The sequence below is a fragment of the Parasteatoda tepidariorum genome, chromosome 12 (genome assembly GCF_982258835.1).
Source record: "Parasteatoda tepidariorum strain Cologne lab strain chromosome 12, Ptep-v5.0, whole genome shotgun sequence".
NCBI lineage: Eukaryota > Metazoa > Arthropoda > Arachnida > Araneae > Theridiidae > Parasteatoda > Parasteatoda tepidariorum.
Genome location: NC_141766.1, coordinates 60,799 through 202,583, shown reverse-complemented (window position 1 = coordinate 202,583; position 141,785 = coordinate 60,799). Strand labels below are relative to the sequence as shown.

Sequence of the window (141,785 nt, the reverse complement as noted above, 5' to 3'; positions counted from 1 at the left end):
GGGTGCAAATGAATACCTCAAAATCAACCTCAAATATACCTTAAATATACCTCCAGAGGTATATATGTTTCAACTTGAGGTGTTAAATTTTACATCTGTGGAGAGTTAGATATTTACTACTTTAAAGTGTTTCATTTTCAACCTTAGGTTATTACTTATCAGCCAGAAGTATATTTTTTTACACTTGTGGAAGTATTTATTCAACAAACTAAGGTGTGTCATTTTACACTTCAGGTTATTATAAATCAACCTCAGGTGTATTTTGTACCACTTCAGGTAATTATTTTTCAACCTCAGGTATCTAATTTTATGCTTGTAGAGGTATATATTTTTGAACCTATGGTGTGTCATTTTACACTTCAGCTTATTATAAATTTACCTCAGGTGTATTTTGTTCGACTTCAGGTAATTGTTTTTCAACCTCAGGTATATAATTTTGTGCTTGTAGAGGTATATATTTTTCAACCTAAGGTGGGCCATTTTACACTTCTGGTTGTTATAAATCAACCTGAAGCGTATTTTCAACACTTGGAAGGTTATTTTTTTATTAGCGCCATGTGTTCCATGTTCTACCTTAAGTTATTATTTCGTAACCTCAAGTATATATTTTTGTATTTTTAGAAGTATTAATTTATCAACCAAAGATGCGACATTTTACACTTCAGGCTTATGTAGCTCAACTTATATCTGTTTTTTTTCAGCACTTACGAATGTGAGGTGTTATACGGACCACCTAGTTTATTAATTTTTAAACTCACTATATGAAAAATATAATATATATAAAGATATTATATATATTATATGAAAAATAATGTATATCATTAAATTTTTTTCACCAGTAGAGATCATTTATCAACCTGAAATTTTTAATATTAAACCTTCGGCAGTAATTGCTTCTTTTGCTAAGCTATAAAAGAAAGTTTCAAATGCATAATTCTTCTATAATTTTAATAGATTGATTTAAATCATCTTAAAATAACACTTATCCAAATTCTACAATTAGTAAAAATTATTTATTGGAACTCATACTCGTATTTTTAGAAGATAGTTGTATAAGGTGCTTGAATTTTTGAAGCTATAAAACTACAAATTTAAATAATTAGTCAGTTGAAATTCAATGTACTTTTATTTAAAACTAAAATTTCATTTTTTTTACAAACCAACAAAATTATTTTAAATACTGTTTTCGTCTACATGTTGAAACTTGTAATTATTGGAGCCTAAATGGAAGAAAAATATGAATTAGTAGGAAAGTCATATTTACAATAATAGTGGCAGGTTTTAAAATATTAAAAAATTAGAATTTTTTTTTTAATGATTTAAATTAACTGGATGAAATTAATTTTCTCTTTCAGATAAATAGTATTACTCTTCTGCCATTTCTATTCAATCCTCGTAGCTAAAAAGCATGAAATGTATCACAGCCACAAAATAAAATACACTGAAGACAGTATTACCATTAACAACATTTACAGAAACTCAAATATACAGGGTGTTTATAAAGTCCCGGACCCATTTTGATGTTTAATAACTCATAAAATAATAAAGATAGATTAAAATTAATAACTTAAATGGTTAGATAGACTCAAAAAGTTTCATGACTTTTGTCAATGAACTTCCACCCTGTGCCCCCTTCGTCGCACGGAGAATATCAAATCGATAGCCAATTTCACGCCAGGTAGCGGCAAGCATGTCCTCATCCACAGAGGCTATTGCCGTTGTAATTCTGGCTTTTAGGTCATCAATGTTCGACAAGACCCTCCTGTAAACATTGCCCTTTATAAATCCCCAAAGAAAAAGGTCCAGCGGCGTTACATCAGGTGATCTGGGTGGCCAAGGAATTGGACCTTCTCGCACAATCTATCTTCCTGGAAAATGGTCATTCAAAGAACTACGAATGATGATACCTCAATGAGGTGGTGCACCATCTTGTTGCAAAAAGACATGTGACTGAAGCTCTTCTAGTTGTGGAAATATGAAGTTTTGACTGACATGTTGGAACATGTCTAAGTATACGACTGATGAGACCGTCTTTTCTGTAAAAAAGAAAGCTACCTGGAGTGAAATTGACTATCGACTTGATATTCTCCGTGTGACGAAGGGGGCACGCGTGGAAGTTCATTGACAAGGGTCATGAAGCTTTTTAAGTCTATCTAACCATTTATGTTATTAATTTTAGTCTATCCTTATTATTTTATGAGTTATTAAACATCAAAATGGGTTCGGGACTTTATAAACCCTGTATAATTCAAATCTTATTATGCAATTTTAACACTTTTTATTTTTCTATACATCTGTAACATTATGGTGCTTGTAAGTTTAATAATTAGATTATCTTTCTTTTCTTTTTTAAAAATCTTTAAACTCAATAAACCTAGTCTATATTTTTAAGCTTTTTGTCAAACTTCATGAAACTAATAGCTTTTTTTTAAATTTTTGACGCTTATTCTGAAAAGGGCTTACGTTATTGTCAATCACATCAGAATTTCTTAAAAAATAGTTATTTTAATATTTTTTAATATGTAATCTAAAATCAATAATCGTTTAATAAATTAAAATTTTGAAGTTATGTACCAATTTTTATTCTTTTTTTACACTCAATCGAATAGAACAAATTGCAAGCTGATAAGAAGCATTTATTTTAAAGTTGTGAGTAATTTTATGTGAGGAAAATGTCTAAGAGAGAATGATTTGAAACAATACTTTTAAAATAAGTTGAGTATAATATCTCCTATAAAACTTATAATACCGAGCAGAATAAAACTAATAGTTAGTTGCTACAAACACTTGTTTAAATATAAATACACATCCCATAGGATCAAATTTAAAATAATGCACATTGCTTTCAACAATTAATGCTTTTATTTGCAATTGATTTTATTCAATTCAGGATTAAAATTGCATACTATACTGACTTATTTCAAAAAAATTTAGGATTTCCGAAATTCGCACATTTTTGAAGTAGTGAACCATAAACAGCTGCATAAAAAATGCTCAAAACCTTGAAACAAATTGTCATACAGACTTGAAATCGGATTTAATTTAATTCTGCTCAATATTCTAATAAGTAATAACAATCTGCTTAGTAAATAATTAACGTGGGTAAAATGCGAGAAAATAACATGTAGTGAAAATAGCAGTTTTGTGATCAAACATGAAGAAGTGAGTTAGTACAGTTACTAGTTTTCAATTATCAAATATCTAGCAAACTATTGTTATCAACAATAACATAAATTCTGTAGTTTATTAGGAGAGATAACTTTTTTTTAGGTATAAATTCAGAACAATTTCCTAGGGGAAGGCTGAGCAGTAGCTTGCTAGTCTCTTCTTCTGCGCCGCTGCGCATATGCTATTTACAGCCTAGGTCATCTCAGCAATATCAGGGAATTGTGGATAAGCTCTGTAAATATATATATAAACTTCGTATATACATAAGCAATATAAACTTTGCAACAAATATCCAAACGATAAGCATACAGCTATAGTAGAATTTCAAAGCAAAATTGCTATTTTAAAAATCTTTCAATTTTCAATGATTTATTTAGAACAGAAATTATGAACATTTTTCTTAACTAATCAGCGTGCATACTGCTGCGTTAAAACATATACATTTATGCAAAATGAGAAGAACAGTTCTATTTGAATAAATTACAAACAATAAAATATACTGTGCATAACCTGCTGTAATGATTCACCAGTAGCATTACCCCAAACAGCGACGAGAAATATTTCGATTATTCTCTCTTATTGCTAAGCCTACAACGATAGCCTCTAAGAATATCCTCCAACTTAAATTATTTAAGATCAGGACGCGTCGTTAAAACAAAAATAATAAAAATTTAAGTTTGAAAATTGAAGCATATTTGATTAAAAGTGATAAAACTAAATTAATAAATGTCAAGTACACTTACCGAATTTCGAATAGATTTTCGATTGTCAACACACACGCCATTTGCCGGCTCGCATGGAACTCTGGGAAATGAGCTAGTTAATATGAAGTGTACTTTAAACAACCTTAAAACAAGCTTAGGTATAAATAAAATGACTTCATACACCTCATTAAATACCTCACTTTCTTTAGTTGAAATACCTCTTTTGTTACAAGTGTAAGAAAATAAACCTGGTATAGCTTAAAAATCACCTTATCAGTCTGGATGATTTGAAGTGAACTTTAAACCACCTCAAAACAAGCTGAAGTATATATAAATCAACCTCGTGCACCTTAATTACAAACTTTACAAGGTATAATTTTGATTGCTGTTTTCTCTGCAACCTTAAATATACCTCAAATATACCTCAAAACAACCTTGATACCTCAAAAATACCTCAAATCAACCTTAAATTTTCGTAAGGGCTGGCTACAAGGGCCTTAACATCAAGTCGTCAGAAAATCAAGTCTGCGGAGTTAAGCTCTGATGGAATGTGTTTCCATTGAAAATCTTTGGATAGTTGATGAATTTGACACACTCGGTTGCTTACAAATATTTTGAGCAAATTAGAAGGAGAGTTTATCCATGCTAGGGCTATTGTTGAATCTGAATATAATATAACTGAATCTATTTCGAGTCTTATTGCAGCTATGACCTTCTGTGTAAGTTTTGAGAGAAGTAGACAGGAGCAAAGCTCGAGCCTAGGGATTGTCATGGATTTGGTTGGTGCAACCCGCGATTTACTATAAAGAAATTGGGTAGTTACTTCATTGGAGTTAGATACATTTTGTATGTAAATCACGGCTCCATAAGCCTTTAAAGAAACCCGTGCAACACTATGAACCTTGCATGAACTTGCAAGAAACATCTGGGAACATGAATGGATTCTACATCTAGTAGAGTTTTAATGAGGTTTTCCCATTGTCAGGACACATCTAGAGGTAGTGTTTTATTCCAGTCCAATTGAAGTAACCACAATTGCTGCATGAATACTTTAGCTTTGGCAATGGCAGGTCCTAGGAGTCCTACTGGGTCATAGATGCGAGATATTTGTGAAAGCACATCTCGTTTGGTGCAGTTGCAATCCGTACTGGAGGTAGCCTTATATGTAGATGAATCAGTTAAACAGTTTCAAAACATTCCTAAAGTTTCGACCATTATCTCATCAGAATTTCGGTCAAGCGAGAATTCCTTAAGTTCCGTTGATGAAGCCTTTTGGAGCACCATTTGTGCAAAGCCATGCCTCCTCGTTGGAGCAGTTGTGTTAATTCTGATTTGAGTTTTTCGAACTCGCTAAGTTCTGGAGCACCAGAGAGGCAATCTTCAATATAGAAATCTTGAAGTACTGCCTTTGAAGCTAAAGGAAAGTCCTACGGCTCATCTAGGGCAAGTTGTTGTAGAACCCTTGTTGCTAAGTATGGAGCGGATGCGGTTCCGCATGTTACAGTTCTCAACTCATAAACTTTAGTTGCTGCGGTTTTACTGTTCTTCCTTAGCATTCTTTGAAGCTTGGTTTGCGAAGGATTAACCATAACATCAATCATCCTGAACATTTGTTTTATATCTGCTGTAAATGCATAAGCGTGTTTTCTAAATCTAATTTGGATTGAGAAGAAATCTTCCTGAAGCACTCCTCCCTTGCACAGTAAATCATTTAAAGAATGTCCACTGGAAGTTTTTGCACTCCCGTTGAAAACTACACGAAGTTTAGTAGTTTTGCTTGATGGGCATAACACACCGTGATGTAGTAGATAGTATCCGTTTTCGACATCTGAATTTTCTTTCACCTTTTCCTTACGTTGTAATAATTCATATTCGCAGAGGAAATCTGATTAAAGCGTTTGCATGTCGGGATCCTGTTCTAAACGCGTCCATAACTGGTCTAATCTTTTTGATGCGACTGTCTTAGAATTTCCTAAAATTTCTTCGGAAAAATCAGGTTTGAATGGCATTTCCACAACGTATCTACCATCCGGTTTCCCATAATGCGATTTCGCGAAATGTTCGTTCCCTTATGAAAAAATAGAGGTATAAATAAGGTATAAACGAGGTATATTTTAACGGTATAAAGGAGGCTGTTATTTAAATACGTCGTTAAGGTTGAAAAGGGTGCAAATGAATACCTCAAAATCAACCTCAAACATACCTTAAATATACCTCCAGAGGTATATATGTTTCAACCTGAGGTGTTTAACTTTACATCTGTGGAGAGATAGATATTTACTACTTTAAAGTGTTTCATTTTCAACCTTAGGCTATTACTTATCAGCCTGAAGTATATTTTTTTACACTTGTGGAAGTAATTATTCAACAACCTAAGGTGTGTCATTTCACACTTCAGGTTATTATCATATATGGCAGTACTTTTACTTTCGTTACTTGTACCGCCGGTACAAGTAAAAAGTACGTACTTTTACTTGTACTTCGTTACTTTTTAAATTTAGTACTTTTACTTGTACTTTCGTTACTTTTTTAGGGAAAAGTACAAGTATTTGTAACGGAAATGTCGAATGAAATCGTTACTTTTTTCTAAAACTCGGTAAGCTTTCTAAAAAAAAAGAGAAAAAAAAAGAAAAAAAATGCTTATGTTTTTTTTAATTTATAAAATTAATGTGACATATATATGCATTCGCAGCTAACTTCGTGTTTAAATACCTTTATCTTTTAAAATTGTCATTCCTGAAAGGAAAAAGACGGCTTTTTTGAAGAAGAGCTTCATAGTAACATTATTAAAACAACAGTTTGTAAACCTTAAACAAAGCTCTTTCAGATGGCGTGCGCGAAAGGTTTCGCGATGTGAAATCGCAGGAAGATTTATTATATACTGCAGGTCTGGTACCTTGAATCAAATTTAATTGGTTTCGAAGAAAAATCTAGGGAGGAGGCTACAAAAAAACTGGAAAGAATTGTCCAAGCTGAACACCCTGCTATAACTATAACGTGACAGAAAAAAAAACCAGGGATTTTAAATTTTCTAAAGTTGAAAACATCATGCCAATCACCAGCGACAGAAGAATTTATGGCATACATGAGCTCAAATGTCGAAACCGAAAGCATATCAATTTCGAATCGATATCCAATCGTAAAAAAATTATATGTGAAATATAATACTGCAGTACCTTCTAGTGCTTCCGTGGAGCGCTTATTCAGCGTGGCTAAGCACGTTCTGAGAAATTCTCGCTGCAGACTCAGTGACACCACTTTCGAAATGCAATTATTTTGAAAAATGAATAAAAATATTAATTAGCAAGTTATTTTCATTCATTTTCGAGTTTTATGCATTTATTTAATACATTGTAAGTAAAAAATTTCGGATTTTGTTATTACGTTTTTCAATTTTCTGTTTGAACTGTCTAATAATACATTTTTTACTAAATACACTTTTACCTAGTACATTTTTTACTAAAATTATGTTCATGCCCGACCTTGTTAAATAACGCCCAGTCAAATCTCTAAGAACTTCAGAACTATTTGTGCTATTGAAAACTATTATAATTACTATTTTAACTCTTGAAAACTCGAAGGTACTAATTTAGCCGCTGATACTAAAATTCGTTTACAAATTTTAATTAATCCGTTAGGCAGAAATGTTCGGAAAATGATTTTCTCGCATGACTTTAACATTAGCCATTGTTACAAATAAAACTGTAGACTGTTCTGTTTCAACTTATACTGCACATTCAATTATTTTTTACTAGCTCAAAGATCACAAAGCTATTTGCGGAAACTGCGGAAACTAATAATTGGTGCACCGGAGTACCTGGCCAAAAAGGTCACCTCCGTAAATTATATGATTACAAACTGAATCAAAGGCCATTGATATTAAAATTATTTGGGTTAGTAAACTTAATGTTAGTAGTTAAATAAAATTGTGGATAAGAAGATAGAACAGGGATAGCACAGACAGGTAATAACATAAACAATGGGAAAAAAATTAATTATTTATCATAAATCATTATTTTTTTTTATTTATAATTATTGACAAATAAGCAGTGAGTGATTAGCATTGTTAGTAGTTGAATTAGTAAATTGAATCAGAATGAGCGGCAGTAATTCCGCGAAGGATTGGGCCAACCCTAGAAGGTGGAAAAGGGTAATGATGATAGAGGAGATGAGGACCCAGTCAGGGGGATAGAAAACTCAGCAATACAACTCAAACGATGTCTTGGATGTTATTATAGTAGTGGAGAATTGCCTTAGGCCGTCTCCTACACTTAGGGTCATCTGGGTCGTAGTTAGAGGAAGACTAAATAAGGGGGTTGAAGTGTCCAGTGCTCTTAAGAAAATACTTAAGAGAACTATTTTTGTATAAGTCAAGAAGGCTAGGCGTACAGGTGTCATTACGGATATTTTTATTCCTGAAATACCAGGGTGAATTTGTGATATTGCGGAGGGTTTTGTTATAAGCACTCTGTAAGAGTTTAAGATTTGTCTTTGCAGCCCCCCCCCCCGAAGGCGGGTGCTGCATATGTTAATAGGGGGGTGAGAAGCATTTTAAAAATTAAAATCCTGTTATTAGTGCTGAGGGGAGAGTTCTTTTTTAGAATAGGATAAAGTGCACATTTTGCAGCTATGAACTTACTCTTAATGTTTTTAAAATGATATTTGAATGTCAGGGTTTTATACATAATGACACCTAAGTACGTGGCCTTGGTTTCCCATTTGAAAGAGAATTGATTGATTGATTGAATGTAGAGGTTTTATGGCACAAGATCCAAAGGAGGATATGCTGCGCCAAACAATTTGTTGAGTCAGATCTAATGGTAAATTACACACAATTATTTCATTGTCATAAATTAAATGAGACTAATAAAATTGTTTATCTCAAGACACGTATTTTTAAAAAAGTTCATCAAAATCGATAAATAGCGTAATTCTATAAAATACACATTTAAAGTAAAACGGTTCATGAATAAGAAATAAGAGTGAATAAAATCAGATAAAACAGTTATATACAATTTAAAATGCCAATAACTCGCAGAAATGCGAAAATGTTAGGATGATGAATTTCACCTAACAAATCCTTCATACATAAAATAGTGCTGTTAAAAAGGGTAAGACGATGTCGGTTAAAACAAGGACAAATGGTTAAAATGTGATGAACCGTAAGTAAAACATTACAAGAGTCGCATTTGGGAGGAGATTCTCCAAACAACAGATGAATATGCGTAAGTCGAGTGTGGCCGATTCTGAGACAATTTAGCTTTACATCTGCATTACGTAGACGCAATACAGGTAATGGATCTATATATGGTTTGATGTTATAGAGTTTATTTTGAGTTTGAAGGTCCCAATGCTGTTGCCAAAGGGACGAGATGAGCTGCCGAACATGAAGTTTAATGTCTGAGAATGGTACAGATATTGTTAATTCAGTAGATTTGAAAGAGAAGTTGTTATCAATGATAACATCCTTCTTGTAGGTCTTCTTTCTGGTGAATAGCACCGCCTGAGTTTTGTCGATATTGAGGGCCACTTTCCAATTTTGGAGGTAGTCAATGATGGTGAGGAGATGGTAGATAATATTCCTGTTGATATCGCTGATATACTTGCTTTGTGTGGCAATGGCTGTATCGTCAGCATACAGTGCAGTCAGGATACCAGGATCTCTAGGGATATCGTTAATAAAAATTAAAAATAGGAGGGGTCCTAGTTTGCTCCCCTGGGGAACACCACTATTAATGGGTCTTAAGGTTGAGAAAAAGGTGTTGCAGTTGACCATGAACTTTCTGAGTGTTAGGTAGGATCGTATAATTAGAATAAGTGGTCTAGGGAAGTTATATTTAATTAATTTATAGATAAGTGCATCGATCCATACCTTGTCGAAGGCTTTAGCCAAATCGAGAAAGACGGCACCTGTGTGTTTGTTGCGTAGCCATCCTTCGTGTATGTATTCAATGAGCCTGATGAGTTGGTGTTGTGTGGAATGTTTAGGGCGAAAGCCAAATTGCTCATCGATAATAATGTGGTTATCATCGCAGAAGTCTCTCATTCTGCACAAGATGATGTCCTCAGCAATTTTGCTCAGTGAGGAGAGTAAACTGATTGGTCAATAGCTGTCTGGTTTTGTTGGGTCTTTTCCTGGCTTTAGGATAGGTTTAATGACTGCTATCTTCCAATCAGTGCGGAAGTATGATAAGCGTAGAGCTGAGTCAATAATGCATGTTAAATAGTGAATGTAGATAAGGGGGAGTGCTTTGATAAGTCTATTATTAATGTTATCGTTACCGGGTCCCTTATTATTCTTAAGTTTCTTAATAGAGTTAATTACATCACAAAGAGGGACCGGGGTGTGGGTGTCAGGGTCAGAGCTGCAAGAAAGAAAATTATTAATACCTCCTCTAACCTCTAGGTTAGTAGTATCATTTCCGGCAAGGTCGTTGGTAAACTGCAATTCAAGACTGTCAGCAATGATGTTGGCTTTCAAATTGTCATCGAAGATGACAGAATTATTATGTTTCAGGGGTGGGATGCTTGAAGATTTTGCCTTAAATTTGTTGACTGCTTTCCAAATTGAGTTATCTTGGACAGATAGGTCTTTGATATACTTGGTGTAGGATGATTGCTTGTGTGCTCGAAAATCCCTCCTAATTTTAGCGCTGATCTGATTCATTCGAGCTTTGTCATTTGGGTCACGGGACTGTTGCCACAGCCTCTTGACATTGTTTCTATCTCTGATAAGATTTCTGATATGAGGGGGTGCATCGCAGTAATTGTTAACCTCTACATAAAAGGAAGCCTCTTCCTTAGCCTTGTTAATAGAGTTAGTGAAACTGTTAACAAATTGATCTAGTTGGGTTGGGGTGTCGACTGGATAGCTAACTAGGGGGGGAATTAAATAAAATGCAATTAAATTTCTTCCAGTTGATTTTATTTAATTTATTATTAAGATTATTGGGGACATTAATATTGATGCTAAACTTAACAGGTAAATGATCAGAACAGAGTTCATTTAAGGTACTAGTATTGATGAGGTAATTCAAATTCCTAGAAAGGGCGAAATCGATCGTATTAGCTGATAAGTTCGAGATCCTGGTATTGGTGGGGGGGGAGTGTACATTTAATTTAGCTAAGTTGATGAAATTGAATAGAGAGGTGCCCAGGCGGTTGCTATCATTGTTGTTCCATGTGCTGTGTTTAGCGTTGAAGTCACCAGCCAGAAAGATAATCAAACCATAGGAAATTAGATTTTCGAGGTCGCTGATAAAAGCAGCCGGGGCGTTGGGGGGGACATAGACACTAGAAATGACAATAGATTGAGATGGGGGAAAAAATAGCTCAAGGGTCGTAGCTTCTAAATAATTGAAGTTAAGGTAATCAAGAAGCTTATGATTAATATTCCTTTTGATTATAATGGCAGTTCCACCACAGGCTTGTGTATGCCATCGATGCGACTTGGTGTGATAAATTAGATAATTTGGTATTTTAAAAAAGTGAGCAGTGGCAAGTTTGGTTTCCTGTATTAGTAATATGTCAGGGGAGTATTGGCTGATAAAATGCTTAAGTTCGTTAATTTTGCCGCGGAGGCCTTTGGCATTCCATGATATAACAAGGTTTTTAAATTTACTGAAAAAGGAGTTGTTCATTTATTGTTCATTGAGGGGACTGATTTTGAAAAAAGAACTTTGATTAGATCTACTGTGCTATCAGCATTTTCTAATTTATCAACCAGTTCAATGATATTGCCGAATTTATTCTCTAAAATTTCGATAAATCGAGCAACTTTTTGAAAAGTGTTTTCTACACGTCTATCGGCGTTTAGGGAATCTATGTCATCGGGGGGTAGATCAACATCTCTGCTGGCTACTTGGGCATAAGTCGGTTGACCCAGAGGACTGGTGTATCTCTGCTGGGTGTAGTTAAATTGAAGGGTGAATTGATTGTAATTATTTCTGTAATTTGGTCTGTCATTTCTATTGTTTATAAATCTGTTCAATCTGGACTGAAGGGCTTTAGTACATTTTCTATAACTGGTCACAAAGCTATCTGAAACCTTGTGTTTGCTTTGTTTATGTTTGTGCTTTTAAGACGCGTTTCTATAGAGTAATACAATTTTAAATCAATGGTAATTTAAACAAATAAAAAAAATAAAATAAAAATTAAAATCAATAGATAAAATTTCTTTTTCGTGAAAGTCCATAAAAAATTTGATATTAAAATTATATTTGATTTTAAAATTATATTATACGATTATATTATAAAATTATATCATAATATTCTTCCGAATTTAGAAATAAATTAATGTCCATAACTTTCAAAATTAAAAATAATTAAATAAATAACAACAATTTTACAAAAACATTAAAGAACATAAGAATATTATTCAATAAAATTTTAGGTTACTTTGAGTTTTCGATTTCCTAGAAATGTACTTTTAAATCGTTACTTTTTTTGTTTAGAACTTGTACTTTTTAAAATAAGAACTTTTTACTCGTTACTTTTTTTAAAAATACTTGTACTTTTACTCGTTACTTTTTAAAAGTAACGTTGCCATATATGGTTATTATAAATCAACCTCAGGTGTATTTTGTTCGACTTCAGGTAATTATTTTTCAACCTCAGGTATCTAATTTTATGCTTGTAGAGGAATATATTTTTCATCCTATGGTGTGTCATTTTACACTTAAGGTTATTATAAATCAACTTCAGGTGTATTTTGTTCTACCTCAGGTAATTATTTTTCAACCTCAGGCATCTAATTTTATGCTTGTAGAGGTACATATTTTTCAACCTATGGTGTGTCATTTTACACTTCTGGTTGTTATAAATCAACCTCAGGTGTATTTTATTCTACCTCAGGTAATTATTTTTCAACCTCAGGTATATAATTTTATGCTTGTAGAGGTATATATTTTTCAACCTAAGGTATGCCATTTTACACTTCTGGTTGTTATAAATCAACCTGAAGTGTATTTTCAACACTTGGAAAGGTTATTTTTTATTAACGCCATGTGTTCCATGTTCTGCCTTAAGTTATTATTTCGTAACCTCAATTTTATATTTTTGTATTTTTAGAAGCAGTAATATATCAACCAAAGATTCGACATTTGTTGTTGTTGTAGTTCATTTACGTCGCACTAGAGCTGCACAATGGGCTATTGGCGACGGTCTGGGAAACATCCCTGAGGATGATCCGAAGACATGCCATCACAATTTTGATCCTCTGTGGAGGGGATGGCACCCCCGCTTCGGTAGCCCAACGACCTGCACGCGAAGTCGAGCACTTTACGGTAGCACAGTTTAACGAGGACCAATACCGCACACCCTCGGTTCGACATTTTGCACTTCAGGCCTATGTAGCTTAACCTAAATTTTTTTCACGAAGGTAAGGTGTTATACGGACCACCTAGTTAATTAATTTTTACACTCACTATAATAAAAATATAATATATATATAAAGATATTATATGAAGAATAATTTACATCATTAAATTTTTTTCACTAGTAGAGATCATTTATCAACCTGAAGTTTTTAATATTAAACCTTCGGCAGTAATTGCTTCTTTTGCTAAGCTATAAAAGAAAGTTTCAAATGCATAATTCTTCTATAATTTTAATAGATTGAATTAAATCATCTTAAAATAACACTTACCCAAATTCTACAGTTAGTAAAAAATTTTTATGGGAACTCATACTCGTATTTTTAGAAGATAGTTGTCTAAAGTGCTTGAATTTTTAAAGCTATAAGACTAAAAATTTAAATAATTAGTCAGCTGAAATTCAAATTACTTTTATTTAAAACTAAAATTTCATTTTTTTTACAAGCCAACAAAATTATTTTAAATATTGTTTCCGTCTACATGTTGAAACTTGTAATTATTGGAACCTAAAAGAAAAAAAAATACGAATTAGTAAGAAAGTTATATTAACAATAATAGTGGCAGGTTTTGAAATATTAAAATATTAGATATTGTTTTTTTTATGATTTAAATTAACTGGATGAAATTAATTTTCTTTTTCAGATAAATAGTATTACTCTTCTGCCATTTCAATTCAATCCTCGTAGCTAAAAAGCATGATAGGTATCACAGCCCCAAAATAAAATACACAGGAGACAGTACTACCATCAATAACATTTACAGAAATTCAAATACATAATTCCAATCTTATTTTGCAATTTTAGCACTTTTTATATTTCTATACATCTGGTAACATTAACTTGTAAGTTTGATAATTAGACTTTCTTTCTTTGTTTTTTTACAAATCTTTAAACTCAATATACCAAGTCTATATTTTTAAACTTTTTATCAGACTTCATGAAACAAATAGCTTTTTTTTAATTTTTGACGCTGATTCTGAAAAGGACTTACGTTATTGTCAATCACATCAGAGTTTCTTAAAAAATCGTTATTTAATATTTTTTAATCAATGTAATCACGAATCAACAATCGTTTAATAAATTAAAAATTTAATGTTATGTACCAATTTTTATTCTTTTTTTACACTCAATCGAATAGAACAAATTACAAGCTGATAAGGAGCATTTATTTTAAAATTGTGAGTAATTTTTATGTAAAGAAAATGTCTAAGAGAGAATGATTTGAAATAATACTTTTAAAATAAGTTGAGTATAATATCTCCTATATAACTTATAATACCGAGCAGAATAAAACTAATAGTTCCCTTACGAAAATTTAAGGTATATTTAAGGTTGATTTGAGGTATTTTTGAGGTATTAAGGTTGTTTTGAGGTATATTTGAGGTATATTTAAGGTTGCAGAGAAAACAGCAATAAAAATTATACCTTGTAAAGGTTGTAATTAAGGTGTACGAGGTTGATTTACAAATACTTCAGCTTGCTTTGAGGTTGTTTAAAATTCACTTCAAATCATCCAGACTGATAAGGTGATTTTTAAAGTATACCAGGTTTATTTTCTTACACTTGTAACAAAAGAGGTATTTTTGAGTCATAAAATTTTTTACCTTATTTCAACTAACGAGAGTGAGGTATTTATTGAGGTATATGAAGTCATTTTATTTATACCTAAGCTTATTTTGAGGTTGTTTTAAATTCACTTCAAATCATCCAGACTGATAAAGTGATTTTTAAGGTATACGAGGCTGTTTTTTTTACACTTGTAACAAAAGAGGTATTTATGAGGTATAAAAAAATCAACCTTATTTCAACTAACGAGAGTGAGGTATTTACGAGGCATAAAAAAATATACCCTTTTTCTACTAACGATAGTGAAGTATTTATGAGGTATAAAAAAATATACTTTATTTCAACTAAAGAGAGTAAGGTATTTATTGAGGTGTATGAAGTCATTTTATTTATACCTAAGCTTGTTTTAAGGTTGTTTAAAGTGCACTTCATATTAACTGGCTCACCTCCCAGAGTTCCATGCGAACCGGTAAATGGCGTGTGTGTTGACAATCGAAAGTCTATTTGAAATTCGGTAAGTGTGCTTGACATTTATTAATTTAGCTTTATCACTTTTAATCAAATGTGTTTCAATTTTTAAACTTAAATGTTATTATTTTTGTTTTAACCACGCTTCCTGATCTTAAATAATTTAAGTTGGAGGATATTCTTAGAGGCTATCGTTGTAGGCTTAGCAATAACAGAGAATAACCGAAATATTTTTCGTCGCTGTTTAGGATAACGTTACTGGTGAATCGTTACAGCAGGTTATGCACAGTATATTTTATTGTTTGTAATTTATTCAAATAGAACTATTCTTTTTATTTTGCTTAAATGTATATGTTTTAACGTAGCAGTATGCACGCTGAATAATTGAGAAAAATGTTCAGAATTTCTCTTATAAATAAGTCATTGAAAATTGAAAGATTTTTAGAATAGCAATTTTGCTTTGAAATTCTACTATAGCTGTATGCTTATCTTTGGATATTTGTTGCAAAGTTTATATTGTTTATATATATACAAAGTTTATATATATATATATATATATATATATATACACAAAGTTTATATATATATATATATATATATATATATATATATATATATATATATATATATATATATATATATATATATATATATATATAAACTGCTGTTTGTAGAAAATGCAACACCATGAAGGAATCATCAGAATCAAATGAAATTCGCAGCAAATGTCAATTATAGGATATTATGCAAATTAATAAAGTTCCAGAGCCATCGCGCGTGCGTGGCGCGCGCAGCGCCCTCTGAATTGATGCTGAAAGCGTATAAATAAAGTGCTGTAGCGGGACGTAGAAAATAGTCTATGATTATTTGTTAGTGGCAAACGTTTAGTGAGACCTGAGTATGCCTCCACGACGGAAGAATAAGAAATTCAAGCAACTTACGGAGTTTGAACGAGGGAGGATAATCGGCCTTCGAGAAGGAGGATTTTCCTATCGCGCAATAGCAGCTCGTATGCAGCGGAACAGTTCGACAGTGATGCGAGTTTGGAAGCAGTGGACCGACGAGCACCGAACAACTCGAAAAACAGGCACTGGACGACAGAAGGTGACGTCAGAGCGCGATGATCGACACCTGCTCCGCATGGCGGTGAATGATCGCACAGCTTCCTCCAGGCAGCTGGCAGCACATTGGTCTACTGCTACAGGTGTACAATTGTCGGCTTCGTCAATTCGTCGTCGTCTGCTGCGCCGTGGATTGCGTGCAAGGGTGCCATTATACAGGATTCCCCTCACGGCGGATCATCGACGGCTGCGTCGGCAGTGGGCTCTTGAGCACAGAGACTGGCGAGCTGATTGGCACCAAGTTGTCTTTTCAGATGAATCACGCTTCAATTTGTGGACCCATGATGGCCGTGTTCGTGTTAGACGTTATGCCGGTCAACGCTGCCTTCCTGAGTGTATTATTGAACGACATAGTGGTCGAACACCCGGAGTTATGGTCTGGGGTGCGATTTCGTATCATGGACGATCCAATTTGATACGAATTGAGGGTAATCTCAATAGCAACAGATACGTCCGTGAAGTGCTACAGCCCGAAGTCGTTCCTTTCCTTCAAGGAATCCCTGGAGCTATCTTTCAGCAGGATAATGCACGCCCACATGTTGCGCGGACTGTTAGAGACTTCTGTTCAGCACAACGCATGCAACTTCTTCCTTGGCCTGCTTATTCGCCGGATATGTCGCCTATTGAGCACGTGTGGGATATGGTTGGTCGGCGTCTCACTCGTGATCCGCGTCCTGCAGTTTCCAAAGACGAACTTTGGTTGCGCATACAAGCGATATGGAATTCTCTTCCTCAAGCAGATATTCAACATCTGTTTGACTCCATGCCACGTCGTATAGCACCACCTCATTGGGGTATCATCGTTCGTAGTTCTTTGAATGACCATTTTCCAGGAAGATGGATTGGGCGAGGAGGTCCAATCCCTTGGCCACCCAGATCACCTGATATAACGCCACTGGACTTTTTTCTTTGGGGATTTATAAAGGACACTGTTTACAGAAGGATCGTGTCGAACATTGATGACCTAAAAGCCAGAATTACAACCGCAATACCCTCTGTGGATGCCGACATGCTTGCCGCTACCTGGCGTGAAATTGACTATCGACTTGATATTCTCCGTGCGACGAAGGGGGCACACGTGGAAGTTCATTGACAAGGGTCATGAAACTTTTTGAGTCTATCTAACCATTTATGTTATTAATTTTAATCTATCTTTATTATTTTATGAGTTATTAAACATCAAAATTAGTCCGGGACTTTATAAACACCCTGTATATTTGAATTTCTGTATATGTTGTTAATGGTTATACTGTCTTCAGTGTATTTTATCTTGTGGCTGTGATACATATCATGCTTTTTAGCTACGAGGATTGAATTGAAATCGCAGAAGAGTAATACTATTTATCTGAAAAAGAAAACTAATTTCATCCAGTTAATTTAAATCATTAAAAAAAACAATTTCTAATATTTTAAAACCTGCCACTATTATTGTAAATATGACTTTCTTACTAATTCATATTTTTTTTTCTTTTAGGTTCCAATAATTACAAGTTTCAACATGTAGACGGAAACAGTTTTTAAAATAATTTTGTTGGTTTGTAAAAAAAATGACATTTTAGTTTTAAATAAAAGTAGTACTCTGAATTTCAGCTGACTAATTACTTAAATTTGTAGTTTTATAGCTTTAAAAATTCAAGCACCTTAGACAACTATCTTCTAAAAATACGAGTATGAGTTCCCATAAATAATTTTTACTAACTGTAGAATTTGGATAAGTGTTATTTTAGGATGATTTAATTCAATCTATCAAAATTATAGAAGAATTATGCATTTGGAACTTTCTTTTATAGCTTAACAAAAGCAATTACTGCCAAAGGTCTAATATTAAAAATTTCAGGTTGATAAATGATCTCTACTAGTGAAAAAAATATAATGATATACATTATTCTTCATATAATATAAATAATATCTTTATATATATTATATTTTTTATATAGTGAGTCTAAAAATTAATAAACTAGGTGGTCCGTATAACACCTCACCTTCGTAAGTGCTAAAAAGAACAGATTTAAGTTGAGCTACATAAGCTTGAAGTGTAAAATAAATTAATACTTCCAAAAATAGAAAAATATATACTTGAAGTTACGAAATAATAACTCAAGGTAGAACATGGAACACAATAAAAAATAACTAATAAAAAAATAACTAATAAAAAATAACCTTTCCAAGTGCTGAAAATACACTTCAGGTTGATTTATAACAACCAGAAGTGTAAAATGGCCCACCTTAGGCTGAAAAATATATATCTCTACAAGCATAAAATTATATACCTGAGGTTGAAAAATAATTACCTGAAGTCAAACAAAACACACCTGAGGTTGATTTGTAATAACCTGAAGTGTAAAATGACACACCTTAGGTTGTTGAATAAATACTTCCACAAGTGTAAAAAAATATACTTCAGGCTGATAAGTAATAACCTAAGGTTGAAAATGAAACACTTTAAAGTAGTAAATATCTACTTCTCCACAGATGTAAAATTAAACACCTTAGGTTGAAACATATATACCTCTGGAGGTATATTTAAGGTATATATGAGGTTGGTTTTGAGGTATTCATTTGCACCCTTTTCAACTTCAACGACGTATTTAAATAACAACCTCCTTTATACCTTTAAAATATACCTTGTTTATACCTCATTTATACCTCGATTTTTTCATAAGGGTTAGTTGTTACAAACACTTGTTTAAATATAAATACACATCCTATAGGATGAAATTCCAAAAAACGCATATTACATTCAACAATAAATGTTTTTATTTGCAATTGATTTTATTCAATTCAGGATTAAAATTGCATACTATACTGACTTGTTTCTAAAAAATTTAAGATTTCCGAAATTCGCAAATTTTTGAAGTAGTAAAACATAAACAGCTGCATAAAAATGCTCGTAACCTTGAAACAAATTGTCATATAAACTTGAAATCGGATTTAATTTAATTCCGCTCAATATTCTAATGAGTAATAACAATCTACTTAGTAAATAATTAAAGTGGGTAAATTGCGAAAAAATAACATCAAGTGAAAATAGCAGTTTTATGATCAAACATGAAGAAGTGAGCTAGTACAGTTACTAGTTTTCAATTATCAAATATCTAGCAAACTATTGTTATCAACAATTACATAAGTTCTGTAGTTTATTAGTAGAGATTACTTTTTCTTTTAGGTATAAATTCAGATCTATTTCCTAGGGGAAGGCTGAGCAGTAGCTTGCTAGTCTCTTCTTCTGTGCCGCAGCGCATGTGCTATTTACAGCATAGATCAGCTCAGCAATATCAGGGAACTGTGGATAAGCCTTGTAAATATATATATATATATATATATATATATATATATATATATATATATATATATATATATATATATATATATATATATATAAAGTTCATTTTGCATATACCAGTATATAAACAATATAAACTTTGCAACAGATATCTAAGCGGTAATCATACAGCTATAGTAGAATTTCAAAGCAAAATTGCTATTTAAAAAATCTTTCAATTTTCAATAATTTATTTATAAGAGAAATTATGAACATTTTACTCAATTAATCAGCTTGCATACTGCTACGTTAAAACATGTACATTTAAGCAAAATAAAAAAAATAGTTCTATTTGAGTATTTGAATAAATTACAAACAATGAAATATACTGTGCATAACCTGCTGTAACGATTCAACAAAAACGTTACCCTAAACAGCGACAAGAAATGTTTCGATTGTTCTCTCTTATTGCTAAGCCTACAACGATAGCCTCTAAGAATATCCTCCAACTTAAATTATTTATGATCAGGACGTGTCTTTAAAACAAAAATAATAAAATTTAAGTTTGAAAATTGAAACATATTTGATTAAAAGTGATAAAACTAAATTAATAAATGTCAAGCACACTTACAGAATTTCGAATAGACTTTCGATTGTCAACACACACGCCATTTGCCGACTCGCATGGAACTCTGGGAAGTGAGCTAGTTAATATGAAGTGTACTTTAAACAACCTTAAAACAAGCTTAGGTATAAATAAAGTGACTTCATACACCTCAATAAATACTTTACTCTCTTTAGTAGAAAAAAGGTATATTTTTTACACCTCGTAAATACCTCACTCTCTATAGTTGAAATAAGGTATATTTTTTTATACCTCGTAAATACCTCACTCTCGTTAGTTGAAATAAAGCTGATTTTTTTATACCTCATAAAATACCTCTTTTGTTACACGTGTAAGAAAAACAACCTCGTATACCTTAAAAATCACCTTATCAGTCTGGTTGATTTGAAGTGAATTTAAAACTACCTCAAAATAAGCTTAGGAATAAATAAAATGACTTCATATATCTCAATAAATACCTCACTCTCATTAGTTGAAATAAGGTTGATTTTTTCATACCTCATAAAATACCTCTTTTGTTACAAGTGTCAGAAAATCAACCTGGTATACCTGGAAAATTACCTCATCAGCCTGGTTGATTTGAAGTTGATTTTAAACCGCCTCAAAATAAGCTGAAGTATATATAAAACAACCTCGTACACCTTAATTACAACCTTTACGAGGTATAATTTTTATTGCTGTTTTCTCAGCAACCTTAAATATACCTCAAATCAACCTTGATACCTCAAAAATACCTCAAATTAACCTTAAATTTTCGCAAGGGTTACAATACTTTAATTCATTGCTGCAAGTTTCGATTTCTTCAATTTCCCTAAAGCGTTTGAGAGTTTTATTAAGAATGTCTAAGTTTTTAGTTAAAAAACAATGTTTAGGAGTGTTATAAAAATTACTGTCTGAAATAACACCTCAAACAAGATAGCCGAAACAACTTGATTGCAAGAATAAGTTGTCTGCCAGTTTTATTTTATTTTATCGTCATTCAATAATGAAGAGAATAATTCAGCGCCTAATAGAATGTCTATTTTTTGTGGAATAAAAAATGATGGATCAACTAATTTAATTTGCCTGGGAATGTTTAAGCTCGAAAAATTTAATTTTTTAGGTGTAAAATTTGTTACATTGGGAACAATTAATAAATCTATTTCCCCATGCGAATCCTTATTTTCATTTGATAAAAAAGCCGATACTTTTTTCTTTATATTTAATGATGTATCATTCAAACCTAAAGTGACCGCACGTCCCGATTTTGGCGGGACAGTCCCGCTTTTTTGTGGACTGTCCCGCGTCACGCCGATTTTTAAAAATGTCCCGCTTTTTAGAAAATATCTGCATTTCTTATTTTAAATGTACTGTAAAAATATATTACCTATTATTAAGTATTATGGTGAACATAAAGAAATAAAAAATACATTAAAAAAACATATAAAATGCATGCAGAGTAAACTTAATTAGGCAATGTACCGAGTTAGATTTACTCGGTGGTGTTCGATCATTGTCGTTACGTCTCTGCTTAATTCAGATAAGTGCAGACAGTGCGGTTTGTTGTTTTCAATTTGACGTTCGGTTTAACTCATTATTTGATTGACGAAACACCAGAGTAACTGTCGCCACAATGTAACTGTCAATAAGGTAAAATTTAATACTCTTTTTTTAGCCTTTGTAGTAATTTTTTTATTTATTTCTAGTGTTTACCCACAGAATAAAAGATGAGTAAAAAAAGAGAATGCAAATTTAATGAAGAGCTAAGCGGAGAATTTCCATTTATTAAAAAAACCAAAATAGATAAATGCAATGCTGAATTTTTGATCTCACATGGTGGAAAAAACGATATTACTAAACATCTAGCGACAAAGAGGCACAAAAGATTTTTAAATAATGCCGCTTCCTCGTTTAAAATGGAACAGTTTTTTTGCACTGCTAGCTTTGGCAACACGGAAAAACAGCTAGCATTAGCATGTGTTTGTATTTTACAAGCGATACACAATTTAGGAGATTTTTCTGCTTTGACAAAAAAAGATTTCGATCTATCGGGATTAAATTCAGATGGAATGTTAGTTTGAATATTGTTTAAAATTTGACATCTCCTTTCTAAGAATTCGAGGAAATTATCAAATTCAGGCACATCGTTGTCTTTCAATGTTAATTCAAATTGTTTTCGGGTGTCTCTGTCTAATTTATCGAGTACAATATTTAATAATAAAGCGTTGGATAATTTATCTCGTTCCAAATCTAAGATTTTTAATGATCTGAGGTTTTTCAAAATGTTATCCTAAATATTACGGAGATCTTTGCCTGATCCATGCTTTAAGGGATGGATATTTAAAAAGTTTTTGATCTGACAGTTAACAATTATTCTCTTATTTTCATAGCGTTATTCTAACGCTTTAAATAGAGAAGAAAAGTTATCGTCAACAGTTTTTATCTTCTCCTTTAAGAGATCCGATTAAATAATTCAGTTTTTCATGGTCAGAAACTTCAAGATTTTCACTAACTAGGCTATTGAATTGCGTTTTGAACAAGTTCCATTCCTCGAATTTTCCGCTGAAAAACGGAAGTGGGATTTTCGAAAGTTTAATTAACGCCTTTTTAGGCTGATCACTGATAATAGAATTATCAACACTTTGATTTTGCACAATGTCAATGTTTATAGTTTTTAATTTATTAATAGAGGTTTTGAGGCTTACCTCTAATTTTTGAATGTCGTCATCCACTTCAACTTTCTGGAAATCTTCCTCAGCGATTTTGTAGTAGTCATCTTTTAGCGTTTCGAATTTCTGTTGGTTACCAAGCACAATATTCAATTGAGCCTGCAGCTCAGAAATGTCCATCTTGTCTTGTCCTTCTGTGAGGACATTTAATTTCGTTAGCTAGCTTTTTATGCTGCCACGCTTGCGGTTTAGCGCTATGATATTTGCCATATTTTAGCAGAATGAATTTATTAAATTCAATCATAAAGCGTTAATTATTCTGTATTCCATAGGATAATATAGGACACTTTGTATATGGAATTAACATTTCACCTGTACTTAATTTCACATTTAAACTTGTTTTGATATGTGGACTGGGTCAGCTCTCCATCTGTTAAAATTTACGACTTCGTACACCGAGTTAACTTTTCATCTGTTCAAACATCTGCTTTTTACATTTTTCGATACTCTGTTGATGGAGTCATCTTTTCATCTGTTTTGCTATATATATCTTGAATTCAAGTCACCTTTTCTATTCCTCACTGTAAATACTCATCTTCCCTTTGTTTTTCAAACTGGGAATTGTTTTTGTATTTTTAGTTGATCAATAAAATTGCTCCCCGGATGCCCCCGTCAGGGGTCGGAACGGGGTTAAGCGCTGCTGTATTCCATAGGATCTGGATCACCTCCGGGTAGCTATGGACCAAAATGCGCGGAGGTAGCGTAAATGAAGAGTAAGCGTTTTCCCTTTCGGTTGTAGATGAAAGGACTGTAATGGCGTACAAAAACATAGACTGCTTGCCAAGTTGGCGTAATTGCAGTGCACCTAGGAAGATGCTACAACACCAAGAGTGTAATTTACAAATACGGAACACTCATTCAAAAAAAAAAAAACTATTTTGCGAATGGAAAGAGAGGGTTCTTCCACAGTATCTCGCCCATCTTCACAGTGAAATAACTTTCGACACAAATCACTTTTTAACAATATTGATTTTTCAAAACTTATTAATCCTCAAAATGCAGCAGACGGCAATACAGTTGATCATTTTTGTGAAAAATGGACATAAACCGTTCTTCCTCCTTGGTCTATATACGTCAAATTTAATACCTTAACTAATTATGTTTAAATAAACTTTTAGCAGGCGAATTACAGTTGATAAGAAAAATTTTCGTTTTTGCTCTCTAGCATAAGATCAATTTTGGAGATATTGCAAGTATCCTGAATCAGAAAAACAGAAACACCAATTAGGTTTAACAACTTATGTCACATTAAACTCTGTGAAAAAAAAAATTCAAAATAATATAACTATGATGAAATCATTTAATTGCATCAAAAATAGAATATTAAATAAGAAGTGTGATTTGTCACTAATTTAATCAAGAAAAGTAGTGGCTGAAAAAATATATTTATTGAAAATAATGAATAAATAGTTTGACAAATAAATACAATAGAGAAAAATAAAAATATTTAATACAAAATATATATTATTTTGTATGTTAATGTACAAAATATAAAATTTTATGTACAGTTTTCAAAAATTAATTTTATACAAAACAGGAAGCCATTATGTATACAGAGTTATAAAAATATCAATCTTTGTTGTCGCCAATAGTAAATATATACAAAATTATGACCGTATTAAATTTCATAATATACAAAATAAAAACTCCACAAAGGCATCTTCATCATGAAACATTATTAAAAACCATTATACTAAATAAAATAAAAAGTCATGTTCATGAATTTAATATTTTGTACTTTCATAAATGCATAGAGTAACAAAAATTCAAGTCGAAACTTCAAATTTTTTATTTATTTATTATGGAAACTTGTTTGTTTTAAATGCAATTTAAATCAAGTTTTTTACTAAATTCATCATAATCATATATTATTAAAATTGTTGAATATATTTTCATAAAACATAAATTGAATGGTTTGGCATGTTTAAATTACAAGTATGTCTGCTTTTTAATACACAGTAGTATTTGATCCATCATTCCCAGATCTTTCATTTTCCAGTACATATCATTTTATTTTACTGGTCCTGCCATGAATAGTATTCTTGTGTTGTTAATAAAATCCATTAAGATAGTTTTTTAAACACTAGCAGATACCCACACCTATCATTCAAACATTTTACCAACATTAAAAAAAAATTTCTTTTTTGTCTAAATTTTTAGAAATAATTTTTCTATATTGATTTTAATATTTCTTAAGCTCTCAAATCATAAGATAGCTTTTAGTCCAGTTCATAAAAAAATAGTCTGAGAAATTAAAACAAAAACTTAAATCTTAGAATGATATAACTTAATTATATTCTTTAATTGAATCATTTTTATATTTAATTCATTGACCAATAAAAAGAGAAAATATTTTATAATATATTATGAATATGAATTAAAGCAAGAAGAGGTTTGGTTGATAAAAGATAAGGCGAATTAAACAAAAATATTTGTCTTGCCTTTAAATGCAGCAACAGCAAAATTTTACTGTATGATCCCAGGAATTCAAATACCACAATCAAACATACAATCTTTAGAGAATTGCTTTTTGAGAATGAAAAAATACTAAGGTACAGAGAACTTAATATGACACCAAAGAAATTGTGTGTGATGCATATTATATTTCATAAAGCATCATACAAAACTAATATTAAATTCACTGTCTAAATCAAGGTAACTATTTTTCTTCTGTAAAGAGTTATCACCTTTAATAAAATTATCATCATTGCCAGATGCCTCATCATCTGATGTAAGACCAAAACTACCATGAACTAATTGGCGACTAGGAGGACGTGGTGGAGGCCCTCTAGCAGATGCTTTTGGAGGAACTGGAGGTGGTTCATAAGATAGTCTTCTTAATGGTGGTTGGCAGAATGAGGTTTCCTTCAATTTAACAAGAGGTTCATCTATTTGTAGACTGTCAGATGGAAACTCATCTGCTAACAGTGTTACATCAGCTTCTAAATTTAAATCAAAGCTATCAGATGCAATTAAGGTAGAATCTAAATTACCATTAGGTGAAGAACTTGTATTCAATAATTCAGTTCGAATGCGGGGAGGAAGTTTAGGTGGAGTACATTGCCAATTTCTCAGTTTACCTAAATTTTGCAAAAACTTTTCTTCATCAAAACTATTAAGAGAGTAATAAGGCCAACAGTTTTCAAGTAATTGAGTTTCTTGATTGTTATCTGATCTTGGAAAAACAGTAGCAGAACCATTAAAAGGTCTCTTTTTGTTTAATAATGGGCAATTCTCTTTTCCATGAGAAAGGTCCATTGAAACTACATCTAAATTAGAATTTGCAGCCAAATCTTCCTCTTTAATATCTGTAAAAAATATTAAGTAACATTTGCATTAAAAATGCATTAAATAATCCCATTCATATTTTTTAAGGAATATAAATGTAGAATAAGAAATTTAAAATAACAGTGAATTCCAACAAATTGATATAAAATGCAATTAATCTTGTAAATTAGCTTTGTATGTTATTTTAACACTGTAATAAACATTTTTGCCCTTATAACCTAAATAGTAAGTTGGGCAGAAAAATTAAAATATCAAATAATATAAATATAGAAATTAAAATATCAAATAATATAAATATAAAAATTTCAATATCAAATAATATAAATTCCTCAGGATTTGGGAAAAAAATTGTCAACTACTATTATAAGAAATAACACAAAACTTTTGTTTTTGAATTAGACTAGAAGTGTAAAATTCAAAAGATGATGATTGAGAAGTATGAGAAATTGCATAATCCAAACACTTCTAAATTTATAAAATAATTATGTAAGTATATTTTGAGAAAGATTAAAAAATGGGTTAACATAGAAGTGTTTCCATTATTTTGTCCAACTCCTGTATATAAAAAATATATTAGTTGCAGGAAGATGATAAAAACGGAGATTTGATCAAATGCACCGGTTAGTGTTATTATTACCTAAAACTCATGCATTGCGTTGTGTACTTTTTCTTTCCATAAAAATTTGTTATTTATGACCCCAGTTTACAGCATGGGATATCTTACCTGTATATCTGCAAAGTAAAATTTTCCCAACCACATTACTACATAAATGAATACTTTTTAAGGTATAGAAAAAACATTTAGTAAATAAAAAAAGGAAAGTCCTTACGGGACTGGTAAGATAAATACATAACCAAAAAACACAATTGTTAAGGCAACCTCACTAGTCCCCCCATTCCACACAGCACTATGGATAGCAGATAATCACTATAGTGAGATTTACACTATAGCGTTTGCGCTATAGACAGTTACCATCACACCAACTTTAGTTTACATCACCTGAAAGGCTTGTTCACATTCACCTCCCCATCGGCCAGCACGTCTCAACATAACTCAGCCACGTGGGGATTCAAACTACCCCTTATCAAAACTCTCATTTCAGACCATTAGACTTCTAAACTAAATCACCTCATCAGTCAATACTTTAGGGGTGTAATTCATTTTTAGGCGGTGATGAAATCTATATATATTCACCTAACTCACAAGTTTACTTAGTGATCTTGCATTATTAAGTTGTCAACCACTCTCATATACCACTAGTGCCGACTGATGCCAACTTCCAACCTCGGAAGTTTCCTTACTAGTGGGGTGCCACCCCAACCAGTAAAAGCATACAAAAGGATTTTATCCAAATTTACACATATAAAAATTTACACTATGAGAAAATGATTGTTAATATTACATAATTACAAAAATCTATTGGAAATTGATTTTAAATTTAAATTAAAATAATACCATAATTTGAGAAAAAAAATGTTTTACTATTATATCGATTAATCAGGATAAATTTAAATATGTTCATGCTGCCATCTATTGGCAAAAAAAGAAAAATAAAAGTACTACTGTGAAGATACTTCAACAGTACTAATACCCCCGTCCCAAAAAGAAATTTGTTTTTAACAAAAAGAAATTTACATTAAAGAGCAAAAAAAATTTTTTTTTAATTTATAAAAGCTTAAAAATTAATTCAGAACTAAATTTACCTTAAAGAGTAAAAAAATAAAAACTTATTTCTAAGCCAAAACTTCTCATTTCAAAAGAAGCACCACAAAGAAATTTTAATTTCAACATCTCCTGAATATAACCAAAATTTAGCTCAGCAGTAAATAAGGTAATCGCCTTAACTTGGCGCCGAGGTAATTAGAGAACCCTAAGCACAAGAATCAATTTAAATTTCACGTCCTCAAATTTTACTTTTACCATTCTGTAATTCAATATCTTAAGGTGATGTAAACTAAAGTTGGTGTGATGGTAACTGTATTAATTTAATCTCACTATAGTGATTATCTGCTATCCATAGTGCAGTGTGGAATGGGGGGACTAGCGAGGTTGTCTTTAACAATATTGTTTTTTGGTTGTAATGTATTTATCTTACCAGTTCCGTAAGGACTTTCCTTTTTTTTTTACTTTGCAGATATACATGTAAGATATCCCATGCTGTAAACTGGGGTCAAAAATAACAAATTTTTTTTGAAGAAAAAAAAATGTTTTACTATTATATAGATTAATCAGAATAAATTTAAATATGTTCATGCTGCTACCTATTGGCAAAAAAGGAAAATAAAAGTATTACTGTGAAGATACTTCAACAGTATACTGTTTGTCTACGATAGATACTCTGACCGCCACAAAGTTTGCAGCAGTCTGGTGCTATGGAAACAAGAAGAGGGCATTTTAGGGAGGATAGCTTTGATGATTGCTTGTATGAGAAGTATACCAAATTGGCTGACTCAGCCACCAGTAGGAGACTTATTTAATCTGATTCAAGAACTCTTTTAAGATTCGCATGAATACTTCTTTCTTACTTAAAATTATTCTCTCTACTCAATCGGTTGCTATTTTTGAAATACAAAGGGAAAAAAGTTAACAAATTCAGACATTAAGGGTAGTACAGGTTTTTTTAATGTTACTTTATAATTTTACGATATTTATTATGAATGTTCATTGATTGTTAGATGGTTTGATTTCAAAACTTGCACATTTTTTTAAGCAGTTAATTTCTTTTATTATTTGAATTTTCTGGAAAGAGTGAAGAGCTTAAACTTAATAACTCCGGTTTTAAAAGGTGATAAAACCTTTGCTGAAAATAGAAATAGTTCACGTTATCTGTGCCGGAGAAATATTAAATATCTTTGTTTTTATTATTTATTTTTTATTATTTTTTTTGAAACTGAAAGCAAGTTACCGCAACTAGGATGAAATCTAAAGCTATCAACGATGATTTTTATCAGCACCCATCAAACCATCTGAAATTATCTAAGTATTTTTTGCTTAAATTACGTTTTCTTATTCCTATTTTATAGTAACCTGTATTGTTTTTCTCACTATTTATTAAAAACAGTTTTTTTTGCACATTTATTTTTTCCTTAATAACCAATTTACTATGTATGATAAATTTATAGATGAGTTATTTATTGATAAAACATTGAGCTGCTTTAAACAATTTTATACAATTTCCATATATATTCTATTTATCAATCAATATTCATAGAAATAACAATTTCAATTTGTCATTGTATTTGGACAAATAGTATCGATGAAAATCAGAAGAGAGCTGAAACATAAAAAGGAACAATTTATTTAAGCTATTAAATTTAATAATTAATGAAAGACTTCCTGAAATTTTGAAAATGTTAGTTACAAATGCTTCTTTTGTGAAAACACTGTAGCTCTTTTAAAACCATTTGAAGGCCAGGGAAAACATGAAAGGGGTTTTTTCTTTAAAAGGTCTGAATGTGTGTAAAAATAAATATTCATACTCCAAACAGGAGATTGACATTTATGAATAGTACAATAAGAAGGATACTCTTTATTATGAACTGCAGGATGCCTGTAAGCTTTAGTCCCTCTGCTACTGCCCACTGATGAGAAATGTGTCATCTCTTTTGTAAGCTCCATGAGAAAATCTTAGTTTCACTAGAAATATATTCCTTTAGGTGCCCTGAGTCTATGCCCCTTTTTACACATTCTTTTCGCTGGCTTTTACACTAACATTAATGACAGGAATAAGCAGGGACAAGAACAAAAAAATTGCTTGCTTAAACATTTTGTTACAACAGCTCTTTCAATAATTTCTCCTGCTACAAAAATATGAAGGCTTCTTTTGTTGGGAAGGGGTTTCAAGGAGTCAAGAAAAGTTTGATGAATGTGAAAGAAAAGTTCTCACATTCTAACTTTTCCAAGAAAAAAATATTGCAAATCAGCGATTTCCAAGTTATTCTGAGAATTTTAAATATATTATCTGTCATTGGATAGTTAATATATTATCCGCCAAAGCTCGTTAACTTATTTTTATTTTCCTTACTTACTAATTTGAATTTAAAAACCTTTCAAATGTCTCTTTTATTTCAATACATAAAATAAAACACTAGCAAATTTTGCTTATTAAATATAAAGGAATTTGAAACTAATATTTTCATATTCAGAGAGAGAAAGAATTAAATTTTATGTTCAGTAGTTTAAAATTATTTTTTTTAAACAATCGCCGTTTTGCTCTGTTTTCTGTTTCTTATTACAGTATAGTATTGTTTTGTCCAAATCAGTATAGTAGTTTCTTAATTATGACTAATAATTTATTGTATTTTTGTGTCTGTTTTTGTTTGTTAGGATGTTGATTAACTGTGTAAAATTTAGGTTTCGCACGTAGTTACTAATACGATAGCAGCCATTTGTCATGCTCTTTGAGCTGGTTGATGGAGAGGTAATTTAAGGGCTTTTTCCTTAGCTTCATTAGCAAAACACTCAAACGCATTGTGCAGAATTTTACGCACTTGTGATTTTAAAACTTCACCTTTTTTTAATTTAAAAGGCATTTCTCAAAATTCAAAAAAATTAAAAGAGGAAAAATAAAATAAAAAATTTACAACACAAATAAATTTGTTGAATTTTTTTTCTAAAACAGAAGCTTTTGAAAAAGAGAAAAGATTAAAAAAAGGAATCTAACGCTCTAAACGATGTTTCAGCCGCAAATGCTCATTTCTCTTCACTCTAGGGCTAATACAATAGACCAAAGTCTCCTTTTCTCCCACCAAAACCAGTCCTAAAGAGAAACCCCGCACCCCTACTTGAAATAATCATACCTCGTTACCATAGTCACAGCCACACCTCCAGACGAATGTCTATCAGAGTACCTATCGTAGACAAACAGTACAGACCACTTGTTTATCGCTTTTTTAGCAGTTAATGCTTCAGAATTCCACTTGTTTCTTAAAATCCAGATTTTTTTTATTGCTGTATTTTTTTTATACATGCTTTGTGACGGTACAAAAAAACTGAGGAATTTTTTTTTTGTATAATGGATAAGATAAAAGAAATAATAAACTATCAACACACATAATCCAAAAGTATCTGCAGTCATGCAGAAAATAGTCTTTTCTTTGAAAACTGCTCTTTGAAAAAAACCTTTGTTCCAAAAATAGTAAAACATGAAAAATTTTAAATATATCAGACATACATAATAAACAATATATACATTGAGAAGACTGTCACATATACACTTAATGTAATGTGACAATTTTATTTCTAATTTTATTTAAGCCTTCAATTTTTTCTTTAAACGTTATTCCTCTTTTTTTATTTTAGCAATCTTTTTAACTTTCTTGGTGACCTTTCTCATGGTCGTTGCGGTCATCGCACTTCCTGTGGGGAAAGTTAACCAACCCCTCTATTCACGCCTTTCTTTTTCCTCTTTTAATTTTAGGGGGGCTAACTAGCCAATCCCTTTACTTTAAATTTCAAACTCTCCGCCTCTTTAAATTTAATTGGTCGTAGTTTTTCTGGTCTACCCGAGTTAAGGAATTTTAAGTCTTTTTTGAAGACATTCTCTTTCTCTCGAGCCTGGTTCCTGGCTGGTTCCTTTTTTTTCTCCGAGATGCGGACTTTGGTCCGTATCGAGGGATTTCTTTTTTACTTTTTTTTTAAACCTTTATCTTAAATTAAATCCATAGCTGTAATAAATTTCTGAAAAATTTAAAATCAACAGTTTATACCTTTAATTTTTCTTTAACATTAAAAGTCCTCTCAAATTTAAGTTTTCTTTTCATATTTATTATAACGATTAAATTACTCGTTCTTTTATATTTTGCTTTTATGTATGACGCCTTCATTGTTTTAATTCTCTTATCACCCATTTCTAATAATCGCCATTCATGTGTAGTAATTGTAACGATCGATATTTGTTACTAAATAAAAATAATTTGTTAATAATTGAATGTGGTGCTGAAGTGCTTATTTCCCCGTCTTCCTTTGATGTCTGTTTGTTTAATATGTCCTCATGTATGGTGAGTACCCTTTTATTATTGTTTTGGGCATTGTATTCTTGGTAATATTGGAAACATCAATTTACCCCATTTATCTTAAATACTTATATCTGGATATAGCATGACCTTGTTTCTTTATCTTTAATTATTTTTTTGGTTTTGCCCTTTTTCCAAATTTGGTGATACCAAATCATCCAATTTTGTTCAAACCTCACACTTTGTGACCCTTTGAACCTATTGGGTTATTGTTATCCCACATTAGCATTGTACTACCACTTTCCTTAACGATCACGCTCCCCTTAATTTAATTTAATTACCCCTTTTATATATTTCGGCCTTAATTTGTTTGATCACGACATTCCTATCATTTAACCTTTTTAATCATGACTATATCCAATTATTAGTACATATACCAAATATATTGCAATCTATTAATTACACAAATAACTTTACTTTACTTTATACGCACCAAAATATAAATTTTTATTTAACTTTTACAAAGACAATATAAATAATCCATAAAAGTAAGAAGTATACTTTTGCTCCTACAATTCTTCCCCACAAAATTGATATTAATCCCTTTGCATCTAATTTCAGCAATTGTGTTCCATCTCTCCTTAATGCAAAATTATATTTAGTTTTCCTAAAATCACCACTTCTGTTCATTCGCATTATACCTTGGAAAATGATAGTTTCGCAGAGTTGAGTTGGAAAAAAAAGACTTGCAGATTGATGGCTTATTCACGAAATGACAGAATATGAAACTTTTTGGCTAAAGTGGAAATTAACCTTTTCCCTTCGAGAGCAGCGTGTATACTACTATTCATAATTTTTATTTTTTGTCACTGCATTGCATAAATTTTGTCATCGTCTGCTTCTTATTTTTGTTTAATGAATAATGTAGGAAATATTTCTCTTAAAAAATATTTGCCCAATCACAAGCAATTTTTTGCTGCATAATCATATATATTTTTTAAAAAGTTAATTTTTAAAAAAAATCAGTAAAATTTAAAACTCTCCATGTATGTCAATATTATTTAACTATGCATATTTCAGATTATTTTGAAGAAAGAAAAACAAAGGGTTAAGAAAAATAGTATAATCTGTTTGAAAAAGATTGAAAAATTACTTTTTATTCTCGATGGGTTGTGAGGCAAGAGAGGTTTATTCTCATTGGGTAACTTCAGTGCTTCAATTTTACTGGAACATTGAGAAGAATCAATATCTTGATGGGGAATATGAGAAAACAAATTTGAAGACTTGTAAGTGCTTTTATCCTAAAAAAAAAAAAAAATTAAATTTTAAATTAAAAAAGAAAAAAACATTTTGACCTTAAATTGAAACTTTTAAATTGCAATATTTTTAAATCTTGAAGCCAGAAAGAACAATAAATTGTAAAAAACGAAAAAAAAATTTAAACTTTTAAATATCTAAAAAATAGTTATTCCTTAAAAAAAAAAAAAAAGAACTACAGAGGATAACAAATAGCAAATCAAAGAATTAGAATAGGGGTGAAAATTAGGCAAACTTTGTCCTGTCTGAAGGTTCTACCTTGCCCGACAATCACTGTAAGCAATCATTTCTCTATGCTACAAAATTAGAGTTTTATAAATTGTTATAAACAGCAATCTTACAAAATTTCATCCATCTGTCTAGAAAACTAATGTTAGATTTACATCACATTATATAGGTAATTAAATGATTTCTACAATGAACCTTCGTAAGAATTCTATTAGAAATAAAGAGACAGATAAGCATTACTTATCACAATTAATATATCAAAGTTAGAACAGCTGATTTCACAGAACACTTATTTCGCTAAAATGAAACATTTCATTAATTTCTCAAAAATTTAAACATTAGTTAAGACAGATTACTCAGTTCATTATGACAAAATCAAAAAGTATTTGATGCATACAAAAAAATTCGCAAGTCATATCTTAAAAACATATCAGGATATATCTTTATAAAATACTGTTGAAAAAAATTTCTTATCATTCTGCAAATTACTGATGTTCCCCCGGTAGCAGGAAACTTCTTGCTCAGCATCTGCAGGTTATTTTACACCTCAGATATTTTTTTTCCATTTAAATAAACAACAAATTGAGAAAAATTGCTAACAGAAAGAGCCTGAGAACAAGTAAAATTTACAGATAAAACGAAAAAGATGATTTTTCTATCAGAGAAATAAGGAACGGTTTCCTTTTTTTTTCAAAAAAAAAAAAAAAAAAAAAAAAAAGACGCCAACTTAATGTTTACATCTTTGGTTACTGTTTTATTTGTCTGCAGAGTATCTGTGATGGTAAGTTTGTGAATTTCATTTAAATAATTAAAATAAGTTATAAATAAGCACAAGACAGAACACCATAAATTACAATTCTTTTAATTTCATCCCTTAAAATTACAAGATTTCAATTTAATATTATCATTTCCAAGCTAAACCTTCCTATCTGGTTTCTTTATTGGGCTTAGTATAAGCATCTGTTTTTTCTCCTTTTGGGCAAATCCAAAGTATGATTGTACAAAGTTCAAATTAAATTTAAACAGAAAGCTTTTGTGTATAACTTTATTATACTTAATATTCTCAAATTGTGCTAAAGTTATGTTAGATTAAGGTTAATATTTACAATTACAATCTCTGCTTGACTGTGCTGTAATCACACACAAATTTATTTTTTATAGATAGTGCTGCAGATTGACTGTAAATTCTGCTACCGACCTGATACTAAAAGAAAACAAAAGATTCAATACATTAAAAATTGCTGATTTTTATTCAAAGTATTAATTTCGATTCCAAATTAACATTTAAAAAAATTAACAATAACTTAAAAAATTTAGTAAGTCTTTGCAGTTAATGCAAATAAATTATCAAAATAAGCTAAGTTAAGAACAGTTCTTATTTTATCTATTAACCACTTTAACTGTATTTTTAAAACATTAAAAAAATAATAATAATAAAGCCTATTTCATTTAATATAACAATCTTACATTTTCTTTTGATTTTTCCTGGTCAATAGACCCTAAGCCATCATATTGAAACTCTGGCCTTGTTTTTAGCAAGTCGTCAAAAATTTGGTTCGTTAATTCTTCTAAGTCAGGAAAGGGATGAGTTGACTTCTCTTTGCTAACAACAAATGGATCTGAGGAAGTTGAAAAATTTAATTACAAAAATACATATTTATTTTTTATGATAAGGCAATTATAATACTAACTCCTTAAAATAACAATATTAGACATTATAAAAAAGGTAAAACATTGTGGTCCAATGATCAGCAATGCGTCCAATCTGACATTAATTACTAGACAGCCTGTAACATATCAATTTGAAGAGAGGTTGACTTTTTCAATCAAGTCACCACTGAGGATTGAACTTTAGTCTTTCATAATGACAGTTCACCACGGAACTGGTTGAGAATATAATGCAAATGCAACAACAAATGTGAATTATATTTTACACAGCAGCAAGAATAAATGTGCTATATGGTTAAAAGTAAAGTTCTTGTAAACAACAATAAAAAAAATATCTTCCATAAATAATCCAAAGCAATGTTAATATATCTTGAAAATTATAGGGAGAACGAATCTAAAAAAAAAAAACTGACATTTTTTGATACCATAAACTTAAATTTTCGTGCCTAAGTTAGAGCATATACATAATTCCTTAGGTGTCATGTTTCATAAAATATATATAAATAAAATGTATAGAAACATCGAATTAGAAAAAGAAAGGCTTTATTAACCCCTTGCTTGCCCAGCAAATTTTCGAGATTCATCCCCCCACCCCCCAGTGACATCAGTCTCCACATAAGCGCACATATTTTGGTGCGTATTAGAGAAAAAGAGAGGCACGATTTTCAATCAAAAAACTGTTTACTTTTACACAGTAAAAGAAAGAAATAACGAATTACAAAAATTAAAGTGAAACAGTATAATGATAAAAACAATAATATTTAAAGTATAACTGCACAGCTATGATTTACTTTCCAGCAACTTCCCCTTCTCACCCATCCCACCTGCCTTTGGGTCAGGCAATGGGTTAAAACAAGTATTTTTGTTAAAAAAAAATTTCAAGAATAACTGACACTTATATTTTTCTTACATATTTTAAAAACATAAAATACATTATTTATTAAGATATTTGAACAATGTAACAAATTTAAGACATTAAAATCTAATTAAGATATTAAAATCTACTTTAACACCACCAAAACAATGTCATATATGTCGAAAATATGAAAAGAATTGACAGCCATGTATATATACATATTGCATTGAACAAAATCGAAGAAGAAAACACCATTAAGTAATCAAATTTAAAAAACTAATTAATAAAATATTTCTAAAATTTGTAATCTAAAAATCACATTTTCATGTAATAAGATAGAATCTAAATACCTTAATAGGTTGACCTTAAATATGCTTATTAATTTGAGCAAACAATATTTATAGTTTATAATCAGACACCAAAAGAAACACTTTATCTGAATAACATTATTTTTTCCGATTAATTGAGATTGATAACCTTCACTATAAAGAGTAACTGTAATCTGGAAAATATAGTTTGAATGGAGAGCAGTTCAAAGTTTTAACCTCATAATATTAATGGCATTTATACCATATTTTGCACAGAATTGTAAGACTCATTTATTCAAAATAAATAAATGCAAAAAAAATCACATGCAAAAAATTACATATTATGTCAAAATTAGTGAACCACAAAAGTCAAAAAAATTATTTGACTATTATTATATTAATAATAAATGATCTGAAAATATTACATTTTGAATGAAATTGTCTCTGGAAAAAAAAAAGAAGTTTTACAATTAAGTTCAAAATTTTTTGATAGTTCTGGAGATAAAGAGAAAAAATGCAAATACTGAAATTAGGAAGAGAAGGTTTAACCTTTTGGCTGCTTTTCTTTCTAAACAGTTGAGACCATATTAACCAATATTTGGCCACCCCTGAAAGCAGAATATATTGACTCAATCTGCAGCACAACCTTCATAGATTCAAATATGTCTGTAACGCTAACTCAGACAAAAACTATAATAGTATAAATAAGGTAAACAGAGATTAATTAATCTACAAATGCTATGATAATCTGCAGTGTCTACTGCCATGCAGCATGGTTTTTGCAACCAAGTATTTGCACTACATATTTTGAGATTAGGAATCAAAATATTATAAATCTATCAAAATGAAGATAGGCTTATTAAGAGAAAGTATGTTTCTGTGCTTGATTTTGTAACTTAAAATATCCTTTGCATAATTAATTAGAATAGACTCTCAAACCATAGTAGATGAAAATCTGAACACTAGCAGATGAAAATTTATTAAGTTGATCTGCTTTTAATTTTATACACTCGACATATACATTTAGAATAAATAAATTGTAACACAATAACTAGACTTACCACAGACATTGGAAAATGTTTCTTTCATCTCAATAGTTATTCTTTGATTATCAATTATAGTAATAGGTGCACTAATTACTACTGGTTTCTGTAAGGAAGCCTGTTGAAAAAAAATAGAAAATTAGAAAAAAAAATTGAACTCAGATAAAAGCTTAAACAAAATCATAATAAAAGGAAATATATGCTTCCTTTTTTAATCAAACATTATAGTCTACCACAATACTGATTAGTCTAAAAAATACTGAGCTTTTTTGATTTTGTATTAAACACAATTATTTATTTTTACTCTAGGAAAAGTATGACATTTATGTAAAATCCATAATTTGATTTGTGGCTTCTTTAAGTACAAATATAAATCTATCATCTCATTTTTTATAGCTGCATTTTACGCAAGCAAATATAAAAAATAGGGTTTTCATTCAAATCTGGAAGAAAAAATTTGCAGTGTTTTTTCTGTACATATTATGCACTATATATTTAAAGGGAAAACACAATCAATGTGTTCTAGTGTGAGTTATATTCAGGGGTCTGTCCAGATATTTTGTGAAAGGTCCTGTTTTTGTAAAATTACTCGTAATTTGTGAATATAAAATAAGCGTTAAGTCACATTCGTTCATCCAGGGTCCTGCTTTTGTGAAAATAGGGTCCTGTTATTGCAAAAAACCTTTTCAAGGATTTTTTAAATTGTAAATGAATACAAGATTATGCTCAACTCTGTAAAATTATAATAAAAAAATAAAATTTTCAAAAATAAACAGCTATTGCTCCTACTAAATTAGAGATGCAACATACAAATATTTGGTATTTAGCCTATACTGCACAATACAGAATATTCATTTCGGACACATAAAGGAAACAAAATCACTCACATTTTTAATAATTACAATTGACATATTTTAAATAACACAACTTAGCTATGTATCACTTCTAATGACTCACACATTAAGTAAATGTAAACAATTATTAAATTTATAATACTTTTTTCAAAAAATTGACAAAAGTTAATTTTTATTTACATCATATTTTAACAATTAATTTTATGAATAATATATTGCTCAATTATATATTTACAAAAAAAAAATCATTTAATACCAATAAGAATGAACACACGATATTTATAGAAGTCGAAATATTTTCTTAGAATACACCATTTGGAATTTAAAAATTTCGACTTCGAAGAGGTTAAGGTACATAATATAAATGAAATGAGAACAAACTTAGTCTTAGAAGCAGAAAAACATGATTTAAAAAATATTAGAGCAATATACGTCGATTGCCAGTAGATTTGAAAATATCTATAATAGCTGAACACTCAGCATCAGTCAACTTTTCCGGCCCATTTACAATAATATGCAAATGTCTATTGAGTGTCCCTTGTTTCATCCTCGTTCGCAACTCAGTGCAAACAAGATTCATTTTCAAAAATAACCTTTCAACAGAAGCTGTTGACGTTGGTATAATAACTGACAATGTTAATAGTTTTAATAAATTAGGAAAAGTTTCCCAGCAATAGGATTCTTTTTAAAAAGAATTTAATGCATCAAGGGAAGATATGTTCTTCTCAACACATTTCTCAGCTTCTTCTTTCTTATTACACTTCAGAAGTGATTTGAGTCACAGCATTGTTATTTAAGTCATAAGTCACTTTTGCAAGTGACATTTCTGTCTCAAAACTATCTATTTCTTTCCTCGCTTCTATGGAATTTATAAATGGTGGTGAAATTTTAATAGCACTCTGAAATTTATTAGTTTGTTTATTCCCATAAAAAGAAAACAAAGTAGAAAGGCAAATTTCGTCTGGGCTATTTGGTAACTTATAATTAATGTTCAAATTGCTTAACATACCAAACGCAGTTAAAACAGCATTATTGATGGCAAATGCCTCTGAAATCTCCAACATAAAATCATATAAAAATTTTTTAACAAATTGTTCTATAAAATTTTGGATCCTGTTTGAAACATATATATTGTTACCTTTGTAACGAGTTTTCCTACTAAGCTCAGTGTATTCATCAGAAAACTTTAAAGGTTCTTCAGCTTTTAAAAAATTTCCGGCATCTTTCAAATTAAAAGAAAGCTTTTCCACTTCTTTTATGATGACAGATACTTTGGCTTTAACAGAACCAAACAAAATTGAACTGTTTTGTAGCCAAAGATTCAATTTGTAAATTATTTTGAGAAAGTTGAATAAAAATAAAAGGCAAAGCAAAAAAAATCAACATTTATCAACTGCTCTCTTAGCCCTCTAAGCTCTGGTTCTCTTTTATTTTGGAACATAGTGTCCAGAGTTTCAACAAGTTGTTGATAACGGCTTACTTTTCTCTCACATGTAAGTCCGTGTGAGAGTCATCTTGTGACAGACACTTTCAGTGTCTTCAAAATACCGATGCAATATACATTCAATTGAATTTTTTTTTAAATGTGTTGTTTAGTAGAAATATAGTGGAAAAGTTTCCATAAACTAATCAGCAGGGAATCAACATCTTACATACTTCCTTAACAGATGTGCAAAAATTAGAGACAATTTATGGTTTCTGCAATTTATATATATATATATAGTGTGGGGATAGATCTCGAACTCTTCTTTGAACCCCAGATAATTCTCTACTCATAACATTTGCTCCATCTAATACCACAAAAAGACAATTTGCTATATTTATTCCTTTCACCATCATAAATTTCTCTATTGCACTGGTTATTAATTCAGCATTAGTAGAAGCCAGGTTTATCACCCCAAGATATTCTTCTTTGACTATAGGGACACCTTTTAATTTATAGCAGGCTATTAAACCAAGTTGCTTTCGTTGTGATTCATCTGCAGACTCAGCTGCTAATAATGTAAAGGAATCTACTACCTTTAAATTCATAATAGTTATTTGCTCAAGATAGACAGAAATCGCCCTAACAATATTATCAGCAGAAATATTCGATAAATATGTTGCATTCTTGCCACATACACTTAAATAGGATTGAATGTCTGAATCACCCAGATCTTGTCCAATAAACTTCACCAAAGAAGCAAAATTTTCTTTTACAGCTCATTGTTTCTTTATCATAAAATAAACTATGTTTATGTAATTAGTGAGAAGTTTTCTGTTAGCCTCTTTGTTTCTTTCAGAAATTATTTCTGCTCCTTATAAAAAACAGCTGGTTAAAGGAGTCAGACAGAAACGTCGGTCGAAGACAAAACTTTGTTCGTTTACATCCGTCTTTTTTTTTTCCCCCCAGGGACGGGTTTACTAGATTAACAAAACAATAATGAAGATAAACAAATTTGTGAAGGGTCAGATTAAAAGATAAATTATTTTGTGAAGGGTTCGTTTTTAAGTTAAAATATTTTCTGAAGGGTCCGTCTTTATGAAAAGATTCTTCTAAACAGCTTTAAGAAATTCTTCTAAACAGACCCCTGGTATTGGGCTAACTATACTAGTTATAATTGCTGAAAAAACTAGAGGGAAAAAGGAACAGCTGAACATACATAAAACAAATCATGCTATAGTAAATGAACTAGTTTAATATAGCTGAAATATGATCATTAAATATCCCATAGATTGCATTTTGAGCGGTTACCATTTTTAAATGACGAAAATAAGAAACAAAATTCTTTGTACTTTCTCAGTTTCTAAAGAAAAACTCAAAATTCCTCGCATTTCCCCAGTTATTTTAGGTGATTTTTGAATTCCCTGTATTCACCCTATTCTCCCTGTGGAGTGGCAAACCTGAAAAAGCACCAAAAGAAAGTTGAGTTGAATGCAACTCTCTTGCACAAGAGTCAGAATTAGTTATATGGTGCAAGGTAATTAGAATTATTTATCTAGATTAGGTGGGTAAATAGTGCTATAGAAAACTAAGTCTTGTATTAAAAAAGATGATTAAAGCACTTTGAGATTGTGAAACGCATGCTAATCTGGAAAAGGCAAACCTACTTAGGATACCAGAAGCTTAGTATCAAAAGTGGTCATGGAAAATTTCTCAACTTTTTACTGCTGTAGAAACTGGATTTTGACCTAATGCAACTGCCTTGGAAATTTTAATTGATGAAACTAGTAAATGTAGAAAAATGCCCTCATCAAAACTTTTAAAAACTGTGCTATGAGCACCCATAGAAAATTTGTCACAACTATAGTAAGCAAAAAAAGTTAAAAGTAAGGCTTTTTTTACACTAGCAGTTAATTTGAAAATATCTAAATTTTGATGCTAAAAAGCATCTTTACAGAACAATATAGACATTTTTCAGATGGTTGAAATTTAGCCAACATGTTTATGTAAAAATAATTATAACATAATGATTTCAAGTTTTGTACTTCAAAAAAAAAAAAAAAAAAAAAATCAAATATTTTCACTTCAGAAAACTTTCAACATTTTCTTCAAAACGTATTCATTTATCATTCCATTTATTATAGTTGGTGCAAATTTTGTATGAATTTAAATAGCACCTTATTTAAAAACGTTCACTGTAAAATGTTATGCTGTGTTACTAATATTGACACACAAGAGTTTTTAAGAGAGTCCTGTAAAAGATAACATAATAATGAATTTACCCATCTTTCAACCCATCTGATTTGCACTTAAAATAAATCATGTATTAAGAACAATACTGCCAAAAGCAACAGAATCAACAGGGAACTGCAAATTAGTGGGTTTGTGTAAATAGACTAGCGGGGGTAATTGCATGCCACTAGTTTTATTTTTTTTAAATAATAATAATTTGCACACATATTAGTTTGTAATTAAGTATATTATTTTTAAGAAGTCCGATTCTATTTTTTAATATGAGTGTCTGTCTTGTAATTCACACAACATATAATTCAACAAAATTTTTGTCTAGTCTACCAAGTTTTGTTAAATAAGGATTATACTGTAGGAAGAAAAAAAACTCCATTAAAATAAGACATTTAAAACAAGCTATAGAAACAACAAAGCATTTTGCCTTACCACTGTCATTTTGACTTGATCAATTTTATATCCATACTTATTTAATACTGGTTTCAGAATATCACCACATATTTTGTTATTTTTTGCTTTTACTCCTATAGTTTTCTTATTGGGCAATTCTACACAGAATAAAATGACTTGTTCCACTCTTATTTCCTTACAACTCAATGATGTCACATCTGTGCAGTGATCTAATGGCTATAATGAACATATAAAATAAAAATCTTTAAAATACACGATTGTCAAAACAATAATTCAAAGCAAATAAAAATTTAATTTCTTAATCAGTTTTTGTAAAAATAGTTTCAAAATCTTTTTGACACATATTTGCACGCTTCCTAAAGAGTCAATCATTGCATCCTTTTCTAGATAGAAAATGAACAAAAAGTGTTTCCTCTTCAAAGAAGTTCAAATTCATGGGTAGCATTAATTTTTGGTTGTAGCACTTTTGCTCTAGATTATATAACATGACAGGCTCAGGGGTGATTGTGAGCCCAAGTCGAAATTCCGGAAAATTTCTTGTGTTAAAAAAAAAAAAAACAGTTTAAATTGAAAAAATTTTAAGCTAGTTTTTTTCCCCTTTTTCTCAATATTTCTTAGTTTACTTAAAATATATTTATAATTTTACACATACCTATGATGACCTGGAGAAATAATTAAAATTTTCAAATATGTCTTTCTTTCTTGAGTTTATGATTATAACAACTATTCACTGATTAAAAATGAATATTAATCATGAATATAAGCATATATAAAGTATCTCTCTGGCTCTCCCTCACAAACAAACAATATAAACTGTGCTTTTAAGTTCCACCTTTGAAAATTTGATTTCCGGAAACTTCTGTGATCAATGATTTTTTGAAACGCCTGGACCTTCGATCTCCGGAAACTTCCGGATCACTGTTAGCGAAAATTCCGGAAATCCGGATTTTTCCGGAGCACAATCAGCCCTGCAGGCTCAAAATGCTGTTTTGGCTAAGCTAAGCGCTTGCTAGAGAAAAGCATATAAGTGCAGCCAAAAACATACAACGGAGTGTTTTTTATGAGTTACCAAAAAGTTGTTTAATTTATCAAGGTGATTAAATTTTCAAATCTGAAAAATATATAATATATTTAAACTGAGAGATAAGCCTGATACATTTAAATATAGTTTGTGAACAATCCCTAAGTACAAAAAATCAAATTTTTACTTCAGACTTTTTAATTTCACTTATTAATTTTTTCAAATAAAAAAATTTAACATAATGTAAAATATAAAATTTAATGTTCATTTTCAATAGAACATTACAAATATGGAAAAAAAACTTGTTTCTTATAGTTTATTTTGAAAAAGTAAAATATTTAAGAATTTGTAAATTTTTTAGAGCCATTTCTTGCTAAAAGTAGAAAACAACTGCCGGTTAGAAACTTTTACTGTATGAAAAAAGGTTTGGTTTTCAGTCTCAAAACATTCTTGCACAATTTTTTTTATTTTTATTTTGAAATAAATAAAGCAATTTTTGAAAAGACAAATTAAAAGACGTTTTTTATTCAATTTTTTAAACATGTTTAAAACAAAGAGTTTTAAAGGTAACAATCCTGTATAGCAGCTAGAATAAAATTATTCACTACAGCCAGTTTTTAACAGAAAAAAATCAAGTTCCTTGTCATTTACAGCTTTTCTAAAGACTTTTGTTAAAGACACTAGTCTAGTGAAGTGCATATTAATATAATATCAGGAGTTAGTCATTTAGCCAAACAAATCCTCTTCATTTAATCTAAACAGCTAAAAAAGGTTTTTTAATATTGTTATAGTTTTTAACAATTTTTTGTGATGATGATTGTGATGGTGAACAAGTGAAAGATGTCTATGGATAAAACTTTCATAAAACATCAGAATTCTTCCTTGTCAATATAAAAAAGGTAAATTTATTGCATCAACACATAAATTATATACAGAAAATGGAGCTGAAGAACACTAATTAGATAAATTAATTACACTTAATAAACATAAAATTTTTGTTAGTAGTTTTAAAAATTTTATTTGCAGACAACTAATCTTCATTTCTTATAAGTTCTTCTTTATTTTGCTGTTTAGTTATCTGAGTTGATCGGTACTTTCGCACATAGATTCCATTGCAAAGGCTAGATAATTAAATACTGAAAAGTTTTCTAGAAAATTACTATTCAAGATAACACATTGGCTAATAAGTTCCCGGTCTAATGAAGCAAACACAACATTTATAGAAAAATTCAAATTTATTCATCAATATAGTCTCCTTTAAGAGATATACAATCGCTGCATCTCCTCTCTAACATCTCTATAACTTTCTTAAAAAGAGAACCATCTTTGGCCTCAAAATAGGCATTTGTTTCTGCAATCACTTCCTCATTCGTGCTGAATCTCTTACCCGCGAGTATTTTTTTCAAGTCTGCAAACAAGTAGAACTCACTAGGAGCCAAATCTGGTGAATAGGGTGGGTGCGAAAGCAACTTGAAGTGAAGTTCGTGCAGTTTTGCCATCGTAGTCAGACTTGTGATAGAGGGTATTATCCTGATGAAAGATCACTTTTTTTTCTTCTGTACATGGGTCCGTTTTTTGACAATTTCCTCCTTCAGGTGATCCAGTTGGGCCATGTTGCGATCACTATTAACTGTTTTACCTTTTTCAAGATAATCAATCCATAAGATTGCGAATCCCAAAATATGGATGCCATAATTTTGCCAGCACTCTGCTGCGCTTTTGGCCGCTTTGGGGAGGTTCACCGACTGCTGTCCATTCAGCTGGCTGCCGCTTTGACTATGGTGTGTAATGGTAGATCCACGTTTCGTCCCTCGTGACATACCGACGCAAAAAGTCCTTTTTATTTCGCCGAAACAACGTCAAACAGCTCTCGGAATCATCAATTTGTTGTTGTTTTTGGTCAACTGTTAGCACACGCGGCACCCACTTCGAATACAGCTTTCTCATAAACAAATGTTCGTGCAAAATAAAGCCTACACACTCTTTTGATATATTTAGAGAATCAACTATGTCATGCAACTTCACTTCGTGGTTTTCTACAACAATTTTGTGGACTTATATTATGTTTTTCGGATTAACCACAGCTTTAGGGCATCCAGAGCGTGGCGCATCTTCAACATTTGTATGACCACGTTTAAAATCAGCAAACCAGTCAATAATGGTCGATTTTCCTGGTGAAGAACCCGAATAACACTTATCGAGCCAAGCTTTAGTTTCTACCATGTTTTTTCCTATTAAATAACAATGTTTCATAAAAACACGAAATTCTTTTTTTTTATCCATTGTTTCAATAACATAAATTGGTGTTCGATTAAAATCACTGTAACTTTAAAATCAATTGGCAGATCGTTATAAAATTTTAACACCTTTTATTTGAAGGTTAGGACTTGCTAAACAAAATACTAATTCTGCATTTAGAGCGCCATCTGTATGTCAGACTGGAAACTTATCAGCCGATGTGTTATAAGAGTAAAATCTCTTACGAAACCACTATTTAACTAAGACATAAATTCAGGGTATCTGCTACATTTTAGATTTTCAAATTCATGACTTTTCATGATTTTCCATGACTAATTCCAAGAATTTTTCATGACTTAACGAAGTTGCTATTTTCTCCAACAAAAACGCAACAATAAATTTAAAAAAGCATTATAATAACATTATTCGAAATAGCTATAAACAAAACTATTATACTCTTCATCTTCATACTTATAGATTTTAAACTTAAAAAACAGAGTAAGGAAAGAATTTTACAGCAGAATTATATTCTAAAGATACTTTTCTTGTTCATCAGAAAGGAAAGAAATACTCCTGATTTTTCTGTTCATTTCGGAATAAAAAAAATTCACCGATAACTGGTTTGCTTCAACTAGAATTTTAAACTGATAAAATTTAAAAAAAATAATAATAAAAATTCTTAAATTACAGAAGAGAGTTTAAAGGATAATTCGCTCTAGAAATAATATTTTTTCTTTCATTTTTTGAAAGAACACCATAATTTTTAAAGAACATGATAAAATCATTTTATATTCAAATAAAATTTGACTGAGTGGTGATTTTGTTGGAAATTCAGATATTTGGAACAGGATGAAATTGGGGGGAGGAGATTCCATTCTTAAAAATTAGATTTTTCGGAGACCTAAATCCATGACTTTCCATGATTTTTTTTAAAAAATAGTAAAAATCATGACAAATTTTGTTCAATACCGAAATTCATGACTTTCCATGATTTTTCATGACTTTCCAGGTGCGCGAATACCCTGTAAATTTCATACAAAACAGAATGCAAATAATTTTACATATGTCAGAAATGTAAACAGTGTTATAGATGAAACAGCAATTTCTAAAGACGGATATAGATTAATTGTATTAGATATTTCCTCAGTGATACACAGAATACAATTCTGACATTTTCTTGAAAATATTCCACTAGAAGTTATTTAGTCAGAATTGCAAACTTTATTCTGATACCATTATGTTGTTTATATCTGAAAACAGGTCTTGTCTGAACAAAGCATTGGGAAAAAAATTTAATGAACGTATTTTAGAAAGTAAAAAAAGCTGTGGGAACAGGAAAAATTTAAAATTATTTTCTTTTACTCTTTGAACAAAAAGGATAACTTTATTTTTATGACTATCCTAATGATGGATAAAAAGAATTCATCAAATACTGAAAGATCATTCTTAAAATGTAGTAAGTGGTTATGATGAAACATAAATCAGAATAATTGAACAATGTAGAATATTTTGTATCAAAATTCTATTCATTTGAATATAAATACTACCATTGCAAGAAAATGTAGAAGAATAAAATTTTTCAATAAAATTTTCAAACTTACTTGAAAATCTTTCACAAATTTTGATTTTTTTTTTTCGGACTACAAACTTGAAACCATGCACCAGAGGTGGCGGCTTTAATTTAAAAGAACACTTTTTCCCTCTTTTTTATACACTCCATTTTTTGGCCAGGTAAGGCATGAAGTCAATTACTCTTATAAATATATATTTATATAAAGACTTTCTTTAATATATCTGTATTGATTTCATTAGAATGTTATATATCAAATTACAGTACACAATCACGAAGGCTTTATTTTGGTGGAACACATATTATTATCAGTAATATTCTGGAACAAGTTTTTACCTGATGAGAGCCTACAATGTATGCCTCAACAGCATTATAAGTCAGACTCCTCCTTTCTAAGAGCTTCAAAAGCATTTCACCTACGGTTTCACCTGATTGTGTTCTAACTACAGTGGTTGATAAATCAGGAAGGATAACTCTGCAGTAATGACTATCAGTTGTGCAATGACTTGGGAACAGAGCCAGTTCAGCAGAATTCAATGACTGTAATAAAAGTTTCAACTTAGAATATTATAAAAAAGAGAAAAGTTCATTTAAGAAATGTCTTACCCACACTATAGCTTGATGTATTCAATATGGCCAATAATAGGGAATTTTAGAAATTTTTTATATCTAACAAAGTAAAATCAAATACAAAATTTATGTTATACAGGACCATCGCTATTCCGGATGTCTGAATTTCCCGGTTTTCTGGATCGACTAAAAAGTGTCGTTAATTGATGTTTTATCAAACCCGAATTACAAGGAAAAAGTGTAATGTGTAAAGTAAGAAAAAAAAAGAAAGGTACTCCTATCTTTAAAAAGAAAAAAAAATGGTAGAAAAATAACATTTAAAAGAATAAAAAAATTTGCAAATTTAGACAAGAAAAACAAGTTTAAAAAATACAAAATTCTCATATTTATTTTTTAAAAATAATTACAATTCCTAAATCAACTAATACAAGGACAGCCAATGATTAAATAACGCAATATATTTCATACCTAATTATACAGGGGAAAACGATAAAATAAAAGGAAAACTTATTAATCTAAATAAAAACACTTGAAAATTATCGAACCGAAACGATAGTTAAAAAAGGCACTACCATAAATATTAAAACCCGAAACAAGGCAAGATCAACGGAATTTTAAAAAAAAAACCTAATGATAAAATTTATGAATAAAAAGAATTTATTGTGTGCGAAATTTATCGTAAAAAAAAATCAAACATAGTGGAATCAGAAAAACAAAACTGCTTCATAAAATAATCCTATGTTTAAATTAATAAACAATTCTCTTTTTATTTTATTTTTTTTGTTGATAAAAACATGATTTTTAATTAGAGCAGATGTGATTCCACATCTAGAAAAACTTGCAAATGATACCGCACTTCCAAAGAATGAGAATTTATTCAAAAGAAAAAGATTTTATTTTTATTAATCGATGTCAAATAGATAAATATATTTTTCTCTTTCATCTTCTGTTTACTGATATGCATGCAATGCATTTTCCCCACCCCCCTCGTAAATCAAACAGAAAACGAAATCTGCATGCCACACCCTTGAGTTTGATTGACAGCCTAAGGGAGAAAATAAAACATTCCTCCCTTCCCTGCCTTCAAGGTCACGGAGGAAATGACGTTTCTCTGGGTAAAAGATTCTCCCCTTCCTCACATTTTCCTCTACTCAACTTCAAGGATGAGTACTATTTCCGCTTTTTTTTCATAATCGTTCTAGTTAAAAATGGCGGGAAAACCGAGCAAAACTTTTCCCGGTTATCTGGATACCGGTTAAATGGTTCTCTACTGTATTACTGAAATAAACTTAACTTAGTAGTACAACAGTCCATGGATGGCTAAGACCTAACTACAAATTCAAATTACGGCAATATTTCACATTTTGATAGACAATAAATTTACTTGAATATAATAGCATTTTATTATTTTTAATTTATTCTTAAATTTATAAACAAAAATCATAAATTCATTTTCATTCCATAATCCTAAACAGCATTTAAGAAAGCTTATATAAATAAAAAAATTAAATATTAAATTTAAATATTTTAATTTACTTCAGATTTGAGTTTCACTTTACTATTTGGTAATATAACTTATTTAAAATCTCAAACAATAAAAAAAAAATATATTTTAATAAGTAGTTTTCAGGAAGTTTCCCAATTTTATTTAGTTTTCTAAACGTAGTAAAAACTAGAATGATTTTTTATTGTACCAGAAGACAGAGAGAAAATTGCAAAATCCAGTTGAATTTGCAGCTACATAACACCAATTATTTTCAAATCTTACAAACACCATAGTATTTATTTTGTAAATTATGATGATCAAATCTGCAGACTTTTTTGTAAATGTCTACAGAGTTATCAACTTGAAAAAAAAAGCAGTATATTTTACAAAAGACTAAAAAATATCATGCTTAACCACTAAGCAATACATAGAATATTGCATGCATAGAGAATTTTAAGGATTTCAAATGATCATTAAAGAGAAATAAGATCTATAACATCAAGTTTTATTAATCTAATCTATAACACTAAGTCTTTTACACTTAACTACAGATTAAAATTGACTGCAATATTTTGTCTTCATGATTAACATTAAACAAGCTAGAATAAAAAAATATATGTCCTATATTTTTTAAATTCATAATTTTTATAAGTTCTTCATTAACCCCTTTGTCTACTGAGGAAAATTTAGAAATTCACCCTTCAATGCCACCAGTTTAAACAGAGGCGTGCATAGTTTTGGTGAGTATTAGAGAAAAAGAAGAGGCATGCTTTTCAATTTAAGAACTGCTTACTGTTACAAAAAAAATGAAAAACACATTTTAAAGTATAACAGTTTAATAATAAATAAATTGTTAGTCGAAATCAGAGCCCTCATCATCTGAAGTAATGTGATATTTAAAATTTTCTAGCCCGGAAGATGAAAGAAAATAGTCATCGAATTCACTCTCAGACATATTTGCAAAAAAAAAATTTTTTTATTACACATGGAGGAAATTAATGGAATTATTAAAATGGAAGTGAAAGAAAAGTAAAAAAGTATGTATCACTCAAAATGAACACAAGCAATAACTGCACATCTGTAATTTACTTTCCAGAAACTTACCTTTCCTCTTCCTTCCCACCTCGTCTGAAATTTTTTGAAAATACTCATAAGGTCACTCACTCTATTGTATTGCAAAGCTATGGGAATAATATTACTGATAGCAGCATATGGTAAAGTGCATTGTGCTTTTTGGAAAGGCATATAAATACACCAGGGACAGCTAACACATCAGCTTGGCGAAGCGTATATATATGCCCATGGCAGGCAAAAGTTAAACAAAAAATAAGCATCTTTTAAGCACTCAAAAATATTTTTATGCACTTAAAATAAATATCATAATTAGGCACTTTAAAAAGATATTAATATTAAGCAGAACCTTTTTTTACATAGTTTGTGACGATTGTCAAAAACCAGAAATTTTGGCCTAAGGATAAATATAAACTATTATAAATATGAAGTATTTTTTAATTAACATACATGTAAAATTACAAGTGTTCCATGAATTATGTTCTTGAATTATTTTATCATAAAACTCTTTTTGCTTTGAAAATTACTGTTAAAAACCCAAATTTTGGTGCAGAAAATATTAAATAATAAGAAATAAAAATGTGTCAAATTTTATTTTATCCAATCCATTAATTTGTTTAATTATTGAAAATAAAAAAAAATTATCTTATAAATAAAAACAATTAACAAACATCTTATTTTTCATTTCTAAAATCAGATTTCATTTACTTCCATTTTAACAATTTTCAAAGCAAGTGATTTTAAAAAAAATAGTTTTGAATCCCTGTTTCAGTTTTGTATGAATAACACCGAAACTTGAAACTGTTCTTTCGATTGATACTCAGCTGTATATACTAGAATGTAGGCCTACTAAACTATTGTAATTAGGATATTTATTCGAATAACTGTACTAAATATTGATAGTAACTTAATTAAACCCTTGAATCGATTGCTAACCCTTGATCGAAGGCTAAGTCATAAAATATCTATAACAATATTATTCAATCATTCAGCAACTACTACCATTCAATTAAGAATGTCCCAAAAAATCTTTTTTTAAGAACATTTAACATTATCATTTATATAAAAGCCCTAATAAAAATAAAAAAAACACCAACCTCTCTAGATGATACATTTTTATACATCAAGCCAACTCCTGGTTCACTACTAGTCACAGAGGATCTATCAGTTATATCTGATTGAGTAGAACTTGTATCATCTATTTTATGGGAATTCTTTTCTTTTTTCTTCTTTTTCAAAGATTTTCTGATTTCACTATGTCTATCCCATAGTCTGCTTCCATTTGATTTAGATTCATTTGACTTGGTTTTGCTTACTATAATTTAAATATAAATGAGTAAATAGTAATGGGGAACAGTTTTTAAAAGGATAAGAAAAATTAACACCAAGAATTTAACACTAGTTACATAAAAAATTTCAAAAAAAATCATGAAATATTTTTTTCAAAGATAGGAAAATTTTAGCACTATTTGTTATAGTAAATCTAATTTGGATAATAGAAATTTGTTAAAAAAAATTCATAGTACTAGTTACTGAAGATTTTTAATAATAATAGAAATTAGAACGAGTTACTTTAGCATTGATACCAAAAATCTTAGAGCTTTATGAGGAGAAAATGTAGCGCTCAGCTGATGTGGTGTTCAGCAAATTTAGAAAAAGAAAAAAAGATAATAAAAAAAATATTATTTTAAGTTTTGGGAAGCAAAATATATGAAACAATAGAGAATAGTTTAGTACATTGAAGAGATTTAAACATATAGCTATTAACACAAACATTCCTAGCAGCAAAAACAAAAATAATTAAGGTATTTTTTATTAAAAAAAATATAGGACAGCCTTTTAAGAGACTGGTCCCAAATCAATTTACCCGAGTTAAATAAATATGATTGTACAATTTATGAAATTATTTTAATTAGCTCTATTTAACTTAAGAAGAAAGAAAAATATTTTTAATTTATTACATTCTGAAGAATACCAAAGTTTGAAAAAAAGTTTTTTAATTTTTCTGCGTTTATACCACGTAAAAAAAGCAGGCTTTTACAAAAAAATTAATTCAATATTTCAATTCTGAACACAAGCAAGATAAAAGCAAGATTTTGACACAAATCACACTTGAGTATTTATTTTGAGTCACATATATTTTTTACACCTTATTTTATTTAATTATCATCTACTAAGACATTATCAATAAAATATGGTTTAATCAAAATATGTAACACTAAGACATCGAAACTCAGTTATTTTAAATAGGCTTTAATTAAAAAGTAACCAATTCAAACTCTTATGTCTTGAACAAAGTTTTCAGCAAAAGAAAAAAAAAGGTTTGAAAATAATAATTAAATTTAAGTCATATATTTTATTCATACCAGGGTGCCCATCCTCCTCCCAACACAGATAGGAACACCCCCCCCCCTCAAAAAATTTGAAAAAACAGCATACAACAAAATATAAATAAAAAAAAATTTCTAAACAATTCTTAGCTACATCTGATCTATCTCAAGTAGATTTACTGTTCGAAATATTTTGTACGTAAAATATTTTTATCAGTAAACAAAATTAAAATTGTAAAGAAGAATTAAACAAAAATATAGATTGCTATGCAAAACTGGCATATATAATGTGTGGATGTGTTGTTCTCTTTAAAAATTATATAAATTTAATGACCAATTCAATTCAGGCTGTAGATCCTAAATTGAATGCAATAAAACATTTATTGAAATGAAACTAAATATCTCTCTATATTAAAAAATTATAAGGGCTGCTGCTGTTTTGGGTGTTAAGCTAACTGTCAAATTTGGTTTTGTGGGGCAAAAACTAGAAGAAGACTTAGAAACTTGGCACTACACAGATGCATAGAAAAATTTACACGTAGCATAATAGAATTAACAATAAAAAATTACTTTCAGAATTAGACTTGTTAGGAAAAATAGCATACAAACCGCTCTATAGATTGCAGGAATGCAATTACAGAGTTGAAATTTCAGAATTTTTTTCCCTTTATATTATATTTTGATTTGCTACATAAAATATATAAAACTTAGAAACTTAAACTACGAAGGTATGTAGAAAAAATCACCAGGAGTAAGACAGAATAAAAATATTGTTTCAAAATTCCAATTTTTTGAAAGGTATTGCAAGTTTAAGTTCTTTTCACGAATTTTTTTTAAAGTTTATTTGCTTTTAATATTGACTATTCATCCAAAAAATCTCCCAACTAGGCATCAAGTAGAGATGGAACAAGTTTTAAAAAGTTAATGTCCTCGAAAAATAAAAATTTTTACACAACATTTAAGCATAAATTTTATCTAATATTATATTTTAAATGTCCAAATATTATATATATATATATATATATATCTTAGTTTCTTAGAAGTTTCTTAGTAGAAATAATTTTTCTAGTGATAAAAAAAGATAAAGTATTAATATTTTAATAAATTAAAAGTAAAAGAATTTTTTCCACCACCACATGCAAATAATTTAAATAGATATATTAAAGATCAGATAGAGGATTGGTTTTGCGCAAAAGTCTTGAAGAAAGTTTTATAAAGGTTCATTTTGCTTAAAAATTCCGGCTTTAGTTTACAACCACTGATTAATATATTTTGCACAAAACTGAAATGTTGGAGTGTATACATACTTGCCTGTATTACTTTTCCTGGATTATTTTTAAGTCAATCATTACAAATTAAATTGTATTTCACTTTAAATTAATAAAAAATTTAATATCTCCTTGCTTAGAGTAACATTTTATGGGGCTTTATAGCTCCACTTAACTAAAAATTACAGCTAATTTAGATCTTCAAAAAATTTTAAGTAATTCTTTAACAATATTAAGAATAAAATATAATAAATAGTTGCTAAATCTATTTTTTGTCATATGAATGCTCGTAATAAAAACAATTGGCAGCAATAAATACTCCAAATGAAAATAAAATCAAAAATTATTTTGGATAAAATTGTAGATGTCGCCTTCACACAATTGAATGAATGTAGTAAAGATAGACTTACATTTATGCCACGGAATCAAAGACTTCCTCTTTTTTAATCCTGACTTTTGTTTCTCATTTGAGAACACAGACACATCACAAAACTGCCCTTGATAGAGTAAAGGTTGTCCTTGCATCTCCCTTAACATACATTCTTTAAACATAGTAGACTTCAAAAATCTTTGGTAACAATCAAACTTCATCAAATTGAAAATCTAAAAAACAAATAAAACAAACTTTAAGAATTAAAAACGAAGAGAAGATAATAGGCCTAAAATGAACTGATAAGACTGACCTGTGTAGCTACTCTGCAACTACATTAATTACCGAAAACAGTTCTTTTCCAGGGATTTACTATTTAAATAAATTTCAAAGGCAGAGGAAATAAATATACAAAAGCTGCTAATTTTTAATTTGAGGGTGACATGAAAGGTTATGAGGGAGAGGTGAACACAACAAAATGTTAAGTTTCAAAATAAAATTGTAGTTAGAAAAAACATTATAATAAAATATTTTTAGGCATTTTAAAATCAACTATGTGATGGATTATAATTTGATCACTGTTAGAAAATATTGATCTGAAAATTAGATCAGTATTGAGATTAAGAGAAAAAAATTTCACGTAGACGATAGCGCCACCCTATATGGTTAACATTTTTGCACAACCAGCCAATGTTTGACTCCGAACAATAAATTCCAATGAAAAAAAATTTGAAAAACTACATAACTTACATATTTTTTGGATTTCAATTTTGTTAAGAGAAAATGTTCTTTAGTCAAATGTATGTCAAAACAAATTTAATTAAAGAATTTAACTTTTTTAATTTCAGAAAACTTAAAACTCTTCTGGAGTTAATTTTACTGCAGAAGTAAATCAAAATGCTAAAATTTTTCTTCTCTTTTTAAAAAAAAAAAATATTAAACTGAAACATATTTTCTTAATATTATATCTTATTTGCTATATATATTATATACTCATTATTTCATGATTTAAGATTAATACTGTTCTTATTAAGCTATGGAATAATTAAATTATCATAAATTGAAATTAATTACAGTTCCTTTATTTTTTTTCTATAGTGTTAAGCTTAGAAGCTTCCCAGAATTATTGCCATATAGTAACAGAAATAGTCCACAAGCTAATAATGAATTATAGACATATATGACAAACATAAATTTACAACCCCTTCCCCCCAAAAAAAATTCCATCCTAAATACAGTTTGTTCTAATGATCAGATTTACACACAATAAATGCCAATCATACTTGTTAAAAAAAATTGGTTTAAAAATACTAATTAAGTAGTGCTACCTATTAATTAACAAACAAAAGTGTACTTTTTTGAATAAAAAAAAACACTTTAGGCAGCTTTAGTATACAGCTTAATATGGTTACATAGTACTAAGCTAGAAGAGTGATCAAAAGTTTGGACCTGTTAATTTCTTTTGACTTATTTCAAAATATCTCAGGACATTTTAAAGGAAAATGAAAACATTTTGCACACAATTATATAACTTGTTTAGCCAAAGAAAATTTCACGCACATTAAATACCCCAAATATTCAAGCGCTCTCCTGACTAGCATATAAGACCCTACATTTACTAAAAAAAATTTATGTATATATATACATATATCAGTCTGTGTGTGCGTTTTTGTAACTAATTTTATATCTTAAATCAGAGTTGTGACTAGCCTTTAGAATCGCACTTAGTAAATGATAATCATTTGCTCATTACAAAAGTTATTAAGAGTACTTTTTTCCCCCTTCTTTCTTTGGCTCATTGCACATAAAGCATTTCTCTTTTTGTTATTGGTTGAGACCATAAAAATAGAAAAAGATTACATTTAATAATAAAAAAGAATTATACTTGTTTTTGAGCTGGTAAAAATAAATCAGGAGTAGGTGCATTTAAATTTTCTTGCGCAACTTGCCTAGCATGACTATCTACATTAACAGGCTCTTGAGCACCTATACATAAATGCTTGTTGTATATATCTTTGGCCATCTCGGACATCTAAAAAAATTAATTGAAAAATAAGACATGCAATTTGATTAAACATAATTTGTTTTTACACAATGCGAACAATTTGTATTTGTTATTAAAAAATTTTATGAAAGGAATTTTCTTTTCTTTTACCAAATAACTTGTTGGATAATCCTGATAATTCTAGGTATGAAATTTTTCGCAGTATGTTAGATTGGATAAAAAAAAAAGTTGAAGTATCTCAAATCTTCTAGCGGTAGTGCAGAAAACTTGTCAACTACTATCAGAGCAAAATCTTATAACTCTAAGTTAATATCTTCTGTTGCCTCTATGAAACAAAAAATGTGAAAATTAAGGCTAAAAATGTCTAAATTCAAAAATTAATGAAAAATTACTGAATTTCATTGATTAGCTTGTGATAGAACTTAAGAATTACTATTTCTTAACAACAAAATTAGTAAAAAATTCTAAACAATTGCATTAATATTATGTAAGTGTGAATTTATTTTCTAAAAAAACTGTGTTTAATATTCAATTTCATTACTGTTGACAGAACAAAAGAAATTAACTTATTGTTCATACAAACATTGTTGTTAAGAAATGTTAAATTTTAAGTGCTGCTGCAAACGGATTAATAATTTTTTTTTTTTTCTTAATGAATTTTTAGCCTAATTTTTACAATTGGTTTATTAAAGGAAAGAAGATATCAAATCAAAGTTATGAGATTTTGTATACTCCTTAAGATTTATAACTCACAACTTTTTCTGAAATACAGCAAAAAGATTTGATACTTAGACTTTAATAGGCCACAGTACAGTACTTGTAGGCATTTTATTAAACACTGATAAGCTTAAAAAATTTTTAGGAAATAAAAAAAAGAGATCAATATTGAAATATAAACACTACTGTTATCTGTTTAAAATATTTTGTATTAAAAATAAAGTTAAAAAAAATCTATAGTCCTTTCGTGTTGAATTTTAGACATAAAATTCACCCTCTTATCTAATAATTTTTTAATACTTATACATGTACATAATTTCTTGCACTAGGGGTGCACAACTTTTTTTTTTAGTGAGAAGCAACTTGCACAGCAGCTCGATGAAGGGCTGTATACCCAGAAATTTAAATAGACATGTTCACAACAATTATAGTAATTTTTATATAAACATCTAGGCACTAAATTCTTTTATCAGTTAATTTACTAATTTGTTTGCATAAAATTAAATATTTTTTAACATTAGATTTCATTTAAAACTAAAAAAACTCACAATTGATCATTTTTTTTTCCAAAAGAAATAAAAAAATGTTTTCTTTTTCTAAAAAAAAAATTTTATAATAATAAAATACAGATTTATCACATCAAATAAAACCAATGGATAAAAGTGATGGAATTGTTATCACGTTACATAATGTGAAAGTTCTTTTAAATATAAATTCTAACAATAAAAATTTTTATTTCCATAGAACTAAATTAAGAGAAAATATTAAATATTCCATGGAGTAAAATAAATGCAAGTTAAATATTTAAAGAAAGCTAATAGGGCATAAAATAATTAAAATTAAAACAAAATCATCATAGTGAAAAATAAAATTCAACATTTAATAGGGATTACGTTTCAACTTTAAGATATTTATATTAAGTAAATTTCAGAAAGTTTTATAAATCTTAAATGCATTTTTTAAAGCAATTTTTAAGCTAAGAAAAAATTTGGAAGAGAATCGAATTTCTAGAATTATAATATATTAATAATGTTGCATTAAAATATCGAGATTTTCAAAACTGTTTCATGGAAAAGTGTAGCAATAACTGAAGAAAGAAATGATGGAAAAAATTTAAATGCATATTTCAAAATTAGCATGTTGTAATAACAGAGTACTAAAAATATTAGGTATATGGCAACTTAAAATAAACTAAATAACTGAAAAATAGTCGTTGCAATAAAATCAGTATAAATAAAGCACATAAAAAAGTGGTATCTTTTTCATGTGCTTTATTATTTTTTATCTAATCAGGGGTGAGATTGGCCAAAAGGAAAAAAAACTGAATTTCCACACGAGTAAATTTTACGCGCATGCAATTGTCTAATAATAAATTCCAGACAATTTAAGATAATAAATAACTATGTGTTGACAAAAAATTGTGTATTAATTTATTATTATATGAATGATTATATCAATACTTAACATTTAGTAACAAGTAAAATTACCAACTCAAAAAATAAAGCTAGAAATTATATTTTTCATCAGTTCACATAAAGGAGACAATTATTACTTGAGAAACTACCTGTTTAGCTAATTAAAACTACTGAGAACATACATTAACATTCCTTTTCTTTTAATAAATACTGCTGCATGATTTATAACATATATATCAGTAACATGACTTTCTAAATTATTCAGAAAAGAAAAGAAACTTTTACAATTGGAGTCACTATGTTCATATTGTTAGACAAATAAATGCCAAAAGGGTTTTTTATATTTTGATTAAATAACATAAAAATAAAAGGTATAAGTTGCGATCTTCGTCAGTCATTGAAGTTAACGATCTCTTGCATTCAACTTACGTCGATGACGTCATGGTCTGCGGGGATCGGCCGGTTTCTTTTCATTTGCTGTTGGTCATTTTGGCAAGGGTCATGACGTCATCCGTTATCTGTTTAAAAGAGTATTTAAGCTTCTGTTGAAGCACATTATTTTTTGTACTCATTCTTTTCGTTCGTCACGCTGTTTGTGACAGTTAGTCTACCAATTTATTATGTTTCAAAATACATTTATTGCTTTAGAAACTTTGTTTTCTTATTTGTTTTGTTGACAGACATATAAAATGATAGTCTGCGACAATCTCAGATGTCACATATTATAATCTAATCTAGCTAGAGCCCTGTGAAACATATCAATAACTGTGAAGTAGAAACATATAGAATTCCTTAACATACAAAAATTGCTATTTTAGCTTGAAAAATTACATGATAATCAGCAACTGTTTGGATAATTATTTTTCATCTGATAAGAATTTAGCATTCTATAACAGCAGCATTATTTTTTAAATTTTGGATTTTGGTGCTGAGTTAATTAACTCTTTTTCCAAAAAAAATTTAATCACTTTTCAAGTGGTTGCTTTTGTTTGCTATATCTTTTATGTTTGCTATACCTTTTTTTTTTGTTTAATTTGCTGCAAGTGCTTCATGTTTCACAAAAAAAAAAAAAATAATCCCTTAACAAGGTCAAATTGCTCGTAATGCAGCTTGTAAATGAGGGGAAACAGATTAATGATTAGTTTAGTCATTAGCCCATCTTCAAACATCTTTTGACAAATCCTATTTTTTCTTTCCTTACCAGCCTGTGTAACATTCTTCTTTGAAAGCACAGAATGCAAGCTTTGAATAAATTATCTTCCAGTTTCACTGATATTGTAATGACTATATACATACAGTCAAACCCCGCTATAGTGAAAATGGTATATAGTGAACTCCCGGATATAGTGAACGAAATGTTGGGTCCCGTGCCTTGCTATACACGTATAGTGTTATTTTTTGTGGATATAGTGAACCAGAAAAGTGAGGAAGTTGGATATAGGGAACTTTTTTCTGTCTTTCGACTGATTTTTTCCTTCATTTTTTTTTTGTAATAATTTAGAAATTTCTGCTTCAAAATAAATACATATACTGATTTTTAAAACCATTTATGGAGGGTAATGAAGCGATAAGCATTTTTTCCTGTTTGCTTCTTTTTATCTCACTTTCCCATCCCTAAACAAACCAAGTAGATGTTTCCAACCCAGGCAGATGATGCACCTGTAAGGTGTAAGAGGGATCATTATGCATTTTCTGTCAGAGGGAATGAGTAATTATTCAATATTGGTTAAAGAGTTGGACACTAATATGTGTTGATAAGGCCCTCAATAATCAGAAAAATTGAAATGGATGCAATCAAGCTGATATTTGCAGGGAATATAAACTATCCAAATCTGCAGTTTGTAACATATGAAAAAATAGACAATTAATAATTTCTGCTCATGAAAAAAATTTAGCTGGCAGAAAAAAGCTGAGAAAAGCAGATCAGAAGGATATTGAAGAAGCATTGCTGAAGTGGTTCACAAATCGAAGAAGCCGCAATCTTCCAGTATCTGGATAAATGTCGATGAATTTGCTAACCAATTTTATGAGGCTACTTTTGTGTGCTCGAAGGCAGGTTAGATAGGTTTAAAAACGAAAATAACAGATATTCAGGAAAAATTATCGGAGAGCTGGGAAGTGTTTCCATATCTGATGTTGAGGATTGCTGATCAGCTAAAGATTACTAATATTTATTTTGTACGCAAGACGAAGAGTAGTGAAAAATAACACTTTTTTTGCTACTACATAATATTTTTCAGTTATTTATTTAAATAATGTGTAATAAAAGGGAGGAGTTTGGGAGCCATTAGTTAAATTGCCTGCGTAACGGATATAGAAAACTCCCGGTTATAGTGAACCGAAATTTCAGTCCCTTGAAGGTTCACTATAGCGGGGTTTGACTGTATTAATAATTGTCGATAGAAAAACAGTCACCTTTATAGTAACTAATTCAAGAAAAAAACCTACTTCTTACAAGAATCGCAATAATTGATTTTAAAATCGTGTAAATACAAATAGCAATCTTGGATTTTAAAATTGCGTATATATGAATCACCATAATGGATTTTGAAATCAAGTAAATAAGAAACTTGATATTTGATTTTTAAAATGAGAAAATACAAACTGCGTTATTGAATTTTTAAATCGCGTAAATGCAAATCATGATTCATAATTTTTAGATTTCATAAATATGAATCAGAATGCGTAATTTTTAGATTGCGTAAATAGGAATCACAATGTATAATTTTTAGATCATGTGAATGCGAATCCCAAACCTTATTTTAAAATCAAGTATAAATACAAAAATCGATGGTTGATATTATAACAAATGAACAAATCACGGCATTAGATTTATAAACTCGGGTGAATATGAATCGCTACATAGGTTTTTAAAAACGGGTAAATACAAAGCATGATATTGGATCTTTTAGTCTTGTAAATAAGAATCGCAATGTACGATATTCAAATCATGTGAATAAGAATCGAAATGTTAGCAGATTCTGGGCTTGGGACTTCTTAAAGGCTTGTCTGAAGCAGCGACGTCTGAATTACGAAAAAAGGAGTAATCCAGCGGGCGGGGAAAAATGTGGAAAATCTTATCTTCCGCGCGTAAAAGCGGAGAAAATAATTAAAACAAGTAAAAATGAGGAAGGGTTGGTAGCTATGTAGTTTATCTTTGAAAATCGGAAATAAATACAATTATTTTATTTCAACGGCTGAATTTTCTGAAAAAGCGGAATACTTATTTTCAAAAAAGTGAAACTTTTAGATAATCGGAATTTTCGATAAAAAGGCTGAAATTCGATAGACAAAAGTGAAAAAAGCGGAAAAATCTCATCCCTGATCTAATGAGCAATTTGCAATAATATCTCACTAAAAATATTGAAATTTTAAAAGCCATGTGGAAAAGCGTAACAGTAAGTAAAGAACAGCAAAAAGTGATCACTTTAATACATATTTCAAAATTAGCTTGTTGTAATAACAGCATATTAAAAATATTAGGTTCTTCAAAATTACATAGAAATGCATCGTAATAATTGCCCAAAAAAACTGAATAATATCTTGGATTTGCTGCTGCAATAAAATCTGTACAAATAAATCACATAAAAAAAGAGGTTATCTAAATGTGGAATTTGTAATAATATCATGTTAAAAATATTGAAATTTTAAAAACCACATGGAAAAATGAAGCAATAACTGCTGGAAAAATGATAGAATAGTAATTTGGGTTCACAAGAAAATTGGCTCAAACAAAGAGCGTCAAAAGTTATTACTAAATTTTGAATTTCCCTACCATAAAAAGGTCGAATTAAAAATATAGTGATTTTTAAGATTATGTTGAAATCCGTAGCAATAACTGCTGAAAAGTTTGATCAAAGAATTTCATTGATTAAGATTAGCTACATCAAAAATCGAAATGCGCAATTTAAAGTTTCTGATTGTGCTTTATTTTTCAAGAATAAAAATTATAATGTTTTTTTTATTTTGTTCAGTGCTGCTGCGAGCCACAAATAGAAAGCTGGTGGTCCGGAGGTTGTGTAACCCTATCTTATACATAGCATTATTACCGTAATATCGCGGAGAAACGCCGCCCTGATATATACGCCACTCCCTCAAAAATCGACTGACAGAAAAAAGCTTTTTAACAATTAAAGAATTTTGAACTTAACGCAGGTATTAATTAAAGACTTAACACATGCTCTAAATATGCATATGTATATAATTTAAATAGTTAAATAAAAATAAATAAAAGGATATTAAATATTTAAAAAAAATAGAAACAATCCTAGTATATAAAATAGATTTTAATAATTTTCTAAGTAAAATTAAGCATTTTCTAATTTTAAAGTGAAGTAACCATTAAAATATAAATAAAATAATTAATATATCATAAACCATTAAAATAAGTATGAAATTTTTTAAAAATAAAACGATTTTACTTTTAAATTAACAATCCAAAATCGTGTTTTAGAAATATACGATTAATCCAAACAAATTTTGTTCAAAGAAAAACTTAAGAATATATTATTTAGATATCACCCATCACTATATATTCATATCACTGCACTTAAAAATTCCTCAAAATCAGAACTCTCTGCATCAGAGCAAATTAGGTTTACTATTTAATTGTTTATTTCGGGTTAATCTCCGTCACTTTCGGTTTCGTTTGTCCCGGGATGATTCCCGTTTTTTTTAAGCAATTTATCACAGTTTCTTTTTCTGTTTTAATTGCTGACAGCTTAAACTCAGCGGTATAATTTTTCCTCCTAATGGGAGGCATTTAAAATGGATAACTTAAATACAAGTTATGTTAAAACAAAACGAAAATAGTATAAACGAAACAAAAATATTAAAACATTAATAAAACAAAAACGCATCAGAACTGAAGATAAAACGATAAAAAACGTAATAATAATAAGCTGAGGAAGATGATCGAAATCAGACAGAAATATGAGCAATGAAAAAAAACAATAAAAAGCTCTCTCCCAAGCATTTAAAACAAGTTTCTATTTTTAGCAATTCCTCCCCCTATTTTCGCTTCTCAAATCAGGTTTCTTTTTTCAACTGACTCCGCCTAGGACTGTCTTTCTCTTATCCCTGACTAAAATTCTCACACACTTTGCTTTTTTCCCTCTGCACTGACCCTCAGTGGAAAGTTTGAAATTCTTTTTGAACATTTTAATTGTAAGATTATTGATGGTCATTCCAAGCTCATCAGCATGCTTTATTTACCAAACATTCACATGTTTTTAACAACCAGCTGAAGAAAAAAGGAGAGTGGAGAGAGGCATCCATGACAAGTGGAAGAGTCATATTTCCTGGAAAGAACGGGGGGGGGGGAGCGTTTGTTTTACAGTTACTTTATCACTGGCCCCACCCTGATTTTCTTCATTCATTCCTTTCTGATTTATGCTTCTCCACTCCACGCCCATTTCCTACACTCAAGAGCAGTCCATATGGCAGAAAGGAAAGAGAAACTTTGTTCTCTTGTGGATAGTGGTCTCCAGAAAATGATTCCAAGAAAGGATTAGGGAGGGGGAAATTCCAGGTGCGCTGACCATTCCTTGGAGTGACATTAAGCATGAAAAAATTAATAAAAAGTACAATAACAGGTGGAAAAAATGAAGATGAAATTTCCAGTGCGGTTTCTAAAAAGCAAAATTTCTTGAAGAAAAAAAAAATTAATACTATATAGGCCGCCCCGTTAGATACGCCTTCCTACTAAATTTTCAAGTTTTAAATCAATAACGCCGCGACCTATCTCCGCGAAATTACGGTATGTATTTTACACTAGAACATGTTTATAAAATTATAAGTAAAGAAAATTATAGATATATATAACTTGTCGTATATCTTGGTGTATAAGTCAACTTTTTAAATCCAAAATTTAACGAAAATCGGTGGGTGGATTTATACACTAGCAATAAGTCAGACTTTCCTTGATCATGATTTATTGAAGCATTATAAATAATGAGATTGATATGATTAACTCTTTATCAACTTATCCCCTTCAAGAACTAATTTTAATCTGGCATGCAAAATTAATTTTGCATTTTCTTTCTAAACATAAAAAGTTTTTTTTTAAAAAAACAATATTTTAAATTACAGTCAGAAAAAAACTAAGAATAAGAAAAATTTATTTATTCAATAATTTTTAAAAAATGTAACATAATGAAAACTTAAAATATACCATAAAGCTACAAATTTTAAGATTCAAAAACATCATCTGTATTGGATTCAATAATATTAGATGTGTCATCATACATATCCCACTATGTAATGGATTCTACTTTATCCTCTTCTACTATGTAATGGATTCTAGTTTATCCTCTTCTACTGAGTCCCACAAAAAATTATTGCCCCCATTCAAAGAATTGTAACTTCCACATTTTTTTTAAAGATTATACAATAGCATTTGAGACCCTATTTCGCCAAGCCTTTAATATCATTTGACACATAACTGCTATAAGAATAATAATCGACTAATCAATAACAGTAGACTTGTAGACCACATACCAGAAACTTGCAATTAAAAATAGGGTGGTCAACTTAAATACCAGGATATGTGGTAATTAAAGAAAGTTTCAACTGATAAAGGTTAAAAAAAATTTCTGTAAATTAAGTTTCATGTTGATAAATGAGTTTAAATTAGTTATAATATAAAACTGAACTAAATGAGAAATTCACGATATAAAAGACTTAGTGAGTTTCGAATATTGTTTCACAAAATAAATAAATAAATAAAATAAAATTTAACCAACAAACTGTTTGAAAACTTATAAGTAAAAATACAAATGTAATTTTTTTCTCACTACTTTAATAAGTTAACAGTCTGAAATAACATTTTTACTGTAAAGGCACACAACAATAATAACAAGAGCTTTAAAAAAGACTCAGCATTAAACATTAGAACATAAAAAAGATAAGATTCATGAGAAAAAAAATTACCAATGAGTCATCTTTTAGCTGACGGTATCTTTCGCAAGCTATCCAGAAAGTTATATTTTCTTGACTGAATTCTTTTTTTAAAAATTCCTAAAAAATAAAGATAATTCAATAAAAGTTTTCATCCAACCTTTAAAAAATAAAAAGAAAACTGAATTGTTGAAAAACTCCATGTTTCAATCATAATGCCTTTCAACTTTTTCAATAAAAGAAATAAAACCTTATTCAATTATACTACATAGAAATATTTCAAAAAATAGATAACTATTAATAAATAATTACTCTTATTAGCTGATAAATTCAAAATAATATTTAGACCTTCTCAACAATCCTTTTCACTAAATATTGCATTAATTCACAATACCAATTACAAAACATACAAATTAAAAATTAAATTTCTTTTACGTAAAGAAAATAACTAAAAATTGTTGTGGCACATGTTTCTTCTCTCATAATAAAATACTATTAAATGAAAAAATATAAAAATCTGCAAATTTTCCAGAACCGTTTAAGGAACATTTCGATATGAAAATGTTATTTGTGCAAACATTTATCGTTATAAGTTATGTTATGACAAAGTTGAAGATTTTTCATGATATGTCCGTGACGGGAAGTTAAGTGAAATCTTATTAGCTGAATTAGCAATAGCCAGTAGTCAATAGCAAAGTCTCTTTGTAATACAAAAAAAGGAAAGAATAAAACAATTTACTAGCAACTTGATCCTACTCACAAAAATATAAAAATGGCATTTAATAAAAAGGCATTTGTAATTTCAAAAATCTAATTAATTAAAAAAAAAACTTAATTTAATAACCAAAAAAATCCTCCAGATTAAAAGAGTTCTAAAATATTACACTAAAAGTGTGCAATCCTGCAGGATCTACAAGTAGAACATTAAATCCAGCTGCCCAACTCCCAACTCTACCAACATCAATAGGACGCTCAGAAGCACAACTACTACGATGGGAAGTATCACTTAAGCGATCTAAAGCCAGCAAACTACTTGAAGTTGAAACTTTACCACTAGCTATTTCACCATCAGAAACAGTTCCAGCCTAAAAGTAAAAGAAATTATACCATTTCTTAAAATTTACTTAATAATAATTTAATAACACATAATAATAATTATAATTAAGAAATAGAAAAATCATGATTTTATTTATTTAAATCATTTTTTTTTTCTATAATGAATTATAAAATGCATATAATTTATTAAATGCTTTAAAATTATTATATCTTTAATTCAGTATACATAATTGAAACATATTTTAGCTGAAATTTATACAACTAATAGCTGACTCACTAAACAGAAAAGACTAAATTCCTTCATTGTCTTTAAGCAATTTCTATATCAATTCAGATTATATAATTGTACAAAAAATATACTACAATATTATATTTAAATTATCCTCCTCACTGATTGACTAATTTTTGTCTTTCCCTCATCCTACTTAGTTATTCATAATAAATTTTAAAAAATTATAACTAGAAGTAGGTATACATTGATATTTAAAGGCATTAAAAAAATTCAAAAACTAAGCTATGAATGAAGCTTGTATGAACTTTGTATTGATTGAACTAAGTCAAAACTAAATTGCCTGTCAACTTTAATGTGCTTACAAAAGCAAAGAAAACAGGTTAACTTTTCTAAATAAACCACACAAAAAAAGCAGATTTGAGCATTTTAGAAAAGAAAAAAAGTAAAATGTAGTATTGTGTTTTACTTATAGTTATAACAAAGAATGAATTAATACTTTGTTTTTCAAATCTGCTGGAATAATAAGCTTAATTTAAAACTTATTTATAAATTATTATTTAACAAAAAGATTTGATGAAGGGGAAACATAAAACAGCATAAGCCTATTTTGAAGAAAATTAAAAATATTAACAAATCCAGAGTAATTATTTCCAAATTGGCATTTATCTAATGAGAATACAAAAAAATGTAAGAAAACTAATATTACATATCGAATAAAAACTATTTTGTGCATTTTTTAAAGGATCTTTCTACTCATCCATTTCTTCCAACCAAAAAATTGGAAAATTAAACACTGAAGATTTCAAAACTTTGAATATTTTAAGTCTATTAATATGAATTATTGATAAGTAATTGTATGAAAAAAGAAAATCAGTTTAGCAACAAAAATTAAATACCCACAGTAACACTTTAATATAGCAGTAAAATATTGAAGGTGCTTAAAAATGAAATGTAAAAAACTAAGAATAATAAAAAATAAAAATAAGAGGTTAACTCACATCATGAGTACTTCTATGAGGATTTCGCTTGCGCCCTAAATGTCTTCGAAGAGATGATGTCCTTCCCCATTTTCTACTGGATTCATTATGTTCAATCTAAGACAGTAAAAACTTTAAAAACAAAATGCTGGGCAAAAATAATAAAGCTGTTTACAAAAAGTTTTTTTTAAAACAAAATTTGCACATATTAAATGGCAACTATTAAATTGGGTATCTATTATTATGTGAATTATTATTGTTAACTCACTTATTATTGATCTGTGAGTTATTGTCAGCAACAAAAAACAAAATGGTAAAAAAATTTTAGGATACAAAAAAAATTCAGAGAAACAAATTTATTCATTTAGAAACTCCAATAATTCACAATTGTATACCTTTAATTTATTTAAAAAGTAAATATTTTTGGCATTTACTATTAAATTATTGTTTTTTTATTTGTAAAATTCTTAAATTTATTTAAAAAATTTAAACTTTTTCCTGTTAATGCTCTGTATTATTATGCCCTGTTATGTAATAGGAATGCAGGTCATTTTCACAAAAAAAAAAAAAAAAATTACACTAGTAATTGACTCAGAAATTCTCTTGTTTTCCATGCACAATTAAAGGTTACAGACCTTAACACTTAAAAACAATTACAACATGGATCAAATGGTCCTTATTGATGGTCAAGTAAAATCTAAATTCTTGAGATTGAGAAGGCTCAATAATTATGTTTAGATAAAACTTGCATTTTTAATACTTTTTACCTTTAATTACAATCACAAATCTATTTTAGTAAGCTTGCAAACAAAATTTACTCAGATCTTAAATATTGTAAGCATTGTAGTGGAATTATAAAAATGATTTTGCAAGTTTTCTTATTTTAGTTACCACTTAATCATATAGAAATGACAGGATTGGCATATACTAAAATTTCAGTATCAATTGTTTCACGGCTTAAAAAGAAAAATCATCGGTCTATAATCGAACCCCCAAAATGTGCATGAACATTATTTTGTGAATGCATAAATATCCAATTTTAACGATAACCTATAAGTTAATAGCCCTTGAAGGTAAAGGTAGGGGGGGGGTAATGCCTGCCGCCTCTGGATACCCCTCACTGGGTAACAAAATGGCAGGCAAACAATATGATGAGCACAACTACAGCTTTTGATACGGCATCATCCGTTGCGCCGGTTAACAAGGGATGCGTCCAGGAATTAGGCAGAGGTTCCTGCTTGAAATGTTCTATACAGTCTCCAGTAGTACATGGTAAGCCCTCGGGTGAGCCCAGTGCTAATACCGCTGCTTTGCAGCCTACAGGGTATCTGCCACATTTTAGATTTTCAAATTCATGACTTTTCATAATTTTCTATGACTAATTCCAAGAATTTTTCATGCCTTAACGAAGTTACTATTTTCTCCGACAAAAACGTAACAATAAATTAAAAAAAGCATTATAACATTAATTGAAATGATAGGTATAACCAAAACTGTTATACTCTGCATCTTTATATTTATAGATTTTAAATTTAAAAAACAGAGTAAAGAAAGAGTTGAAACAATAAAATAGCTGAAAAAAATACAAAGGCAAATAATTTTTTTTCTGTTGAATTATATTCTAAAGATACTTTTCCTGTTCATCTGAAAGGAAAGAAATATTCCTGATTTTTCTGTTCTCATTTCGAAATAAAAAAAATTTGCCAATGACTGGTTTGCTTCAACTAGAATTTTGAATTGATAAAATTAAAAAAATAAATAATAAAAATTCCTAAATCACAGAAGAGTTTAAAAGATAATTCCCTCTAGAAATGATGTTTTTTCTTTCATTTTTTGAAAGAACACCATAATTTTTAAAGAACATAAAATAATTTTATATTCTAATAAAATATGCCTGAGTGGTGATTTTGTTAGGAATTCAGATATTTGGAACAAGATGAAATTGAAGGGGGGGGGATTCCATTTTAAAAATTATTATATTTGATATTTCCCAAATTATCTTTCTTTACAAAATAGTTCAAGTACACACAAAAACACATCAATTCACAAGTCACAAAATCGTTCCAAAACACATCAATTGGGCATATTCATTTGAGTCAGAAGAATAACCTTCTAGTTCTCCACGTAACAGTAACAAAGATGCCTCTTCAGGATTTATAATGAATAGGGTTACTGTTGCCAGATATCTTATTGACTTAATAGAAGTGTCTTCCATTCTCATTACAGGATGCAGCACTTCAAGATGGTACAGTAACTTATTTTCAAGAGGCAATGCTTTCAATAACTTTTTTGCACATGCCATAAACCTGGCACCTAAATACATAGAATTTTTTTCTGAAGATGATAAGGATGTCATTACATTTGTGGTATCTAGTCCAACATCTATTAAATTTGAATTTAGCCAAATTTCTGCGTTTTCCACATCCAAAGATTTTAAGTCATTTCCTGTCAAACTAAGAAAAGCAGAGCTCTTTAAAAAAACGCCCTAACAATGCTTAAACTAGAGACACCATTTAATCATACAGCAAGTGAAACAATGGTGTCTCAGTTTGGAAAAGACCTAAGAATTTATTCAATATAGCCGAAATATTTCTTAAAAATGAGCTTTTTTCAAAAGCAATTTTAATAAATTCAATATTGAGTGGCTCATATTATTTTTTAAATTAATAATTACATTATTTAAATCTGAAAAAGGTAATTTAAAACTCTAATTAATTTAACTATTATTCAAGGTTATTGAGTGTATTTTTCTTAAAACTTAAATAAATGTTATTTGTAATAGTACATTTAACAAAACATTAACAAGATTAATATTGATCATACCGAATTTATAAAAATATGTAAAGAATTATGCAAACTCCAATAAATTTATATTACAAATGTAAATTAGTGAATGACCCCTAAATTTTTTAAATTAAAATTGGTTACCTAGTACAGTAATTCATTAATGAAGTTGTTGTTGTAGTTCATTTACGTCGCACTAGAGCTGCACAATGGGCTATTGGCGACGGTCTGGGAAACATCCCTGAGGATGATCTGAAGACACGCCATCAAAATTTTGATCCTCTGCGGAGGGGACTTTTTCATTAATGAAATAATTTTAAAAAATTAAAAAATTTTTAAATGCAAATACAATGAGTTTTGAAGCTAAAAAAAATTTTTCAGAAGTAAATTATTATATTCTCCCTTCACTCATAATATTTAACAAATCTGTGATAATTAAAAATTTTTATATCAATTGTTTTAAATCAAATCATTAAGAGATGAATTAAAGTGCAGTGATCTCTCACTTATGTGCGCTCTCTTTTATACGCGTTTCTCACTTATGCGCGCTTTTCTAGCAGTCCTGGCTGGGGATATAGAAAAACAATGATAACTCTTTTTAATTTATGCGCTGCTCTGAAGAACCACCTCTCACTTATATGCGGCGCAAAAACTTTCTCACTTTGAAAAGGAGGCTCAAAAAGTAGCTCAAAAGTGTAGCATATTGCTCATCATAAGAATTTTCATCCTTTTGACATGTTTTTCTTGGAATGCTCACGTTTTTCTTATCTTTGTGTGGTCACAACCCTCGTTTTAAGGCCTTAGATGACTCCCCTACTGCTTTCCTCTTTTATCTCTTACACCTATTGTTCAAATTCCAGGAACACATTTCGCTTAGAGGAGTACAAGGCGGGGTCGCTCTTGTGATTGAGATAGGTAAAACTGCCAGCAAATTAAAGATGTTAGTGCAAAAACCACGTGACATCGTCGACTAACTGAAGATAATTCGTCGGTGTTTAGTTAGATGCGTACTTTTCAGCATGGAAAAGAGAACAAAATTGTCACTTTCATTTAAAATTGATGTAATAAAATAAATTAGAAGAAAATTCTTTCACCACGAAAAAAGCTTTGACGGAATCTTTCAATATCCCCGAATCAACGTTAAGAGGGATTTAAAAAAAATTGAGAAGCGATTTTAATAGCTAATCGAGAATGTGGTGTGCAATCGAAGAAAAGAAGCAGGATTCAAGGTGGGAAGCACGAGGAATTTGAAAAAGTTTTGTTGACATGGTTTAAAGAAGCTCGTGCTTCAAACATTCCCGTTAATGTTGAACTCTTGAGAGAGAAAGCTGTAGAGTTGTCCAAGAGTTTTGATATGCAGCATTTCATGGATGGATTGAAACATTTAAAAACAGACATGGTTTAGCAACTCGTGTCCTTCCTGGAGAAAGTGGAAGTGTCAATGAAGAAACTGCTCAATAGTGGAAAGAGCAATTGGCCACTTTAATAAAAGGATACGAACTAAAAAACATCTACAATTGTGACGAAACAGGACTTTTTTTTTAAAATGATGCCTGACAAAACTTTATCATTTAAAGGAGAATCATGTCATGGTGGGAAGAAGAGTAAAGATAGGTTAACTGTCTTGTTATGTTGCAATGCTGATGGCTCAGAAAAATTCACACCGTTAGTCATTGGAAGATCAAACAAACCGCGATGTTTTAGGAATGTGAAAAAGCTCCCATGCGACTATAGTAGCAATAAAACGGCATGGATGACATCGAAAATTTTTTTGGATTTTCTTCATAAATTTGATAGAAAAATGGAGAAAGAAAGATCTTTTATTCATGGATCAATGCCCTGCTCATCCACAAGACTCACCGAATTTCAATAACACGAAAGTTGTTTTCTTTCCTGCAAATTGCACTAGCAAAATTCAACCCTTGGATCTAAGCATCATCCGTTGTGTAAAAGTACACTATAGAAAAACATTAACTCGTTGTCTTTTGGCTGCCATGGAAACAAAACTTCAGTCAAAAGACGAGCTAAAACAAATCACTGTCCTTGATTCAATGCACATGATATGCTCATCATGGAGAAGCATCACAGACAAGTCTATTCAAAACTGCTTTAAAAAAGCGGGATTTCTGCTTCCAGAAGAATCTGAATGTGAAGAGCCAGAGCCCGAAAATGAAAACGACATTAGTGAAGAGGATTGGAATATTGTGTCTGGTGGAATGGGTAATTGTATTTTTAACGAATTCGTTGATGTAGATGAGCATTTAATTACGGCTCAAATACGAGATATTGGAGAAATTGCAGCTGAAATAAATGGTGGCGACAATGATGAAGAGATAGACGACATTGATGAAGAAGATACCGCAAAAGTTCCCCCAACTCACACAGCCGCTTTACAGGCACTAGAAACTCTGCGTGATTATTCTCAATTTCATTCTGGAAGTGAAGGAACTTTTTCAAGTCTTGATGGACTTGAAAAGGCTCTTTTTGAAAACTCCCGGAAAAAAAAAACCTAGATTGCAAATTATTTTGTGAAAAATTCATAATTGGAATAAAAAATTTAATTTGGGTATGTAAGCATTTTAATTTTCTTTAACTTATTAATTTATAGTTAAATATATTAAAATTTGAATCTCATCTTATTTAAATGTTCAGTCAAGTATACATAGTAGTAATTCGAAATATAAAGTTGTAAAATGTATTAATGTTCTATTTTTAAGATCTTTATTATGGCTTTTCACTTATACGTGTGTCTAACTTATACGCGCTTTTCGTGTGGTCCCTCGCCCCCACGCATAAATAAGAGATCACTGTATTTTTGAATGACAAATCTGAAAAACATAAGATTTTTTGTTGCTTTAAAAATTCTGAAAGCCCCTCTCTTCATACTTATTTAAAATCTTGCTTCTAAATATTATTAAGTTTTTTCCTAAAAAAAATAAGAGCACTGAAAATTTTGAAAGTAATAACACAATAATAAAATGCAATAAGTAAAAAAAATATATTAGTAAAAAAAAGTAATAAAATGAAATGTTTAAAAAACAATATGCAATTAGGGGATGGTCCCTCAGATAAAAATTTACATTACAGAAACATAATTAATTCTTATCTTTATTAAATTAAATGAATAAAAGGGAGATGGAAATTTTGAGGTTATGAAGCTTTGTGATTCTTGATTGCTCTGAGGATCAACATGAAAATATGTACTTAGTGAATGGTCCCCAAGTTAATTCCAAAATCATGAGTACTATTCTATAAATAGAATAGAGCAAGAAGGCTATTAGCTTGCCATTGACGAAGAACAATGGCACTTCAATAACGATGAAATTAACAAGAAAAATAAAATTTTCTTTTGCTATTAAAATTTGGCAATGTTCAGTTGGTCCCCGAAAATTCGAGGGAAGTCTCGGTTCCATTTCAGAGAGTGGAGAAGGAAACCTGAAATTGAGAATATCTTGCAAAATGAAGCAGAGTTGCACACAAGAGTGCAAGAATCCTTCCCACTGAATCCAGAGCAACCCCCCACATGGCAGTAGCTGGGTTGCCACAAAATTCTGACTTGGCAATACCCAGGGAAAAATATCACTTTTGGTGCAGATCGGCACAATTAAGCCCACTACTTCAATTTGGAGCATGTAGGCGCAGGTTTCCACAATTGGCGCGCATCGGCGCAGCACTTGCAACACTGGAGGCCTAAAACCATGACTTTCCATGAATTTTTTTAAAAAATAGCAAAAATCATGACATTTCATGACAAATTTTGTTTAATACTGAAATTCATAACTTTCCATGATTTTTCATGACTTTCTAGGTGCGTGGATACCCTGAGCCTACTTTGAAAGCCAGTGAGGCGTCCGAAGGCACAAGCCCTTCCTCTGCAAGAGTCTCTGGTCCCCTGAGGCACTCAGGGGACAGTGTGTCTGGCGCCATTGGATTGTCCAAGAGTCGGAGAAAAAAGCTGAGAAAATTGAGGGCCATTGAAGGGAGTGGCGGAGCTAAGAGACCTAGGTCTTCTGATGCAACACCCTCACCCGGTATGCCAACCCATACAGGAAAGAAGCCCAGGGAGGATGTTGTTCCTGGGAGGAAAGCCCAATTCAGGGAAGTGGTTCCCCCTAGTGGGGATAGTGGAACTGGAGAGGGGCTTCCAACTGGGAGCCTTCAATCTGGAGTTTCTTTTACATGTGCTGCAAAGACAATCAAGATTGCCATCGCCCGGAAGGACTTTCCTTTGGACAGGTTTTCTCTGAAAGACTCTAACGAAATACTTAAGGAGATCCTAGCGCAGACTGACGCCATCCCTGGTGGTGAAAGGATGCCTGAGATCAGCAGTGACAACCTTCTCAGAGGAGCGTTGGTACTGCAGTGTAATGAGTACACTGTAGAGTGGATTAAAGGCCACTTTAATAACAGATCCTTGAGCGAGCTAATGCTTAAAGTCTTAAGCGCTGATGAGCTACTCAAGCCTGTGAAGGTAGCCTTCAAGACCAGAGAGCAATTCTCTGAGCAAAGCACCTTTTTGTGGCGTCTTCAGAGACTAAACCCAGGGTTGAAGCCTATGAGGTGGAGGGTTCTGCAAAGTGCTGCGGGACTGGGCACCTCTAGATGGATCTTTGAGGTGGAGCCTGAAGACGTGGAAGATATTGCGAGAGCCAACTTTCGTGCACTCACTGGCGTGGATCGTGGTGCATTTAAGATCATCCACAATCCTAACAAGAAAAAGGCAGTAGAGGCTCCAACAATATCAGATCTCTCTGCTGAACCTGATGACCAGGAGGATGTGGATCAGGAGGATGAACCTTGGAAGGCAGGGTGACCACTCAAATCAGATTTCAAATTTCCCTGATTTTTCCAGGTTTTCCAGATAAAAATCTTAAAATTTCCAGGTTTTAGTTTCTTTATTCTAATAAAGTGTAGGCAAGAAAAGTGTCTATATTATGAAATATTTTATTCAAAATGTTATTTTTTTAACTTATCTTGAAAAAAATAATTTATTTTTACAATTTGGCAAGATTTTTTATTCATTTTTTGATGTTTTGGTACAAAATTTTGAATCAAAAATCATATATTGACTAACAAAAGAGTAAAATTAAATATTAGTATATAGCTAGTTCTTAAAAAAAATATGTTATAAAAGGTTAAAATGAAATAGAAAAAATTAGCATTAATGCAACAATTTGTCAATAAACAATGCTGTTGGCGATTGTAAAAAAAAATGTGTGATTGGTTGGTTTGCTGGAAAAAAATAATTCACAGATTTCTTTTATAGGGAATACAAAAGCTTTCAGAAAAAGAGTGCAATATAAAATCTATTATTATTATTAAATTATAACCAACTAATTTTTGGAGAATTTAACATTTCCGTCTAAAAAAAGTGGGTATAATGGATGAAATAATTTAAATTAAGAAAATTAGTAAATAATTTAAATTAGTGAAATTAAAAAAATTTCCAGCTTTTCTTTAAAATTCCCTGATTTTTCCAGGTTTTTGCTCAAATTTCCCTGATTTTTCCAGTATAAAAAAATTCCCTGATAATTCCAGGTTTTCAAGGTGGGTGGCCACCCCGGAAGGCGGAAGGCAAATTCCCCTGATTCCAAGGTAAGTTCACTTGCGGCTCTTGATTTTTCAGAGCTAGGGTTGGACTCCGAGTCAGACGTAACCATACGACCTGACTCACCAGCTTCTATGCTTGGTGTTGACGAAGCATTAGAGTTTTTTAAAAGAAGATATGCCTTCTAATAATAACCAGGATAGGTAGGTCCCATTCTAGTTTCACTCATACTACTAATCAATTGTGGCAACAATTAAGGTTGGTCATATTAATCTTGATCATAGCATTGCTGCCTCTAGCCTTTATGGCTAAAAGGTTAAATGATGGAGAACTAGATATTGCTCTTATGCAAGAGCCTTGGACCCAAAAGGGTAGAATAATGGGTCTCAATGTTAAAGGTTTTAATATCTTTTATGATAGCCGTTGTGACCTTCCCACAACCTGCATAGTGGCTAGGTCTAATCTAAATGCCCTTAATCTTGTTAACTTTCTTAACAGGGATTTAGTTGCTGTAAAGCTAAAATTCGCTGACAATGAGACAATCTCTGACTTTGTCATAGTTTCAGCCTATCTTCTGTATGAGATGGACCCATTAGCTGATATTACTAGGGCTTTAATTGGCCACTGTAGTTCAAGCTGCAGATTCATCTTCGGCTGTGATGCAAATGCTCACCACAGTGTGGGATAGCAGTAATTGTAATCAGAGGGGGGGATGAGCTTATGGAACATATCTTATATTTTAATTTGTATGTCCTTAATAAAGGCAATGAGCCTACCTTTGTTACTACAGTGTAAAGTCGCGTATCCGGAATCGGTGGGACTTCCAGAAGTCCGTATAATAGATTTTTCCGTATAATACACCCCCAAGGTAAACAAAGCTTAAAATGATTTAATAAACGATCTGAATCTAAGAAGCAAAAAATAAATAAACACTATTTTTAAGGGAAATAATGTTTTAGCATTAAAATATCTAATCAATCAAATATAAAATATTAGAAAAAAAATATTATTGCTGAAAATATGGTAAACTAAAAAAATTTAAGTTACGAAAATATTAATCCGCTATTTTGAACTAGAACGATTCAAGCAGGAAGGGGAAATTCTGGAACAAAGCTTAAAATGATCTAAATCTAAGAAGCAAAAAATAAATAAACATTATTTTTAAGGGGAATAATGTTTTAGTATTAGAATATCTAATCAATAAAATATGAAATATTAGAAAAAAAATATTATTGCTTAAAATATAGAAAACTAAAAAAAATTGACATATGAAAATAATAATCCGCTATTTTTAACTAGAATGATTCAAGAAAGAAAGGGAAATTCCCGTCATTCATTAAGGTGGGTAGATGGAGGAGAAAAATTCATTTCCTCCTTATTTGTAAAAGAAAATAAGTGTAAAGAGGAGATCATTTAAGTTGAGGGTGGGGAAGTAACAAATTATTGTTTTCTTTCCAATCGTTGGCTATCAATCAAGCATAAAGGCGGGACACGCTGATCGGGTTCTCTTTATTATTTTTTTTTGACTGAAAGAATCTGCTAAAAAAAGAATGTTACCCCCTTTCCCCCCGCCTCCTAAATATTACATGGTATGGGGAAGAACGAATGTTTTGTTTCTCAAGGACATGTATCCTTTTAGACCTATTCAAATTTTCCATTCTGACTCCCCCCCCCACCTTAACGCTTGCCCCGTTTACCCTTTTCCACAGTATTTCTTCTTTCAATAAAAAGGTTCCAGGAAATGCCTCTTTTTCTAGCCACCTGCATGGGAAAGGAGGGGGGAGGGGACTCAGTTGCGGTCTTTTGAAAACAAATCTCCCTCTTTTTCCTACATTCCAAGGGAAGAGCGTCACTAACGGTCACTCAATGGTCTTGGTAGATCTTCACTTCCCCTTTCAGGTGATTTATGGGTTCGATGCATAAATCAGAGGTTCAGTGCAATTTAGAAAAAGAGAAAATGTGTCAAAAGATCTTTTTTTTTTTCTTTTTTTTTTAGGAAAGGGGAAGATGGAGAGATGTTTGTTTATTTTGATTGTTAAAAAGTGTCCGGGAAATCGACCCTTCCGGGAAAGGGACATCCGGATATGGGACATTACACTGTAGTAACAGAAGGGAAGTCATTGACCTCACTTAATGTAACTCCATTTGTGTAGATTACGTTACTGATTGTAAGGTATCTGGGGCAGTTACTGCTTCAGATCACCAACTAATTACTTTTTCTATTAAAGGCCTCTCAGGACTGAAGGTCATAAGGAGGAACCCCAGAACAGCTGATTGGGGTTCCTTTAGAGCAGCTCTGGAGAGGAAGATAGGGAGCTTCTCTGGTAAGTATAATAATGTTAATGATGTGGAGTGGACTGTTGACCAAGTGCAACAGATCATACTCGATTCATATCATATTTCATGTAATATTACGTCTACTAGCTCCCCAAGGCGAGTTCCTTGGTGGTCTTCTAAGCTTAGTAAATTACGTAAGAAATGTAGGAAGTTATTTAACAGAGCAAAGAAATTTGGAGAGTGGCAGTCCTACAGAAATGCTCTAAATGCCTATTATAAGAATATCAGAGCATCTAAATGTTGCTCTTGGCAGACTTTCTGCGACGGTATTAACACTACTTCTGCCACCGCAAAGATTGCAAAAATTCGCACTAAAGACTTTAACTGCAATTTAAGTGCCATCCGTCTTACAAACGGAAGATACAGAGAATCAGGGGAAGAGGCTCTTGGAGAACTACTTGCTGGATCTCATCCTGTGGAGAATGAACATCTGCATACTATTCCCACAACTACTTGTAGTAAGAATGACTGGGAGGCCGTCAAGATGGTGGTCTCCTATGAGTAGGTTGCATGGGCCATAAAGATGTTTAAACCCTACAAGTCACCAGGCATGGATAACATCATACCAATGATGCTTATTCAGGGGGTAAATATACTAGCTCCTATTCTATGTAGGATTTTTCGATCCTGTATAGCATTTGGGTACATACCTCACTCTTGGAGGAATACCAGGGTGGTTTTCATACCAAAACCAGGTAAGGAAAATTACTTTGAGGCTAAATCATTCAGAAAAATCAGCCTCACTTCCTGTCTGTTGAAAGCTATAGAAAAGCTAATTGACAGATACTTCAGAGACACTGTGCACATAGATAGGCCACTGTCCTCCACACAGCATGCCTATCAACCAGGCAAGTCAACAGACACTGCTCTATACGAGCTCTCCTACCTGCTTGAGAAATTAATCACAAATAAGGAGGTGGCTCTTACGGTATTCATTGATATTGAAGGTGCGTTTGATAAAGTCCCTCTTGAGACTATCATCAATGCACTTAGGAACAGGGACCTAAACTCAATAATTACCAGGTGGATAGCTAATTTGCTATCCTCTAGGTACGTTTGTTCCTCTTTATTGGGTGCAAGCATGAAAGTGCATGCAACTGCAGGGTGACCCCAGGGAGGGGTTTTGTCCCCTATCCTATGATGAATGGTAATGGACTCCTTGTTAGTTCGGTTAACTGATCTTGGTATACTCTGTATCGGGTATGCTGATGACGGCGTCATTGTTGTCAGAGGTAAACATGATAAAACAATCTCTGATATCATGAATAATACACTTCTAGAAGTAGCCAGATGGTGCTCTGAATCAGGTTTATCTGTCAATCCATCTAAGATAAGCTATGTAGCCTTCACACGAGAAAGGCATCTTGATCTAGGTAATGTATACTACTAGGACCATAAATTGGAACTTACGGAGAAAGCCAAATTTCGCGTGGTTTATTTTTACTCCAAACAACTAAACTGGGGGTTATCATCTTGAATATTGTACCAACAGGGCCAGAAAGATTTTTTGGTCTTGCAGAAATGCTATTGGTAGAACCTGGATTATCCACCAAAATAGTTTACTGGATATACTCAATGATTATTAGTCCTATCATCACTTACGACGCAGTCGTCTGGTGGTCAAGGACTAAATTGAGCTCTGCAAAGTCTAATCTTAATAGACTACAAAGAATGGTCTGTGTAGCCTTGTCAGGCTGTCTTAGGACCACTCCTACAGCTGCACTAGAGAGCTTACTTGAGCTTCTTCCATTGAACTTACGCATTGAAGTTGAAGCTCAGACAGGCATAAAGCGTCTTATGTACTTTGGCCTATGGAAAGAGTATTCCAAACACTTGTCATGGGGATATCTTGCTTCACAAGTGATGGATATACCCATCTTTTATTATGCCTAGTGACTATATGTCACTAAGATATGCTTTTCACAAGCCTTTCAAGATCCATTTTCCTACTAGATAAGAATGGTTTAATTCTCCTCGGTGGCTTAAAGGCAAATGTCTAATATGATAGACTGATGGTTCAAAGATTGGTGCCAAATCAGGAGCAGGAATTTACTGCTCCAATGACGGTACCAAACTTCACTTTCTCCTGGGAAACTATGCCACCATTTTTCTGGCTGAGGTCTATGCCATTATCTTGTGCTGCAAGATATGCTTAGACAAGGGATATCTAAATACGACTACCCGCATCTGTTCCGACAGTCAGGCTGCTCTCCTATCACTGTCAAAGTGTAAATTCACCTCTTTGTTAGAGTCGGAATGCTTCTCGGTCCTCTGTGACTTATCCACCCATAAAAGGGTATCCCTGCATTAGGTACCTGGACATATGGGTTTCGGGGGTAATGAGCTAGCTGATGAAGCTGCACGGGCTGGCTCTAATCCAATTTTCTGGGGCCCTGAACCTGCTCTGGGAATCGCTTCCACCTCATTTAGGGCATAGAGTTTGAATATGGATATATTCAAGCTCTATGGCAAAATTGCCCATGAGCAATGGCCCGCTGCTGACAGTCAGAGACAAGCTAAGGAGCTAAATCGTGACTGTCCTAGTGTGCGCTAAAAACAGCTTTTCAAGCTAAATAGAATTAGTTTAAGGAAGATCATTGGTCTTCTTACTGAACACTGCATCCTCAGAAGACATCTATACATAATGGGAATAGAATCCAATTCTCTTTGCAGGGGTTGTCATCTCTAAGAAGAGACATCACAACACATACTCTGTGATTGTGAGGTCTATTCTGCTCAAAGATTTGAGCATTTAGGGCAGCATATCGTCAATGCCTGGGAACTGCAAGATGTTCCCGTAAGGTGCTTGCTGAATTTTATTTCAGCTATAGGGCTTTCATGCTAATCATGATTTTAGGGTTTGGGTACAATAGACCTCTGGTCGATGTGCCCTGCTCGTCAGAGCTGCCCAACCTCTAAGTTTAAGTCTAAAATAAAGGTAATAAAATATAATTGAGATAAATAAATAAAAAACATATGTACAGATAAATAAATAAATAAAGTTTTCATTGAATAAACCCTTAAAATCCTGATGTAATAATTTCTAAATCTTTCTTAAAATGAGATATCACACAATGGGGTAAGAAAGTAAATTCTATTTTCTCTCTTATATAAAAGCGCCTTGCTTCATTCTCTCTTTCAGTGACTGTCAATTTAATCTCAGCGATTGTTTTTCTATTTGGACTAGAATCAAATGAAAAAAAGAAACAAAGAGAAGAATATGTATAAAAAAGGAATTAAGATTTTATAAGTTAAACAAATTTAGTCTTAATTTAATAATGGTACAATGTAACTAGCAAGAATCGCTCTTCGGTTTAGTCCAAACAAAATGTGTTATTAAATTGTTTGATGTGAATATTGGGTCAATCGACTTCATTGAATAACCAAGATTTTTTCATTGAATAACAAGGAGATCTTATCTGAAACCATTGACGTTGTTAGATAAAATTTATTGGGGGGGGGGACCATACTTGGACTGTTAATTTCAAATTACTTGAGGAAAAAGTTTGTTTTATATATATATATATATATCCGAAATACATACACGCATAGATTGATAAAAGTAACTTTTTCTTAATACATGATAAAAATATGACATTAAACATAAATTAATTATATTTCACAACCAAGTCAACATCTTTTACTAACATTCAATACATTATTATTAAAACTGAAACATCTTGATACCATGCAGAGTGCTCGTCCTCATATATAATTTCAGAATCGTCTTTAAGAATTAAATTTATAAATTAGGTACTACTACTATTTAAGAGCGGGATAAAACTATAAGGAAATCTTTAGAATCACTATTAAGATAAACGAAATTGAAAACTTTAAAACCAGTTTGATTTCACTTTATTTCATAATCGTTGTTGTACAATCGACCCAAATTTTGGGTTATGACTCGGAAACTAGCGAATCAAGTATTGGGAGAAATTTGCCTTTGTTGATGACTTCTGATGGAACTAACCCACATTTGCGTTACTTGGAGAGGAAAGCCCCGAAAAACTCCCAAGGTTAGCCTAACGGCAAGGGGTTACGTCTACTACTGAGGATATTTTACGTCAGCACTGTGGTCGGTGCCAGACAGGAGGGGAAATTGTATCGACCAGCCATCGCTGGGATTCGAATCCGGTTCAACTCACTTGAAGGTGAACGCTCTATCCCCTGAGCAATCACAGCCCAAACCAGTTTGATTTTATAACCATCGTTGAACAGCCGACACAGATTTCGGTTACGATTACCAATGTTTAACTCCGTAGCCTTGTAATTTTGAACCAATCCAGAAGACAAGAGAACTCCTCGATCAAGAATTAGGAGAAATTTTCCTTCATGGAGGAATTTCCGATGGAACTAACCCGCATTTGCGTTACACGAAGAGAAAAAACATGAAAACCTCGCACGGTTAGCTTGATGGCAAGGGGACTCTAACCAGTCTACCACTGAGGTTATTTATGTCAGTACTGTGGTCTGTGCAAGCCGAATGCGGAATTAGTTTCTACCAGCCATCGTTCAGAATAGAGCCCGGATCATCTCATTGGCAGGCGAGTGCTCTATCTCATGAGCCACCAAAGCTCATCACATTATTCATTGATTTTAAATGATGTATATCATCTTGACTTTTAAATAAGTTATCGTTAAGCAAGATAAAATTTAAAGGAAAATAAAACAAACGTAGCAAATTTGAAATCACCCAACAGTGAATAAATTTTTACAAGATAATATGAGAAAAATAATAATTAACAATCATAATTAGGTCATTTTTTAAAACAATTTTGAAAATATGGAAACTTTTTTGAAGAAAATAAAAATATAAGATTTTAGATATAATTAAAAAACGTTTATTGCAAAGTCTTTAATAATGATATAGTTTTTAGTTTATTTCATCAGGTAAACTCAAGGAACAACACAAATGGCATTTAAGCACAAAGTCACATCTAAGCCCATGTATATCACATTTATTTTGTTCATAGTTACGCTTTGGTAACATTTCTATGAGACAAAATATTTTAAAATCAATGGTAATTGAAATAAAAAACAAAAGATATTTTTTTGAGATAAAAATTAAGAGAAACTTGTTTGTGGTAAATTTTAACTATACAGGGTAACAAAAAAATATAGGGATCATTTTTGAATGTTTTTATTTCCAAAATTTATTACATAAATTCAGCGATGCTTCTCAATATGTCGACCTCCAGCATAATAGATTTGTCTACAACGCTTCAGCCATGATTTTCCCGCAAAATGATTTCCTGGGTGATTTTCTTCACCTCTTCTCTAATAGCTTTTTGAAGGCCTCTCAATGTAGAAATTCTACGCTTATTCAGTTTGTTTTTCAGATGTCCCCATAGGAAATAGTCGCATGGTGCAGCATCAGGACTGTTTGGAATCCTTTGTTCTGGTCTCAGGAATTGCACTTGCTGATCTGTTAGGAATTTCTGGGTGACCTTAAATGCATGCGATGGGGCAGAGTCCTGATGGAACACAGCATCACCATTAGGGTACAATCTGCAGTAATCATCCTAAAGAAAGGGCTTTAATATCTTCTGTATGTAATACTCAGAACTTATTTTGGCCCCAGGTTTCACAAACCGAGGTTTGATCACACCATGGGCGGATATGCCCATCCAAACCATTACGCCTTTGAGATGAGGCACCTTGGTTGATGGTGTCAAATCTCGCCTGCTCTGCCCACGGCTAAGATATTGAATTTTAGATTTAGCATTGGTATCAGATAGATAGATCCAAGCTTCATCAGTTGTAATGAACTTTCGCCATCTGTCCTTACGGAGAAGCTTGCAGAGGGGCCATGAACGTTGCCTCCTAATCTGCACCGATCTCTCACTTAAATTATGACATTTAGGTTTTTTATGGCATTTTTTCTTCAACTTTTGTTTTAGTTGATAGCTTACAACTTGCTGACTCACGTTAAGAGCTTTAGCCATGCTTGCCTGTGTTGGTGGATCCGGTTTTGATGTCATCTTATCAAGCTTCTGCAAATCTGATTTCTTCAATTTGCTTGGCTGTCCACTTCTTTTTGGTTTTGCATTATTTTGCATCGATCCGAGTTTTGAATTCTTGGTGTGACTGATATGGCTGAGTGAAATCGCAATACCTTTATTTTTAAAATGGGTTTGTATAATCCTATGGCTCCATCAAAGTTCTAAAAATGCTTGTACTTGACCAATTAGCTTTTTGTCAAATTTCTTCAAAGGCATTTTTGTGATTTTATGAAATAGTATTGCAATTGAATGTCTAATAGCAGAGCTTTAGATCAGTATGCCATATATGTAAAAAGGTTTTAAAACTTTAGTGGTAGATAACCACAAAAGTGATCCCTATACTTTTTTGTTACCCTGTAATGAATTGGCTTGCTTTATCAATAGCTGCATACCAAATGCAGCATGTCAGCAGCTATGAATTGTTAAATCTTTACTTCGTTTAATTGAACTTCGTAAAAAAAATGTGTTTCGGTTAATCTAATAATGTAACGTCATGGGAAAGGGCAAAAAATAATAGTAAATGGAAAAAAAAATTCATTATTTTAACTTTATGAATTGTTTCGCTATATACTTATGTTAATATCTGATCTTATGTTGACATGATGATGCTGTTTAATATAGATTTATTCAGAGCCGTTTTTAAGGATGGGCCAAGTGGGCCCTGGCCCAGGGCCCCGATTTCTAATGGAGCCCCCAAAAGTCTAAAATCTCATTGCATTAGTTTTTTCTTTTTTAATTCTAACTCATTTATTATTTATAACTTAAGAGGACTCCCAAACCCCACTTTTTTCGTCTTTTTTTTAAGTTTTATTCAGAGCTGAGGCCCTCTGAAGCCCATAACATACATATTTTTTTCTTTCTTACATTGTCGGATTCTTTTCAAAATCTAATTGAAGTGTTTACAAATATAAAATAGTTGTTACTCTTCACTTTTCTAACTAAAAGAGCAATAAAAACGTCTTTCCTTTAATGAAAATATCCCCATTTTCGTAGCTACCACCCACAGAGTTGTCAAATAGCCTTCTCACCTTACACTGTGAGAAAATGTTTTTATCTTCTGTATATTGCCTCGGGGCTCTTTTTTCCTAACTTCAAAAATATCAGATATCCACAGAAACACCCTTTTGTCTGATTTCTGCTCATAAATTTCTAGGAAGAAAAATTTCTTGGGTTGTAAATGGGGGGAGAGTCTTCTTAGAATTCCTTGGGGTCACTCTGTCTTGAGATTTCCATAGTGCCTTTAAATTGGACCTCGTTCAATTCTAAATTTTCTTTCATAGAAAATTTAGATATTTTTTCTAATTTATTATAAAAGATTTTTTTCTTTTAATGATCTTAAATATTTCAACTAGCCTAATAGTTTTATTTACTTAATTTTTGAAGTTGATTTTATTTTGTTATTTTTCAAATTAATCGTAAGAGAATCCGTGAATTGGAATTTCTACCTCAAATTTTCGTTGAATATTAAGAAGACATAAATCTTTCACGTTGGAGGTAAGCAAATGTTTTTATTATATCAATTTTGGTTGTGGTTAGGGAAAACGTGAAAGGTTTGCGCAGTTTTTTATATATACATTGTGAATTTTTTTGTTTATTTATTTAAATTTCGGGCCACTATTCAATTCCTTCTTTGACTGGCCTATCTGCCAAAATTCTTGATTTAGTCTGTTCTGGATGAAATTGAGATAACAAATGTAATTTTATTTTAATTTCCTTACTGATAATAGACAGAAACAACATAGGATTTTGTTTAATGGAGCATTGAAATCAAATGATCATCAGCTAAACAAATGTTTAAACACGAGAAAAAAACTTTTTAAAACTCCTGTATGACCAAATTTTCCATGTTTCCCCTAAATATGAAATATGTTTAATTTGTAATATTATATTTCATACGCAAAATTAATTTATTTAGTTAGCTTATGATTTTATTGTTTATTGATCATATTCGTTTCTATTTTTAACTCCTTGATTTTTGTTGTTATTATGTGTCTAAAGTTGATAAGGCTTCGCAATTTTTTAATTAATAAGGCTTTTAAATTTCCAAATCAAAGTCGAAACAATTTCTTAAAATTGTAAATCGAAACTATATATGAAATTTTGTTTTTATTTTAAACGTGTGCATTTAATTTAATAAAATAAAAATAAATGAAAAAAATATAAATAAATGCCTGAATAAAATAAAAAACTTCGTTATCATATCATCTTTTCAACAATTTGAGTATTAATAAATTATTTAAAAATTTATGCTCGCAAAAATGTGTTAAGCAAATTTTTAGTTTAAAAGGTAAAAAAAAATTTGATTTGTTTAAAAGGTAATTATGCTCCATTATTCGATGATGAGACTATTTAATATCAGTTCCTAAGGATCAGAATTCTCTTTTATTTTACTTTATTGTGTGATATATTTAATACTTTCATGTGATATGCTGCAGTTTTAAATGCCTAAAAGATGACTGAAATTGTCAATTCAAAAAAACAATTAATACTTTTGAGCATGAATTTAAATAACTCCATACGTTTTGTTTGGTTATCTCATTTTACATTATCGCAGCATTTAGAGCAGACAGTTGCTTGTCGGTGTGGATGATACAAGTAAAAGAAGAATACAAATAATAATAATAATAATATTTCAGTTAATGTCCTCAATATTATATTTGTAAGTTTCTCGCAAAAATGTGTTTAAAACATAATTGTCACAAACAAATTAATATTAAGTAAGAACGAAACAAAAATGATATCAAAATGTGCTGAATCACTAGTGAGACAGGTGGGATGAGAGACATCGAAACCAATTTGATTGAATAGTAAAACTAGAAGGTGTTTTTAAAATCCGGAAATCAATCAGGTTTCAATATTTTTAGTCACAAAATTTATCAGGGGCTATTCGTTAGATTTCAATATGGGTTATGATTTTTCTTTGATTAAATATTAAACATTAACAAATATTTGTCTTTTAAAACCTTTCATTCTATCATAAAAATAATTATTCTATAGTTGTAATTCTGAAACTAATTGCTAACTGATATAAAGCTTTAGTGTGTTTCATTGATATATTAAATGTCTTCTATCGGCGAAACCCCGACATTACGATTAAAGTTTATTAAGGTAATTACGAACATTATAACCTAAAAGCAGACTATTTTTAAAGTATTTAATTAGAGGAATGTAGATTTTTCATCTTTTTATCATTATCAATCTTAAATAAGGTTTTATATCCGACAGTTAAATTTGCAGTCCTTGTGTTATATACAGTCTAGTTTTTAATTTATTTTTGGTGCATATACATAAGCTGAAAATAAATAAGATAAGCCGAATTATGGTTTACTTCTAAATGAACTGAAGATACTTGTTACAAATGTTAAAATTTGTAATTTGGAAAGAATTTTTTCAGAATGTCAAGTATCCAAATGACTTAATTTATTAAATTTTAAAAAAAAATATTAAAAAAATATCCGCAAGGCAGGTATATATATTTGGGGCTGATGATTATGAAATCTAACACAAAACTGTGAGATCGTGGGTTCTTTTCCATCTGATGACAGTCTTTAATTACTTTTTATTAATACTGAAAAATGTTTTTCTTATTTTTTTTTAAATTATGCATGTTAAAAACTAATAATTTAACAATTATTTAAAAAACTGGACGGCTCCGCTCCCTGTTCCTTATCGCTCATTAACCCTCGTTGTTGCTTCTGCATTTATTGCAGAATAAGAGGAAAAACAGTTTATTTCCATTTTTTTTCTACAAAAATTACGATTGAATTACCATCTACATTTTGAAGATGACTAAATTTCGGCAAATCAATGAAATTGGAACCAATTAATAAAATTAGAAAATTGGCACCTGCCGCAGAGTTATTACTCAATGAAGATGGACTCAAGGAATAGAGCATTCTCCTTGAATGAGGTGCACCGAGTTCGAATCCCAGTGATGGTTGGTCGATATGAATTTCACACCCAACTTTTACCGACCGCAGTGCTGACGTGAAATATCCTCTGTGGTAGGCGGATCATGGGTTAGAGTCCCTTTAACGTCAGGCAAACCGTGGAAGGCACTTGTGTTCTTCCTCTCTATGTACCGTAAATGCGGGTGAGTTCCATCAAAACGTCCTCCATGAAGGCAAAAATTTCTTCCAATCCTGGATTCTCTAGTATGATGGATTGGGTTCAAAATTACAAGGCTACGGAGCTGAACATTAGTAGTCGTAAACTCGAAATTGGGTGGGCTGTTCAATGACTGTAATAAAATAAACTAATAACTTGGCCACGATAGCTTGGTTGGTAGGGCTATGGACTCCTGCTCGTGAGAATGGAAGTTCGAATTCAGCCGGCCGAATAATACCCATGAGTAAAATGGTGACTGGTGCATATTAAATCTGTCGGGGTCATAAACTCCTCCAAGTTCTTATGACAATTCAATACCTCTGGGAACTGATCCAGGAATTTCCTTGTCTTCTGGATTGGTTTTAAAATGTCAAGGCTACGTAGCTAAACATAGTCTCAAAATTGAGTCAGTTTTTCAACGATTATAAAAAAAAACTAATAATCAAACTGTATTTTCTAGTATTTTTTCTAACTCCTAGCATATTTTCTACACACCTTCATAATTTGATGTTTCTAAGTCTTACGGATTTTAAGCTGGAAAGCAAACTGTATGTCTTACAGGAAATTGATTGTCTCCTTGATGAAAAAAAAACAGCAGATAATATTAAGTTAAAAAAATTAATTAAACAAAATAAAAGTAAACAGAATATTTACATTTGGCAAAATTTCAGCTGGAAGTACTAGCTAATTTAAATTATGGTGGAATAAAACTGTGTGCACCTTGTAAGAGAAGATTTAAAATGATTATATATCAGAGAAAGTCTCTTAACAAAATCACCAGAAAAAAAAAGAAAATTTCAACAAGAGTCTCCCTCTACCTAAATCCCTAAAAGTTTAATAGATCTGTTTTCCTAGAAATTCAACATAACTGCCTGTTTGGGGCAATTTATGAATAGATAGCCAACAAAGAGATAGTTCTGTCGATATCCCACATTTTTAAAACATGGCAAAGGAGTCCAGAGCCATAAATAAGATAAAGATAATTTCAAAATGCAAAAGACATTGTCCCATAGCGTAAACTGAGGCAGCTATTTTTGAGGTATCAAATGACTTTTCGTTGGTGGCTAATTCAATGGAGAAAAAGAATGGGTGCAAAGAGCGTTTTATTGCTTATTGAAGGAAAGGGTAACAATGACAATTCTTGTTGTTGTAGCCAATTCCCATCTAGTCTGACTGAGTCAGATCAGATCAATAAATCCGTTGACAATTAGGAAGTCTGAAACTAAAAGGGGAGAGGAATGAATGTCGTTCCAGTCCAGCCCTGAACAGTTCAAGATGTGCTCAGGTGATGCCTGGTTTTGTTTGCATTTAGGGCAAAGAGGAAAGATCTTTTGATTAGCAGAAAAAGTGAGATTTTTCAGGTGTCTACTGGCCAGTCAGGATAAGCAAGTGTTGGTCTGCCTGTCACCAGGAAGAGATAGAGTCCAGGTCTTTTTGCTTTATACCAGTAGTGAGTAGGTGGAGGCAGCCACTTTTGTTTGTTCTGAGCCTTTTGCCTTGCGAAAAGTTCAAGGTATGTAAGCTCTGAGGTGGAGGGGACTGGATGGTCTAGTCCCTTCTTTGCAAGAGTGTCAGTCAACTCGTTTCCGTGGATATCGACGTGGGACGGGATCCATTGAAAGTGGACCTCATGCTGCTGGGTAATGAGCTTTACTTTTTGTAAGATCGAAAAACTGGTTTTATCTCCAATGAGGGCCCAATTTTTGAGGTGTTGAATTGAACTACGGCTGTCAGATAGTATCCAAGTATTTCCAAGGTATCCTTCACTCAAGATTTTCTCTAGTCCCCTGTCGATTGCAATTCTTGTAGATTCTCTAAGCACTTGTTTTATTTTTTATGTAGTGCAATTTTTGTGTACTTTATTTTTAAATAATTTTCTCTTAATAATAGAATATAATAAGTTGCACTACGTAAAAAAGGGAGTAAAACACATAGAAACAAAACAGAAATATTTGCTCAAAATAATGGACCCTGCCTTCCCAATTATTGGGGGGGTCCGGACCCCCCTGGTTACGACACCAGTGTCTGAAACATTGTTCAGGTTAAGAATTTATGTGAGTTAAATCATAGCTATACATACCGCAAGAATTTCTGATTCAGAATCTTCTTCTTGAGTAGGAGGATGAACATCTTGACTACCATCTTCTTCTTGCTCTGTGGTATCTTGAGCTTCATGAAACATTAAATGCCTGGATTGAACTTGCAATTCTTCAGTGCTACAAGAAGTACATTCCCAGCCTACAGAATCTGCAGATGTATTGCAAAACCCCATCTCATCACCAGATTTCAAAGAATAATTGAACCCATAAACTTTAGGACTCAATTTATTTGGACTAGATTCAATCAATACTGAATTTTTTGTAGAATCATATAAATCTTTATTTAAACTATCAATATTACAAAATCTGATTCTAGCAGCATTTTTGTTACTTTTAGAACAGATAGCAGAATCTTGATTATACTGCATCAGGTTTTGTAAACTATTTTGTGTCATTGACAACTTATTTTGTTCTAAATTATCGGTACTAAAACTATTGCAATTGCGCTCAAACCCCACAGGATCTGGCATAGCTCTAACTGTAAGACGATCAAATTGGCAACTAGGTGATTTATTATTATTCACTCTCATTTCATGAGCTTGTGAAGGATTCATTGACTTTTGAGATAATAAAGGACCATCTTGAGACAATGAAAAAGACCTTAATGGTGACTCAAGCAAGCCAAATCCAGGTATTGAAAAAGCCTGTCGATCAAGACTATTTGTACTGTATTGGTGATAATTGTCTACATCTACAACACAGACACGATCACTTGCATTTCCTGGAATAAAATAAAATCTTAAATACTTCAATCATGTTATTAAATATCATAACTTGATACGCTTTGATGTAAGACATAACACAGTAATGTGCTGTTAAGGCTTCATTTAAGATGTATCACATTTAATATATGCAGGGTATCTGCTACATTTTAGATTTTCAAATTCATGACTTTTCATGATTTTCCATGACTAATTCCAAGAATTTTTCATGACTTAACGAAGTTACTATTTCCTCTGACAAAAACACAAGAGTAAATTTAAAAAAGCATCATAATAACATTAATTGAAATTATAGTGTAACCAAAACTGTTATACTCTGCATCTTCATATTTATAGATTTTTAATTTAAAAAACAGAGAAAATAAAGATTTGAATCAATAAAATAGCTCAAAAGTGATTTTTTTTCTTTTTTCTGCGGAGTTATATTCTAAAGATACTTTTCTTGTTCAAGGGAAAGGAAAGAAATACTTCTGATTTTTCTGTTCTCATTTTGGAATAAAAATAATTCGCCAATCACTGGCTTGCTTCAGCTAGAATTTTAAATTTATAAAATTAAAAAATAAATAATAAAAATTCTGAAATCACAGAAATTTAAAAGATAATTTGCTCTAGAAATGACATTTTTTTTTCTTCATTCATTTTTTAAAAGAACGCAATTTTTAAAGAACATAAAAACATTTTATATTTTGATAAAATATGACTGTGAGTGGGGAGTTTGTTACAAATTCAGATATTCGGAACGCCAAGTAATTGGGGGGAGGGTAAATTACAGTTTAATAATTAGATTTTTTGGCTACCTAAATTCATGACTTTTTTTTAAAAAAATAGTTAAAATCATGACATTTCATGACTTTCCAGGTTTGCGGATACCCTGTATATGGGTAGCTTTGATGGTCTTGCTTATTTCTAACATTAAAAACAACACTTAATACATGACATTCATTAGATAACGTGGATACATTTATTAGTATTTTCACACAGTAAATTGTTTACCTAAATTTTTTAAATTGCAACTGTTACTGTCTTTAATGTGAATAAAAAACACTGTATAAAAAATGTTTATCATTTGGCGGCTGACAAAACTGCAAGCAAGCAAAAGCTTAAAAATAAATGTCTCCATTTATGGCTTAGTTACAAAATAAAAGAGATATGTTTAAATTTGTCACTTTCTGGTCATGTGATAAAAAGGCTTTGCATCAGGCAATCTATAGTTATTTCTATATGGGTGGGGAAAGAAAATTTTCTGCATAAATTTTATTCCCTCAAACAGAGAAAAATGTTTTTTTCCCTCAAATTAAGCTTATTCCTTATATCAATCCAAAAATTCTTTCAAAAAATTTATATTTTTACCTATCAAATTTCTTTTCTGTCACTTAAAAATAGAGTTATAAAAAGATGTACAATTTAATTTATTTGTGGTATTTTTAGACAAACTGTCACAATCTTGATATCAATAAAAAATTAAACAACTGGATTCTTTTTTAACTTATGCAATAAAAATAACATTTAAAAAAACTGAAAACTTCAAAAAACTGTAAGGAACTTTTTTTTTTTTAAATTTAATTATTTAATTGAAGAATCAAGCCAACCAGGTGGCCGAGTGGTTAGCGTGTCTGACTGCGGAGTCATTGGTCACGGGTTCAAATCCTGCTCAGGGCATGGATGTTTCTTTCTCTCTCTGTGTTCTATGTCCTTTCCTCTTTGTGTGTCAATGTGACCCGCCCTATAAACAGGTTTGTGGTTGCGTGTCGTGGACGACGCTGCTCCACCGCCGTGGCTTCGCCACAGGTGCCCACTGGGTAACGAAAAGAGAGTAGCAGTTCTTGCATTTCTGTGGCCAATGGGACAAACCCCAAGTGCCCGCCATTAAAAAAAATAAAAAATAATTGAAGAATCTTTCTTTTGACAAACATGGAAAAGGATTTAAAAACTGGGCTTAAAAAATTTATAAAAGAAAATTCCTAACAATAAGATGAAATCATTGTCAATTCTCTTTTATTTTTAAAGCATTACACTCAACCTATTTCATAAAAATTATAACTGAAACAATCAAATTCATTATTTTTAAATAACTATACTAATAGCTTTATATGCTAGCTCTAACACAATAGTCACAGCTAGTTTTTACTTAAAAAATACAGTCCCAGTAAAAACATATATTTAAAATTCGAAATATTTTTGACTTAGAAAAATAATTCTGATTAGAGAAAAAAAAAATTACTTACCTTCATCTCGGAAACCAATTCCACTGTCACTATTACTGCTATTGCTACTAGTGTTGCTTGGCTGGGGAGACATATTTACATGAAACTCTAACCCATGTAGAATATCATTATTAATATCTAATTTATTTCTATACAATCCAACTACAGCTTGAAGTATACTATCAGCAGATTCAGGAAATTCTTTACATTTATTAGTTATGGGATCTGAAGTGCATGTAATATGAAAAGCTTTGGCTCGTTTTATGTGTTGATGATGAGGAGTTAATTTTGGATCTACCATAAATACATGACAGGAACTACTTAATGTATTTAGTTCATCTTGAAAGTCCTCATTATTAACACCATGGCTTGTAACAAGACCAAAGAATTTTTTATCATCACTATATACACCACTGAAAGTTATTTTATCAGCAGAAAACTCTGCTAAAGTAATACCTTGAGGATTTATTAGAATAATACAATCGGCGAAAACTGACATCAGGACCAACGTATGGACTTTTTTTTCGATTCGAAGTCTTCTTATACAATTGCGTATAGTTTGTAGTCTAGAATTAGGGAACTGAGGTTCTTTTGGCATTTCAATTGTACCTAAATAACCAACAACAGCATTTAAAATAGCTTGATCTTGTGTATCTTTCTGTTCATTTTGGGATGCATAGATTGCTGGATAAAGAATATTATTTAAATCTTGTTCAGTAAAAATAGAATGAAATACTTCACTTGTAGAACTTGATGAAGTGTTTAAATGCTCAGGATCACTACGAGACTTTAATACTTTACTTTCTTTCTTTTTTAAACATTTTTGTTTCGATTTTTCAGATGCTGATGCAACATTTAAAGGTTTAGAAACGAAGCTTTGAGGAGAGTGTCTATTAGCTTCCTGAAGCCTTTGTTGTAAGATCAAATCTAATAATACTTTATTTGATTTACTAGGTCCAGAGTGATTTGTAGTTTGGGATTTAGGCTTAGGAACAACGTTTACATTTCCTTGAATATGATCTACAAATAGAGCTCCAGTTTGCAAATCTTGAACAACTTTTTCAGCTCGTGAAACACTATTATTCTGCCTATTACGAATTTTATTTGGATATTTTGGTCTTGGCTTAACAATTGATACAAATTCTTCTTCGGATGAATCTGAATAATAATTTTCAGCAATCTGCAGCTTTAGTATATCACTAGAACTTCCAATCAATCTCACTACATCATCGTGTGGAGCTTTAGATACATTTTGACCATTAACAGCTATTAAAAAATCACCAGGTCTTAAACCTGCTTTTTCAGCAGGACTTCCAGTAATAATACAGCTAAGTATACAAGGAGCTTGCCCTGATATAGTGAAACCAAATCCATTTTTCCCCCTAGATATTTCTACAGTTCTCACACCATAACTAGGCCTTTTTTTTCGACGTCTGTGTTGATGCATAGCTAGCTATTGCAGCATTACAGATGTGAAATACTGAAAGAAACATTAAAATTTATCAACTATCTAGATCATATTAGCATAATATTAATATAACAAGGAAACATAGGTTTACAATAAAATGTTAAAAAGTAACTTTGCAAAGTCAGTAAAGAATAATGAAGCAAGATACAGCTATTAATTTCTCGGACTAATATAATATCTCTTGAAAATATTCAGTAAATTACATACCCAATATTTCAAAGAAACCTCTAACTAATATAATAAACTTCAGTGCTCAGCTGTAAACACTTCAGAAACAGCTTTTAAAGACAACTTTGAGAATAATAAATATGCTGTTCATTTCTGACATTCTTAAAGTCATTAACATAATAATAAATATGCTGTTCACTTTTGACATTCTTAGTCATTAACATATTTTCAATTTTTTTCAATTTCAGAAATAAATTTGCTGCAAAAGATTCATCTTAAAAATAAGGCATATGGTTCATCTCTAAAACCAAAACATTTACTGAAGTAACAAGGTTTAAGGTTGTTGAAATGATTAAGAAAACCACGACATCACAATTAAAGAGCATTCCAAAGAACTTTAAAAATTGTTTCTAAAACTTTTGCAACTAAGCAGAGTTTTCCAAGACACATCCAGACCCATATTTCAGACATGTGATTTGCTAAAAAATATTACTGGTAGTAAAAATACTCATAAATGTTATGTTAAAAGTTAGTTTCATTTGCATGCTGCATTTTGTTTTTCCTAAGCATGATGATGATATTCTTTAGTGAATCTAGAGACAGCGCTGTAACACCTCTATCATGTATCCTGAATTCAGGTGCTTCTGACAGATTTTGCAATTGAAAATAAAATCCAAAAAATTAGCTTTGCTTAACCTTTCATTTCAAGCAGTGGCAAAATTGCAGCACAGATTTCAATACAACTGCATTTGACTATAAATGGAATAAGCATCTCATTCAAGATGTTGCATGTTTGAAACAAGCCTGTCTGTTTTTAAAATATTGAGCAAGTGTCCAACAAATGAAGTTAATAGTCTCATTGTGAAACAGGACGTCTCTAGACAAAGGAGCAAAATGATCAACTGTAAAAGCTACATATTTCAAATGTGATAAATGCAGGTTGCACCTTCACCTCATGAAGGATAAGAAGTTTCCAAATTTTTCATGCATGAATTCAATTCAATACGTTTAGCATATTCATAATGTAAATGTGCAACATACTATATATTTGATATATACAGCAACAAAGAGTTTTTGCAAAGACCTAACTTCTTATTTTAAAGCCTTTATTCAAAATTTCAAGTAAAAAAAAAAATCTCATGATAAAATTATAAATTCTGGAAATGAAGGGTTAAGGGTGAGCATTTGGGTCACCTTTTCAATTTATCTGGTGGGGGAAAAAAAATGAAGAAAAAAATTTTTCATCAATGAAGATATCAATTGTGACATGAATTTCAAACATGCTGTAAAATTGAAGAAAGAAATGTATAATTACATCAAAAAATTAATAAAAAGTAACTATTCCACATATTCCTTAAAAATTAATTTTTTTTAATAACTTCAGTATAATTATTTGTAAATAGTGTAGAAAGATTGCCATACAATAAAAATATTTAAATTTTCACCTATTTGTATTTAAAATATATCAGCTATAATATACTCTGTTTAAAAAAAAAAAAAAAATTGTGGTGACTTATAAACGTAATCTGTTTAGGAATCAACTAATCAATCTATTACTCTTAATTATTATTAATTACTCTGAAATTCTTTTGGATCTTGGAAATTTTTTTTGGGTCACTACATCAAGTATGGAAATCTAGGCGTACATAGATAAGAGTCCTAGAGGATTCATTTCCTTTTGAAACTATAGTAAGAGTTGAATAGTGCACCTACAGCCAAACTGGGAGGTAGTGATTATTTAAAGCTCTCGAATCCAAAACCTACCAGTCTCTTCTACTTCTATGTCAGGTGTATGTGTCCTTTCTGTGGTGTTAGTTAATTAGATACTAATTGACTGACCACTGTCACAAGAAAAAAGGATTGCCTCCCACATGTGTAGACTTGCTACTAAAGGATATCTGAAGAATCTCAGTTTTACAGCTCATGTTTTCTCTCATTCACAGAAAAACTCCAAAACCGCTTAATTAATTTTTAAAAAATTTTTAGCATGTACTTATTATTTTAAAAAAATAAATTTGAAGTAATAATAAAAGTATGTAAATTTATAAAATTTGACTATGCAATCCGAAAGATTAAGGAATCGGGACTGAAAACATCAAATCCAGTTTGATTGTCTGAGGTAACACAGGAGTATAACTGTAATTATTATAATTTGTTTTTATTTTTTAACTTGATGAGATTTGGAGGATTTTATTATAATATCAGAGTTTATATTCTTTCTGTTTCTTCTGGAGATCAAACTGGTTTTGATATTTTCAGTCCTGCCTTCCATAAACTTGTACAATGATTACTGATGGGAGTCAATATGAATTGTCATTAGATTTTAATTGAACTAAACCAATTTTATTAGGCTTATAAGTAATGTGAATTTCATTCTTAAAATGAAAAAGATTACAGAGGGTCTATTTTAAAAGTATATATTTTGCTGGGGTCTATTTTTAAGGTAAAATAATTTGTGAAAAAAACCATTCTTACGCTAAAACTATTTGTGAAAGGACCCATTTTATGTTAAAATCATCATTAAATGTTTTGATTTTTGTGAAGAGTCTGTTAATGGATCTAAATTTCCTGAATGACACACAGAAAATCTCACCTTCTCAAAATGGCATTTGAAATCATTTCATTTTAAAGTTAGTACCAAGCCTGTAGCCAAGGTAGGGCCAGGTGGTGCTCTTCTTTGCCCCTCCCTAGAAGATTTATAAAAAAAAGTTTAATTTTATAAAAGTTAGAATACATATAAATATTAACTTTATCTAGTATAAATACCAGTTAAAATATAAGAAACAATATAATTAAATTTCATGGATTTTAAGAAGGCGTTTGACAGTTTACAGAGTAACATTCTGCATGCGGTTGAAATACTATGGATTTCCAGAATGTTTTCTAAACATTATCAGAAATAAAAATTATAATATACGAGTGAACCATGCCCGCAAACAATCAGAATCCCTTAAGGTTGATTCAGGTGTCAGACAGGGTTTTTATTTGCTGTTGATTGGATTATGAAGAGAGTTTTGAAGAATAAAAGGAGAGTAAGATGGAACCTTGTTGAATATCTTTCTAATCATGATTTATGTTTACTGACCAACACACTTTCCGAGATGCAGACAAACATTTTAAACATAGAGGGCAGGGCTTATTATCAACCAAAATAAAACTAAAATTTTGAAAATTAATCCTAAACATTTAAATGCCATACTCTTAAAAAATAGATGAAGATATACTTAGATTAAACAAAGCCTGACACAGTTATGCTATTTTCAATGAATTCTGGAAAAACAAAAACATAACAAATTCAACAAAATTTAAAATTTTCAATACTAATGTTAAATCTGTCCTACTATATCGATCTGAAACATGGCACTGCAATAAAAATAGCATGAAAAAACTTCAAATATTTATTTACAACTGTTTAAGAAGAATATTGCATATCAAGTGGTTCCATAAGATTTTTAATGCAGAATTCCTTAGAAAAGCAAAACAGAAACCCATTTATTTTGAAATTAAAAAATGGAAATGGAATAGGATTAGTTACATTGAAAATTTAAAGTAAAACAAGGTTTTGACTAGAACCCTCCAGGGAAATAGAAAAACCTGAAAATATTTGATGCAGAACGATTGTTAGCTAATTGAAAGCACTAGAAAAAACATGGAGAAAAGCAAAATATCTGACCACAAATAGAATGAGATGAAAAGCTTTGATAGAAGCCTTATGCTCCAATTCAGAATGAAGAGAAATATTATACAATTATATATGTAAATGTAATATGTAAATGGAATGCAAAATATTATACAATTATATAATATTATACAATAATATGTAAAATATTATATACAAGGAGACGGTCCTCCCTGCCTGTTTTGCTCATCAATCTCTTTCATTTACAGAATTTTTTCTTCTTATGATAAACAAATTATTTTATTTAAATTGAAAACAATCTGTTCGCGCATGTGCGACTGCCGCGCCACCCTTTTTGTGAAAGATTTATATATACCTTGAGAACTTCATAAATGGCGGACGTAGTCCGTGAGCTATTTAAAATAAAGAGATATACAGTCCATTGCAAACCAGTGTTCTTCTTATTTACGAAATAAACCTTGAGCTATCGATTAGAGTGACCACTAACATGTGGTCCAGTCACCCGGAAGTGAATTAGTGATTTATGGAAATCATTTAAAGTGCATACCGAAACGAACGAACTATGTGTACGATGCTCGTGTTATTTAACAATGGAATTTATATTATCTTTGAGTGAAATTTTTAGTGAGTGACAATAAAAAAGAAGCCGAAATTCTGAGGTAAGAGCAATTTCCCTTGTTTCATTCATTGTGCAAAATTTACTTTGAGTTATTCAGTTTGTCTATTTACATTGAGTTATTTTAGTGTGTTTAAAAAATGTCCCTTAATAAACTAAAAAAAGACGAATTAAAAGATAAGTTAAGTTTAAAAGTTGAAGAAGGGGCAAGAGTTATTGATATAAAGAAGCTAATTGAAAATAGTGAGATTTATAAAAACGATAGTGATTTCGTTCAGAGTTTGATTGATAATATTCTTGAGGAAAAGAAAAACAATTATGAGTTAGAAAAAGCTAAATTAGCTCAGTTAGAGAAAGATAACCAAGCAAAAATAGAGTTAGAAAAAATTAAACTCGCTCAGTTAGAGAAAGAAATTGAATTATCTAATGCGCGAAAAGAATCGCACAATTCTTCGAAATCGGAAACTATTAGCGAGCCAGAGCCGCCGCACCGTCTCGAAGATTTAATAAAAAGTATAAAAACCCTTACCATATCCGTTCCCTCTAAACCTGAAGCATTTAATTTGTTTTTCCAATCCCTCGAGAAAGCGTTTAAAACGAAAAATGTGCCCGAAGAATTAAAATCCGAAATACTGCTAAATTTGTTAGGTGAAAAAGCAAAAAATTTAATGATTTATATAAGTGAACAAGAATTAGCAGATTACGATAAACTTAAAGAAATCGTGTTGAAGGAATTTCAACCAACACCTCGAGAATGTATTAATAATTTTAACAAAATGCAAAAAATGCCTCATGAAAGTTATCTTCAGTTTGCTTCACGATTGAGTGCAGCATTCGAATACTATTGCCAATTACGCAAGGTTAGCGATTTTAAAACATTATGCGAGTTAATTATTTCGGATAAGATGTTTGGTCTACTTGACCGAGAATTAATGACTCATATTGCAGTAAGGCAGGGAGAATCATTTTTCAAACCACAAGAGCTAGGAAGAGAGTGCGATATTTATCTTTCTTCCAAGGTTAAATCAAAACAAGATACTATAAATTATCATTCCCAAAGGAATCGAGACTTCCGTTCTAATAAAAATATTTCTAATGTGTTTTTATCCGAAATAAATTATCCTAAATGTGTCATTTGTAAATCTAATGAGCATGCCTTGTATATGTGTTCGAAATTTAAAAATATGTCCATTAATGAAAGATTAGAAGTAGTCAAGAGTAACAAATTATGTTTTAAATGCTTATCCGCCAAATGTTCCGTTCAAACGTGCAAATTTAAGGATTGCTTTTGCGGTAAACCTCATAATAAAATGATCCACTTTCCAAGAGTAAACAGAAATAATAAATCACCCGCTATTGTTAACCAAGAATCACAGTTGAGTTTTGAATATTCCATCCCCCCTTCTACTTCCTCCCAAGACGGCGCAAATGGAAATATGTCTGTAGTCGCCACCAGTTATGAAAAAAATAAATTAAACACAAAAACTGTTCTTTTGAGTACGGCTAAGTGTTTTATTAAGGAAAAAAATTCCTTATGGCAGGAAGTTAGGTGCTTGCTAGATTCAGGCTCCCAATCATGTTTGATTAATCGCAATTGTTTACAAAATCTTAATTTGCCTTACGAAAAAATGAACACACAAATTTCTTGTTTGAATGATTCAACGATGAATATAAATAGGTGTGTTAGGACTTCGATTTCAAATAGAGATAGGAGTTTTGAAAAGGAATTAACCTTTTTAGTAGTTGAAAAAATAATTGATTTTACGCCGTCGAAATTCCTTAATGCAGCAGTTAAGGTTCCTGTTAATGTTAGATTAGCTGACGAAACATTTTTCATTCCTGATAAAATTGACGTATTGTTAGGCGCGGAGATATTCTATGAATTATTACGGTCGGGACAAATATATTTACACGAATCAGAATTAATTCTACAAAATACCGTTTTCGGATACGTAGCGAGTGGTAGTTTAATTGATTCGCTTACAACCAACGTGCATTGTGGATTAATTTTAGAGGATGATTTAAACGAAACATTAAAGAGTTTTTGGGAAGTTGAAAATTTAGACGTAGGGTTAAAGAAAAGTAAAGAAACGACCTTTTGCGAGGAACATTTTGAGCAAACACATTTCCGTAATAAAGAAGGTAGGTACGTAGTAACTATACCCCTTAAGGAAGAACCCTCGTGTTTAGGCGAGTCAAGGGATATTGCTCTTAAACGGCTGAATTCTCTGTGGCATCGGTTATCAAAGGACCAAGAACATTTGAGACTTTACAAAAACTTTCTTGATGAATACGAGAAGCTTGGTCACATGAGTGAAGTTAAAGATGAAGGAGAACCGGAAAGTTCCTATTATATGCCACACCATGGCGTGTATCGTCCTGAGAAGAGTACTACGAAGCTTCGCGTAGTATTCAACGCTTCTAGCTTGACGCATAATGCTACCTCATTTAACGCTATCCAATATAATGGTGGGGTGATACAGGAAGACTTATTTAGCATAATGATTAGCTTTCGAAGGCACACATACGCGTTTCAAGCGGATATAAAGATGATGTACAGAATGATTTTGGTGAACCCTAAGCAGCATTGTCTTCAAAGAATCCTTTGGAAGGATCATGCGAATGGCCCAACAAAAGCTTATGAATTGAGAACTATCACGTACGGCACCGTGAGTGCTAGTTTTTTAGCAACAAGGTGTTTGAATCAGCTATCTCTTGATGAGGGGATAAATTTTCCTTTGGCAGCTCCTCTTCTACGTGACAACTTCTATATGGATGATGTGTTGTATTCAGCACCCTCTCTGGATGAAGCGAAGGAAACACGGCGGCAACTGATTTCAATTCTCGATAAAGCCGGTATGAGTCTACATAAATGGTCTGCTAGCCATCCGGAACTTTCACCAAGTAAAAACGATTATGACTTTTCGAGCGCCAAAGAAACAAAAACTTTAGGAGTCATTTGGCGACCATCAGAGGACTGCTATACCTTCAAAATATCAGTGGATGAGAACAACACTTTTACCAAGCGGTCAGTTCTGTCCACCATTGCAAAACTTTTTGACCCCCTAGGGATAGCCGGCCCTGTCATAGCCAAGGCCAAAATATTTATGCAGAAATTGTGGAAATTGAACATTGACTGGGGTGATCCACTTCCTGCTGCGGAATCTCAGGAGTGGAGCGAATTTATTTCCACGTTGAAAGGTGTGAACAACATTAAAGTTGATAGGTGCATTACAATAGAACAGTCTAAAACAATCGAATTTCATGGATTTGCTGATGCATCGGAGAGTTGCTATGGAGCGGTCGTTTACTGCAAGTCTTTCAACTCTGCAGGTGACATAAATGTGAAATTAGTTGCTAGCAAATCTAGAGTTGCCCCACTTAAAGCCCTAAGTATCCCCAGACTGGAACTTTGTGCTGCAGTCTTGTTGTCCAAGTTAATGAAAAAGATACTTTCCGCATTAAAATTGCAAACAGACAAAGTTTACCTTTGGTCTGATTCCATGATTGTGCTAGCATGGATTCAAAAGGAGCCAACGAGTCTTAAGACATTCGTGAAAAATAGAATTGCACTCATACAAGAACTGACGCTAAAGTCCCAATGGAATCATGTGCCATCCGAGATGAATCCCGCGGACTTGATATCCCGAGGATCGGACCCTGTGAAACTTTTAGAGACAAATTTATGGTGGAAAGGCCCTAATTTCCTTTATGACAATGAGTATCCTAACCAAAACTTTCCTATGTCGCAAGAACCGAGTGTCTTCCAAAGTGAACTTAAAAAACTTTCAAGCTTAGACATTGAAGGTCCCTTAAAAGCCTTTACATTAACATCCAAAAATTTTGTGCATGAACTAATTGGCTTGAGTAATAATTATTTTACTATAGTGCGTGTATTAAGTTATATTTTTAGGTTTTCTAAGAATTGCAGAAATCCTACTGAAGGAACTTCAGGACCTCTGAGCAATGAGGAGATCAACGCCTCCGAGCAGTTCCTGTTGAGAGTAATACAGAACGAAGAATTTGGATCAGAAATTCGGAGTCTCAAACTGCACGGGAAGGTGTCTCCCACGAGTAAGATAAGAAATTTGAACCCTCTTTTAGATTCAAATGAAATTTTAAGGGTTGGAGGACGATTAGGTAACACTGAATTGAATTTTCTTAAAAAACATCCTGCAATACTCCCTAAAAATAGTCCTTTAACTTCTGTTATTATTTCGACATATCATCTTAAATATTTGCATATTGGTCCAAATGGTTTATTAAACTGTGTAAGAGAAAAATTTTGGCCCTTGTGTGGCCGTTCTCTATGTAGAAGAATTACTCATAATTGTGTTGTTTGTGTTAAAAATAAACCCATTGCTGCTACGCAAATAATGGGAAATCTACCTAGAGAAAGAGTTGTGCCAGATTTCGCATTCAATTGCTCTGGTGTTGACCTAACTGGTCCGTTTTTCATTAAATGTAAACATCAAAGAAAAGCAATTTCTCTAAAGGTGTATATTTGCTTATTCATATGTTTTGTATCTAAAGCAGTGCATATAGAGATAGTTTCTGATTTGACATCCGAGTCTCTAATTGCCACGTTGAAGAGATTCATCGCGCGTAGAGGCAAATGTGCCAAACTGTTTTCAGACAACGCGACGAATTTCGTTGGCGCTAACAAGGAGTTAAAAAAATGTTTAAATTTATTCAAAAATCCTGATGAAAAATTGGCTAACTATCTATCCGCTGAAGGCATAGAGTGGAATTTTATCCCGCCTAGAGCCCCCAACTTTGGTGGTCTCTGGGAGGCAGCAATTAAGTCGTTTAAATACCATTTTAAAAGAGCTGTAGGTAATGCCTCTTTAACTTACGAAGAATTGCATACTATAGCCACTCAAATTGAAAGCATTCTGAATAGTAGACCGATAACTCCACTATCCGCGGATGAAACCGACTTAGAAGTTTTAACTCCTGCGCATTTCCTGAGAGGGAGAACAATGAACGCCATAATTGAACCGGATTTGACAAATTTAAAGGAAAATAGGTTATCCAGGTGGCAAAGAATAACCAAATTAGTACAATTAATTTGGAGAAAGTGGCAACGAAGCTACTTAAGTGAACTGCAGCAACGTGGCAAATGGAGATTCGAAAAGGACAATGTCAAAATCGGTAGTCTAGTCTTAATTATTGAGGATAATTTACAAGCTAATAAATGGTTAATGGGAAGAATAATTAAAGTGTTTTACGGCACTGATAAGAAAATCAGAGTTGTAGAAGTGAAAACCCAGCACGGGACCCTTAGGAGGTCTATTTCTAAAATATGCTTGTTACCTGTATCATAAAAATATTTTTATGTTTAATTTCATTTTGAATTGATTATTTGTTGTATGAGAAGATCGGTTGCAGTGTAAAGTATCATTAATTTGTTTTTTCTTATTTGTATCAATGTTACTAATTATCATCTAAATGCTTTGTAAAGATTTTTTAAATAATGCAAATTGTGCTTTGTTAAATTACATATTAATTGAATGTTGAAACATTGCAATGCCGGGCGGCATGTTCGCGCATGTGCGACTGCCGCGCCACCCTTTTTGTGAAAGATTTATATATACCTTGAGAACTTCATAAATGGCGGACGTAGTCCGTGAGCTATTTAAAATAAAGAGATATACAGTCCATTGCATACCAGTGTTCTTCTTATTTACGAAATAAACCTTGAGCTATCGATTAGAGTGACCACTAACACAATCCAATTGAAAGATCCCAAATTGTTTTGCTCTATTAAAACAGATTTTGTTCCTTTGTCCATTAGCCTTATTTAAACATCATCCTTTTGCTTGGTAACCATAGTAAATTCATAAACGATTCTGTTTTAGAAATTCCTATTAAATTGTCAACTAATGAATCATAAAAATCACTAAAAATTTTTTTTCAATTCATTAAATCATCCACAAATCAAATGTGGTTCACCAGCAAATCTTCAAACTAAGTTACAGCTGAAAAATGACAACATAAGTAACACCAAAAGCAATACCAATTAAAGAAATGTCATAACATCTAGATGCAATATAAACATTTAAGTAATTTTTTGACATTAGCACACACTCTTTTACGTAAGTTCTGTTGAGTTGAAAAAACAAGTTATGCTGTTGTCTCTTAAGACAATTTTGTAATTTATTTTGGATTACAAAAAATAAGCCAATAATCTATATTGATGAAGAACTGACACAACAGTTCATTAGATGTAATTTCTACACATTTTATATTTATGCTAATAATCTTCTTGTAACTATGAACATTCTTCCCTTACTTATTAGGCAACTTATCATCGAAAAAAAATTAGAAAAATTGAGACTGTTCAGAAGTATTTGGATTAGTTTTAACCAGGGTTGGCAAGTTTTTGACACATGAAGGTTTTTACCGGTTTATACCATGGTTTTTACCGTCATGTCAAAAATCCCTCTGTCAAATACGTCAAAAACCCATAGTTTTGGTAAAACTGTACTTTTATTTGAGTTTAACTGCTTATAATTTAAAATTAATTTCTGGGCAATAAAATTAGAAAAAAAGTTGTTAAAAGATATTTAAGAACAGATTCTTGCATTTTCCCAACATGATTATATCAAAACATACTATTTGAAGTAAAATATTAGGATACCAAAGAAAATTTTCAACATTTCCAAGCATCATTTTGTTTGGCATATTACATTACTGAAAAATGTCAAGTCATTCTTGACTTAGAGTTTGTTAGCAGTTACAAGTTTAGAAAGTTTTGTTTAGCTTATTTCTAATATTTAAGAAAGGCCAAATTTTAAATTCTTTTTTTTAGTTCTTGAATTTATTAATAGTTCCAAGCTTTTTTGTTTGTTTGTTTATTTGTAACAAGTAAGAAGTGCAAAATTTTGAATCTTTTGCAAATCAAGCTATAATGATAAAAGTATCACTATTTTCAATAAGTATATAACAATATTTCCATATGAATGTATATCCTTCTATAAGAATACATGTATATAATTGCAAAATCAATAGCAATCATTTACAACATTCATTTATAAAAGCAATTATGTGAAAATAATATATTGTCAGCTATATGCCATAAATGAAAGAAAACAGTAGGTTTTTGACGGTTTTTACCGGTAAAAACACGGTTTTTACCACTATCATGTCAAAAACCAGTTTTTGACGGCAAAAACCCAACCCTGGTTTTAACCTCGTTTTACCACTTTCAATCAAATTTAAACAGTTAAAACAACTTCAATCTGAGGTTGCAGTCAAAATCAGTCTCGATTGGTTGAAATTAAGACTTTATTTTTAGCATTGAATAAATAAGAAATTTTTTTTATTTGAAATATTAAAACTTTCACCAAACTGAAGTCTGTGTTATCAAGAATTGATTATATTTAAAAAAAACTTTATAAGTTTAAATTATTTGTAGAAATGAATTATACGAATGAGGAGGTGTCAATTATCATTTAATTTAGCCATTATATATTTTTTAAACTTGAACTAATGATTTTTTTTTCTATTCTAGTAGGCAGCATCTTTAAAAAAAAATATACCACCTTTTATTCAAAAAAAAAATCTGTTTTCTCTCCTTGAAAATTATAATAAAATTTTACAATTATAGAGTTTTCATAATGATAATTTATAATTATGAATCCAGAAAAACATCTTCGTATTTGTGTGGTTTAAAATAAGTTATGTTTTCAAACATCCAAATGGGCAACTGTTATATTCAGCATAACTAAAGGCAAAAGGAACAGAAGCAGCATATTTTGCTTCTTATGAAAAACTACTGATTTGTTTTTAACTCATTATTAAAAAATCCAAAGAAGTAATAAGTTTTTGTGAGCAATTTCCAATCTCGTAATAATTTAAGACTTTTGATTACATATTTTTTAAAAATAATAAAATTATACTTAATTGAAGGAATTATTCTTCAGAAATGACATCGGGTAATGACAAATTTTAACATCAGAAAATAATTCACTTTTTTTCGTCTATTTTGACAGGCTGCAGTAACCAGATGATTATAATAGCTGTAATTTTACAACACATAAAATAATGTATCAGCTTGTTTATAACAGTTCGAGGGCAAACGTTAGCAGTTACAACAGTGAAATTTAATAGGATGGTAAAACTTAAGAATTGGTAACCACAACCACAAATTTTGCAATAAGAATCCATTAGCGATTTTCTCCCGTAGGTCATTAAAAAGCTTAAATATTATGAACGGGAAAATATCAGAAGCAAACTTTTGAAGCACGGCATAAAAGGTGCAAATATTTTTTAAATAATCCAACTTCAAGTGGTATGCAAAAAATGTAAACACGGTTGATCCCTCATTAAAAAGTAAACAAAGATTGCATATACAAGGAAAAATAATGGAGATTAAAAAACAATTCCGAAAATAAATAGTTAGAAACAAATCAAAAAACAAATAGCTTCCTAAAGGAATACAACAGCAAAAATAATAAATTCAAACTTACAGGACTAGTAACAAACGGATTCACATAATTTTAGTTTAAAAAATTTACACTGGAAACACAAAAAGATGAACATTTTTTGTGATAAACAAATTATCAGATGCAACAATAAAAAGAATCAAATCAATACTAAATTAAAATATGACAAAAAGTAAACAAAAGGTAAAAAAAATAAGTAAATAAATAACCTGTCATCGTTCATTTCCTTCCCAGGAATGCCAACAATTTGGAATTTTATGACACGCCTACTAGCGGACAAAATTTGTTAACCGTTTAAAATCACACTATTACAACTCAAATGGGAGAGAACAGTCTGACGTCACAAAAAGTAAAGTGGTAAAACGTGGCAAAACAAAGAGTTGCAGAGCTCTGCCCTGGATTTCCTTTCATTTGAAGAAGTTTTAAAATTAATAACTCTCTTAAAAATAGATCGAACACAGTCTTGGAATGAAATACTCTGCTCAAAACAATTAAAGGATATTGAGGTTGTGGGTTGATCTTGCACCTGGAGAATTGTTTGAATGATTGATACATTATCTACTGACGTAGTAGGCTATATGATATATATATAAAAGAAAAGAAAACATTTGTTTGGCAGAAAAAAAATTAATGCGTTTTATTGAGCATCTGGGTACAAAAGGAAAGAAAAAACACAATTTGGCCATATGAGAAAAACAAATAAAAAATGTGTCTCCTTAGAAGAAAATCGTTTTTAGTAACAGGCGGTTTCCCCTGACGCCCCGCAGCGTTAGACACCTTTGAGGCATCGAGACAATGAGCTTATTAGTGAGGGGCTGGAGTATTCTCTCTCATTCCACCAGACGAACTCTTTCCAGTTTTTGGAGAGTTTGTGGGGGTGGTAGGCGTCCAGTAATTCGTCTGCCTAGATTGTAAGAAACATGTTCGATTGGGTTCATGTCTGGAGAAAACTCTGGTCTGGAGAAACTTCTCATGGACCTGGTCTAGCACTGCTGGCCAATGGGGGCGTGCAACAACAACAGAAAACTCTGGCCAATCAATTTACATGATTCCTTCCTCCAAAAGGAAATCGACGACCAGTCAGGGCTCCATTTCGAATGATATGGAGATCGGTGCACAAATCAATGAAGATACCAGCATCGACCATCACTCCCTTACCACCAAATCTTACACTTTCGCGCACGAACACAGGATTGATTTTATTGCCACGAATCCTCCATCTGAAGATACGCCTATTATTGCGATGAACAGAAAAACGGGACTCATCAGAGAAATGAATATAGCACCATTCATTTCTCCTCCTGTTCACATTCTCTGTTATCCACTTCCTGTTAGCGCGACGGTGCCTTGCTGTTAACGTGACGCACACCATTAGTCGACAAGCATACAGACCTACAGCGTACAGGTGGTTTTGGACAGTTTGTGTTGAAACTGTAGTGCCAGTAGCCGAGGTGAAGGTGTTGTTGAAGAAGAGTGGCATTCATATTTTGGTATCTCTGAGGCGTTAGCATTAAATATCGGTCTTCATTGGACGTTGTTACACGTCTACGAACTTCCTTTACTGAAAAATCAAGGCATTTTTGAAATATAAATAAGGTATTTTTCAAAGGTATGAAAGAGGTTCTTATTTAAATACGTTGTTAGGTTGAAGAGGGTGCAAATGAATGCCACAAAATTAACCTCAAATATACCTTAAGTATAACTCCAGAGGTACATATGCATCAACCGGAGGTGTTACACATTTCTTAGCATATGTATCTGTTTTTCAAAATTTTGCCACCTATCCTTTGACTTGGTATTAGTATCAAAGTTCTCATTTGAACCAAATAATTATGAAAAATTATTGAAGTGTCAACCAAATGATCCCCTCAAAACACCAGCTATTAGTAATAATTAGAAAGCAATGGAGAGAAATTATTTCCTCTGGTGGGGTACACTTAGTGGTCCCCCCCCCAAGCTCTTGGGCACATTCATCCCCCCCTAAAAAATTTGCTAACTTCCCCCTTCCATGTTAGCTTGTTCGAAATAGTGCTACTTTGCTTGCATTCTACTCATAATATGACAAATGCAGACCTTGATCCTGATTGCGAATGCTGAAAATATGTTTAAAGCAAAAATAAATAAATTGAAAAAGACGGCACAAAAAATAATTGAAAATGGGCTGACTAAAACTATTACAATAAATGATAAGTTACTGATGGCACCTGCAGATTAATGAGCTCAGAAGTTTTAAACTAATAATTTAAAAAATAAGTTTATTGAAGTTACCAAACAATGCAGCAAATGGCAAGCAGCAATCATCACAAGAATTGGGAATTTCAGCACAATTAACCCTTTCAGTTAAATGTCCATTATAATGGACATGAATTCGAGATTTTTTTTAGCCCTGCCGATCACCGTTTTATAACAAAAAAATTATACAAATGGTTCTTTATACCGTTAAGAATGCAAACATATTTTTTCAAAACAAATTTTCATTACCCATGTTAAGAAAAAATAATTTTTTAACAATAAAAAAATTCAAGATTTATTGATTCACTGCAAACGACTTTTCTAATAAACAAAAAAGTTGATATTTATTGTTATTTTTAAGGGATATGTAAGTCTCATTCATAAACAATGTACAAAAGTAACCAAAGCAAATAATGCATTTGTTACAAATATTTGTTAATTAATAAATAAACATGCACATTATATTTTACAAAATTGTTTCATTATGTAGATAAGTATAATTTTTTTTTCTTACATTTCCCCCTTAATTTGGTAAAAAGTAGCACAGGACACACAAAAATATTTGTCTTTGATCGCTGAATAAAGATAGTGACTGTAAGGGTTAAAACGTACACGATGCATCTAAAACAGTCTCAACAAATCATATTATTGATGCTTTAGTCAAGAGAACTGGCTGGTAATAATAATTTATTTAAAACTTCCGAGCTCATGGCAAAAGTATCAATAATATGATCTGTCGACATTTTCTGCAAGATATCCTTTTCTGCAGCAATTATCAGCAAGCTGTTAAGACGCTTCGTGCCAGTGGTGGACCGCAATCTATTTCTGATGATTTTAAGCCTGCTGAACGCTCTTTCGGTGGAACAACTTGTGACTGGTAGAATGGCCAAGATCTTATAAATGCATGTTATTGTAGGAAATGCGGAAATTTCGAAAGCTACTTTCAGTGGGGAAAAAAATTCCCACGTCCTCCAATCCTTATGAAGAACCACCATATCCGATTCGTCAATTTCAGACTCTGAGCTTTCTTCCTCTGTGTCCAGTGATGCTGCAATTTGATATTCCTTATGAATTTCACTGTCATCTTCTCCCAATTCAAGATAAAGATCTCTGAAGTTCTCCAGTTCATTAACGGCTTCGTCATCATCGAGACAGTACTTATTGCATAGAAAGCCTATGTCATCATTTGTAGCTTTGAATGTCGAAGATCTTGAACTTTTTTCGCTCAATAGACTCATTTGACGGTACAAAGTCAAATTTTTTTCCGGAAAAAGATCTTCAAGTTGATTGCTCAGACCATCCAAAGCCACAATACATAAACTCTTTTTTAGAAACCAAGGTAGCAAAAAGATATGATCTAATATCAGAAAGATGCAATATAATACTGCCGTGCTAGAAAACGCAATACTCTTGAATCTAATAGTAACATTCGAACTTTCAAGTCCCGCAGTGGACTGATCGTTAAGACACGGTTCCCAGCAGATCACTGAAGTCAAGCATCACTGGCTGCGGTCAGTGTGCGGGTGGGTGACCACTTGGATCAGTCTGCGTAGGGACCGAGAGTGTGCGGTATTGGTCCTCGTTAAACTGTTCTACCGTAAAGTGCTCGACTTCGAGCGCCGGTCGTTGGGCTACCGAAGTGGGGGTGCCATCCCCTCTGCAGAGGATCAAAATTGTGATGGCATGTCTTCGGATCATCCTCAGGGATGCTTCCCAGACCGTCGCTAATAGCCCATTGTGCAGCTCTAGTGCGACGTAAATGAACTACAACATCGAACTTTCAAAATAATCATCTATTTCATTACTTTTGGTACAGTGCCACATTTTTGCGAAAGGTTATCCCATATTATTAATAAAAAAACAATTATTTATGAAAGAAAACAATAAATGAAATATTAATAAAAATATCATTTTTAGCCAATGTAATTTTATGCGAAAAAGCACAAGGCAATATTAGCAGGGCAGAAGTAGGCTGAGTTAAGGTTGTTTACAGTCGCCGCCAATAAGCGAAAGCAGAGAGCACGCCGCACTTTACTGTACTCAATACTCAGTCACCGCCATTATCATTGAGGGTCAGCGAGAATGAAATTTTTAACTTTAAAGGGGGAATATTTCCGTATCGTGATCTGGGACGCCAACAAGATTCGCCAAGGCGCGATTCAACACAGGCGATCCAGGGAGCACATCAAAGAACATAATTGTCGGCAGTGAAGGGGCGGAGCTTCACTAGAGTGGCTGAACAAGAGTCTCGTGTCACGTGATTCTACTTTAAATTCTGGCGTCCTTGCTCAAGCCTCATATATCACGTGACTCTTAACATTACACTTTGCATTTACAATGGATTAATTACCAGTACTCGGTAATATAATACGTGGTCTAATTTGAATATTATAGGTCAATATTGAGGGAGATAGAGGACCCTATTGTAATATAGAATAATGACTTCGAATTTCCTCATTTTAACGATATTCAACACACTATTATATATATACATACATTGCAACCAATAGGACCACATTGCGTACCCCTTAATACGCTTATAATTATTTCCTCTGGTGGTATGCACTAGTACCCGGTAATATAATACGTGGTCCAATTTGAATATTATAGATCAATATTAATCCGGGAAACAATCTTTATTGTTTCCCGGATGTCTTTATTGTTTTCCGGTTTGTCTTTACTGTTAAAATCTAATTGTTTGTCTTTACTGATACCCGGATGCCCCCTTTGGGGGCGGGACGGGGTTTAGCAATAAAATAGATCAATATTAAGGGGAGATATAGGACCATATTGTAATACAGAAGATTGACTTCGAATTTCTTCATTTTCACGCTATTCAACACACTATTATATCTAAGCATATATTGTAACCTATAGGACCTCACTGTATACCCCCCTAATAAGACTATAATTATTTTGCTTACCTCAGAAGTTTATACTTAATAGTAGATAAATTTAGACTTTTAACAAATAAAGGCAAGTTACAAATTTGGAAAATTTTTACCTGCCGTTATGTAACCTTAAGAAAACTTTTAAATTTTATTCACAATGCTGGGATCAAAGCAGTCCACTCATAAAGAAATCTTCCGACGTTAAAGTTTAAAAATAAATCTATTTCATAAATCTTAGTATAAATAAATCGCTCAAAGCTAGATATATGCAGATTGTTAACTCGGGGTAAAAATTATAAACCACATTGTGTTGTGAAAAACCACTTATGAAGACTTATAGAGAAAAATTTAACAATTAACTTTTAACCAAAACGTTTCACAAATGACATAAAAAAATCAAATTGGTTATATTTTTTCAGAAATCTCATCCGCACACAAACTCATGAAACCAGATAGATACAGCAAAAGGCTCATGATTTCTCTCGTCTAGACCTACCACTTACATCATAATGCGAGACTAGATTACAGATTGCCAAACTAGATTACAGAGACTAGATTACAGATTGAGATCCCCAAATACATGACATACTGATAACAATGATATTGGCTAAGAAAAAAATTTAATTTAGATAACAATATTTATAATCATAATCTTTCAGCCGCGATGTCTCAGGGGATGGAGCATTCACCTTTCAATGAAGTGAACCCAGAGCCGGATTATACCTTTCGTAGGCCCTAGGCATAGCCGTTATTGGGCCATCCCCTCCTTCCCCCACTCCTCCCCTCTTTTCAAAATATATGCTAAAATTATTATGGATAAATAATATGGATTTTAATTTTTACAAATTTGTTTATCGAACTTTATCTGCAATACCGACATACTGCCGATATTGCAGTTGATATCGATAATACCATTATGATTAGTTCGATCGATAACTATGTAAACACTTCACGTCAACAATACAACAACAAACCAGCAAAGAAAACAATGAAATTGATAGTGAGATTAATTACAAGAAATATTTATACTACAAATAGCTTCATAGTTTTCACGATACTACTATGATAACTAAGTGAAGGAAATTAACATTGTCAAAAGTAAATCTTTTGAAATTATTTATAAATAAATTTGCAAGGTAGGTTAAATGTTTACTAATAGAAAAAAATAATTTATTACCGAAAAATATTATATTTTTATTTGTATCTTCATAATTTTGTGCAAAATACACTTGTTGTTTTTAAAGATAAATTATTTTTGTCAACAAATTTTTTTCTCCTAAGTTTTTCGTAGGCCCCTGAATTTTGTAGGCCCTTGGCACGTGCCTAGTGTGCCTATAGGTTAATCCGGTCCTGAGTGAACCGGATTCGAATCCCATCGATGACTGGTTGATTCGAATTCCACGTCCGGCTTGCACCCACTACAGTGCTGACGTAAAATATCCTCAGTGGTAGACGGAACATAGGTTAGAGTCCCCTTGCCGTCAGGTTAACTGTGGGAGGTTTAATTTTTCTCTCCATGTAACGCAAATGCCGGTTAGTTCCCTCAAAAAGTCCTCCACGAAGGCAAATTTCTCCAAATGCTTGATCCCTTGTCTTCAAAATTACAAGGTTACGGAGTTGAACAGCAGTAGTCGTAAACCTAAAATATTAGGCAGTTCAACGACGTTAAATAATCGAATTAAATCATAATCTTAGAGAAAGTAGAAATGATGTAGACGGTGCACACTTACGGTTAAGGACTCCTTTGAATTCAATGACCAAACCACTTCAGCGTGTTTAAACAGTCGTGAAAACTATCAAAACACAGTTTGTCATCACTCATCATTTTCCAGAGGTACATTAAGTGGATCAATGTGGTTTTTCAACACAATAATACCAAAATTAAAAGTCTAGAGTTAAAAAAAAAAAGACGTATGTTTGAAAATCAATTTCTCAGGAACGATTCAACCTATTTTGCTCAAACTTTATATTTCACCATGTAAAATTACCCACTTTAAAGTGATGCAAAAAGTGTATATATTACAATTAAAAATCTTTCGACTAACGTAACATAATAAAAGATAATAAATATTCACTAAAATTTATTTTTTGCACGAAATTACCTTTGAATAAACGAATTTTATAATTGTGTGCAAAAAATTTTCAAATCGCTTAAATGGCTCTCGATATATGGCGAAATATGCAAAAAAAAAAAAAAAATTAACATAATGGGGTACAAACTTAGGATCACTCTCCTCACCGATAGGGACCATATTTCTCGGATTTCAACAACCCCCTATATTTTGGGGGTCAGAAATCCGAATTCGATAAAAAAAAAACAGTATGTTTATTCAGAGAAAGTGCGTTTTGGTTTCTGATTTCGCAACTTAAAATATCGTCTGCACTAATTAATTATCAACTTTGAAGTCACTCCCTTGAATCATTAAGATTGAGTCCTAGAACGTGAATATCCGATCATTAGATCAAAAGTTATTCAGGGTGGTCCGTTTTTTTTTCTTTAGGTACTGTATATTTAATAGTTAGATAATTTAAATTGCTAATGTAAGGATAGATAATTTGCAAGTTTTTCTTTCCAAAATTTTTCGTGATCTGGATCTCATACTAAACTTTTCAAATTGTTTGTGTAGTGTTTGTTGAAAATTAAAAGAAAAGAAAAACTCGTTTATTAAAAATTTAGAGCTTGTATAAAAAAATTAAAAGTTTTTTTTTCTTATAATGCTTTGAAATCAACTTTTTTAACATTGATAAGTCAATTTGTTTGAAAGCATGTCGGTCGAAAAAAAAGTTATGTTTATTCAGAGAAAGTACGTTTTTGTGTCTGATTTCGTAATTTAAAATATCGCTTGCACTTTTTTATTAGCATATTTGAAGTCACCCCCTTGTAGCCATTAAGATTGAGTACAAGAACGAGAAGATCAAATTAGATCAGATTAGATTAAAAGTTATTCTGCGTGGTCAGTTTTCTTTTGGGCGTACATTATCTCGATCGATAAAAAATAATTTAGTCCAAAATAATAAAATATACACTTTTATGTCTTATAATGCTGAAAACTCAAGAGCTTTAAATGTTTTAGAACACCTTTTAGGTATGCTTCTTAACTTTCAATAAATATTTTTAATAAAGTAAAAATATTTCTTATAGAACTTATTCAGCATTGTTATCAACTAACAATAACAAATCATTGAACGTTAAACCAATCATCGTTAAAAAGTATCAAAATTCAAAATGTAGACTCAAAATGCATTTTAAATATTAAGTTTCTTCCTGCCTTTCGTACAATTTTAAAATAGACATCTTGACCCCTTAGTCACGCTCACACATGGAGCCGGCAATCCATTTTCGTCCAAACGCGTCGTGTTAAGGATCTAAATCAAGTCCATCGATACATAATTTTGTGAAAGGTTTTGGGGACAAAACCCCCTCCGAAATTATATATATTACTTGATTAATGAACTATTGTACAGATGTAGATATAAACAATTTTTTATTATTAATTTTTTGTAATTTAAACTTTTATTGCTGCTGTTGTCGGCCATTAAGGCAGAGGGGGTGCGATTGTTCTTGTTTTCCAGTGGTGCCATCTATGGCTAAGAATTAAACTTCTTCCATACTCATACGTTACACCCGTCTATAGGGCGGACTCATTCATTCATTCACAGATCGTAATTTTGACCTGAACCAGAGAACGATCCATCTCCAATTCAGTACCCCCAGAGGTATTGATTTGCTATGGGAACATGGAGGGCCTTGTGACCCTACAGATTTAACGAGCAGCAGTCACCATTTACTACACGGGGAGTCTTCGGCTAGATGGATTCAAACTCCCGTTCTCACAAACGTGAGTCCAGCCTCCTTCCAACCAGGGCTATCCCGACCTATTTAAACGTTTAGAATATATATATTAGAAGGAGGTAACCGATAACCCCCCTCGAACATGCATTAAAACTACGCCACTGATCGATAGTGATCAATTCCGCTTAATTTTCACTTCCTGTAAGGTTACCATCCAAAATGGACAGTGCCAGGGTTCACTCATATTACAAAAAGTATAATCGCAAGTAAATAGATGCGTTTTTCTAAAAATTACCGAGGATCTACAGTTTTGACCTCCAAATACCTCGAAAAAAATTTTCGCAGAAAAATAAATGAAATAAAAAAACACATGCCTTATTGCTTTACATAAAAAAAACTTATCCTGAAAATTTTAACACAATCAAAAATGTTAATTATCCAACGTTCCCTGATTTGCCCTATTAAAGAAAAAAAGTAGTTCTTAGGATTGATGTGATGCACGTAATGCGTCACTAGCCTTTTAACGGTCTCATACAAGGAATTATTTAACATTTTATGCAAAAAATGGAATAACAAACACAAAATTTCTTAAAATTAGCTTAGCTATTAAAATAAAATTGTATTTGATGAGCATCTTCAGATCGGATGGAAAAGATACCGCTGTGGAATCAAATAAATCGGCAAATTGCGAAGAAGCGGCGCTGGAATCGAATTCATTATATGGTAATTCTCGCAACTGCTTAGCGGAATCCCGTGATAAAAAAAATAATTAAAATAAAATAAAGAATTATTTTCATGACGGATTTAAAAATAAAAATTAGTTTATCGTGTATCAATTTCAGAATTGCAGCTTAAAAGTATAAAATGAATTTATTGTTCTATACCAGTAAATGCCAAACTACATCGCTTCAAAACATTGAATGCAAACGATTAATGATTTACTCATTGACCGCGACCTTGGATAAAAATAATTTAACTGTCGGTTCTTTGCCGCGCGTCTTTGTCGTTCGAAACTCAATATCATCGTTTCTTAGCAGCGGGTAAGTTGTGAAATTTCTTTATTTTAGGATTAACTTAATTTTTTATTAAAAATGTTATGCAAGTCATCAGTTTAATACATTGTTTAATAATGAAATAATTTTTTACAATTTTAACATTTCTTTAAAGAAATTTTGAGATTATACTTAAGAAACTGAACACACAATTTATTAAAAACATGTTATTTTATCCTAGTAAAATCCATATTTTTAATAAAATTTAATGTAATGAAATAAATTATGAAAATAAATAAAAATACGATCGATTGTACATAGAAATTACAAAAATCAAGTATGAAGAAAGAATTCGAATTCAAATGTTAAATTAGAAAAACAAAACTGTTAGTATAATAATTATTTTTACAATCCAGAACACACATGTTTTTTAATGGAATATAAAATAAATCATATAAAATATTAAAAAAAAATTTTTTTTTAGATAGAAGGAAAATCACGAAATTAAAAACTATAGATAATCATTAATAATATAAAATTTTAAACTTGGGGAAAAAATAGTTTAAAAATATTCTTAACCTCTAATAACCTGCACTATCATTTATATTTCTTGACTGATGAAATAAGCATATTATTAAATATATATATTTTTTTAAAAATCATTTTAAAAATTAAATTATTTATTGCATTAAATTATATTTGGTCTCTCAGTTTTATCTTCCGATCAGTTGTGGTATAAAATTTTAAACGCAGTAATTTTGCTCAATTTGCCATCGCAAATTTATCCATAAGCCTGTTAAATTAATTTTTAATGAATTTTCGATTACTATAAATATTTGTTAAATGTTTTCCGCCAAAGAGAGTGTATAGTAATAGTGCGAAAATTAATTTCTGATTTTTTTAGTGTAATTTTAAGCAAGTATTTAATGTTGAAAGTTCATTTAATGTTACTTTATAATTGTGATAATTTAATGTTACTTAATAAAATAATAATAATAAAAACACTAGCAGATTTAAGCCTTTACATTGAATAAATTTGTTACATTGAATAAGATTGCCATGGAATTTTACTATACATTTAAATAAACATCGAACAGTTAAAATGCCAAATTCTTGTTTTGTATTTTACTTTGGTCCTAATGAACGACCAGGCATTATAACAGGGTACGTAGCGTTTTTAGAAAGTACTTAAAGGTGCTTATTTTCGCTTTTTAAAAGCCCTTAAAGGTACTTTTTCCATTGTAGGTTTTTAAATAGTGCTTTAATTTTTCTTTTTCTAAAATTGGACTTTTTGTTTACAATGTTGATCTTTGCCATTAAATGTGCAAAAAGCATGGTTTTCACATTGTTCGATTCAACGTTTTCACAATTCATCCAACCACAGTCTATTTCCGCTTACCGCCGGTCCATAGCGTATGAAAGCGCCAGTCATTTTACATGTTTGATGAAATACATGCGGGTCTGCTTGTGCGTATAATAAGCTGGATTTGGTGGGAAGGATTCTTGCACTCTCATGTGCAAATCTGCTGTATTTTGCAAGGGATCATTCACTAATTAAGTATTTTCATGTGGGTTCCCAGAGCAGTAAATAATCACAATGCTTCATCTCCTCGAAATTTCCATCTCCCTTTTATTTAATTTAATAAAGATAAAAGATAATTGAGATTTTTAATCGCACGAATTTTCACGAGAGGGACTATTTACCAATTGCATAAAATTTTTGTAAACGTTTATTGTAGTTTACTTTTTTTTTACTAATTACTTTTTATTATTTTATAATTACTTATTATTTTATAATTACCTTTTACTTTATAATTACCTTTTATTTTATAATTAATTTTAATTATTTTATAATTACTTTTATTTTATAATTACTTATTATAATTGCTATTTTATAATTGCTTTTAAAATTATTAGTTCTCTTTAAGTTGTTTCATGGAAAACTCAATAATATTTAGAGGCAAAATTTTTTAAAAAGTGTAAAGTGAGGGGCTTTCACTACTTTAAATGCAGCAAAAAATCTTATGTTTTTCATATTTGTTGTTCCAAAAAACTGCAATTCATCTCTTAAAGATTTCATTTTAAAAAAAAAATTAAAAAGAATTCAATTATCCTAGATTTGTTAAATATTATATGCCTAGGGGCCATATATTAATTTAGAGCAAAAGTGTTTAGCTTCAGTTAGCATTTACTTTAAGTGTTAGCATTTACTTTAAAAAATTATTAAATTTTTTTTAATCATTTCATTAAAAAAATACTGAACCAAGTAACAAATTTTGATAAAATTTCATTTGAGACCCTTCACAAATACACATTTGTAACAGTAATTTATAAAAGTTTTCGTAATTTGCTTAATTCTTTACATACCTTTATAAATTCCGTATGATCAATAATACTAATCTTGTAAATGTTTTGTTGAATATGCTTTTATAAATAACTTTTATTTAAATCTTAAAAATACCCTTCATATTTTTAATAACAGTTAAATTAATTATAATTTTGAATAATTTTTTTTACATCATTTAGTAAAGTAATTATTGATTTAAAAAATAGGATGAGCCACTCAACTTTGAATATATTAAAAATTGTGCATAAATAGCTTTTATGGTGGCTTATATAATCAAAAAAAGTGTTCTTTGTAAGAAGCTAAATTTTTCATCATGATCATGTAAAGTTTTTGAAAATTATTTTGAATTCTGTTAATATATATATAAATCTTTCATCAATGGAAAGATAAAATTTTTATTTTTGAGCATATGCTAATTATGATAGTTTTTAAAAGTGCTTAAAAATATTTTTTGAGTGCTTTTAAGCACTCAAAAAATATTTTTATTTCTTGTTGAAAAATTAGGCTATGCACTCTGTGTTAGGAAAGGGGTAACCGAAATTTGACCCAAGTGAATTTTGCCCCAATAGATAATTAATGATGTGCACTTGTGGGCACAGGTGTTCTCCAGAGTTCAGTTTGTGAGGGAAGGGTATAGAGGGATTTTATGCAGGGGACAGAATCCTTTTCTGGGGAAAAACAACTTGAAAGGGAAAAAAGATTTTCCTCTTACTATCGTTTGACTATATATTAGAATTTTCATTGACGACATATTTTTGTGCCATTTCCAAAATTTTCGGATTCAACGATTCAAGCGATTCAAAATAAATAAATTTGTTAATTTAGCCTTAATTGTTATATAACTAGCTGAATACCTGTTCTTAGCATGGGGTGAATAAAAGAAATGGCAAAGGAGCAATAAGTATATTTTTAATAAACAAAATTTCATAAAAAAGATTTCTTCATTTTTGACACGATATAAATTTTGCATCTTTTAAATATCAAAACAGCTTGTTGTGATTTAAATTTAATTTCGATCATTTATAAAAATAACTATCAGTTTTTTGAAAATAAAATAATTTTTATATATATATATATATATATATATATATATATATATATATATATATATATATATATATATATATATATATATATATATATATATATATATATATATATATATATATATATATCAGGGGTCTGTTTAGAAGAAATTTGGGTCCGTTAACGGACCCTTCACAAAATATCTTTTCATAAAAACGGACCCTTCACAAAATATTTTAACTTAAAAACAGACCCTTCACAAAATGATTTTTCTTTTAATCGGACCCTTCACAAATTTGTTTATCTTCATTATTATTTTGTTAATCGAATAAACCCTTTCCAGGGCAGAAAACAAGAAAGATGGGTGTAAACGAATTAAGTTTTGTCTTCGGCAGACGATTCTTCCATTATTCGTCCGAAATGAATATTCTGCGTTCAGCAGTATAGGCTAAATACCAAATATTTGTATGTTGCATTTGTATGTTGCATCTCAGCAACAAATGTTGTTTATTTTTTAAAATTTAATTTTTTTAATTATAATTTTACAGTGTTGAGTATAATCTTGTATGTCTTTACAATTTAAAAACTCCTTGAAAAATTTTTTTTTGTTGCAATAACGGACCCTATTTGCACAAATTCATAAAAGCGGACCCTGGTTGAAAGAATGTGAGTAATTTTTTCACAATTTCACGAAAAACGGACCTTTCACAAAATGTCTGGACAGACCCCTGTATATATCTATCTATTTATCTATCTATCTATCTATATCTATCTCTATATATATATATATATATATATATATATATATATATATATATATATATATATATATAATGTTAAAACAATATAATCCATAAATAGAGCAATAGAACGCGCAAACGTTTAAAAACCTTTCCCACAAGAAAGTAATAATATTGATCTAATTATCTCAAAAAATGTGATGATGTGGCTTTAGTAGCTTGGGAAATTGATCAGTCCCACGCTACTGAGACCTATTAACATTTAAATATTGTCCAGAAATATATAAAAACCCTCTTTCCAAGGTCAAATGTGCTATTCTCTACCTATCCACCAGCATGTAAGGTTGTCATTCTGGGGCTCTGGCCCTTACTTTAATAAAATTATATTATGATTCCTGCATTTTCCTGTATCTTTTTCAAGAAGCACCGGCCACACTACGAACTTACAATGTTTAGGCTTTCAAAGCGTAACAAATAAGTCGGCAGTGATAGTTTCCTGTCGCGAAAAATTATTATTGAAAATTGAAAATGCTATTTAATTTAACAATGGAATACATCATTTGATAATCGACTTTCGCTTCTAAAATGATTCGTAACCTTGGATTAGAAATTCGAATGCGTGGGTGTGTTGAAGTGGAGCAAGGAAAGTAATTTCTCTCTTTATTTTTTTTTCCTTCTCGCTTTAATCACCGATTAGAACTTTATTTTAATGACTTTGGAATTAAGAAACAGAAAAATTAAACGAATAATGCAGGGCCGGATTTAAGCTTGGTGGGGCCCTAAACTACTGAAAATGATGGGGGCCCTTATAAGTTCAATTCCATTTCTATACATCTAAAGTAAACTGTCACTATTTTTTATTGTTGAGTATTAACATTATATTATTAAAAAATTTAATAATATTACTTTATTGTTAAATATATTAATTGTGATGAGACTATTATGTAGAACCTTTCTTTTATTGCACATATTTCTTGAACGAGGGGAAAATGTTACAAAAGAAACACATTTTAAGCACAGAGTAAAAATTTGGCTTGCTGGGCCACTATATATATATACTACTATAGATTTTTTTTTTAGATTCATTTTGAATATATTTTATTTGCAATTTTTAATGATTTTTTCGCGAATTTTTTTCTCAATTGTTTTTTTTTACGTTACAAATTCTATAAGACTTAGAAACATGAAATTTTGAATGTGCGTAGAAAATATGCAAAGAGTTAGAAAGAAAGCAAGAAAATACAATTTGATTATTTGTTTTATTTTTTTTATGACCACCGTTGAACAACCGACCCAATTTCGAGTTTGCGACTTCTAATATTCAACTCCGTGGCCATGTCATTTTGAACCCAATCCAGAAGACAAGGGAACTGTTAGATTAGTACCCAGAGGCATTTATTTGTTATGAGAACTTAGAGGACTTTGTGACCCCTACAGATTTAACATGCACCAGTCACCATTTTATACGTGGGTATTCTTCTGCCGGCTGGATTCAAATTCCCAATCTCACGAACACGAGTCCAACGCCATATCAACCAGGCTATCCCGGCAAAATTTATTAGTTTATTTTATAACAGTCATTGCACAACCGACCCAATTTCGAGTTCACGACTACTAATATTCAACTTGTCATTTTAAACCCAATGCAGCAGTCCCTGGAGCAGGTGAAGGCCGTTATATTAAGACGGTTTGACTGGACTTATAAAACGTGTTTATTGGAATTTAACAATGGATCCAAAGGATACTGAAAAATTAGCATTTACAACAAATTTTGGCCTTTATGAAGTTTTACGTTTACCGTTTGGTTGGAAAAATTCACCCGCTATTTTTCAAAGAGCTATTCGTCAAATTTTACAAAAACATAAAATTGATTTTGCTTTAAACTATTTTGATGATATTATCATTTATTCTGATAACTATTTAGAGCATTTAGATCATTTAGAGAAAATTTTTTAAATTTATAGGGTATGTAATAGAGCAAGGTCAATATTCACCTGCAATTGCTAATATTGAAACTATTAGACAGTTAAAACCTCCAAAAAATGTTAAAGAGTTACAACGATTTCTTGGTAGTGTTAATGTATATTATAAATTCATTAAGAATTATGCAAAATTTAGATTGCCACTTAATAATCTTCTTAAGAAAAATGTTAAATGGAATTGGACTGTAGAATGCAAAACCTCATTTAATCAATTAAAATCATCTTTAATTTCTAAACCTGTTTTAATTTTGTATAATGCTAATTACCCATATTATTTGTATGTTGATGCCTCAAAAGATGCAATTGCTGCTGTTTTAAAACAAACAAAAAAACAGATGGCTCAATGCATCCAATAGCTTTTCACTCTAGATGTTTATCTCAACATGAAAGAAATTATTCTATAACTGAATTGGATTGTTTAGCTATTATTAATGCTTTAGATAAAAATCATTGTTACTTGCATGGAAAAAAAATTGTCATTTATAGTGATCATTCTGCGTTGACTTGGTTAAAGAAAATAAAAAATCCTACTGGTGGACTTTTTAGATGGTCTTTAAAACTATCCATGTATGATTGTGAAGTAAAATATATTAAGGGTCAAAATAATCATGAAGCTGATATGCTTTCTAGATATTCTGTAGTTTTTAGTTTATTTGATAACAATTCAGTTGTGACTCATGATGAAATTAAAGAAGCACAACTAAATGAAAATTTAAGTAATCCTAAATTCATAACAATTAATGATTTGTTAACGATTAAGAAAAAAGGTTTGCATAAAATAGTAATACCATTTTCTTTAAGAACAAAAATATTAGAAAAAACTCATATTCAATTTGGTCATGTTGGTATTAAAAAAATGATTGCTTTAATCTCACCCTTCTACTATTGGCATAATATAATAATTGATATCTCTAACTATGTTAAATGTTGTGAAACTTGCCAAATTAATAAAAAATCTCACCAAAAAAGATTTGGGTTGTTACAAAGTATGCCCCCTACAGAGCAACCATTTCAAATTTTATCAATTGATACTGTCGGAGGGCTCAACTATTACAACTCAACTAAAAAATATTTTCATTTAGTTATTGATCATGCTACTCGATATCTTTGGACTTTTCCTTCAAAAAGTGTAACAACTGAAATATATACAAATTGCTTAAAACAAATTTTTCATATTCAAGTTCCAGATAAAATTTTAAGTGATCGTAATGCTGCATTTACAGCATCTAGATTTAGAAGAATTATTGGCTTCAGCTCATCATCCGCAAACAAATGGAAAAGTTGAAAAATCTAATGCGACAATAATCTCTAGGTTAAGATGTAAAATCAGCGAAAACTCTAAAAAAATTCCGTGGACAAAGTTATTAGAAGAAGTAACACATGAATATAATTACACCCCTCATTCTGTAACTCAATTTCCTCCTGCTTATTTAGTGTATGGAAAATTACCTTGTGATTCTCTTGTAAATCAAAATATTTATCCTCCAGTTGATGAAGCAAGAAAAATAGCTGCTCAAAATACCCAAGAGTTTTTTAAGGAAAAAAAATTTGTTATGACACGCATTTTTTGGAACCTAATTTTAAAGTTAATGATTTAGTAATTTACGAAGAATTCCATTATCCTAACACAAGGAAATTAAGTTCACCATATATTCTGGTCAAAACAAAATTTTAAAGAAATTATCTGAGGTGTCATTTGAAATTGATAAACCTAATTTTCTCACGAAGAAAGAATCAGAAATAGTACATGTAAACAAATTAAGGAAATTTTATCCAAGTCAACAGTTTCAATTGTATGTAAAAAATTCACAATAGCTTTTCAATGCTGGTATTTTCATATGTTTTTCATTTTTATTGTCTGCCCCTATTTTTGGAGTCCCGTTATTTTTTTTTTTTTTTTAATGCATCTATGTCTGAATTTTTTTATTACATGATGTTTGAGAGTTACTTCGGAAAATTTAGGTAAATTTCCTAAATTTTATTTTTGCAAATGAAATATATAGAAAGGTTTTTTAAACCGTGGGACTCCTTACATAGAATGTTTCTTTACTGATGTTTTCTCCTCAATATTAAGGATCAAGCATGAGTAAATAAACTTAAAACCCTATTTTTTTCCGTCTAGTTGGGAATATTTTACCCAACTTAGACTATCAATTGTTATCAATGGATAACGCTTATATTTTTACTATTTTGGAATAAAGCATATCATTTTCTACAAAGATATATAATGCACTTTGTATGTAAATTTTTATGCTATCGAAGAACTTAATTATCATGTGGAAAAGTAAACATTTTAAATTAGATTACTTATATTATTTGTATTATTTTATTTGTATTGATTTCTTCAAGTGTATGTCATATGTTGTGGATAATTCTACACAATATTTGTGAAAACACATAACCATTAATGGGGTCATAAGTAAAAACCATGTAAATGAGGAGTGAATTTAAATGACTTTATGAATAATAATTGTTTCGAAAATGAAACAATGATGATTAAGAACATTAACTTTTTTTTTCTTCTTAAATGAATGAATAACTTAATAAATTTAGGCCTGAACAATGAATCCAGTTTATTTCAAGAAAAGAACTTTTCACAAGTTGTGAAATTTTGGTTTGATTTATTTTTATTTTAGATATGTCATGGTATTTTTTGTTTTAGATATTCTAGAGTTGTTTTGATATTTTTTATTCTTTTCAACAGGAAAAGGAAAAATGTACATAATCATTATTAATTATTATAAAGTTATTAATTATTGTTATTCAAAGTTTTGCAGAAATATTTAGTTACTTTTATCTAAATGTTATTGTTGTAATACTTTACTTATAAATGCATAATATTGGACAATATACCAAAAATAATAAATTTTAATTTGAAATCGCGTGAAGGGGGAAGTTCTGACCAATAGGCTAGCATATTGATCAGAACTTTCTTCAGAGGAGGGGAATATTATGTAATGTTAAAACAATTATATATTAAATATAATCCATAAATAGAGCATTTATCTAACTCGCAAACGTTTAAAAACCTTTCCCACAAGAAAGTAATAATATTGATCTAATTATCTCAAAAAATGTGATGATGTGGCTTTAGTAGCTTGGGAAATTGATCAGTCCCACGCTACTGAGACCTATTAACATTTAAATATTGTCCAGAAATGTATAAAAACCCTCTTTCCAAGGTCAAATGTGCTATTCTCTACCTATCCACCAGCATGTAAGGTTGTCATTCTGGGGCTCTGGCCCTTACTTTAGTAAAATTATATTATGATTCCTGCATTTTCCTGTATCTTTTTCAAGAAGCACCGGCCACACTACGAACTTACAATGTTTAGGCCTTCAAAGCGTAACTAATATATATATGTGTGTGTGTGTGTGTGCGTGTATATATATATATATGTGTGTGTGTGTGTGCGTGTGTATATATATGTATATATATTTGAATAAATAAATACAAGAAAACACTAAGAAAGTTAAGAAAAACAATAAGTTTCATTTATTGCGCTTAAGCTGCAAGTAAACAGCACTCATTAGATAAGTTCAAAATGAAGAATAAAACAAAGAAAAATTATAGACATATGAAAAAAAGGGGGGTGGGAAATAATAAGTAAAGCAAATAACAAACAAATCCGCGGCTAAAATTATTTGCAAAGCAGGCAATTTATGTTTCTCTTTTCTATTTTATATTTTTTCTTAAATAAACATCTATCTTCTAAAACTATTTATGATCAATTTTTAAAATTATCCAGTATTATATTACCTTGCGCACATCCATTTCGTTCGGGCCCATCCTTGGTAACTAACAAATCAAAACTCAGAATAACAAATCACTTCAGCAGTGCAGTAAGAACGACACTTTAAAACACTCTTGTTACACTCAATTTGCGCTTTTGTTTTCATATTTTGTAATCTGGCAATCTTTCTGCGAAAACATTTTTAAATCATTCTTGAAAAATATCCGTCCATGTAAGTTGTTATGATTTTGCTACTCGCTTTATAGTCCCCCCTTTTTAATGTTTTTTCTTTTTATTTTATTTTATTATCTGTTCTTACTTGTTATTTTTACTTTTTATGATCTATTTTATTTGTAGTTATTTTATAAAAATTTTTTTTGAGTGCTCCTCACACTATTGTATTAATATATTTTGCTTTGGCTTTATTGATACAATATCAGAAAGCACTCTGTTTTGCGGATATAATCGTGTGGGCTGAAGAAAAGATTATATCTTTTTTTTCCGGCTTTTTTTCCGGTTTTTTAATTAACATTTCATTTTTTTTAATAAAATGTTGTTTGTTATTTTTTTACTTATTATTTCCCACCCCTCTTTTTTTCATATGTCTATAATTTTTCTTTGTTTTATTCTTCATTTTGAACTTATATATACAGTGGTGGCCAAAAGTGTGGACACTTTTTGAAAGTTTCATGTTTTTCAACTTTGTGTGCTTGTAGAATATATTAATTTTCACTTAAATACAAACGTTTATATATCAAATTGAAGGTAATTTAATGTAGAATTTAATACTTAATAAATTATTACAATATCTGTAATACAAAAAAAATTATGCAATTAATAGTAAGATCTATCTTAGATTTGCATTTTTTTAAAGTGATACTTACACAATCAATACTTAGTAGGATAACCCTTAATTTTTAAGACAGCTTCACAGCGTCTTTTCATCGAGTGAACGAGTGTTTGGAGTTCATCTTTCGTAATCACATGGTGCCAAGAATCAATTATAGTTTCACTTAGTCGTCTTTTATTATATGGACGTTTTTTTCGTACAAGAATTTTCGAACGTCGCCACAAATTTTCAATTGGATTGAGATCAGGGCTGTTTCCTGGCCATGGTAATATATCTATGCCTCTATTTTGAAAGCCTGCTTTGCATACTTTTGCTGTGTGGCATGGAGCTGAATCCTGCTGAAAAATAAATGGTTCGTTGTTGGGGAAGAGATCCCTGATGGAAGGTACCAATTTTGGTTTCAGGACAGTTTCGATGTATTTTTTGGCATTCAGGATGCCAAATGAGGCCGAAAAAAATACACAAGTGCTACTACCGATAGAAAAATTAAATGGCTGTGCCTTCAAGATAGAAAAATGTCATCAGATGCCATTAGATGTGAAATGAATGCAGCTGGTATTGCAGTAAGTTCAAGAACAATAAGAAGAAGCTTATCAGGATTTGGACTACAAGCTAGAATTCCAAGGAAAAAACCATATTTAAATCAAAAGCAACGCGAAAAACGAGTTAAGTCGGCAAAAGAACACATTAAATGGTCAGAAAATCAATGGCAGCAAGTAATCTAGAGTGATGAGAGTAAAATATCGCTCTTTGGAAGTGATGGTAGAAAATACGTGAGACGTAGAGTAGGTGAAGCGCTTCATCCTGATTGCATTGAAGCAACTACTAAAAATCCAACAAATGTCATGATTTGGGCATGTATATCTGCAGATAGTGTGAGCCGAATTCAAGTGATTGATGGCATCCTGAATGCCAAAAAATACATCGAAACTGCCCTGAAACCAAAATTGATACCTTCCATCAGGGATCTCTTCTCCAACAACGCACCATTTATTTTTCAGCAGGATTCAGCTCCATGCTACACAGCAAAAGTATGCAAAGCATGGTTTCAAAATAAAGACATAGATATATTACCATGGCCAGGAAACAGCCCTGATCTCAATCCAGTTGAAAATTTGTGGCGACGTTTGAAAATTCTTGTACGAAAAAAACGTCCATCCAATAAAAGACAACTAAGTGAAGCTATAATTGATTCTTGGCACCATGTGATTACGAAAGATGAACTCCAAACACTCGTTCACTCGATGAAAAGACGCTGTTAAGCTGTCTTAAAAATTAAGGGTTATCCTACTAAGTATTGATTGTGTAAGTATCACTTTAAAAAAATGCAAATCTAAGATAGATCTTACTATTAATTGCATAACTTTTTTTTGTAATACAGATATTGTAATACTGTATTTATTATTAAATTCTGCATTAAATTACCTTCAATTTGATATATAAACGTTTGTATTTAAGTGAAAATTAATATATTCTACAAGCACACAAAGTTGAAAAACATGAAACTTTCAAAAAGTGTCCACACTTTTTGCCACCACTGTATATATATATATATATATATATATATATATATATATATATATATATATATATATATATATATATATATATATATATATATATGGAATAAAGGGGGTGAAGCGAGGGCTTCCAAAAATAAAGAAGCTGTGCTAAACTTAATGAAAATATATTATAACAAAATAATCTAATAATCTACAATTTCCACTGGCATCCTTCTCGAGCCAGTTATTCCAACTATATAGTGTAACTGTAAAGAAACAAAGGAATGTAGGTGTGTAGTCCTTGGTATCATCACGTGATAGAGATGGATGCTTCTTAGATCGGATCTGTATTCTACTCGGCCTTCCTGCTCTTCACCGACCGCGGTGACCACTATCTTTCTAGTTGATATTTCGAAGGACATTTCCTGAAATTACACAAGAAAAAAAAAGAACAGTACAAAAGCAAATATTTTAAAACAATTAGCTATAAGAAACAAAAAAATTATTAGTATTTTTTTTTCAGTCCATATGGTTCCTCAATTTCCCCAGATCTTCATATGGTCTGCAGCAGTAGAAGTCATATTAGGACCATCGTGAGTTCCAAGTTTTCTGACATTGTATCTATCGTTGTTGTTCACCTTAGTAACTTCATAAGGTCCGTAGAATTTTGGTCTCATCTTGAGTCCTGTACAAACAAACTACTAGTGGAAGTAGAGCTTCCCCGAGTGACGCCTTCCCCTAACGTCACACCGTCCACAGTTTTGAATTTCGGTATTCTGAGCACAGTGGTCAGTGGAGTAGACTCGTGGACTGGTCTAGTTTATGAGAAGAGTAGGGGTGAGGCTTTTTCCGCGCTATCAGCCAATAAAAATGCTCGAAGCATTCTGATGCAATTCACGCGCGACAAGCTGTTGAAAAAGGCATTTTGGCTCAGTATCTATTTGAAATTAAATATTGCTTTTTGAGGTTTATTTGAGATTAATATTGTAAAACTTTACTTTTATTTTATTGCACTAATATTTGATATTTACATTTATTAAATAAATTTCATATACATCTCCGAAATGATAAGTTTTTTTTTGTTATTTTTGATAGTAATAAACATTGACCTATTAGAAAAATTTTATTTGCAAGTCTAATGATTAAAAATCTAATATGTACTATGTATTATTATAAGTATATGTTATTGAGTTGCAATCAGATCTTCGATTTGTTTATTCTAATAGCGATTAAGAAACCAAATTCTGTTTTTCAGAATTGTATTACAGGAGTACATCGTATTGGTATATCACATGCATGTTTTTTTTATTTTTTTTTATTAAGAAATGAACTTTTAATTGCATTTAATATTATGTGGATAGTAGAAATGATCCAGAAAAAAAATTTAAATATTAGAATTTTTAAATGTGAACAGCATTCTTGCTGCATATTCATGCTACATACAGCATTCTTGCTGTATGTTGCTAAACAGATGGTTTTCACTTTGCCTTTTGAAAATTACGAATTTTCTTAATTATGATTTAATAGAGGTGAGTGAAGGTTTTTTTTTTTACTTAAGTAGCATTTATATCACTTTATTTGTATTGATAATAAAAGAAAGTATAATTTGCAGTTTAAATTCTATTTTCAAGTAAGCTTTTTGTTATATGCTTCATTATTCTTATACCGGTGAGATTTCATAAATACCAATCAAATGACGAAAAGATAAACATTACAGTTCATTATATGGACCTCCTTGTTACATGGAAAATTTTTTTGAACTCTCTTTTAACAAAACTTTAAAAAAATTTTAGCTATAAGAAAAAATTCACTTTGAGAGATTCGAAATATTTAGTTATTAATTTCTCAAGCAATTTATGTACAACATATTGCAATTACCATGTTCAGCAATATTAGTTTTATGTTAAAAAAGATTTTCAAAGATTTTAAGTTTAGTTAATTATAGTATAGTTTCATAGTTATAAAATACTTTATTACTAGGAGGCTTCGCCCCCTGCTCGCTGGCGCTCGCCAACCCTCGGAACTGCTTTCGCAGTTCATTTCGGATTGCTTTGCAATCCGATGCTCGCTTTATTCTCTCATTGGATACGTTCTTAACGTCTAGCTTTTGTATACTTTTTTGAACACTGAAGTTCCGAAAACTTTTCACTGTAGAAAATTCTAAATCTGTGCATTTCAATATTAATTTGAAATTCCAAACAGTTCACATATTTTTCTTAATCACACTATTCTAAATTTCAGTTGTTGAGGAAAGTAACTGTTGTAAGTTTTGTTTTAAAGTCTTTCCCACCAGAGGGTTAAAACCATGTGTTGTGAAACAATATGAAATAGTACTGAACGCCGGATGTAAAGCTTCGGCTTCGATAAAGATAATTTTGTGAGAAATTTTTTGATAATTCGATGAGAATTCACCCGATTAGACATATGATTCTCACTAAGTGCTCTTGCTCGCCGAAGCCTATCGATTAAAACGTATTAGCATTTTATAAAATGTAGATTAGCCATATGATGCTCACTACGTGCTCTTGCGCGCCGAAGCCCATCAATTAAAAATGAGAACTGTTGCCAGCGCGAGAAAAGAAATATCATCGGTTTTATTGATACATACGTACGTATTAGCGTTTTATATAATATAGATTCAAAGTAATTCAAAATAAAATAGCAGTAGCATAACACTTCTCATTTCTGCCAATGAAAAGGAACTATTTCAGTACTCATAACCAACCAACCGTTTTTTTCTCCGTGACAATCGGAGATAGATAAACATATGATGCTCACTACGTGCTCTTGCGCGCCGAAGCCTATCAATTATAACGTATTAGCGTTTTATATAACATGGATTAGCCATATGATGCTCACTACGTGCTCTTGCGCGCCGAATCCAATCAATTAAAAATGAAAACTGTTGCCAGCGCGAGGAAAGAAATATCATCGGTTTTATTGATACATACATACGTACGTATTAGCGTTTTATATAATATAGAATCACTTAAGTATTTGTTTATATCCCATTTTCAGTTTTTATGGTAATATTAGAACCACTGTAGATTCGATTTGAACCTAAAATCTGACAAAAGTGTTTAAAACTTTTTCATTTCGTTAACTGTTTGTAAGCGCCCTTTTAATTATTTATTTATTTATTATTATATTATTATTATTATTATTATTTTTTGGATAATGACAAAAAATCTTAATGCACATAAAACCTATGATTGTAATAAACAGTTATGAATAGTAGCTCAAATTAAATATTCCACATTACAAGTTGAATAGTACTTAAAATTAATTTAGTTTTAAAATTAATATTTTTTACTGGAAATAATGCAAACAATACCTACAAGAAATCCAAATTTAACTATTCGAAATAAAAAAAAGTTTAAATTTCTTGAAAGGAATTAAGAAAAAAGTTTCACATAAGCATGTGAGGTTGTGAAAACTTATTTTTTTTTCTTCTGAAATTTAAGTTCAAAAACACTTTGCAATCATATCTTTTCCATATTGACTACAAAAGGAAATACTTCTAAGTTAAATTTCTCTACCTTGTTTCAGAAATGAAAGAAATTACAGCAAACTTTCTATTACATGTAGAACTAATAAAAATTACAAGGTCTTAACTTTAAAATAAAAAAAAAGTGAAATAAAAAGCGCAATTTAACACATCAAATTCCTATCTGCAGTATCTTTTTAAGATTATGAAATGTAATCAAAAAATGACACACTTGTTTTTTAGTGGAGTAAAAGATTTGCTAAGAAAATTTAGACAATTTCTGGCTATTAATCATCAATTTTTATTATTTACAATTTAACTTTAGATAATCTAATAAAATAATAAGAAAATAAAAAGTTCTACAAAATGTTTAGTCAGAAAAAAAAATAACATTTACGATTTTACCTATTAAGTTCATCGAATATACTATTACAACCCCAAAAATACCTATTTATTCGCATATAGCAAAGAAAAATTAAAGTCAATTAGTTTTTTTTTTTTTTAAAAGAGATTAATATGCTTGTGATATTGAAAATAAAGCAAGTTCAACTTGTGTTTGTATTGAAATCACGTTTCCTCGCCTTGCTTCTTTTTCCAAGTCCTCTCTTAGTTCCACGCATAAATACTGAACAAGATTTTTCGTTAATCGAGAAAAATAAAAAAATACATCATCATGAAGACTAAAAGCATCTATTCTGTTTCTATGTATCGGTCTCCTCCGTGGACTTAGCCGTGTAAAATAATTAAAAATCAATGCATTTCATGTGCTTGCCATTACTCTACTGAAAATACCAGTTGTTTTCGCGTCGACCGAAAAGAGCGCTCAATGTCTACTAAAACTTGCTTGGAATATTGAAAATCGAGCAATGGGCGGGAAAAGTAGAATATCAGGCAAAGCGCCCCCTGGTGCGGCTACCAAAAGCTCAAATCGACTGTCGACTTCGAGCTTAGAATACCACCCCTGGTACCGAACTGTGTTCGTTGAATGACAACGACATCACCTTTCTCATACTTGTGAGCTTTCTTCCGCTTTTTGTCATATGTTCGCCTGTTTTCCTCTTGAATCTTATAAATGTTGGCTTTAGCGTTGTCGCGGATTTCTTGTCTGTTACACATAATGGTGTTTTCAAGTTCTTCCTTCAATATTTCCAAAAGCTTGTCATCTTGTTTTTGTTTCACTTTAATGCCAGTGAGCAGTTCGAATGGCGAGTATTTGGTACTTCTAGATGTAGTAGAGTTTAATGTTCTTTGTACTAATGGTACGTATTTATACCATTTCTGTGGATCGTTTATGGATAGTTTTGCTGAAATGGGAATAAGTGTCTCGTGAATCCTTTCAATCATTCCGTTTCCTCGTGGGACTCCAGTTGTGATGGTAAGATGAGTAATGTCTTCATTTGTACAATAGTTGGCAAATTCCTTAGCAGTAAACGCGGCACCTTTGTCACTAATTATTCTATTAGGATTTCCAAAATTTGTTTGTTGTTGGCTCAATTTCTGAATGGCATCGAATGATGATGTAGATTTTACAGGATAGAGCCATACGTATTTGGTAAATGCATCTACCATAGAAAAAATATGGTTGTAGTTTTTATTGGTGGATGGCATTGGACCGATAAAGTCAATGTGATATGTGTCTAATGGAGTTTCACCTTTTGGAATTGGATTTAATAAACCCTCAGCTTTTTCCTGTTTACTAAAATACGCTTAACACAACTTTTAATTACATTTTCTACGCACTGTCTGATGTTTGGGAAAAAATATTTATCTTTAACAAGATTTTCTGTTTTGTTTACCCCATAATGACCTAATTCATGAGCATTTTTTACAATTTCTATTTGCATGGTCTTAGGGACCACTAATAAATCTCTATCGTTAACAATTTTGTAAAGAATATCATTTTTCACAAAGTAATTATCATTTTTACCACAGTTAATTAATTCCTTAATTGTTGATATAAATTCGTCATCTTTTTGGGCTGTTGAAATTTTAGGTGTTATTTCAGGGGTTTCAATAATCATTATTGGATAGCGGCTTAAGGCATCAACGTGACGCATGTGTGTCCCTGAGCGATGAATTATTTCGTATTCAAATTCTTCTAGAAATAATGCCCAACGAGCTATTTTAGGAGTAATTTCTTTTTTCTCCATAGTTTTTTGGAATGCCGAACAATCGGTAACAATTTTGAATTTTTTTCCTAATAAATAAATGCGAAATTTTTGTAAAGCTGTTATGATAGCTAAGACCTCTAACTCGTAACTGGAATATTTTTCTTCCTGTACTGAGGTTTTCCGACTCATGTAATGAACTGGGTGGAGTTTTCCATCATCTCCCTCTTGCAATAGGATTGCTCCGTAACCAAGTTTAGATGTATCTGTATGCAATTCAGTTCTAGCACCCTGTCTAAACAAATTGAGAACCGGGTTTGTTGATAATTTTTCTTTCAATTTTTGAAAAGCGATTTTTTGTTCTGGTCCAGGGGTGATTGTGCTCCGGAAAAAGTCCGGATTTCCGGAATTTTCACTAACTGTGATCCGGAAGTTTCCGGAAATCGAAGGTCCAGTTGTTTTAACAAATCATTGATCACAAAAGTTTCCGGAAATCAATGATACAGGGTTGCCTCCGACGACTAAAAAGCTACTATTTTCGGCCTTAGGCTATGGCGCTTTTTTTTTTGCCTGAAAAGGCTAAAAAAAGCAACTATTTTCAGGAATAGGCGACTATTGGGAGACTTTTTTACTTTTGGCGAAGTTTTTTCGCAAAAATGAACGTTACTTTTCAGTCCCCTCGCTAATACGTGCGTAGTGCTGCCTACCACGTGCATGTGCTCAGTGACGTCATCACGCTAATCACTCCCTTGTTATTTAACCCCACGGAAGAAGAAAAAAAATCTGCTTTCCTTCATTATTCTCTCGTTCAAGTGGAAGCGTATTTTATTTTTAATTGTATATCTATGTGATGGATTTTCTACCATACCAGTGTCCTTCCTCTTTATAATACATTTCAGGTAAGTGAGTTTTATGTTGAATTAGATTTTTCTTAATATTCAAGATGTTTTTCTTTAAAAAAATTTGTCAAATTACATTTTATTTTTTGTTGCTGATATTTTTAAAAATGCATCAAAATAAAATTGCATAGAGACGAATCGGTTTTATAACAAAATGACAATGCCTCTGTTAATAGGCGATATATCGCAAAATATTGATTAAACGTGATCAGAGTGAGCTCCTATATCTTCACTTCGATAAAGTAAGAAAGGTGAAGTTAATAGCTAACTCAGTTACCGCGCTAAGGAAGACTAATTTCATTTCAGTTTTGCTGCAAAGACAATGTTTCGGGATGTTGAATGGCAAAGGACAATTTTAATCTTAGGTCTTGGTTTTTTTTTTTCCTTGAAGATTACTTTTCAGTGGGACTTCGCATTTTGTTAATTATTTTCAGAGAGACTCCTGGTAATGTGAGATGGCTGGATTGCGGTATTTCGTATTTAAATAATTATTGTTTAGTTCTGATAAATTTATCTTTTTTTTATTTCTTTCAATGTACCTCACTAATTTGATTAAATTTAATTATTTTTGAATCAATAATTCTTTAGTTTTTGCTTTTACAAATTAAAACAAAGCTTATATTTTATTTTATATTTGACCTTCTGTCAATCCAACTTTATTATTTTAAATCATCGAAATTGATAGCGATGTTCTTTCAAAAATCATTAATTCTTAAAGTATATTTTGTTAGTTTTCTCAACTATTTTTTTCTCAATTTATTAAAATTCTCAAGAAATATGAGCAAACTTTAAAAAAAAATGTATGTTTTTAAATTTTAAAATTAGTTTTTATTTTTAAAAAAATTAAAACATAGTTTCCGTTTTTTTATAATTAAAATTATAAATTTATTTTCTTTATTAAATAAAAAATTAAGCGACATTTTGTCATTTTTAAAGGGGCATTTTTTTAATAATTTTTACTTTTATTGTTTTTATTTTTTATAAAATTTCCTTTTTTTTATTTTATCGATTTTATTAAAATAAAGATAAATAAAGCAAAATTTATTTTTACTTTCCTTACTGCACGTATTTTTTTTTTTAATAAATATGAAAAAGGCTGACATTTTTTAGATTTAGTCTATTAATTTAAAAAAAAAAACACGATTTAAAATTTTTTTAAAGTTAATACTAATTGAAGGGATATTTTAAAAGTAGCGGTATTTAAAATACAGTAGAGAACCATTTATCCGGTATCTAGGAAACCGGGAAGAATTTTGCTTGGTTTTCCCGCTATTTTGAAGTATAACGATAATTAAAAAAGGGGGGGAATTAGATCGAGAGGGGGCAGGGAAAAGACAAATGTTTTATTTTCTCCTGTGTGTTGTTTGTTTTTCTGATAAGCTGCCGTCAATCAAATTTAAAGGAGTGGCATGCTGATTTCGTTTTCTCTTTGATTTACGAGGGGGTGGGGAAAATGTATTGCTGTAAATGTATATCAATGAATGTACGATTTAAGGAAATTAAAACTTCTGGCTAAGAGTGTTGATATGTGAGATTTATTTTAAATCCACTTACTCAGTTTTTGTTATCCTTGATTTATTATGATGAATTGTTTTATTCTTTCGGATAATGCATTATTTATTATGAACAAAACGTTTTTTAATCACCAGTTATATTCATCTATTTGCCATCGATTAACAAAATATTTTTTTTTATTTTTTGAATAAATTCTGATTTTTTAGAAATGCGATATCATTTGTAAGTTTTCTTGATGTGGAATCACATCTGCTTTTGTTAAAAACAGTCTTATTATAAAAATAAAATAAAAGGAGAAGATTGTTGATTAATTTAAGCGTATAATTATTTGTAATAAAAGCAGGCGATTATTTTATGAAGCAGATAGCAGTTTTCTTTTTTTAATTTTTATTCTGTTTTTCTGATTCCACTGTGCATTTTATTTCGTTAGGTTACTTGCAAATTATTTTCAGTGAGACCATTTTTTTTTCTGTCGGGATTTAACGATTCTTGTCAACTTTTTTTTAGTAGACCTACTGTTACTTTGGGATTGCTGCTGTTTTGTTTCATATTTTCGGATAAGTTATTTATCTATTTTTGCTTGTCTGTTGATTTGTTAGTTTCTCTTTAGGATAGTTTGATATTTAGTGTTAAAAGTATGCTGTTTTTTTTTTTATCCCGCTTTTTAAATGGGGGTTGGGTAAATTCTTGGAGAGAGAGGTACTTTATAACTCCTCCCTTTTTTTAAAAAATTGAATAAATTCTGATTCCTCGGAGATTTTTCTTTCCGTAATAGGGTGTGACGTAGTTTACGTATGAAGCTTGGTTTTGATTGGTGCTCTAAAAATAATACATTCATGTAAAATGCATAATTTTCATTCCTGAGTCCTAGTAAAGCATTTGCACTTTCCTTTTTGTTCATGTGATTCTTTTCGAAAGAGAAATTTGCCTCTTTGCATCTCCAACCAACATCTCTATTTTATTTAAGTCATGAAATTCTTAAATTTCAAAAGTGACATTACTGAGTTAGAGGCTTCAGTAAAAAATGCCTTTCGTTGGGAATGGTTAGAAAGGAAAGATTCTAATAGTCATGATGTTAGCTTATGGTGTAAGAAAATTGATTCTGCTGGTGGAGCATATTGTGTTCTTTGTAATTCTACGTTAAAATATGGTGCAGAAGGTTATAAAGCCTTGATTAAACATGCTATGTCTGTCTCTCATGTGAAAAATGCGAAATGTGTTAAGAGTTCAATGAACCTTGGTCATTATGCAAATGCCAAAAATCCAGATGATCTCCTCAATGAAGATGATCGCCCAATCGATATTATTTCCAGGAAAGCTAGACAAGAAGTGCTAATATCATCTTTTCTTGCAGAAAATTCATTGGCATTTAATTTGGCACCAAAAATAATTGAACTCTGTCAAACATTAAGTCGAGATCAGACTGCTTTAAGTACACTTTCAATGAATAGAACTACTGCAGGATATAAATTAAAATATGGTTTGGCAAAAACAATAAAAGATGATATTATTAAATTGTTAAAAACTACGTATTTTTCTTTAAATGTCGATGAAAGTACAAGTAATGCTCAGGAGAGTGTCTTGACAATACTCGTACAATTTTATAGTTCCGAGCTGAACAAAATAATTGTACATCATCTTGCTTCAGTTAAGCTTGAAGTATGTAATGCTGCATCGATTTATTGTGCTATTGTTGACATTATAGAAGGAAATGGAATTCCTTGGAGTAATTTAATTAGTATCCTAATGGATTCGTGCAATACCATGCGTGGCAAAAAAAGTGGAGTTGAAACAAGAATTCGAAATAACAAGGCACAGCATTTAATGGATATAGACGGTGACACTTGTCACATCGCTCACAATTGTGCGAAGAGATTTTCATCCTTTTTTGAAAGACATTTAGAAAGTCTTGTGGACGATATCTATTTTAATATGAAAAGTTGCAGCAAGAGAGAAAGCTTTTTTAAAATTTGTTCTGCGCTGGGGATAAAAAGACTTAAACCTCTCAAAAATCCCGATCACCGTTGGATTTATATTCTAACTGTACTAAATAGAATTAAAGAAACATGGGATGAGCTTCTACTGTTCTACTTTTTTTATATAGATCAGAAGGACAAGCCTGTCTACTTATCACTTGTAGACGATATTTACAATCAAAGACAAGTTTCACCTGCTAAAAAAGCAGAAGTCTCAACAATTTATAGCAAATTGAAAGCTCAACAATTAACCAAAGATGCTATAGCACGGAAGAAAAGGATTATTGATGGGCTATTTGTTAGTCAGAAAAAGACTTTGTTGTATATGTCAGTATATACAGCAGTTTTGCCTGAATTCAATTTCTCCATTAAATTATTTGAAGCAAAATCTCCTATGCTGCATAATTTGCACACAAGTATTTTTAAGTTGATGTTGAAATTTCTTTCATTTTTTATTAAACCTGAAATAACATCCAAGTGTCACTCTTACAAGGAATTGCTGAATCTGAACCTAAGCAATCCTAAAATTTATTTGTCTAGTAAATTGATTTTTGCTGGGTCTGAAGCTTCAACTATTCTGAAGAATCTATCAATTAATCATCCATTGTCATATCAGTTAAAAACTGCATTGTTAAAAGCCTATGAAAGCACTGCACAGTACATGCTAAAGAAATTGCCTCTAGGTAATTCATATCTTATAAGCTTCACAGCTTTAGATCCTGAATTGAGAGGTAAAACTCCAACAATTCTGGCATTTGAAAAATTAGCAGACTTTTTAAATCATATGTTTTCTGTTGAAGAGAAATCAAATTTACTCGTGGAAGTTCGAACATACCAATCTGACCATGATTTGGAAGAAAATATAACAAGCTCTATTGATGAATATTGGTCAAAAGTGTTTCAATTAAATGAAAATGGGGGGAAAAATACGCTATGTTAGAGAGGCTAGTGAAAGCATGTCTCAGCTGCTTTCATGGCCCTCTTGTAGAAAGTGCTTTTAGTGCTGTGGACAATATTTTAAGTGAGAATCGTTGCTCACTTAAAATAGAAACATTGGATGCCATACAAACTGTAAAATATTATTTAAAAGCAGAAAACACGAGTACCTGTGAAAAATATGGATCTAGAGATCCAACAACAACAGCACTTCCAACTGTGTTACTGAACAACTGGAATAACAGTTGGAAAATTTACCAAGAACACTTGGGTGATAACTCAAAACAACTTCCTAACGAGCCAAACAATTTCAGCAATTCCTCTGTAATAAGTAACCAGATGCTTTCAAGTGCTTCAGTGCAATCTGATGAAAATTTGGACAATTCCTCTGTAGGAAGTAACCAGGTGCTTCCAAGTGCTTCTGTTCAATCTGATGAAAACTCAGACTATAATTTGATGAGTAATACAAAAAAAAGGAAACCTGACTTTAAAGCGCCTTCTAACAAGCAAAGAAAATTGGATTACTTTTTCAAAAAACATTAATTTCTTTTTTTAATTTTTTATTCAAAACTTATTTTAGTATATCTTCTTTGTAAATTTATGCAGCCTACTAAGTCCAAAAATCTCTTTAGTAGAGCTGAAAGTACTATTTATTTTTGAATTTGTTGATCTCATAACAAACTAAGAATCAAACTTAATATACATATTATAGTATTAGTTAAGGTTGAAAGTAAAGTTTAGTAGTTTGTTATTAATACTGCAACTGAACTTATGTATAAAAATTCTGTATTCGTTTAAAATTACTAGAAGTAGA

The 141,785-nt window shown here is 31.0% G+C and overlaps 2 protein-coding genes and 1 pseudogene across 5 annotated transcripts; 2 read left to right on the top strand and 1 right to left on the bottom strand.

The window, feature by feature from the left end:
* Positions 1 to 24,360: 24,360 nt before the first annotated feature.
* Positions 24,361 to 108,305, bottom strand: LOC107439058 (regulator of G protein signaling loco). Of its 4 annotated transcripts, none has more exons than XM_016051524.4 (16): positions 108,171 to 108,305; positions 97,849 to 97,942; positions 93,641 to 95,099; positions 90,675 to 91,414; positions 67,838 to 67,933; positions 66,436 to 66,636; positions 65,585 to 65,671; positions 56,403 to 56,549; positions 54,558 to 54,750; positions 51,647 to 51,864; positions 47,759 to 47,962; positions 42,612 to 42,809; positions 37,677 to 37,776; positions 35,251 to 35,402; positions 33,392 to 33,539; positions 24,361 to 26,303 (listed from the first exon to the last, which is right to left on the bottom strand). In XM_016051524.4, the coding sequence occupies exons 3-16, from the start codon at positions 95,064 to 95,066 to the stop codon at positions 25,612 to 25,614; spliced, it is 4,602 nt and encodes a 1,533-aa protein (XP_015907010.1). In that variant the 5' UTR covers positions 95,067 to 95,099; positions 97,849 to 97,942; positions 108,171 to 108,305; the 3' UTR covers positions 24,361 to 25,611. The 4 variants fall into 4 exon arrangements, with proteins under 4 accessions (XP_015907010.1, XP_015907009.1, XP_087012002.1 ...); XM_016051523.4 differs by having other exon boundaries at positions 107,986 to 108,194; XM_087155876.1 differs by lacking the exon at positions 97,849 to 97,942 and having other exon boundaries at positions 108,171 to 108,200.
* LOC122271792 (uncharacterized) lies at positions 99,652 to 104,838 on the top strand. Its single transcript, XM_087156037.1, has 2 exons — positions 99,652 to 103,358; positions 103,425 to 104,838. Exons 1-2 carry the CDS (start codon positions 99,652 to 99,654, stop codon positions 104,836 to 104,838), a joined length of 5,121 nt encoding a protein of 1,706 aa, XP_087012163.1.
* A 29,181-nt stretch (positions 108,306 to 137,486) lies between the features above and the next one.
* LOC147800867 (uncharacterized) lies at positions 137,487 to 141,582 on the top strand (annotated as a pseudogene).
* Positions 141,583 to 141,785: the final 203 nt, after the last annotated feature.

Coding starts and splice junctions, on each gene's coding strand:
- LOC107439058 (XM_016051524.4), bottom strand. CDS start 95,066: ATGCATCAACACAGACGTCGAAAAAAAAGGCCTAGTTATGGTGTGAGA. Junction 51,865..54,557: donor TTTGATTCCGTGGCATAAAT/GTAAGTCTATCT, acceptor TTTAAATTATAG/TAAGCAAAACCAAGTCAAAT. Junction 26,304..33,391: donor CAACCCATCGAGAATAAAAA/GTAATTTTTCAA, acceptor TATTTTTTACAG/ATATTAAAGAGGAAGATTTG.
- LOC122271792 (XM_087156037.1), top strand. CDS start 99,652: ATGTCCCTTAATAAACTAAAAAAAGACGAATTAAAAGATAAGTTAAGT. Junction 103,359..103,424: donor TTAACATCCAAAAATTTTGT/GCATGAACTAAT, acceptor TTATATTTTTAG/GTTTTCTAAGAATTGCAGAA.